This window comes from Chionomys nivalis, chromosome X, assembly GCF_950005125.1.
Source record: "Chionomys nivalis chromosome X, mChiNiv1.1, whole genome shotgun sequence".
NCBI lineage: Eukaryota > Metazoa > Chordata > Mammalia > Rodentia > Cricetidae > Chionomys > Chionomys nivalis.
Window position 1 is genome coordinate 29,955,329 of NC_080112.1, and position 144,179 is coordinate 30,099,507.

The 144,179-nt window shown below is 40.0% G+C and overlaps 1 protein-coding gene across 3 annotated transcripts; it reads right to left on the reverse strand.

Annotated features, from left to right (window-relative positions):
- Positions 1-518: 518 nt before the first annotated feature.
- On the reverse strand, positions 519-91,474 carry Med14 (mediator complex subunit 14). 3 transcript variants are annotated; one of them, XM_057759020.1, is made up of 32 exons: positions 90,896-91,474; positions 85,020-85,046; positions 82,246-82,351; positions 75,895-76,068; positions 75,158-75,287; positions 74,005-74,133; positions 73,547-73,654; positions 72,690-72,822; positions 63,101-63,251; positions 62,693-62,773; positions 62,097-62,208; positions 54,367-54,492; positions 50,374-50,452; positions 46,154-46,313; positions 43,038-43,232; positions 41,244-41,378; positions 38,183-38,259; positions 30,269-30,429; positions 30,037-30,183; positions 28,603-28,694; positions 27,002-27,154; positions 26,451-26,720; positions 21,290-21,427; positions 17,878-17,989; positions 13,295-13,426; positions 11,044-11,226; positions 9,975-10,210; positions 8,292-8,471; positions 7,711-7,818; positions 5,486-5,611; positions 4,972-5,164; positions 519-2,448 (listed from the first exon to the last, which is right to left on the reverse strand). In XM_057759020.1, the coding sequence occupies exons 1-32, from the start codon at positions 91,096-91,098 to the stop codon at positions 2,375-2,377; spliced, it is 4,431 nt and encodes a 1,476-aa protein (XP_057615003.1). In that variant the 5' UTR covers positions 91,099-91,474; the 3' UTR covers positions 519-2,374. The 3 variants fall into 3 exon arrangements, with proteins under 3 accessions (XP_057615003.1, XP_057615005.1, XP_057615004.1); XM_057759022.1 differs by lacking the exon at positions 13,295-13,426 and having other exon boundaries at positions 521-2,448; XM_057759021.1 differs by lacking the exon at positions 62,693-62,773 and having other exon boundaries at positions 523-2,448.
- Positions 91,475-144,179: the final 52,705 nt, after the last annotated feature.

The following is a 144,179-nucleotide window of genomic DNA, read 5'->3' on the forward strand; positions in this document are numbered from 1 at the left end:
CCTTCCTCCTAACTCTAAAAGGCCTTCTATACATTTTAAAATGACATTTTGAAAAGGGCAGATCAGGGCCAATGTCTTCTTTCAGGGTTAAACTAATACTAAACCAAAACTACAACCCAAAATATCTTCACCAAAATTAACTAGAGAGGTGGTAGTTCTCTGAAACTTGTATAAATTTTATTTATTACTGTAAATACTAAAATCACATTGAAAACACCTTAAAGTCAAACCACCTACTAGAGAAAAACCACTATGGAATCCAGTTTCTTTGATTGAACCTGGTTAACAGAGGCAAAAGACATGGTTTGTGATGAAAGTTACGATTCAAATGCTAAGTATTTCCAAGCTTTAATAAAGTAATATACCAATTCCAAGTACCAAGAATGATATCAAAATTCAAATTCATTGGTTCACTCTTAAATCAAAATCAAATTCTGTTCATTGAATCCTATCTTACTTGGTTTACACAATGCATTCAAAGGTGTTATAATTAAGAAAAAGTAGCCATTGAATGCATCATGTATAAAAATGCAATTAACATTTCAAAACCAGACTTGAAAGAGAAAATACCTGAAAAGTGAATTCTATTAATAAAATTATTTGAAACAATATCCTGCAGATAAAAATACATTTCTTGTATATACATGTAGATTTCTACATGAAAGATAGGATTCAGCTCCCAACAGAAAAGGGCTGACTCCTGATCAAGCCATCTTAGATTGCCAAACCCTTGTGATTACCACTGTGAAGAGAACTGAAAACAGAAGGAGAAAAGGGTTAGGTTAAAGGAAGAATAAAAGTTTAGTCACCTACTCTGGAAAAGTGTCAGAGATGGGTGAAAAGCAGGAGATAAAGGCAAAAATGAAACACAGAAGACAAAGAAGGCCTCAACTCTAACTGGAAACGAAGATTCAAGCAAAGTTGAGCATATATGATACAGATGCAGTGAGATGCTTAAAACCAGAATCTGATGGTTATTGTTCTAGAATCCCAATAATCATCTTCAAATGGAATCAGACAAACATCTAAAATTTCATCGAGGACCATATTACATTGGCTAGATATAACTCAGAATGGTTATCATTAAAACACATAGAACAAAAACAAAAATACTGCTCCAAATAACATCAAGTAATCAGAAGACATTTGAATCAGATAATATTCATCAAAGCTTAAAAAGCCCTGACTGGCTGTAAGAGACAGTATAGTACTCTAGAAAGAAATCCTATTGAGAGGTACCAGTGCCAGAAACTCCACTGGACCCTAGACAGGCCCTGCACTGTGAACTGGACCAGGCTGTGTCCAGCAAAATATCCTATTGCTTTGCTGACAATTAATTAAATTGAGATTGCTCAGAACAACCCCAATTGTGTTGGGGAAGGTAAGAAGTTAAATAAGATAAAGAAATGTCACTGAAACTTCATGCAAACTAGAGCATTCAAGTTCTTTCTTCCTAGTTCATGCTGTATGCAGAAGTGTCCTTTACATGACATTTTCCTAGCAAAAAGGTTCCCATTTCTTCACACATGAGAATAACTGCATTATTTGGGATCCTTGATCATTATAAATCACTTACTGTCTCTTTTCAAAAACAAAGTTCTTTCATTTTACCCAAATCCTATACTGAAAAACAACCAAGGTGCTAAATGTTATCACCAGTTAGGAATGTCTGAAGAAACTACATTAACCTTAAAACAAAAAATGTTTTTGGTAAAATTTCAGACATATGTAATTTAAAAACTGACTGGCCCCACCAGGTTAAAGATGAAGGGAGGCCCTAAGAACTCTAGAGAGCTTATACACACACCAGTGAGTGTCACTTTCATATCCTAGTTTTATTCAATATTGCTTCTTTGGGATATGTTTAACAGCTCCCAAAACATTTTTGTGTAAGGATTCAAAGCGGTCATATTAAAATACAACTTCAATATAAAGCTTGTCACAGTTTTACAGTATTCAAAAACGACAGACCTGCCTTAAAAAAACAAACCTCAAAAATCAAAAAAGACCATTATACCCAAAACATAAGAAAACAATTAAATAAACAAGTTTGGCATTTTCATTACTTTATAGTATAAAACAGAATATTAAATCTATTACTGGCAAGCGGACACTGATTTGTTACCTAGTTTGAAATGTCTCGCATTTAAACATACTATACAAGTTCACTATACAAAAGATTGATGGTCTTTTTGATGAAAGAAGTGCACCCTGAAAAGTTTTGCCAGTTTAGAATATTTAGCTCTTAAGGTTTTTATTTATTTATTTATTTTTTAAAAAGTCCTTTTCCTTTTAAAAATTGAAGGCTAAATTCAGCCTTTTTTGTGTGTGTGTTGTTTTTCATTTGTCAGCCTTCCTGGTTTAAAAATAGTGTCTATGGACGCCCACCAGGGGGCAGTGTAAGATTAGCCATTAAATCACGAACAGCTGCAAATATTGTGCATTCACCTGCAACAGAGAAAAATGGTCATTAGCTATTCGCAGTACAGGAGAGACGTTAACACACCGGTGAGGGGAGGGTTGATTAAAATCAGTTATGAATTTGAAATAAAGGACTATGTATTTCAAACTATTCAGATTTTTAGGCGATGAGATCTGGTGTGGACTAGGATATTATATTTGAATGGGGTTTTGCTTTTTTCTCAGGAAGAAATCTGGGGCAAGTGTCAAGTTTAAACAGAGAGAAAGAGATGCCGTCAGTGCATAGAAAGTGTCACAGTGGATAAGACTTTAAAACTGAACACTGTAGAATGCTTATGCGTTTTGGATTTAATGACAAGTTCTAAATTATATTTATGCATTGCTTATAACTTCGGTGATATCCTCCTAATACTGCATGAAAGGCCAGATGAGAATGCCTCCAATAGGTAATAGGAATACTGTCCAATAGAACATTCTGTGACAATGGGAACGTGTATTTTGTGATTACCAAGCACTACTCTAGCTACGAAACTGAACACTTTCATTTTCTAAAGTTATAGATTAAGACTGAAGTCAATTAAATACAAAAATAAAGTGGGTTGTTTTGTTTTTTTTAAAGGGAGAAAAGGTCTATTTATACTTAAAAGTTATTTTTTTTCCCTTTTCTTTCCTTTTTGGTTGCTATGAGACAATAATCTCACTATGTAACCCAGACCGGCTTGGAACTCAAAATCCTCCTGCTTCAGCCTCCAAGTGCTGAGATTATAGGTGTAAAGCACTGGACTAAGCTGGGATCTTTCTTCAAAGTTCTTCAAGGTGAGATGGGCAAGGAAGCCTAAGTATCACATACCAAAAATCTAAATATTCGATTTGTAGACTCACCACTGATACCTCATCCTCTCAACTTCCTCTCTGCTGCTTAGTTCTTATGAAATATTGCAAATACTTAAGTATTATAAAACAAACTGGATCTTTCCCACTAGAACATGTTTTTAAAACTACCATAGCTGAAAAGGGGAAAACTGAAGAAGCCCTTGTATGAATGATGGCCTTCTGTCAAGGGGCAGGACACACTGACTCTATGCAAGTCACTGAGAGCCTTTGCTCCAAGCACTGGAAAATGAAGGTACAGAACAAAAGGACAAAAGAAATCCAAAGGTTTGTCCAGCCAAAAAAGGAACAAAAGAAAAAAGAAAGCACTCCCACAATACCTTACCAACTTCTTAAAGAACTGAGGTAGGTGCATGTGCGCGCGTGTTTGTGTGCATGGATGCGTGTGCGTGTGCACAGGCATATGCATACACACTTCTTTGACACTTTCATTGATAGGCCGAAAAATCTGCTTGATCATAGTAGGATCAAAACATTTCCCTTATAATTTTTAAATTCCAGAAGATATAATACATAAAAATGATAATAGTCATGTCTATATGAAGGAATTGTGCTTATCAGAGTTCTACTAGATTGCTACTTTGAGGACTTATTTTCAGCTGAAGAGATAGGTCAAAGAATGAAAGCAGAAAAGTGTCAGAAGTAAAAGTACTATAACAAATGAAGCATACTGCTCTCTATTGTCCAGTGTATTCCTTAGAAACTGAAGCAAGAACTTACCCAGGTATGATGTGGGGAACAAACAGTTAAAAAAAAAACTCATTTTCCTCAGGATCCCTAAAACTTTTCATACTGTGATACATAAAAATGTTTCAGAGAACAGCTTTTTCCTTGTTTACCATAATCGTGTTAGCAAGGGATAAAGAGGACTTCCTTAGCATTAGACATGAGTGAACATCCACTTAAATTTTCTAAGTATTAGAAATGAAAAAAAAAAAGTTCTCTTTGCTGAGCTTCATGTTTTAGAACCCCAAATTAGGTATTGCCAGGAGTCACATGTTAAGTGTGGGCTACTCCAGCATCGAAGCAACCTTATTTATCTTTCAAGAAACACTCTGTTTTTTTCGGGAATGTCCAGTCTCAGAGCTTCATTGTGCACTCAGGGAAAAGGCTCACTTGCACCCACCTGACACTTACATAAGAAGCCCAAAAAGCAGTGATGCCATTTGTATCAGCTTTTATTCTTCACAAAACATTTAGAAGATACACAACTTTTAATAATAGTATTCTGTTCATGATAGAACCATGAAGTATGAGAAACCAACATGCATTTCAACTTTGTGATGTACAGAGTGGCAGGTATTGATGGCAAGGCAGGAATTCACAGCCACAGAAAATCTATTATCCTAACCTAGGGCTTTGTGGCAATGTGTGCTATAAATACAAGCTTCTGGCATTAGCAACCGGCTCAGTCCCAATAGTAAATTGCTAACAAAAATGAAGTTCAGGCAGCAAAGAAATGGACAAAAATTAAGAACCAGTGAGAAAGAAAGAAAGCGACAAGCAGACACTAAGAGGGCCATGGCAACAGAGCGCTAGTACTAGGATTGGGGTGCAGAGGAGGGAAGGAGGGAAAAGAGGAGGAAAGCAGAGGCAGGTCTCTCTCAAAGGAATCCTTATAACATATATGCAATAAAATACCATCTACTGCTCATGTACCTTGTCGTGGTGGGTTCATCTCTGCAAACCTCTTCAGAATGTTGCTGACCATCATGGGCGCAGCAACAGAAGAGTTCTGCTGTCTGGGAATGTCTGCCTGCTGGGTGGTACCTGAAGCCATGTCATAAATTATTGGAACTATTATACTAACAGGTTCTTGGGGAGGGACTGATGTTTTCTGAGTTAGCTGAAGCTGTAGACACACAAAGAAAATAAAAAACAGAAAATCAAATATTTGTCTTAATTGGTGCAAGGTACTATCATTTACTTTCAGATTAAGATACAGCAAATACAAAAAAATTAAATAAGATAAAAAAGTGACAAACAACTGAGTATTACGATTGTCTCACAATTACTAACTTAAATACATTTCTGTTGTTACTAAGGGAACAGTGAAGAAATATGGTCTTACAGCGGGCAATAACCGCTAACACAACAAATTCTTTTATTACTCTCACATGGCTGTTTCCTCAGAAACTCTGCACATACACAGATGATGTCAGGTGTTACTTACAAAAAACAGCATTTTGGATTTCAACACCACAGCTGGTGTCCCAGGAGGTGCAATTGGTGGTGCGCTGGGAGGGATGGTGAGGCAAAACTGAACATTCCATTTTAGCTGGGTTGCTTGGTCTGGGAACTGTTGTGAAAGGGGGAGAAATGATGACAAAACTCCTGTTAACATTTAAAATCACATCTGGTCTGGAGTCTGAGAGGCAGGACTTCCACATTCTATTCAATCATTCAGACAGCATGCACTTTCTTAAAAGAATATATATGAAGTCACTAACGAAAACTTGGGGGTAAATTTGTGTGCTATGTTCTCATTCATTCCTGAACACTTTATTACTATTCCCAAGGCTAATACTTCAGCTTCTCAACATCTAGCTCCTTTTGTTTCACTGTTTTCAAAGTCAACAAAGCTCAGGGCTTCACTGCTTCTTCCTTGAACCCCTAGCAATTCCAGTGTCTTACTCTTTGGGTGCATGCTTACAGCTACTATCAGTTCCACATCTTGAGTGAGGCTCTAATCATGCTCACAAATGCTGAGTGACGCTATGACTTATGCTGCTCCCTCCCACAATTAAGTCTAACACATGACACTTAAGGCTCTCATTGACTGGGGTCCATTAGATTTCCAAGTCCTGTTTCTAACTGCTTCCTTAGACAAACTAGGCAAATAGTGTCAATGGTTTAGAAGGATAATTCACTAGTGCTTTTGCAGACAGATATTACTCCTTCAAAATCTCAAACATCTTTCTGACATCCCATACAAGGTCTGTTACAGACTACCACATCAAAAGGCAAATGTTAATACAAAAATAAAAACAAAAACAAAAAAACTTCCTCCCCAATCCTGATAGTAAAATGTGAACAGAAATGAGGGAGGTATTAGGCTAATCAAATCACCACCAGAAATAAATATCAAGATCAAAAGACTGGGAGATTGAGAGAATAATTAATCAACTATCACCGGAGTTCAAACTAAATAATTTTAAGTAATACCCACAGTATGGGGCTAGAAAGACGGCTCAGCAGGGAAGAGTGCATACTGCTCTTCCAGAGGAAGCAAGTTCAGTTCCTAGCACTTCTGTGGGATGGATCAAACTAACTTTCACTCCAGCTTAAAGGGATCCAATGCCCTCTCTTTTGGCCTCTGCCCACACCTACACCCACACACATATGGCATATATATAGATACACATATACACATACAAAATCAAATGAAAATAAATCTTGTGGTAGAGAGATGGCTCAGAGGTTAAGAGAGCTTGTTGTTCTTGCAGAGGACCCAAGTTTAGTGCCCAGCACCCATGTCACAACTCACAACCAAATCCAGGGAATTGAATGACCTCTTCTGGCTTCAATGGGCACTGCTCTAACATGCACAAACCCAGACACAGACCAACACACACACAATTGAGATTTCAAAAAATAAATAAATTTAAAAAAAGAAATAATGGTGCTAGGGTCAGTGATTAAGAGAATTGGCTCCACTTCAGAGGACCTGGCTTTGGTTCACAATCATCTATAACTCTAGTCCCAGGGAATCTGACATTTCTTTCAGGTATCCTAGGGCACTTATATGGCACACAGACATACATGCAAGCAAACATCCCATAAAAATAAGTAAATTTTCAAAATAAAATAATAGAAAAAAATAGCTGAGACTACCAAAGGTAGAAATATAAAAAGAGAAGAAAAAAAATTGATAACTGAGCTTGGTGTACTTGTGGGACTAGAAACTGGTGAACCTCTACAGAGGAAAATTTACTAGGATCTATCAAAGTGACATCTATATTTCACAGCTATTAAATAAATATAAAATATTTTATAATAAAAATAGATACAAGTACATAACAATATAGGAGCAAGACATTTCCACTTCTCATAAGACCATCTCTGCAAGAAGAGTTAGCTACTGGGAACTCTGCTTGAACAGAGAATGGATGGAGAGTGGTTACTGGGTAATTCCTCAATCTATCACCTTGTCCTGAATTCAGAGACAGCAGAATTGTGTCATCTTCTCAACTCAAATTTTAAGTCAAAATTAAGAATTCAATTGAAGCCTTTAAAAACCTTTTTAGCGGCCAGTGAATAACTATGAGTTTGAAGCCAGTCTATTAAAAAAAAAAAACGAAACAAATTTTAAGAGAAAAAAACCAAAATAAACAAAATAAGTGAGCAAGAATAAACACTTCTCTGCATCAGAAAAGCTTTTGTTTCTCAGTAACTCACCAGCTCCAACTTCATAATATGCACACAGTCGCGGAGGATGTGTGTTGGTGCTCCCAACAGCTTGGTGAAGGCTATAAGTGTGTTGGCTTTAAATGGTGGTCCTGCAACCTATGAGGGGGAAAAAGAAATCACCTTACTCTTCATTCTACTTTGACTTTTCTGGTTCACTGACTAAATCACAAGCATGCATTAAAAAACACATATTCGGGCTGGGGGATGGTGGCGCACATCTTTAATGCCAGCACTCGGGAGGCAGAGGCAAGCATATCTCTGTGAGTTCAAGGCCAGCCTGGTCTACAAGAGCTATTTCCAGGACAGGCTCCCAAAACTACAGAGAAACCCTGTCTTGAAACAAAACAAAACAACCAAAACATACTCAGGGATGGACAGATGAATCAGTGGTTAAGAGCACTGGTTGCTCTTCCATAGGTTCTGAGTCCAATTCTTAGCAACCACACGGTGGCTCACAACCATCTATAATGGGATCTGATGCCCTCTTCTGGCATAAAGATAGACATACTGATAGAGCACTCATATACATAAAACAAATAAGTTTAAAAAAAAAAAAAGAAAACACATACTCTTGTTTCGAAGAATTTCTCCAAAACTTGAAGCTCATCAGGTTTCCACTGTCCTGCATTTTCAGGTGTTACTTTTAGCTGAAGGGTCTGGTTGGTTTTGGGACTAAGAGCTACTCTGCATTTCAGGGCATCTGTCTTGAACATGATTACACCAGGCTCATTGGAATTGATCAGTTGCAACTGCAAAACAAGGATGAAGCAAATCAACAGGGAAAAACAAGCATATTGTTGACAGAACTGTCACAATAGAAAACCAACTAAGTTGGTCCAGGCTAGCCAGATGAGAGTCACAGAGTCCAACATTAGAGGGACCATAAGTAGCAGAACTCTGGCTGCAACACAGCTCGCATCATCGCTAAGCTGAATGTTAATTTATTCAATGTATCTTAATATTGGGAAGGGATACAGTGACAAGAGAAGGCAAAGAGAGAGAGTTTAATCAAAGTAGATCATGGCCACATATGAAAAACATCAAAGCAGAAACTGCTTTTCTTGAGGATGTAGATTCACTTCCCAGCACCCACATGGTGCCTCACAAGTCTAAGTATAGTTCTAGGGATATCTGATGCCTTCTTTGGGCCTCCATGTGCACTGTGTACATATAGTACACAAACATGAAGGTTAAAAACACTCATAAAATACAATTAAAAACAAAAAATCAAATGAAACACACTATTTTATATAATCCAAACAAGGCAACAATTTCTTAAAATACTTTTTTAGATTCTTTTTCAAGATCTGATTATAAAGCTGGGCGGTGGTGGCACACGCCTTTAATCCCAGCACTCAGGAGGCAGAGGCAGGCAGATCTCTGTGGGTTTGAGGAGAGCCTGGTCTACAAGAGCTAGTTCCAGAACAGGCTCCAAAGCTACAGAGAACCCTGTCATGAAAAACTAAACAAACAAACAAACAAACAAACAAATAAATAAATAAATAAATAAAATGACTATAAGATTGTGAAATGGCTTTCAAGCAACTGTATAGTACATATTATAAATAGTGATCAGTTTGGATACTTCATTAATACACATAGATTCTGGCAATAATGGTAACTATAAATTAAGAACACACCGAATACCATGTTTTACATGCTTTACATGGAGCACTCTGAATGCCCACAAGTGTTACCAGTCAGGTAGACACATCAGAGCACAACCCAGGAAACCTAGCAGCCAGACTGTAGAATTACTGCTCTCAGTATCGACCTATCTCTTAAGGTTATCACCATAGGATAACCATAATGTTATCACCATGTCTCTACAAGGCTTTTAAACAAATCTAATTGCTCATGTACTTTTTAAAACTGAACCCTAACATCTATGACCAACATGTTGATTTTGATGAAGACTCAGCTTCAAAGTCAGTCTGCCTACAAAAGTACTCCAGAGATCAAATAGTCATTTGTATGTGCAAGGTCAGACCCTGTGTGTGTTGGTTCCTTACAATATTATAACCTATTCCCAGGTCAGGGTTAGCCACATTATCTAGAAAACACAGAACAGTAAACTGGAAAACTCTCCAACCTAAGAATAGAAAATGATGGGGTTCATCTTTAATGCTAGGCAACGAAGTGAAGTATATATAATACTAACAAAATGGTTAAGAAGGTGACAGAGTGTCTCTCACAAAGACTTTATTCTCCCTTTGAAAACGACCACTTAGAAAGTCACATAGCACTTGTACCGTTTCCTGTTGAATAATTCTTTGAAGGTGTCGTCTCATGATGACAGATCCAAGGAATCTCTCAAGTGGGGAACAAAGATAACTGCCTGCCAGGCCAGGCACAAGGCCCGGAGTTGGAGAAGGTAATAGTAAGATGTTCAAGGCACTATGAGTGAGGATGGTGGGTATGGATGCTGCCCAGGAGCGCTGAGGTAGTTTGCGAGGTGGAGGCATGTTGGTTGGCATTGTCTGGGAACCTTTTGGAAAGGAAAACAAATAATTACATTTGCAAATGTACACTATCCCATTATTGTCTGTTTTATCTTCATCACAGATGATGTAATCAGGACTCTACTTCTGGTCACCAAGGAATCTTATGTCAGTCATCAGATAACAATTAGCTGCCATGATTCTCCTGATTGTTTCCAGGCTCCATACAACATGACCCTGCAGGAACTCTTTCAAGGAAGTGGGATCTGCTCAACCTGGAATCTGCTTGGCCTTATAACCTGCATTTGGCCAAACAGATCACCATGGAAGGGATGCTCAACTAGGTACAGGACCTCGTGTGCTTTCCTCTAACTTCTACCCACTGTGTAAAAAAGCCATGATCAAGTGTGAGACCACACAGAACATAGAGAAGTCATGTCAACTGAAGCTATGTTAGGTCTCCTACTGCAGACACACAAGTAAGCTGAGTAGAGTCTCAAAGTACAGAATCATAAGCCAACAAAGCATTGTTTTTTTAAGCACTAAAATTATGTAACAAAAGTAAGAATATATATTTGTAAAATTCTCTTAATTTCTATAGTTTTGTTGGTTAACAGGGTATCTTTTATGGTTCAATAGTGTAGACAAAAATTAACAGTCATGACAGAGTTGCTGGGACTCACCTCCTAAGATTTCTGGAGACAATCCTTTTTCTTACTACATTTTCCCTCACTTTGCTAATTAATACTGTAAACTGATTTACAGTTTAAGGTTTGGAAATCCTCATTTGAGAAATACACTGTGACTTTATGCCAGGACAAAATGACAGAAATCATCTATTGGTAATGCTTTAGAAGAACATAATGCTGGCAACACTTACTTGTGCCAGCTCGGGGGGAATGAGAAGCATCTGGAACAGGAGAATGTAGAGAGGGGTTGGCTGGTGACATTCCAGGCAAACGGGTTGCTGGTGAGGGTCCAGACACTTGAGGAGACCCAGGCCAGTTTCCTGCTCGTCCACTTGGTGACACCATAGTGTATGGAGAACTAGGGTCAAGGGTTCCTAGAGAAAAAAGGAAACAGATGATTCTCAAAATATATATTTTAATGTCCACAAAGTATGTGACAACATAGTCTGAAATAGTGAGCCATTATATCTATCTTTCACTAAAGCTTGATGTCTCTAAACATATCACACCCAAGTCTCGATTTTGCGGTGTTTGTGTACTTTCTGTGTGTTTGATTTTGAAGACACAGTTCTCTTTGAATAGCCCTGGCTAGACTGGAATTCACTATATAGACCAGGATGGTATTGAATTCACAGAAATCCACCGGCCCCTGCCTCCCAAGTGCCAAAATTAAAGCATGCAGCACTATACCAGCTAAAGTTTGTGTACTTTCAAACTGGATTAAAGACTTGGAAAAATGAAAAGGATAAATTAGTTTCAAACAAGCTTCCGAAAACATAAAGAAAAATCAAGTTCCACTGAAAGGAAGACAAGCCCTGGCAAATTATGTTTCCATTCTACTGAGAAAAGGATGAGAGAGGGAAACTACACAATTTCTTTATTCAGTGAAGGCCACACTGATGAAGAAATAGAACTGAGAATCAAGTTCTGAAAGCAGTGGATTCCTTAGCAATTTGATATTTTAAATTATACCAAAAACACCTTTAACATACTGTTTATATTCTTTTGTCACCAAATGATACACTGATAAAATAAATAATGTTGACTTATAAAAAAGGAAGTCTTCGGATCTCTGTGAGTTCGAGGCCAGCCTGGTCTACAAGAGCTAGTTCCAGGACAGGCACCAAAGCTACAGAGAAACCCTGTCTCGAAAAGAAAAAAAAAAAAAAAAAAAAAAGGAAGTCTTACAAATAAGACAGCACAAGAAAGTAGGCAAGGTGTATATAAATTGGTGGGAATAAAATAAGAGACACTAAAGACAAATGGGTATTCGAAAAGTAAGCTTGAGTTAAGTAAGTGAAATTTAAATGACAGTCAAGAAATGTATATCCAATAATAAAACACCATTTTTCACCTAGCATATGGCAATATTTTTAGAAAATCTTAATATACCATGTTGGTAATGTCGCAGGACAACAGACATTGCCCCAACAATACTACAGGAAATTGGTATAGCCTTTCAGGTGAGCAATTAACCCTATGTTGCAAAAGCTTTAGAATTTCTCAACTATGTTACAATCTCAATGACATGTTTAGGAACTTACCTAAGGTGATCATCATGGATGTGAGTATATATGGTATCATTTTAAATTGTGGGAAAAAATAGAAACATTCAAAATAGATATAAGACAATAGTTAGCTATGGTATATATGCCTCTGAGAAAAGAGAAAAGATGGCTGGTGAAATGAAAACATTTGAGTCAGATGTCCTGTCCTATGCTTTTAATCACAGCACTTGGGAGACAGATGGGGTTGGGGCTAGCAGTGGGATGGGGGTGTTGCTGTGATTTAAAGGTCAGCCTGAGCTATACAGTGAGATCTTGTATAACAAACAAAATTACAACAAACACAAAGGGGACATTTCACTGACTATCTCCACCTGATCTTTATTTGCATCCATTCAAAATAAATTTTTTTTTTGATTATTCGAGACAGGGTTTCTCCGTAGCTTTTGGTTCCTGTCCTGGAACTAGCTCTTGTAGTCCAGGCTGGCCTCGAACTCACAGAGATCCGCCTGCCTCTGCCTCCCTAGTGCTGGGATTAAAGGCGTGCGCCACCACCGCCCAGCCCAAAATAAATATTTTTCAAGTTGAAAATTCAAGTTTCAAAACAATTCATATGGTAAGGTAACCAGATAGGGGGAACTATCTGAGAGGAGGACAAGCCAAAATAGCTAGAGAGCAAGCACAGAAAGATATGGAAAGTCCAATCAGCAGGCAGCAGGTGACAGGAAGGGCAGAGCAAGGAAAGCGAGAAGACACTCACAGACCAACCAGTCAGTGCCTGTGTGGAAAAACTAAGAAAAATGTCTATTTTTGTCCATGTCATTTTTGCTATTTCTCAATAAATAAATACTAATTTTTCAATAAGAAATTTGATTTAACAAAAATTACTTTTATATCAAGCTCTAAATGCTACAGCGATTTCTGTGTATGGACTCACCATGTGGACTAGCAAAACTGGCCCCTGGTCCTATTGAGATTCCATGCGAGGATGGGGGAGGAGTTGGAACAAATGACGCTGGTGATGGGGCTCGCAAAGCCCCACTGGGGGAGCTGGCAGCATGCAGATTTCCTAATAAAGGAAAATAATTACAGATGATCTCACAGGACACATATTATGTCCTGTCCAAGGACCACAGGTTAAAAAAAATCTCCCTAGAGACTATAGAGACAAGCAGAAAAGGTCCCATAAATAGCATGAAGGAAAATTGGAAAGACTTCACTATTGCAAGAAAGTTCAAGTCCACGGGTCCATGTTATAACTTTCATACTCACTAACTGAAAAGAAATTGTGTCAAAACACTTTTTAGTCATGTACTTAGTCAACAAGTAGGTAAGTTTATCAGCTTTTTGCTGAACACTATTCTAGGCATGGAAGACATAGTTAACATAAGAAACAATTTCTGCCCTCATGGAGTATGTATTCTAGTAAAATTAGCATGAGAAATCTATAAGGTAACAGCAAGTGCTGTGGAGAAAACCAGTACAAAGGAAAGGGACAATTCTTTGTTGTGGCAAAGATCAAGACTCTAAAGGGACACGAGAACCAGATTGGAAGAAAATGCAGGACATAGCACAAGGAATAAGATAACCCAGGCAAAACAGATGAGCCACTCTAAAGGCCCCAAAGAAAAGATAGTTTGTGTGGTAGGGCAGGGACCAGGGTGCTAGAAAAGAGTAAAGAAGGGTGACATAAGAGGAGATGACAGGCCAGACAGTGGTGGCGCACGCCTGTAATCCCAGTATTTGGGAGGCAGAGGCAGATGGATCTCTGTGAGTTCAAGGCCAGCATGGTCTACAAGAGGACAGACTCCAAACAGTCAGAGCTGTTACACAGAGAAACCTTATGTGGGGGAGAGGAAGAGAGGGAAAGAGGGAGGGAGGGAGGGAGGGAGGGAGGGAGGGAGGGAGGGAGGGAGGGAGGGAGGGAGGGAGACAGAGACAGAGAGAGACAGAGAGAGAACCATTAACTAACTTCTGTTCCAGGAGGATCACTCTGACTGGAACAAGCTGCAAAGGTGACTGAAGGATGGCTGAGGTGCTGCAAGGTGCTTGAATTTGGGGTTGAACACAAAGGGTAGTCAACAGTATTTGATAAATAACTCAATGTGGGTATAAAAGCAAAGAGTGTTCTACATGTCTCTGATAGCTACAGCCTGGCTAACATGATGACAGAAGGGGTTGCACCTTCCTGAACGAGGGTGCCTATGCAAGGATCATGACTCAGGTCTAGGAAACCACGAACTTGGTTTCAGCCATAAAGAGTTGTGGCAATCCAGTAAATATTAGGTGCAAGTGAATAGTTCCAGGATGAGGTCTAAAACACATACAAAAGCTGGGAGACAGGCACTTAAAGCCATGGGACTGATGTTAACTTTGAGGATTCTGAAAGGGAGAACTATAACTATTAAAACTATGAAAAACTCAACATATAAGTACTTGCTATATTATTACTCAATATTAGCAGGTTTCAAACTCTTTATGATAATATAGGATGATTTCATTTTATGTTGTATAATACTATCTCATACTCAATAAATATGTCAGTCAACTTGATTAACCTTTATGTGTTATATTTACCTATTTAGCTGTATGATCTGACAAGTGACTTAACTTCTCCATGCCTTGGTTAATGGAACCTACGCCATAAATTTGCTGTGAGGATTACATGAGTAAAGTGCTTAGAATAGGGCTTGGCATATTCACAGCAAGCACTGTATACCTGTCTACTACTATAATCAATCAAAAAATTTCCCCTTCCTCCTATGCAACAATCTCCCCCTTCCTAGAGACACACTCCCCTAGGGTTCTGGGTCTCTAATTGCCTACCTCCTCCCCAGCTGTGCCTCTCTGGTATTCACAGGGCCTAAGCTCTCCCACCCACTAAGGTTCTAATGACCCTGGGCAAATCTTCAAGCTATGGTCCAAGAAACTTTGATAAGCTGCAGGCCTCCATAGAGCCAACTGGCTATCACACACTTAGATTTGGAAATCTTCAGGGCTTTCACAATCATAAAGTTAAGAAAACTTCCCTCTGTAGTACTGAAACTAGTTCTTCTCTGTTAAGAAAACCGAGCTCTTTTGTGGCCCTAGTATAGTTCAAATATGGATGGCTGATACAATAAAGACAAAGCTTTTAGAAAAGGCCCTGCTTCTTCATAATCTGGCCATTCAGGACAATGTCCTCTGGGACCTCAGGTTCCCACACACATGGTGTGGTCTTCCTGGAATAGCCACATTGTCTATGTCCTTGCATCTGGCCTGCTCTAACCCACCCTTCAGGTCTCATCTTGACCCATATCAAGGTGAAGAAGGCAGGCAAAGAAGCATCTTCAGAGCAGAAATGGCTGGTTCTCTAACAGTCTTGTAAAAGCCTAGATGGCCCCTTTATAAGACTCAAAACCTGAGGCATTACAGGTGGCAACTGTTAGGGAGTCTAAACAGGAACCATAACACAGCCTCCAAAAACCAGGAAATTGAATTTCCTAAACAATACATAATAAAACAAAAAAAAAAAAAAACCCTCAAAGATTTGGCTGCCTGGCTTCCCTTAGGACCCCCCTTAAAAAAATGTGTTATTGTAATAAATTGAAGAATAATCTGAGTGGCTGTGAGAGGCATGCAGCAGAGGAAGAAGCTGCCAAGATGAGACTGGCTGAGCAAGGGCATTTGGAGTATCAAGTAGTCTAATCTGGGACCAAGGCAGATTACAACGGGTTGATCAGAGAAGTACATGTGCAGACTAAACACACTTCATGGGATTTATTTCACTAAATTCTTACTATATCTCTAATGAAAGTATTTTATGATATTCTCAGATACAAATGGAAATGAGCAAATTAAACAAGTCAGACCAGTTCATCTCTCATTAGATTAACAGGTTCTGCAGGATCATGTGCATTTCTTATATGTATGCACACTTATACATACACATCTGTATTAAGGGATTTTGGAAGAGCAATTTATAAAGGAAAAAACCCACATGCTAGCAATTCTGCTTTACAAGGTAAAAATTGTAAACGTGTTTGTTGAATTTATTACTAAAACTCAGTGCTTAGGGATCTTGCTTATTAGTAAAGCATTTTTCTAGCATGTATGAGGCCTTGGGTTTCATTCTTATATCACAGACACAAACACACAAAATCTAGTATGTTGAGCATCCTCGAATGATAAAAACACCTTTAGTTGACTAATTTATTAAATTAAAGGCTTTTACTATACAATTTTTTTTTTTTTTTTAAGTTTTTCGAGACAGGGTTTCTCTGTGGTTTTGGAGCCTGTCCTGGAACTAGCTCTTGTAGACCAGGCTGGTCTCGAACTCACAGAGATCCACCTGCCTCTGCCTCCCAAGTGCTGGGATTAAAGGCGTGCGCCACCACCGCCCAGCCTTTACTATACAATTTTTAAATTTATTTCTTTTTCTTCTTCTTGTACTATTAAGAACTGAACCTAGGGCCTCATGTGTGCTATACAAGCACTCAAACACTAAACTATGCCCCATCCCATTCTGTATTTTTCTGATTATGAGGTCCTGAACTTTGTGATCCTGTTGTTCCAGCCTGCCAAGTAGCTAAGACTACAAGTTTACACCACCAGGCCTGGCAAATTATTTATTTTCTTATATGTTACATGCAATATCACACAATAAATCTTTTGATAAAACAGTTTTTGCTTTAATTTTTCATTACATTAATTTAACTATGGGATCTGGAAAGTAAGAGGTTTTTTTAACCCCTTAAGAAATCTGTTACCACTGAGCGGTGGTGGTGCACACCTTTAATCCCAGCACTCAGAAGGCAGAGGCAGGTAGATCTCTGTGAGTTCGAGGCCAGCGTAGTCCACAGAGTGAGTTCCAGTACAGGCTCCAAAGCTATAGGGAAACACTGTATCAAAAAAAAAAATCCAGAGAATCATTCAGTCAAAAGTAAAAATTTGGTATGCCGTCCACATTTTACAGTGCATAGGATGGCCCAGCAAAGCCATTTTGTCAGGACAAATAAGGAGTGAAGGGCCTAACTCCGGGAACTGGAGAACAGATCACATCCAGCAAAGCTTAAACAAGAGCAGAAGGATAGAAATCACATAGCAGTCAGACATGGTGGTTACCCCTGTAACCCCAGCACTAGGGAGGAGAAGGCAGAAGGATCATGGCCTCAAGACTATCTTGGGCTACAAATTGAGTTTAAAACCAACCTGGGCAATATTAGTCCATTTCAAAAAACAAAACAAAACCAAAAGAGTGAAAAGGGGCTCCAATTTGTTAATTTACTGAAGCAGATGGCCAGTGGGTAAGATCTGGCCCCAGGCCTACAACTGTCAACGTCTAATGCAGACCGTGAGACTAGCAGCAGCCCCGGGAGTGGATTTCCCAACACCACCTCAGTGAAAGCAGGCAATTATCCAGTCAGAGAACAGAAAAAGAATCTGTCGGAAGCCTGAGGTCACCTGTATAGTGCTTCCTCTTGGGTATGTGTGTTTTGGATTCACAAGATGAACAGGACAAGAGAATAAGTTATATCTTACCTGGAGACTGTGTGTGAATCATAGAGGGGGACTGATTAACTGTGCTGTGATAGGACGCAGGAGGTGAAGTAAGAGGGTAAGCACCTGAAGTTCCTGGCTGCTTTGGAAATGGCTGGAAAAAAAAAAAGCAAAGTTAATGTTGGCATAGTGGTCAAGCACAGAGAGTGTAAGTGTGGCTGTCTGTCAGTAAACAGGCATTAGGGTCTGCTACTTTAATTGGCAAATAGAAACCATTTACATATGGAACTGTTCAAATTCCACATCAATCATGCAAAATACAAGGTCAGGAAGAATGCTGACTTGCAAGGGTTTGAAAAACAATACAACCCTCATTTTTTCACCTGCTTCAACATCACTGCTTCTATCTTTCAACATCACTGCTTCTATCTTTCACCGTATACTGTGCTCAGCTTTATTTGAATCCTTTTACATTAACATCTGTGAAATCACAGTGAATCTTTTAATTTCTAACCTCTACCTTCTTTAGCAGCATATAAAAAGTTGTGCATGTAGTTGGTGAGATTCAGCAACATACAGACACCCACACACGTGTGCAGCATACCCACAAAAGTGAAAACGCTTCCTAGTTATTGGCCGGGCAGTGGTGGTGCACACCTTTAATCCCAGCTTTCAGGAGTCAAAGGCAGGGTTTGAGGTCAGTCTGGTATATAGAGAAAGTTCCTAGGACTGACTTCATAGCTACTGGGAAACCATGTCTCAAAAAAAAAAAAAAAATGAACTAACAAATTAATTGAGGTGTTCAGCTCATATAGTAAAATATAAAAAATTAATTACTTAAATAAAAAGCTTCATATTGATTCACTTTCTTACTCTGCTTGTACAATTCCACAACAATGTATCGCTCCTCAATAAAGAAAGCATGCACTATCCTGTCACGTTCACTGCACACATGGAATTGCCACAGGCCCAACTTTGATTTAGATAATATCCCTCATAAGAATTTTAATCTTACAGCACCAATGAACCTCTTGCAGAGAACCACATGCAGAATTTGGTACTTTCAAAGCATTCTTGGTATATAAAGGTAATACATTCTACTGCCAGAGGATCAAGATAGCCTAGTTTTATTAAAGACTACTGGAGGGAAGCTCACAACAGTTTGTCAAATGTTGGACCATTATGAGTGAGTGCATCTAAGCACCACCCCCAGAAAACAAAAATAAAAAAATCTAAATGCACAATTTGATGAATGTTTAAAAGTTTAACTAGCTAAATATGGTGGTACATACCTTTAATGCCAGCACTGAGGAGGTAAAAAGGCAGGTGGCTTTCTATAAGTTTAAAGACAAACTGGTCTACATATGAACTCCAGGCCAGACAGAGCTAGTTAGAAAAACCTTGTCTCAAAAAAATAAAGTAAATAAATAAATTGCAGAGTAACTACCAGCATATCAGTCTTTCCAAGTCTTTAGTGCCTCCTCATAGATCTGCAACTGTTCTGATTTCCATTATTCCAAACCAGTCTTCTTAAGATACCAAGACTGATAGCCTGAGTTCAATTTCCAGGACCCATGTGGTAAAAGAAAAACTGACTCCAGCAAGTTGTCCTCTGCCCTTCACATGTGCTATGACACTTAGAAGCACACAAAATAAATAAGTGGTAAAAAAAAGTTTAAGGCGGGGTGGTGCACACCTTTAATCCAGGACGTGGAAGATACAGGCAGGCATGAGTTTAAGTCAGGGTGGCACACACCTTTAAACCCAGGACGTGGAAGATACAGGCAGGCTTGAGTTTGAGGCCAGCCTGTTCTATATAGGGACAAGGACAGTCAAGGCCAATTAGTCTCAAAACTTTTTTGACTCCCCAAGAATTCTGAGTGGCATTGTCAGACATCTGATTTAGAAATAAACAACACCAACAATAAAAAGCAAAGAATTCCTAGAGTTTTTACAAAGTGATAAACTGCTCTAATGTTCCTAGAACACACTAACTTTTCCTTAATCTACCCACATCTAATCATTTTGCCCTAGCCTCTGACTACTCTCCCAGATGGAAATCTCATATCTAGTGTGAAATGTTACAGGTAGATAGAACTCTCAGCAAAATCAGAGGGTTTAAGAAACTACTGTGTCACATGATTTTTCAGTGACCAAAACAATCCTTGGAGAATCAGCCAATGGATGATTTATTTAGGATGAACGTAATAACAATGGATCACTTCTCCAGCAATTGTCAGTATGACATTAATCCTGCTATCTCTGTGGCCATCCAGCCCAACTCAATCATTTGTTTCCAAGAATATGTGGTTCACTCTTTACCCAATGTCAAGTCCAAAAAAAGATCTACAATGTAATAAAAAAAGGCCCCACAATAAACATTACTACTACTACTACCACTAAGCACTCCTGTGGCATCTGCAGTACAAGGTCCTCCTCTCCAATGGTGGCACACAACTCTATAGCCACTATGGCTATAGAGTTATTCATATGTGGTTTTACTGGGCTGCCCTGTATGTTCAAAAAGAACAGGAAGAGAAAAGAAAAAAAAATAGAGAAGGAAAGAACCTAAAAAGCCGCCCAGAATAATACACAAACTCTCCTGCTGTAGGAGTCTTGTACTCTTTGAAAGACACAAGCACCAGCAAGTTGCACTTACTAAGCATAAGTAGTAGCCAGGCCAGAAGCAAGGCAACCTAAGGGCATTCATTGATGTTCTGAAAAGATCTGGGTGAGAAGCCATGAGGTACTGTATAAAAATTATGGCTGAAAGATGTGTCTCAGAACACAGTCAACAGCTCACATGTTCACATACAACTAATATCAGAGTTGCTAAAGGACCTCCAGCCACATTGTGCTCTGACACATGGGCAGTAGCCTCTTCCAGGCTAGTGAAACATACAGGACTGGTTTAGGGTACAAGATCACTGACTACCTTCCATTTCAAGAGAGTCAGAGTGAAAACAAAGGCTGGCTTGAGGGCTGCTCAACTCGCAGACACAGGAAGGAGTCAGAAAAGAGCTGAAAGTTTTGGAGATGTGATCGTATGGCTTGGTGGAGCTGTCTGTGGAAGAAGCCTTGAAATGATACTCTGGCTCTGCAGAGCCCTTAGTGAGCATCAGCAGACTTAAAACAGCTGTCTTTCAGGACACAGTGAGGTTGCTCCACAGCAGGCTACTTCATATCCAGCAAATAACTAGTTTTTTCATTTAGACTCCTTTGCTTTAAGTACATGTGTGATCCGAGGACCTAAGGCCAATGTCTTTTCCATTACTGCTCATTTCCTATCCTTGCAGGTCTTATCGTCTCCGTCACTATTTTTGTTTTCCCTAAGAATTTCCAGGGCTTACTTGGGCCTTCCAAAGACATCTTGCTTCTCAACAAAGAAATGCTAACACTTACAGAAACTGTGGAGTTCCACAGATGCGACAGTGGAATTTCAGGGAGACGTTACCTGTTGCTGAGGTGGCTGGAGCTGTGATATTAAAGAGTCCATCATATCACCTCCTATAGGAGAAGGGGGGTTATCATCCTCATTTATAGATCTTCTCCGAGCATCCTGATTGCTGTCAACAAACATGTTCAGGAATGTCTAAGGATATAAATGAGCAAAAATTAGTAAAAACATTTTTAAAGTATTTTCTTACATGTGTTTGTGTATGTGTGTGTGCATATGTGCATGTGTGTGCATATGTTCATGTGTGTGCATATGTGCATGTGTGTGCCACAGCATTTCTGTGGTGGGTAAAAAACACCTTGCCAGAGCCAATTCTTTCCTTCCACTATGGGGGTTTCGCAGATAGGACTTGGGTTGTCAGGCTTTATGGCAAATGCCTTACATGCTGAGCCATCTTGCCAACTTAAGTAAAGCATGTTTGATCATGGAGAATAGTGTAACAGTAACATATTAAGTATATCCCTGAAGACAATATAAGGACGAGCTAAAAGATTTATGACAAATTTTGGACAAAGATATGAAATTAAGGAAAACTGCTAACAATAAAAACACCTAAGTAGCCGGGCGGTGGTGGCGCATGCCTTTAATCCCAGCACTCGGGAGGCAAAGGCAGGCGGATCTCTGCGAGTTCGAGGCCAGCCTGGTCTAGAAGAGCTAGTTCCAGGACAAGAACCAAAAGCTACGGAGAAACCCTGTCTCGAAAATAAAAAACACCTAAGTAATAGTCAGGAGTATGCCTTTAATCCCAGTACAGAGGCAGAGGCAGGAAGATGTCTGAGAGTTTGAGGTTAGCTTGGTCTACAGAGTGAGTACCAGGACAGCCGGGGCTACACACAGAAACCCTGTCTCAAAACAAACAAACAAAACCTAAGAAAAATAAGTATATTGTGACACCTGGCATACTAAGACCCATAAATACAACCATATAAGTAACCATAAAATTTCCTATTACTAAAAGGTTTCTTTTTCTTCTTCTTTTTTGCTGGTGGTCATGGCGTGAGACAGAATCTCACTATGTAGTCCTGGCTAACACAGAACTCATTATGTATGTAAGACCAGACTGGTAATTGAACACAGAGATCTACCTTAATGTGTTGGAACTAAAAGCATGTGGCAACCATGCCTGGCACAGGGTATCACCTTTTTTGTTTGTTTTGGTTCTGAGATAGGGCTTCTCTGAGTAACAGCCCTAGCAGTCCTGTTTTATAGACCAGGCTGGGCTCCAACTCACAGACATTCACCTGCCTCTGTCTCCCGAGTGCTGGGATTAAAGGTGTGCACCACCACCTCCACCTGGCTATTACTTAGCAGTTTTTGTTGTTAACAGTTTCTTAATCTAGAAAATGTGACTGAAAAACTGGGTAAGAATTAAGTGTATTACTGTCATATGGTGTCACATGCCTGAAATCACAGCACATAACAGTCAGGAATAGGAGGAGTACTGGGTTAGAGCCTAGCCAGGAACATCCGACAAGATTTAAAAAAAAAAAAAAAAAAAACTAAGTGAAAGAAGTAGGTCAGGGAGATGGTGTACTTGATAAAGCGATTGCTACAGAAACATGAGGTTTTCAGTTTTTTTTTTTTTTGGTTTTTGTTTATTTCTTTGTATTTTTCGAGACAGGGTTTCTCTGTGTAGCTTTGGTTGTCCTGGAATTCACTCTGTAGACCAGGTTGGCCTCAAACTCACAGAGATCCGCCTGCCTCTGCCTCCTGAGTGCTGGGATTAAAGGGTGCACCACCACTGCCTGGCAAAGAATTCAGTTTTGATGCCCAGAACCCATGTTAAAAAGCCAGATATGGCACTGAGCAAGTTTAATCTCAGCGTTGGGTAGATACAGATAGGAGGCTCCCTGAAGCTTGCTGACTAACTAGTCTTGTTGAATCAAGTGAGCTCCAAAATCAGTGAAAGGCTCCATCTCACAAACAAACAGCAGGGCATGGTGCCGTATGCACAGAGAAACCCTGTATCGAATAAACAAAATAAAAATACAAGTAACAACAAAAAGGAAGATGAAGAATTAAAATAGCTGACATCAACCTATGACCTATGTATAGACATGCATTTCTAAAAAACAAACATGTACATTCCCTCCAGCCAGTTAATGTTGGCACTTTAAATTGCATAATTTTAATCTTGAACCATCCTAAGTGAGACAGTCTTTCTAAATAAGATGATGTAATCAAAAACTTAAGCAAGGATAATAGAGTTTGTCTCAAGCAAACACACAAATGTCTCTCAGTGTATGTATGTATGTATGTATGTATGTATTTATGTATGTATGTATGCATGTATGCACAGTAAGAGGTCAGGAGGGGCACTGGGTGTCTTCCTCTTAGACAGTGTCTCACTGAATCTGAAGCTATCCAGGCTGGCCAGTACATTCCAGTGATCTGCCTGTTTCCACTCAACAATGGGGTTACAAAATTATATTCAGCCATGCTTGGCTTGTTCTTTTTTTATACAGGCACTAGGAATTTAAACTCAAATTTTCTTTTTATCATAGCAAGTGTTCTTATCCACTGAGATACACCCCCAGTTCCTGAATCTCCTTTTAATACCCCTTTCCTGGTCTTCAAATAAGCATGTCAGGACAAAGTCTTTCAAAGAGATACGCAAGATACACTAAAATTACTGAAAAGAATTTTAAAATAGTAAGTCAGAGACAAAAGAAAAAAAAGTAGTGATGCTCTCTGGAAGATGATAAAGCAGATGGCTGAACCACCTGATAAGAAGAGTCATATCCTTAGCAAGCCATGGGGAAAGCCAAGAGGCAAAGCCATTTTCATCCAGATTTTCAAGACACATTCGAAGTAGCAGTGCAAGACACCTCTTTCACATGGCAGCTCACAGCCGTCTGTAACTCTAGTTTCAGGGCATGCAGGCACACAAGTGGTGCACAGACATACGTGCAAACCAAACATCCATCCATGTTAAACAAAATAAAAATTAAAAGGGCACCATACTTAACCAGGGCATTAAAAACCATATATTTAAAGTAGAGAAGGTTTTTCTTTCTCTTCTCTTTTGACCTCCTGTAATTGGGGAATCAGATGTACAGAATCTCTGCAATTCACAAGAGGCCTAACAACAACAACAAAAAACCCTAAAACTACTGACTTTGGGAGTATGGCCAAGAAGATTGTCCTGCAATGAACACCAGAGTCTTCAAACCTGCTCTTCCAGAGGTCCTGAGTTCAATTCCCAGCAACCATATCGTGGCTCACAACCATCTATAATGAGATCTGGTGTCCTCTTTTATATAAACCTTTACGGGCAGGCGGTAACATCTAACAAAAACCAAGGTAGAATTAAAGCATCTTACAAAGAACTTTCCCAGAGCTTTCAGATGTGAAGAGTCAACTTAGTAATACAAGGTTCAAGTTAGTCACAATCCAGTGTAGCAAATAAGGAAACAAGTCTTCAAACATTTTATAAAGATGATCATAGCCGCAGGGTGGTAGTATATGCCTTTAATCCCAGCACTCAGGAGGCAGGGGCAGGCAGATCTCTGTGAGTTCAAGGCCAGCCTGGTTTACAGAGTGAGTTCCAGGACAGCTAGGGCTGTTATACAGAGAAATCACGTCGAAAAAACAAAACAAAACAAACAACAACAAAAAGATAATCATAGCCTAGAATTCTATACTTAGGCACTCTCAGATTAGTAAACAAAAAACATTGTCAAACACACAAGGTCTCAGACACCCTCTATGGTCTGTACTCACTCTCCTATGTACCTTCTCCCAAAGCAGCTACTACAGTACATAGTAGTACCATACTACCACCAAAATAGTAAAGTAAGAAAAATACATGGGGTCTGTAAGGGCTAGTCTGGAATGTTAGCTGGAAGAATCTGGAGTTGTACAGAGGATAAGTTCTAGGTGTGCCTATGTGATTGGTTCCAGGGAAGTTTAACAGAGTTGGATCCTGAATGTGGGCTGCATCCTTCCATGGGCTTGACGTCTAAAGTACTGAACTGAATAAAGAAGACGGGCGGCAAGTGTAACATCTGCATTCAATTTGTGCTGCTTCCTGACTATGAGCACACTATAACAGTGCAACTCAGACTTCTGCTGCCATGCATTCCCTGCCATGCTTTTGCTTTGACTCCTTTTTTTGTTTGCTTGCATGTATATGTGTAATGGTACATATGTGTGTATGCATGTGTAGGCCCAAAGGGGATACCAAGTATCTTTATAGTAACAAAAATACTTAAAAAAAACCCTACCCAATCACAACTTCTACCTAACCATATTGCAAAACTGGAGAAAAGCAAATGTATTTATTTATACACTAGGAGCAGCCTGAAGGAGGAAAGAGTACATAAAACCAAATTAGTTTTATTTCCAAAGTAGTAAGTAAATCCTCCACTTTCAGGTGAGAATCATAATGCCACTAAGCAAAAATTCAACAAGTGATAGTGTTTCTTGTTACTTAGATATATGGCTATATAAATACCAAGAGAAGCACTGCTAGCTAACAGATTATATGAGAGTGGGAACATACAAGGAATGGAAGTTTTCAAGACCAGCATTTGGAACTATTAGAATCCTAAATATGAACACAGGCATCTGACTCTCGTAAGGCTCTCCAGCAATAAAGTGTTCCATTAAAGTCCCAAAAATATGGGGCCACTAGATGCATTCTCTATGAAGAAATACCTTGCTCAACCTAGGCGGCTTAGGGAAGCCTGGGGTTGGGTCCTGCTTTAATGAGGCAATGGAGCAGACTTAGCTGACTTCCCAGGGGAGGCTTTAACTTCGAGGAGAGGATGGGGGTGGAGGAAAAGTAAATGAACAAAAGGAAGGAGGGGGAGAACTGGAATTGGAATGTAAAGATAGATAGATAGATAGATAGATAGATAGATAGATAGATAGATAGATAGATGATAGATAGATAGATAGATAGATAGATAGATAGATAGATAGTCCCAAAGAGTAAATGCTTATTCATAAGAGAGTAAGGAAACAAGAGGCCTCCTAACAGTTCATGAACATAGAACAGTACTTGATACAAATTCTAGATCATCCAGAAGGAAGTCAGAGAAGATACACTTTACTACTCATTAAATTCTAATGGGACAGCATTTCTCTCTCAGAGCAACCGTTTTCAAGATTATGTTTATTTAATCTATCATTCTGTAACACTGAAGTTTATTACCTTCAATCCTGGTGCAGGATAGAAACCTTCAACTAACTTGCTGTTATCAAAAAGACTATAAGCACCATCCCGTATTGCCACAACACCGCGACTACGGCAGTATATATCAATGCAGTACATGTTCCTGAAGGCCAATCTGATGTGGGTGGATGACTGCGGGAGAATGGAGAAACACTGGTAGGCAGTGTTAGTTCTCTGAGTCAAGCCCAACATTGGCACAGTAGGGAGTTTGTTGATGGCATTTAATGGTGCCTGAGTATCAAACAACACCTAGAAGAAACAACACAAAGAAGTCATCCAGTTGCCATGCAACTACGAAAAACTTAGAGTATTCTATGTATCACTGTCACAAATGAGCATTCTAGGCACATCCTATAAAGTTTTCACTTGAAGTTTAATCAAATTCTCAAGGTGATATTAAAAAATCACATAAAGACAAAAGCATTCATCTTAGTCATTAAAGACAAATGCAGATGATCTTTTGAGACATTTTGCATGACACACTATCACTCATAAGTCTTATTTTTAGACAGAATAGGGAACGTAATTACCTGTAACAACTGAACCACATTTGGTGTTTTGTTGAACATTTCTTGAAGTTGATGGAGAATGGTATTGTGACAGTTACTGCACCCCGAGTTTGGGCCAACTGTTCCCAAAGAAATGTGAAATTTCTGATGAATAGAATTCCACTGGATACTAATCTAAATCAGAGAGAGCACATTTAAGAAAAATGAAAAGTTGATTTGAGATTTGAGATGAAGAACAAAATGTTAAAAGTTGCCAAATATCTAAATGAGATCTTTTCCGAAAATGAGTAAGTAACGTGGTAAAATTTAGACCCAAATTCCAAGAAAAAAATCATTAAACTTTAGTAATTATCATACATATTCCTCAGGTGTTTCTTTCTCTCTTCACCTGCCGACTCCTATTCTCAGTGCTACCAAAGGAGCACTGTCATAAAAGAGAAGGAAGCTACCTCAAACAGAGTTTCATTCAATTACTGCGTTTTAAAACACAAGTAATTTCTGATGTTACTAGAAGAAGTGTTTGTTTATCTATTTGTTTATTTAGTGTGTATTGAGTGTTCTCCTACAAGTCTCTACGTGTACCCCATGTGTGCCTGGTGTCCAAGGAGGCCAGAAGAGGGGAACGGGTTCCCTGGACTTGGATTTACAGATGGTTGTGAGCTGCCATGTGGGTATTGGGAACCAAGCAGATTGGCTCTGAGAACAGTATAGGTTCTCAATTACTGAGTCCTCTCTTTAGCCCCCAGTTGATTTCATTTTTAAGGAAAAGAAGAAAGTATAGATTACAGGGAGTACATTTAGGGTTAAGAGGGGCTGGAAAGATGGCTCAGAGGTAAGAGCACTGGCTGCTTTTCCAGAGGACCCAGGTTCAATGCCCAGAACCCACATGGGCTGTTCATAATTGTAATTCCAGTTCCAGAAGATCAGACACCTTCATAGAGACATACATGCAGGCAAAACTCCAAAGCACATTAAATACATAAATCTTTTTTTTTTTTAAAAAAGATAGGAGCAAACAATGACTATATTCAGAAGTCAAACCAAAGCTATACACACACACAACACACACACACAGCCACCAATAAATACTCTTCCTAACAATTTGAAATCAGTGAAGGAAAAAATATCACCAAAAGTGCTTGTTTTAAAAATCAAGAACATATATACACTAAAGATATAATTTTTTCTCAGTTTCAAAGGATTAAGCATATCACACTTTTATTTCAGCAAAGCATTTAAAATTTACCATTTTATCTATGGTTTGACTTGAGCCCTATTTAAGGCAATTTCCTTTCCTTTTCTTCCTTCTTGAGATAGTGTCAATAAGTAACCTAGGAAAGTCTTGAAACCAAGATCCTGACCCAGCCTCCAGAGTGCCAGCTTAAAGGTATATACCACCATGCCTGGTAGTTTTCATTTGTTTTAGATTCTTTTTTTATTTGTTTGTTTGTTTGTTTTCAAGACAGGGTTTCTCTGTAGTTTTCTGAGCCAGTCCCAGAACTAGCTCTTGTAGACCGGGCTGGGCTCCAACACACAGAGATCCACCTGCCTCTGCCTCCCGAGTTGTCTTAGGTTCTTAATTTTTTAAAGATACATAAAGATGTTTTAATCCATAGACTTACTGAGCTTCCTTTGGTGGTTCCATAACACAAGATAAGTTTTCGATAATTATAAACACGAACTTCGGAGAAAATATTCAGATGAGCAGGTATGTCTATGCAGAAACAAACCAAAAAAGTTATTAGTACACATAAAGTTTTAAAGAGTAGGTTGGAAAAAGAGGGCATTTGGCATATTATGTATGCCTAGTTTTCTTATGATAACATCTCCTTTCAGCCTATACTTTGTCTCAACTTCCCTATTTAGCTGAGGGTGACAATGTGCTCCTGATCCTGTTAAGTGCTGTGATCACAGGCAAACATCACCATGCCTGGTTTAATTCTTTTGTAAAAGGCATAAATCAAAAGGAATGGAGGCCAGAACAGAGAAGTGAAGAAAGACACTGAAAAAGTCTAGCATAGTGGCCAGTATAGCATTATCACCTTCTCTGTCCTGGCCTCCTATGTAATCAATTTATGCCAATAACAGCTCTGTCACTTACTAGCTGTATGCCTTTCAGCGAAGTGTTAAAGTCTCTGTGACATGTTTCTGTCATCTGTAAAGTAGGGATACCTACTTCCTAAGTGACGGCACAACTTAAATATGCTGGTGTTAGAACACAGTCCAAAAACAGAGTCACGTGAGAATTCTGAGTGCTTGGGAAAAAACTCCAAGAAAACAAGAGTCTTATGTCCTCGGTTTCTTCAAAAATACAGACATGTTCTTGGAATGTGCTTTTGTGGCCCTCCCAGGTGCAGCAGATAGGAGTGAGTTTACTTCAGATTATTCATTACAATTGCTATTGCTATCAGCTTCTATGCCTTTATGGAAAAACATGTTTTTGCCATGTGTAGCTTGTCCACTATGTGTCTTTATTATTGTATATTTACTTTTTTCTGAGATAGTATTTCTCTACATAGCCCTGCCTGTCCAGGAATTCACTATGTAGAACAGGCTGACCATTCTTAACACTCAAATTATAAATTGTCTGGTACTCTGAATAAAGTTGGCTATTACATGAGACTTTAGTCTGCCTCATTTATTGGCTCCATTCTCCCGGGTCCCACCATCTCTAGTGTGTTTATTAGCGTGTACAGAGTAAATTAGTAGAATATTGTGGTAACTCACAAGTCTGTTTATGTGCCCAAATTTCTAGAAATAGTAGAAACTTAACAGTTATATTCTCTGGAGAAAAGAAATTATAGGCTGAGGTAAAGGAGACAATTTTCCTTAGATATATTTTGTTTGTTTGTTTTTTTGAAGACAGGTTTTCTCTGTAGCTTTGGAGCCTGTCCTGGAAACTAGCTCTTGTAGACCAGGCTGGCCTAAAACTCACAGAGATCTGCCTGCCTCTGCTTAGATATACTTTTTGACTATTCACTTTTAAAAGCAATGTACAGGTTTTATTTCCGTTACAGAAAAAGGTACTTTTAATTTAAAAGGAAGATTACACATACCTGGTAGAGAACGTGCAAACTCCAACACACACTCATATAATCGGGCAATGCTACTCCAGTCATTAAGAAACATTTCAACTACTTTTCTACCACCAACAGGTTCGGACAACAGATTTTCATACGTTAGGTAAACATGCCGGGATGGTCCTATAGGATTCAAAAGAAAAGATTAATAGTAAACAACACCTTAAAAATCTAGAAATATGCATAAACAGTATATGAAAAATATTACCTTGCTCCCTGGTAGAAGTGCCATTAAGCGGACAGTTTGCAAACACTAATTCTGCCACCCATGTGCGGTTATTTCTACCTTGTAACCGGAAAGTGCAATCAAGAAGAGAGCGGTCCAGGGCCTTTTGGGTTTCCTCATTTACTCCCTTACAGGGAGGAATTCTAGTGATGAAAGACAGCACATGAAATGTACGTTACACACACAGACAAAGAACAATGTATGAATGACAGATAAGATATCATAGCTTCAGGTTCAACCATGCTTCTAGATCCTTTCTACAAAGAAAGGAAGTAATTCCTAGTAATTGATAATATTTAAGCCATATCACTTTACATTATCCTATATGAGAACTCTCATTTTAAGTTTTTTTCCCCCTTCTACATGACAGGATTTTCCTGTGTAGCCCTGGATATCCTGGAATTCACTCTGTAGATCGGGCTGGCCTTAAACTCAGATCCGCCTGTTTCTGACACCCAAGTACTGGAATTAAAGGTGTGCAACATCACTGTGTGGCTCCTTTTAAATTTTAAAGTGAGGTTTGTCTTTGTTCACAATCTTGGTGCTTACAAGGGGTTCTAATTCTAGAGAATGAATATCTATCTAGAACATCCTCAAGAAAAGCTAAGGGGACAAAAACACTTGTAAATTTATTTTTGAAAACAGGATGACATAGTACAAATAATAAGGACTCTAGAGTGAGGGATATGCACTAATTTTAACAGTCATATTTAATTGAATCTCAATTACCCAACTATAAAATCAATAGAAGAGTTTCTCTTATGAATCACTCATTAAAAAAATAAATACGTATGTGACTAAAACATGCGAATGTTAATTCACACTTGGAGCAAAATCTTTTTTTTCAGATTTTATTTATTTACTTCAAATTATGTATACAGTATTTTGCCTGCATGTCTGCCTGTAGGCCAGAAAAGGGCACCAGATCTCATTATGGACGGTTGTGAGCCATCATATGGTTGCTGGGAACTGAACCCAGGGCCTTTTGAGATAAACCCCTAACACTGCAAAAGCAAATTTTAATCATAGCCCTCAATGTCCTAACAAAATTATGGGTTATTTGGGCTGTAGCATTGGCTGTTCTTCCAGAGGTCCTGAGTTCAATTCCCAACAACCACGTGGTAGTTCAAAACAATCTATAATGAGATCTGGTGTCTCTACTGGCCTGCAGGAACACATGCAGGCAAAATACTGTATACATAATAAATAAATAAATCTTTTTTAAAAATATGGGTTTCACAATCCCAGAGAACCTAGACAACAAGGAGGATCCTAAAAGAGACATACATGGATCTAGTCTACATGGGAAGTAGAAAAAGACAAAAATTTCCTGAGTACATAGGGAGCGTCGGGACCTTGGGAGAGGGTAGAAGGGGAAGGGAGAAAATATATAGCTCAATAAAAACAATTTAAAAAAATAATAAAATAAAAATATGGGTTATTTGTTCTTTGCATCTTCCTCCTTTGCAGAATTGACCTTTGTGATAAAGTTTGATTTGTATTAACCCACTTAACATACATGCTGTAAGATACACAAAAGGAATGTAGTAGTTTGGCATCTTAAAAACACCTACCTATGCATTTTTCTTCTACAGCTTTATAGACTATCATAAATTATGAAGCAATATATTTTAGCTGTCATTTCAGTATTAGATGAAAAACAAGGTACTATATTAATTACATAGTATCTCAATTTGAGTATCTCTCAGATTTCATAATCATTCATATCAAAGCAAAAACACTAAAATGTATGTAACAAGAAATACAGAAATCTGTTTCAGTTCTCTTATTCAGAGTACCTAGAAAAGGGCTTTTCATTTTGGCAACATTGATATTTTTGACAGGGAATTTTTGGTTGTGGAGGGCTATCTTGGGTCACTGTGGCCTCAAGCTACTAGATGCCAGTAGCACCTCTGACCCCCATTTCTTAATTAATGATGAGCCTTATGTTCTTTAAAAGGCAAAATTGCCCCACCTCCAAGTTGAAAACCATTGGCCTAAAATTCAAAAACATCAAGAGACAGATTTTTTTTGATTTTTTTGCATGTGGTATATATAGGTAGGGCAAAAGTCCAAACATTGCACAGAAACAATATAGATAACATCACAATGTTCTCAACTAAAGCTTACATAACAGATTCTCTTCAACATTCAGCTTTTTGCTTTGCTTTATTTTTCTATATAGTCCAGGATGACCTGGAACTTGGCAGCAATCCTCGTGCCTTAGCCAAATGAATTTTGAAATTAGTGGTGGGAACAAAAACCATACAACATGCATCTGTTAAAAGTTTGTATACTAACAGTACTCGATCCTCCAGGGGCCTGCAGGGCTCCACTCCCTCAGAGGCTCGACTACAGCGTGATGCCTGCAGGACTCCATTCTCTTAGAGGATCTACTACAGCATGTGCCAGCAGGACTCGATTATCTAGAGAATCTAGGTGAGGTTCCAATTCCTTATATTTTCCATCTTCTTGAGCTCAAGCCTAGAAGAAACTGGATCATTCTAGTCTCTACTGCCTGTTTACATATCCCACTGATATGACTATGTTTTTTTTATAAATCTCTTTTCTCATAAAAAAAAGTTTGTATAAAAAGCTAGCCAAGAAGAAAAGGATCAGAAAGATGAAGGCAGGGGTGAGGCAGAGTGTGCCAGACTCTGTGGCTGTACTTTGTGCAAAATTGGCCCTTGGTGGTCATCTTTGCTGACTTCCCAGAGGCATAGCTTGGGCAACACCCTAGTGGGCCTGCATGGCAGCCTCAGAAATGGACTGCCAGCAGTGAAAAGGCTTGGGACCAGGCACCAGGCTCCCTGAGCTCCCTCTGCTTGGAGCTCTCTGTTGAGGCAGATGCACTGCAAGTAACCCCAGGAGAGGAGGGCAAGTGAGGAATTAGGTGGGAGGAGTGGGAACCATAAACCTATTAATAAACACTGCCATGAAAAGCCGCTTCAGCACAGAGGAAAATCTACGGGCCATACAGCAGAAAGATAGTAAACAGCTGAAGCATCATCTAGTACTAAAACTCTGAAAAGGTTAGAAAATTTGAACAAAACAATCAAATACGCATTATCTTTCTAGCATTAGTGGAGATGCAATGAGCAAATTCACATCTTTATGAAACTCTAGAATTTGGTGGGAAAAATCAAGATACAAGCTATCTAGCTATTGATAGGCAACAGTGTAGGGTAGCCTATTATTCCCTAGAGAGCAGGTAACCCATGTCTGTAATTACAGCTATTCAAGTCTGAGGGAAATCTCAAATTCAAGGCCAGCCAAAGCAACTATAATTTACATAGTCCCCAAATCCATCAGAAAGCAAAATCTAGAAAGTTAACAGTGGATGTAGCATAGTGGTAGAGAAAATGCATTGAAAAAGTTGTTCCATCCAAAATGCATTACAAAAGTAGGCCTTGGTAACATGTTTGTTTATTTATTTATTTTCTTATTTGTAACATTTTATTTGTTTTGTTTGTAGCCATGGCATACTGGCCAGAGGAAGGCTATGACCACCGATGGCACACAAGTGCCCTCTGAATTCTTTTTTTTTAAATTTTTTAAATTAATTAATTTATTTCTTTATTAAAGATTTCTGCCTCCTCCCTGCCACCTGGTAACATGTTTATAATGGTAGCACAAGAGAGACAATCCCTGATGAAGGAGGTAGAGGCAAGAGAATCAGGAGTTGAACTTGCTACTTAATTTCAAGACAAGGCTATGTTACAGAAAACACTGTTAAAAGCGGGATGGGTGCAGAATGCATAGCAATGTTGAAAGATAATTTTGACACAGACAAATTATCCAGGTATGTGTGGCTTTCATGATCAGTCTATATAAACATTGAAATATCAATGTTTGGAAATATTTTTGAAGATTTACCTTCCACATATTTGGTAGATAGACAGATATTCTGCTATACAGTAGCCTCTCTCCATGTTAAGTCAGGGAGAAGCCACACAAGGACCCAATGTATAATCTGTTACAATCAGACCCAGACAATCATAGTGAATGGGGTATTTGATCATCTGGTATTTGGACAAGCTATTATTGAAATACTGGTATGGGAGAATTGTCTGTATTCTGTCAATCATGTTATAAATAAATGCTGATTGGCCAGGCAAGAAGTATAGGCGGGAAAACCAGACAGGAAGTAGAAATGATATAATGAGAACAGGAGAATTCTGGGAAGGAGAAAGTTGATTCCTCCCACTCCTGCCCAGACCACCTAAGCAGCAGGATGTGATCTGTCCCCACTGAAAAAAGGTACTGAGCCACATGGCTAACATAGATCAGAAAAATGGGTTAATCAAGATGTGAGAGCTAGCCAGTGAGAGGCTAGAGCTAATGGGCCAATCAGCTTATAATTTATGGAGACCTATGTGTGATTTTCTTTAGGGCCAAACAGTTGTGGGATACCGGGCGGGACAAAAACCCCAGCAACAAACAGCCCCTCGTGTTACAAAATACTTAACCGTACCAATCGTTTCATATTAGTTTCCTATGCTCAATTGTTTATAATGTAGTTATTGCTTTCACCCAGTTACTGATATTGGTGTGGGAACAGATTGCTACCATAGAATTAGATGACACTTTAAAATATTTTTTTTAATTTATTTATTTGAGTGGGCATGGTGGCATACACCTTTAATTTCAGCACTCTGGAGGCAGAGGCAGCCTCTGCCTCTCTGTGAGTACAATGCCAGCCTGGTCTAGAGTGAGTTCCAGGACAGGCTCCAACGCTACAGATAAAGCCTGTCTCAAAAAAACAAAACGAAACAAAACAATTATTTATTTTATAAGTGTATGCACTCATATGCCTGCCACATGTGTCAAGGTCAGAGGACAACTTGCACAAGTCAGTTCTCTCCTTCCACCAAGTGGATTCTGGAGATTAAATCAAGGTAGACAAGCCTGGCAGCAGATAACTTTACTCCCCCTCCCCTCACCGAGACATCTCTTGAGTTTGGTTCAGCACACTGCTGTGGCGAGCCTTATGTCATCTGGCAGATCCCAAACTACTTCCTGTAAATTCCTCCCAGAAAAACTTTTGTACATAAATGTATACATAGTATTTAATATGTAAGGATGAATGTAGGGAGACAAACGGGGGAAGGGAGGGCGACACAACACAGCTATATGATTCTCTATTAAGTTATGATGTGTCTTGTCATTAATACTAATGGTGAGTGCTTAGTACACAAGTTGAAATTGAAACGGGGTGCATCATGTCATGAATCATTCTTTATTTGTAGTAACCAGTTTCAACTAACTGCTTCATTCCCTGTTTTTGTTTATTTGGAAATTTTAGGTATAGTGTTTACCTGGCATGGATTACTACAACTAGAACTTTATATTAAAAGAAAATTCCACAAGCTGACTTCCACTTAATCCATTCAACTTTATCTTATTGAAATGTGTAAGTAACTATCAAAGTCATTCATCTTGGGTGTTGTCATAACAAATCAATTTCTCTTCAAATAAGCTAAACTACCTTTTAACGTTATCTACATATTTCTGTACATTTATATTTGTTTCTTTTTGAAGACAGGGTCTGATGCAGTCCAGACTGAGTTTACGTTCACGGTGGAGGCAAAGATAACTTGAATCTTTACTCTCAGCTCAGCATATGTACAAATCTGCAATCCCAAAAATAGCAAAGTGGGAGCAGGAGGATCAATTCAAGGCTATCCTCAGCTACAAAGCAAGTCTGTGGCCACCTTGGGATACTAAAGTCTCTGTCTTAAAAGAGAGAAGAAAAAAAAAAGACACCAAACTCCTTTCCATTTGTCTCAGCCTAGTAAATGCAGAGATTCTAAGCATGCACCACCCACATTCAAAGTGTGTATTTATCATGATGCTTCTTTACCCTATTTGGTGTACCAAGCAAAGGAACTTTCCATTTTAAAAAACAATAAAATGTTAGCAATGCTATTTAACAATAAAATGGTTCAAGTTTCCCAGAAGAATGAGGTTCAGCAACACAATAAGAATTTTTAGTTGGAACTAAAGATGTAACTTGGATGGCAGAAATCTTGTATAGCATGCAGGAGGCCTTAGGTTCAATCCCTAGTATCACACATGAATTACTTTTCTATTACTATGTATCTTTTATTACTACCATAATGACTTTTATAATTATATATTTTTTAGCTAATTATAGAAAGGGCATATGCTACCTGGGCATAATGGATCCTGTCTACTATAATCCAAGGAATTGGGAAGTTTAGTGAGGAGGATCACCATGTTCAAAACTACCCTGGACTACAGAGTGACAATCTGTCTCATACTATTGCCCTAAAAAGTAAGAAAGAAGAAATCGCCAATATTGGATAAATGATCTTCAACTTGAGTACTGAGGACTTGCCCAACCTTTCTCCTCATAACAGCCATTCTTGGGGAAGTTCTAAAGCAGCCAATTCACATGGACATTTCACCTTGAGTTTGAGAATATAAATGTAGACATATCTTCTTTTTATATTAGGTAGATTAATTTTTTCATCAGATCCATCTTGTTGGAAAATGAAAGCACAGAACATGCCTGCATATTTCAAAATAAGAACTAAGGAGACTCCTTCAAATTTTAGCTCTCAACTACAGTAGACGTTTGAAAATACATCTCATGTCATTTTTAGTTTTTGCTGCTGGTGTTAAGAGTTTTGAGACAGGATCAACTTTGATCATGCCAGCATGATTACATGAGTAGAGAAAATAAAATCAGATCCCTCCAAAGGGAATCTGATAAAAGTACTACTATAAAATATACAAGATTAAAGAAGCAGGGTACAAAGAGAGATGGCTCAGTAGTTAACAGCACTGTTTACTCTTCCAGAAAGCCAAAGTCAATCCCCAGGACCCAAATAGCAATTCACGACCGCCTGTAACTCCAATTCCAGAAGAACTCAATGTTTTCTTCTGTCCTTTACACACAGTGCATAGACATCCATGCAGATGAAGTAGCCATATACATAAAATTTCTTAAATAATATAAAAAGTGAGGAAAACATTTCATGGACAAAGAGGGTGAACCACATCTAAAAATTTCAAAAAGTGTAATTTAAACAGTTATTCCCTAGCTGATGTTTCTCTAGTATTCAATAACTTGAGAAATCAGACTAAAGTTACCTATGGCACATGTTCTTGTTTCTTGAGATGATCATCTCACTATGAGGTCCATACTAGTCTGGATCCTCTGAGCTCAGCTTCTTAACTAACTGGGGTAGAGAAATGTGCTCCATCTTCCAGTTTCAGATAGTTTCTTAGTGCCATTGAAATAAGTTCTATATTGATGAAAGACATAAAACTCTATGGGCGCTAACCCTTTCAGCTTACACCTCCATGTTCAACTCTCCTTATCTCCTGCCCTGCTAAACATTCAGGTCTGGCATGCTGAGCTTTCTCTTACTTCCAACCATTCACACATTAGTAGTTATCTCCTCTGGTTAGAACCTTCTACTCTAATTACATGTCCCTGTGCTCTGGCTAATTCTCACCGCTCTCAGTCTAAGTACAACTGGCACTTTCTTGGGAATTTTCATCTTGACTTGTGAACTAGGCTATATCTCCCTGCTATGTGAATCCAAAGCATCCTGCAGGGCCTTACAAAAATCAAGCCTGAACCACAATAATATTCAAAAAATTATGAATAACAAATGAAAGAGATGCACGCAGAGAAATGATGCCCTAAAATGCAAATGGGGCTGAATTGTCACTCAACAGGTAGAAGAGAACCTCCCCTGGACCTCAGCCATTCTACAAAGAAAGCTATCACACACACACACACACACACACACACACACACACACAGGTGTGAAGTCTGTTCTACGCGCTTTCAAAGGAGACAAACTGTCCTTCAGCATGGTTGCAATGTGTGGCACCATGTTAGATACATAACGGGCTTACTTTAGTAAGCGAATTGCATGGCTGAAGCCATCACCTTCCACTTGCACTCCTTGATGTGGTATCTCCAGGTTGGACAACTGGAAAGAGAAAAAGGACAGTACTATTAAACTGTTCATTTTACAAAAAAAAAGTAGCTTTTCTCTACACCTTAATCTATTTTCATCCCATCTGTTCTAAGGAAGCCTTTCTCAAATTGACAAGTTATAAGGCATGAGCACTGTTATCATTAGACTTCCATGGAACTTATAGTAAGGCAACTGCAAGGCAAAGGAGCTTGAGATTCTCTAGCTTAAATCTGTACAGTAGACAAATCTTCAAAATTCAGAAGATAAACCCATTTTTGCTACAAGCTAAAAGTAATCCAGAATCAATTATAGTGGTTCCAAACAAAGCAACTAAGAACTAAGACTGGTGTTATTTGTGATTCTACTGTTTGATCAAAAAGAAACTTAAGTCAGACAAACGTAGGCTGAAACTCATTCAGTGGAAGATAGGAAGGCATGTCAGAAGGTCCTCTGATTGAGCAAAGAAATGCTTGACCTCAGCAAATAAAGGTAAGTCTTCTATGATGGAAGTTTTACATACCCTATTTCCACAATGATTTAAATGTTTGTCTAGCCCTACTTTGAGGACCAGGAAGAACATAAGTATTTCTAGCTAATGACCAAATAAATAAGAGAAGTTCAGCCTCAAAAATAAAAGCTCAAAAAATGGCTTGCCATCAATAAAGAGACAAACACTGCAAATAAGATTACCCATAGCTATTCAAAGCACACGGTACATTATTATAATACCCTTCTCATAGAAGAGAAAGTGGGAGCACACTTGAACTCATTGGTACAGGAGATCACTTCCTAAATAGAACCCCAGCAGCACTGACACTTAGAGCAACAATTAACAAATGGAACCTCCTGAAACTGAGAAGCTTCTGTAAAGCAAAGGACACAGTCACAAGTCAAAACGACAGCCTACAGAATGGGAAAAGATCTTCACCAACCCAATTCGGACAGAGGGCTGATCTCCAAATATACAAAGAACTCAAGAAACTGGTCATCAAAAAAACAAATAATCCAATAAAAAAATGGGGTACAGACCTAAACAGAGAACTCTCAACAGAGGAATCTAAAATGGCTGAAAGACACTTAAGGAAATGTTCAACATCCTTAGCCATCAGAGTAATACAAGTCAAAACAACTCTGAGATTCTGTCTTACACCTTTAAGAATGGCCAAGATCAAAAACACTGATGACAACTTAAGCTGGAGAGGATGTGGGGTAAAGGAACACACCTCCATCACTAGTGGGAGTGCAAACTAGTACTTCTGCTTTAGATTTCAGTATGGCGATTTCTAAGAAAATTAGGAAACAACCTACTTCAAGAACCAGCAATACCACTTTTGGGTCTATATCCAAAGGATGCTCAATTGTACCACAAGGACATGTGCTCAACTATGTTTATAGCATCATTGTTTGTCATAGCCAGAACCTGGAAACAACCTAAATGCCTCTTGACCGAAGAATGGATAAGGAAAATGTGGTACATTTATACAATGGAGAACTACACAGCAGAAAAAAATAATGGCATCTTGAAATTTGCAGACAAATGGATGGATCTAGAAAGCATCATGTTGAGTGAGGTAACCCATACCCCAGAAAGACAAATATCATATGTACTCACTCATAAGTGGCTTTTAGAAGAAAGCAAAAGAAAAACCAGACTACAATTCACAATTCCAGAGAACCTAGACAACAAAGAGAACCCTAAAGAGAGACATACATTAATCTACATGGTAAGTAGAAAAAGATAAGATCTCCTGAGTAAATTGGAAGCATGGGGGCCATGGGAGAGGGTAGACAGGGAGAGGAGAAGAAAGGAGGGAAGAGAGGAAAAATATATAACGCAATAAAAACAATAAAAAAGAAATTAAAAAAAGAGCACTGGTTGCTTTTCCAAGAGATACAAGCTCAATTCCCAGCACCACATGGCAGCTAGGGGATAAAGCACCCTCACACAGACATACATGCAGGCAAAACACCAATGTACAAACATACACATAAAAGCAATAATAAAAAATAGAGGTTGCAACAGGCATAATGGTATATGACTGTAATCCTAGTACAGGAAAGTAGAAGCACAAACACAAAAAATTATGAGTTTATCCTTAGCTACATAGCAAGTTCAAGGACAGCCTAGAGAACATGAGACCCTTCAAAAAACAAGAGAAAACAGACTGGTTACCTCCCTTTGCATTCATATTTGGGGATCATGGTAGGTATCACAAAACCATTTTTTTACTGATATTTTGCCTGCAGGCATGTCTATGTGAAGGTGCCAGGTACCCAGGAGCTGAAGTCACAAACAGTGGTAAGCTGCCATGTGGGTGCTGGGAACCAAACCCAGGTCCTCTAGAAGAGTAGCCAGTGCAATTAACAGCTGAGCCATCTCTTCAATCCCTACAATACTGTATTAGTAAAGGAAATTGACTATGCATCAGCCAACTGCTTCTTCCATAATACCAAAGTAAACAGTTATCTTAATATTTTTCTGACTTCCCAAAAATAAGTCTAGTAATATTAGTATTCAAATAGCACGTATTACTTTACAAACTCAACAAAGAGACATGCTTTATTAAATAGTCATTTCTGGTAGACTTAAACAACGTTCCTACTATGAAGTAGAAGGCATCAATTCTTAAAAGTTGTCTACTTTCAGCTGGGCAGTGGTTGCACACACTTTTACTCCTAGCACTGGGGAGGCAGAGGCAGGCGGATCTCTGTGAGTTCAAGGCCAGCCTAGTCTACAAGAGCTAGTTCTAGGACAGTTATGGCTGTTACACAGAGAAACCCTGTCTCGAAAAATAACCAAAAAAAAAAACCCAAAAAACAAACAAACAAACAAAAAAAAAAACAAGTAAAGTTATCTATTTTCTTTAATTGGGAAGAATTTAATTTCCATTATCTAAGGAGAAGAATATGAGCTGATGGATTGGAGACAAAAGAGTTTGTGTGTACCCGAAACCAATTCTCCAGGTGGAAACACAACTGGAAAATTCTGAACTTACCTCCAACCGAAGTCCTACAAATGGCATGTTGGTGTCACACATAGCGACAAAATGAGCTAGAACTTTATTGAAGGCACACATTTCTCCTGTTCGTTTGGCTTTCTTGCATTCTACTGGACACGGGTCATCAGACAACTAAAAATTAAAAAATTTTTTTAACTGTGTACAAAATTACAATTCACCAAGGCAAATAAAGCTCTACAACAAAGCTCAGGGTTAACAAAAAAAAAAATAAGACCTGTCAACAAAGGCACATTGACCAAATCATAACCAAGACACAAATAACATAGTAGTTAATAAATATTTTATGTTTAGAAAGTTGTTTTTTATGAAATTATCAATTAAGAATTAAAAGAAAAGCATTTGGTCAAATTTAGTAGTATGCACCTGTAATTCTAGTACTCAGGAAACAGAAGGATTTTGAATTTGAGGCCAGTCCAGGGTTAAAAAGAAAAGTAAAATGAAAAACAAAAAGAAAAATAAAATGAAAGAAACCTATCTGAAAAAAGGGGGGTGGTGGAAATGTAGCTCAGAGGAAGAGTGCTTACCTAGAGTACACAAAGCCCCCCATTTCTAACACCACCACCCTACCCTCAAAAAAGAAGAAATATTTTTAAGAAAATGTGGGTAAGTGTTCCACTGCTGCCCTACACCTCTGCTTAAGAGTAATGAAACTAAGTAACTGTGAGGCAGGGGCTGGAGGGTGTCAATTTAGAAGCAAGAATTAGTAACATAAGACATCACAGACCAGCCAAATCAAAAGGCAGCCGGGCGTGATGGTGTATTCCTTTAATTTCAGCACTCAGGAAGACAGAGACAGGCATATCTTTGAAATTGGAGCCTAGCCTGGTCTACAGAGCCAGCTCTCCTAGATAGCCGGTGCTATACAGAGAAACTGTCTCAAAAAACAAAACGGAAGTCACCCTTTTGTCTGCGGGGTCCTTCAACCTCCAAGAGTCCTGTCCCTGTGCTGGGGACAACCTTTCAGACCGAACCTTCATCTGGCGATGGATGGAGATAGAGACAGAGACCCACATTGGAGCACTGGACTGAGCTCCCAAGATCCAAATGAGGGGCAGAAGGAGGGAGAACATGAGCAAAGAAGTCAGGACCGCGAGGGGTGCACCCACCCACTGAGACGATGGGGCTGATCTAATGGGAGCTCACCAAGGCCAGCTGGACTGGGACTGAAAAAACATGGGATAAAACCGGACTCTCTGAACGTGTTGGACAAGGAGGGCTGACTGAGAAGCCAATGATAATGACACCGGGTTTTGATCCTACTGCATGTACTGGCTTTTTGGGAGCCTAGTCTGTTTGGATGCTCACCTTCCTAGACCTGGATAGAGGGAAGAGGACCTTGGACTTCCCATAGGGCAAGGAATCCTGACTGCTCTTTGGACTGGAGGAGGAAGGGGAGGGAGAGTGGGAAGAGGGGGAGGGAAATGGGAGGAGGTGGAAATTTTTAATAATAATAATAATAATAATAAAGGAAAAATAAATTTAAAAAAACAGTAATAATAAAAAATTTTAAAACTAAAATAAAATGAAGCCGGGCAGTGGTGGCACACGTCTTTAATTCCAGCACTCAGGAGGCAAAGGCAGGCAGATCTCTGTGAGTTCAAGGCCAGCCTGGTCTACAATTGCTAGTTCCAGGACAGGCTCAAAAGCTACAGAAAAATCCCTGTCCCTAAAACAACAAAAATAAGTAAATAAATAGATGGATGGATGAAATGGGATGAGGGTTGCAAAAACATTAATATAAATAACTTTCTAACTTCTATGTGACCATACCTTGTGCTTGGTACCCGTTCCGGTCTGTTTCCCAGTCTTTGTATAGGAAATCAAGTCCTGGATGTTGTCCTTGAATTGCTGCAGCAGCAATGCCATGACAGGGCTGTCTTCACGATCTGGAGTACTCACAGACATGAAGTAGTACTTGTACGATAGTTGAGTGGGATTATTGGGAACCTCAAGCATTTCCACAACCTAAAATGATCCAAATCAGAAGGAAGTAAGCCCCAGTAGAATAAGAACCAGAGTACATTCTCCATCTTATATCAAGTGGAGTTTGGAATTATTTTTTAAAAAATTAAGAAAAAATATATTTTTAAAAATCATTCTTCGTAAGTATACAATGTGTCTTCTAAATATTAGCAGTGGGAAAAAAGAATTAAAGAGTAAAAGTAACAATAAACACAAGAAATGAGATAAATTATTGATGCTAGTTTTGTTTTATTTTGTTTTTCGAGACAGGATTTTGCTGTAGCTTTGGAGCTGTCCTGGAACTCACTCTGTAGACCAGGTTGGCCTTGAACTCACAGAGATCTACCTGTTTCTGCCTCCCCCCGATTGCTGGAATTAAAGGCGTGCACAACCACCACCCAGATGGCATTCATATTTCTTATTATAAGCTGAAATAAAAATATACCTAAACCAAGTAGGTCTTCTAGAACGGTATCTATTTTCAATATCCCTTTTACCTTTCTTATCTGTGAAAAGACCCTAAAAATTCAATTACTGTGGCCAAGACAAATCAGAGAAAAAAACAACTACATCTCACTGGGAAACATGCAAAAACAAATTTTCACTTTTGTATGCGAGGCAGGGTCTCAGTGTAGCCCATGCTGGCCTTGAACTGCCTCCAACTCCCAAGTGCTAGAAATAAAGACGTGTTGCCATCACACCCAGCTAAACCCCGAGTTTTGAACTGAAAAATGTTGTTTGCTCTGGGGACAACATAAAAAAGAAGCAGTGCCGAAATGGAATTAACCATGCCAGTGCTATCCTAAATGCCTCCTCAGAGTACCAGTGAGGAGTCATGGGTTGTATTTATTTTTGTGAAGAAGTAATAAGGACACTGAAAGATGGAGTTTCCTGTCCAAGGTCACACACTTTGGTATTTTTTCCTAGAAGTTAAACTGTTTGTTTAAGCCTTCCTCTTAGCCACTATGGCAGCTTAGAAATGTCAATATCTATCAAAAAAAAAAGACAGAGTATGAGGACATTAAGTGGCATGATAAATCTATATACCCTTACTGAGATAGAGGGTACAACTATACACTTAACCAAAACCAGTACCTTACAAATCTCAAGTCTGAGACAGCCTTGGTGGGTCAGGCCTTTAATCCAAAGTAGTTGGGAAGTTAGGGCAGGAAGATTACAAATGAGGATCGAGAGATAACTTAAGGTTAAGAGCACTGGTTCCAATTCACAGCACCTATATGGCAGCTCACAACTGTCTACAACTCTGGACCCAGCTATCATACCTCTTCTTCAGGTTTCTATACACATATGGTACACAAACATACAAACATATAAAGGTTGTGTTCAAGACTAACTTGTACAAGTTAGTGAAGCCTTGTCTCAAAAAAAAGAGGGGTTCCGTGGTAAATCACTTGCCTAGCAAGTGTGAACCGTGGAGTCAATCCCAGCAGCACCCACTTAATAATAAACCTCATATACTAAAAAGCACAGATTTTCATAGTATATAATTAGATCACAACAGTGGTGACCAACAAATAGAAAGGGAGAAAAAAAGAAATTTTTTTTGTTTTGTTTTTTTTATGTTTTTCAAGATAGGGTTTCTCTGTGTATCCCTGGCTGCCCTGGCACTCACTCTGTAGACCAGACCAGCCACGAACTCACAGAGATCTGCCTGCCTCGTCCTCCTGACTGCTGGGATTAGAGGCGTGTGCCACCACCACTACCAGTCCTTTTCTATTCTTAATGGTCACAGTAGCAGTTAATTTTTTTTCTACGTAAGTGACAAATCTAAAGGAAGTAGAGCAACCTGCAATCAGGTTTGATCTAAACCAAGTGGTTCTGCTACTGGGACACTGACACTAAAAGCTAGCTACTCATCGATGCTTACAAAATAAGGCCAGAAACTTCACAATATGTACCTACTTCAGTTTTATTATGGGTGTGGCTGAGCCCAAAGCTCTATGAATATTTACAGTTTGGTTATTCATCATCACTAAGAAGACATGTAGCACAAGCAACTCAACAAAAACTAAAACCACAGATAGCCCTTCAGTACCCGTCAAATCTACTTCCATACACGAGATTTTAAAGTTCATAAAATGATAAAATTAATGTCAACAGTAAACTCATTAACCTACTACATCAACAGCTCAGCCAGTACCTGATATCAATTTAAGACGGTATATTGAAAGGGTACAATGGAAAACTTTAAAAATTCATTCCTATTCTTTAAGAAATCTTAGATTAATATTTTCAAACACCTTAGTTTTATCACAAATACTTGTTGTACACAGAAACTTAAGTGTGAAAATGTATTTAGGGTAAGTTCTTAAAAAATAATTCTTAACAAATTCAAAAAACTCAAAAAATTAGAAAATGATATGAAAACTCCAAGTTCTCAAAAAAATCTAGGAAGAATGAAAATATGAAAAAGAAGGAATATGCCATCAACAAAACACAGTATGCCATCAATAAAGGAGAAAATAAAGCTACTTTAGCCAGTCTATATTTACACAAACTCATATTTAACTAAATAAAGCCAAGCAAGTATGTCAGATACCAAACTCCTCCAATTCTTCCTAACAGTTATAGTTAATTGCACTCAAATGCTTGCATTTAACCAAAGAGACGCTTAGTTCCAATCAGAAACTAAGACTTCCTTGTCTATCATGAACAAAGCCTCCCCAACAACTTAGGCCTTATAATGGCAGAGGCAGTAGGGAGAGACAGAGGCTATCCTAGATTTCCCAGCAGAGTCTTGACTACTTTTCTGCCTTCATTCGTATCCCCTGGGTTGAAAGTCCCAATATGAACATCAGACACTAAGTAAAATTCATTTATAAATGAAATTAAACAAGACAGTTTTCTGAATACATCCATACATATTAAACTTGTTCACTACCAAACACACTTGACATACTTACAATGTAGTACTGTGGAAGGCGGGTAAGTTTAATAAACAACTTATTCTTAGAAAGGTTTCCAATGGGATGCGTTGAATAGTTGGAAAGCTGCAACGTTTCAGTGGTTATTGTAGGCAGATGTTTTATAGATTGCTTGCAACGCTGTTGTCCAAGCCAAAACCTTAATTTAAAAGATAATCCACATCATTAAACCATAACTTTTTGGGTTAACTGTATGCCACTAATTTCCAAATCAAATAAAACAAAAAAAGACATTTAGTCAATGGACACACAATCAAATCAATAGTTCATTTCTACAGTTTTGTATTTGGCTTCTAATTCTACTTATAGAGTAAGAAATGTAAATTGCACTGTGAATAATTTGATGGGGGATGAAGTATAAGCCTTAGATAAAAGCTACAGAATGGCAGATTCCCAATGCTTTTTTTTTTTTGGTTTTTCGAGACAGGGTTTCTCTGTGGTTTTGGAGCCTGTCCTGGAACTAGCTCTTGTAGACCAGGCTGGTCTCGAACTCACAGAGATTCACCTGCCTCTGCCTCCCGAGTGCTGGGATTAAAGGCGTGCGCCACCACCGCCCGGCCCCAATGCTTAAAGATAACTCAAACTAAAATCAGTATCTCTCCTAAGAAACCTGAAGAGAGCTGGGAGATGGTGGCACACACCTTTAATCCTAGGACTCAGGAGGCATAAACAGGCAGATCTCTGTGAGTTTGAGGCCAGCCTGGTCAACAGAGTGAGTTCCAGGGCAGCCATGAATACACAGAGAAAACCTGTCTCAGGAATTCCACACACAAAAATACTATAAAGTGGGTAGAACACACCAGCTGCTTAGTGTCTAACAGTCAGCCCTGAAAATGTACATACATGTAAAAGTATATGGACTTAACTGGTTAGATTCAGGAATACAGGTGTATATACATAAATGCACACAACAATTACTGGGAAAAGGGAGCCAGGAATTTGAAGGGGATTGGGGCGGGATAAATGGGAAGGTTTGGAGGGAGTTATAATATCAAAAATTAAATAAAAATTAATCTAAAGTGTTCATAAAACAAAACAAGAAACAAGAATAAAAACTATTTTTTCTCTCATCACTGTAGATGTTAGCCCCATATTTTATAAAAATTATGTGTAAAGTGCTTGGCATTAACTCCCCTCTTTCCTCCCTCCTTTTCAAGTCAGACACTGGGTTTAACTTTGATGAGTTTACTATAGTACTTCTATAGATACTTATGTGAGCACCCTTGTGGCTTCGATAACACATAATCAAATATGTAAAAAAAAAAAAAACAAAAACGATAAAGGTCTCGTTCAGACCCTTACTGGTCCACAATGAGCTAAGTAACACAAAAGAATGACTCTCATAGCAGTACAGCAATGCCAAAGAGGTCAAACTATTGAGAACAAACTCGCTCCATTTACTGAATATGGTAGAGGTCAGTTTAGTAAAAAGTGCTCTTGGAAAGAACGACATGTGGTACAAATGGTGTGCCAACCATGTGCATTGTAACTGTGCCAGAATATATTACATCTTGTGGGTGGGAGGGGCTGAGATCAAGTGAAGACTATATTGCATCTTAACGGTAGTTTGCCAATTCACACAAAAGTGAAATGGTCAGGGAGGGTTTCCTTTGGTTTCTTTTGTTTGTTTTGGAGACATGTTCTGACCATGTAGCCTAGTGAACCTATAACTCACTATGTAGATTAAACTGGTCTCAGATTCACAGATCAGAATGTCTCTATTCCAGAGTCTGAAAAATGATTTTTCATCATTAAAACCCATCTGACATTTAATCATAACTTTTTAAAAAAAGATTTATTAATTTATTATGTATACACTGTTCCTCTGCATGTATGCCTACATGCCAGAAGAGGGCACCAGATCTCATTACAGATGGGTGTGAGCCACCATGTGGGTGCTGGGAATTGAACTCAGGACCTCTGGAAGAGCAACCAGTGCTCTTAACCACCGAGCCATCTCTCCAGCCCTAATCATAACTTTTAAAGGATCAATCGAAGGAATTAAGATAAACATTAAAATGTATCATCATTTGCCTCACTTTGGGCAAGAGTTGCAAATGGATATCTATGCCATTCAAAATTCTTTGAGACTGTTATATCTACTAATGTTATTAAAAGAAAAACAAATAAGCATAAAAGGCACACATACTCGCTACAAATTAACTCGCTCTCTCTGATTAGTTATATCTGCTCATCTACACATGGTACAAGTGAAAAACAAGCTCACTGCTACATTAAAAATCCTAAATAGCGAAGTGGTGGTGGAACACACTTTTAATCCCAGAGCTTGGGAGGCAAAAGCAAGTAAATCTCCTTGAGTTCAAGGCCAGCCTGAGCTACAGAGAGTTCAAGGACAGTCAGAGATACACAGAGAAACTCTGTCTTGAAAAACAAAACATACAAAATTAATATTATTATACAACGTATACATGTGGAATTACTATTTCTTTTTCTTTTTCCTTTTTTCCCTGGAACAAAGTTTTACTCAGCATTCAATTCATAATTCCCCTATCTCAATATCTTGAGGTTTGGGACAGAAGGTTTTTACTTACATTCCTAAGCTTATTATTTCATCCTTGACTTTTTGTTATGATTCTGAGGACCAAACAATTTCTATGTGAGCTTTATACTAATTTCCTATAAATATCTGGAATGAAAACTGTGCAGTTTCTAGAATTATTTTCCTAGGGTATATATGTTTGATATTATTGGAGTATATGTAACTTTGTATCTCAATTCAATACTTTAAAAAGTGGCCTTTATATTTTGTATGTGAGTTGTTTGGGATTTTTGATTTGGTTTGGTCTTTTGGGGATTAGAGCCCTCTCTATATATTTCTGGCTGGCCTGGAACTCAATATGGAGACCCGGTTGAATTCGAATTCAGTATATTCCTGCCTCTGCCAAATACTAGGATTAGAGGCATGTGCCACGATGCCCAGCTGTTTTTTTTTAATTAGAATCTGGTTTTGTTGTATAATATAAAAAAATCCTGTGAACCAGATGCTCAATATTATTAACAATTAAGGCAAAATATGATATATTGCACCAAAGACAATAACAAGTGTAAAAAAAAAAAACCAAAACCAGAAACCCTCAGATGCTGACTGGCAAAGTGGCACAGCTACTTTGGAAAGCAGTTTGGGAATTTCTTTCAAAAGTCAAACATAATTTTTATTCTCTATATCAGCAATTCCACTGTTAAGTTTTGATCAAAGAGGAATGAAAATGTAAGATCACACAGGACTGTAGTTGAACAAAATGTTATTCAAATCAGCCAAGAAGTGGTAACAACTCAGTTTACTACACCCAGGCCAGACAATGGTGGCGCACACTTTTAAACGCCTTTAATCCCAGCACTTGGGAGGCAGAGGCAGGCAGATTTCTGTGAGTTGGAGGCCAGCCTGGTCTACAAAGAGAGTTCTAGGACAGACTCCAAAACTACAGAGAAACCCTGTCTCGAAAAAAAAAAAAAAAAAAAAGAAAGAAAAGAAAAAAGAAAAGACAAGAAACCCTGTCTCAAGGAGAAGAAAAAAAAAAGTTTGTCAGAGCTGTCATAATGGAACCTTAGTGTAACCAGAGTGCAATCATCTCTGGTTTTGCTAACAGGGTAATGATTTTGAAACTAAATGACAACGTTAGAGAAAAAAAGGAACAACTGTTCTGATGCTGGGTTTGCTAAGAGATTAATACCACAAAGATTCTGGATAAGCGCTAAGCAGTGGTGGCGCACATCTTTAATCCCAGCACTCAGAGGCAGAGGCAGGTGGATCTCTGTGAGTTCGAGACCAGCCTGGTCTACAAGAGCTAGTTCCAGGACAGGAACCAAAGCTACACAGAGAAACCCTGTCTCGAAAAACAAAATAATTCTGGATAAGAACAAATAGCATTCAATTAGAGGACATGGTACAAATATTAATTAAGTGATGTTTGAAGTGCTTGTTCAGAGAAAATATGGAGAGGAATGATAGTTTAGTGCCATAGCCCTCTGACTAACATTGGATCTAGAGGATCTGATATGAACACTGCCATCCTGGATGCATTCCAAGGCTATTTCAAGTCCAAGGAACCAAAAGATGTTCAAGTTTCATGTCATAAACTTTAAGGACAGTGACAGATTAAGACTAATGATGGAGACGAAAATAAATCCTGTTAAGATAGGTTTCCCTTTCAGTCTTGAGCTACATTAAGTAAGCTTACTTAAGTTGCTGAATCCAAGGGATGATCCGCTTCATATCGTCATTCACAGATTTTTCCATGTCCTCGAGAGTGGCCTGGTCTACAGAATAAAGAATTCATTAATTAACTGCTTATAAGACAAACAAGAATCCTTATCTGTATAGCCAGAGTTTAAATGAAAATTATTTTTTTAGGCAGAAACCCATGTTGTAGTTGAGTGAGAAAATAAACTAAATCCATTAGGAGCTGTCAACTTGTTTTTCCTCCTTCACATTTCACTTGCAAGAGCACATGAATAGTGCTTGGAACTTTGAGAGTTTTAACTATTTTACGGGTTAAATAGCATTTGCACCTTATATCTACTTAAAACTCAAAAAATTACTAGACTTAGAATCTTAATTTTAAAAAAGTGCAGCCTACTGAAATACTGCTTTTAACACCATACAAATGATCAAGCATACATAAGGAAAACCTCTTGTTGCCCAAACTGGCTTTCTAAATGCCAATCCAAATTTTTAATGACAGTAGAAATATTAATAAGGCACAAAATGATTTCAACTAACTAGATAAAAATATATAAAAAAATGACAAATAAAAAAACTATTGTGGTATACTATGCCACAGCCTCGCCTCTCAATTCTTATACTGAAGTCCTTATCTTCAAATGCTGTGCTGTTCAAAGGCAGCCTTTGTGAAGTAACTAGGTTTTTCAGAAGGGGTCATGAAGCGAGGACAATTAGTATCTCTATAGAGCAGTTTTCAACCTGTGGGTCACACCCTCTTTCAGATGGGGTCATATCAGAAATATCATATCACAATTTATATTACAATTCACAAAAGTAGCAAAATGACAGTTATGAAGTAGTAATAAAAATAATTTTATAGTTGGGGGTCAACACAACATGAGGAACTGTATTCAAGGGTCGCAGCATTAGGAAAATTGAGAACTATTGCTCTAAAGGAATAATGAAAAAAAGAGTACGCACCCCCTGGGAAGGACATGAAGAGAAGAGCCTAGGAGTCAGGAATGAAGCCTAGACTAAAACTAACACCACTAACACCTACATTAATATTGTACAGTCCCCACAACTGTGAGAAAATACTTTCTACTCTATCTTGTTATAGCATCTTTGCTTGCATACAAAAAAATTTTCTGCCTCTTTTTTAATTGTATGTGCTTTTTTTGAATATGTACTACTAATGATTGAGGAAATAGCTAAAGAAAAGGTTTCGAGAAGCAAAAGGCACACAGAGGTATGTGAGTTGGTACAACAGTGGCTGAGGCATGGCTGCAGCCAGCTGGTACAAGTCAGTAGTGGGCCACAAGACCACCCTCCCAGCTAGAGGTGCTGTGCAGTATATTGCACCCTGGGAGCCAGCAGATCTTTCACTGCACTCCCTCTGACTCTTTTGTAATATCTCAGTGGAGACTCCTTATAGTCCACTTTTTGAGGAATAGGAAGCTAAGTCATACACATGCATGCATCTCCATCCACAGTGACCAAGCTAACTGCCAGAATGGTTAGGGCTGCATGATGGTATCAAGTAATTGGTCAAGCACAAGAAATAAGATCATTGTGGTTTTCCTTTTCAGTGGATACAGGATAGGGAGTGGCAAGCATGAACTCAAAGCTGTGTTCAAAAGATCTGGAACACAGGGTTATTTATAAACTTTGTGGGGGGCTGAAGAGATGGCTCAACGGTTAAGAGCATTGCCTGCTCTTCCAAAGGTCCTGAGTTCAATTCCCAGCAACCACATGGTGGCTCACAACCATCTGTAATAAGATCTGGTGCCCTCTTCTGGCCTGCAGACATACACACAGACAGAATATTGTATACATAATAAATAAATAAATATTTTTTTAAAAAAACTTTGTGATGGCACCTACTACTGGTTCTTCCACTCTAGCAGCCCATCAATGGCAAGGAGTTTACAGCCATATGTTAACTAATACACAGGATTTTCCATGGCTTTGATGAATTGGCTGTGTGCTTATCTCCTTCCTGATGGAAGAAAAACTAAGCAAGAGGTCTCTATTTACCTAGGCCTCTAGTTCCTACCTGTATCAACGTGGAGCACCTTGTGCCTTCATAATAAAAATAAAGACCTCAATGACATTAGTTATAATTTTTTAATGAATTAATTTATTTTATAGTTTCCCCTCCCTGCTCTCGTCACAGCCTCCTCCTCATCAATAGTCATAAAAATTTTAATAGTGGGTTGCTCAACTAATTAACCTTAACTGCCTTATTGACCAGTTATGCCTTGGATCACTGCCTCCCTTAGGAGGCATTTCATAATACCCTATCCCACATTGACTTTCTTGTCATTGATATTTCTGTACCTAAATCCCTATCATCGTTCTAATCCAGACAACTAGATGGTCAGCCATAACATGATAAATACATAGCTTACTGCTTCTTAGATCAGTGACATGGTTCCCAAAGACATCAGCACTGTTGTTGTTACCTCAAAGCCAAGTGTACTATCCAGTTTGATGCAGTGACTCACCAGCTTCAAGGTCAGCAGCTTCCTATTGAGGTAGTTGGTGGACCTAGCCAAAATGTTGTGAGCTGTGGGTAAGCTGCCTGACACAGCCATTGCTGAGGCCTGGGCTTACTTGAATCATACCTCATCTGATGTATGCCAAATGTATGAGGGAAGAGATGGAGTAAGGAAAGTCAATGAGAAAATGGCTACCCTAGAGAAGATTATTTTGGAGCAAATAATGATGAGGGAAAGGATGAAGAATATTAACTAGATGATGTAATTGCAGTGCTTTTCTGGAATCACTGGCTGTTATGTGGAACTATCTGTGGTATCCGGAGAAACAAAAGTGATGTTTCTATTTAAATGTGTATTGTTGGGTGGGGGGGGGAGATCTTTAAACAAACTACTGCCATATGCCATTATCTCTCACTAATATGCGATTCAAAGTCCTCTTTTCCATGAGCTGATAAAATATTTTTTAAAACTATACCTATTTAGCCAGGTTTGGATACAATTCTTTAACCCCAATTTGGAAAGCAGAGATCTCTAAGAATTCAAAGCATGCCTTGTCTACACAGCAAGTTCCAGGCCAGAGCTACATACCATCTCAAACGAATAAATAACAAAGTTGTTTACCTTTATAGATAAATGACAGAATCAGAAAATCCTTAATCAATTTCTTTTGTTTAGTATTACTTGCAAATGGAAAACATGACTTCACATTCAGGAACATTGTTTTAGAAGTCATAGAAAATGCTTTTGTTCCTAGTATATATATATATCATTTGAGAATACCTACTCAGCAACAGAACAAGTAGAAAACAAACTTTAGGGCTGGGAATATAGTTAAGTTTAAACACTTGCCTAGAAGTCAAACTTTCATTTCTAAGTTAAGGCCAGAGACAAAAATTCTTCCAGGGCTCCATATACCATACCAAATCATTATACAGTTATACTGTCATGAGCATGTTCTTTAATCACAAATTAGATTAGCAATTCCTAGTAGTCATTTCTATGTCAATTACTAGTAGTGAAATGGAAATTCAATTCCTGGACAAATAATGCAAAAACCATCAACCATCAAAGTTATTTTTTATATAATAAACAAATTTAACTTCTGATACAAATAAAAATTCAAATCAGACTTAAGAATTCCAAGTAAAAGATGTAAGGCAGTTCATTATTCCTTCCACACTTACTTTCAACACTGCACACACTACACCTCCCTACACATTATAGCAGTTCATTTTTATTTTGCATTTAAAAAAACACATTTTTCCTTGGGTGAGAGATGACTCGGAGTTAAGAGCAATTGTTGCTTTTGCATAAGACCCAGGGGTTCAATTCCCAAGACCCACATGGTGGTTGAAAGTTATCGGTAACAACAAGTTCCAGGGGATCTGAAGCCCTCTCTGACCTCTGTGAGTACCAGGCATGCATATGGTACACATACATATATGCAGGCAAAACACACACACACACACATAAATTCTTACATTGAGTGACTACATTTAGTAACTTACCAAGACCATAAAGCATCAATTGGAACATTCCAGAATGCAAATCTACAAAAATGTGTAGGCACTCCGAATTACCACAGGGCTCCAATATGGGAACAATAAGAGCTGGAAGCGCAGTCTCTATGGAAGCTGAACAGTTGACAATTAAAAATTATTTTTCAATCTGAATATTCTCATAAAATTATTTTGCAATGAGTCTGAATATAGAAGAAAATACCTAAATCTAAGAAGTGAAAATGAATCACAGTATCAATTAGTAGTCACTGAAAAGAAAGTCATTTTCTAGTTGATTTGTGGAAGACATATTTAAAAAAACAGAAAAAGAAAAATTAATTCAAAATACCATAAAAACAATTACTCCAATAAAAGACCAATCCCATTAGTTAACTGATTTACTTCCATTCAATATATTTGCTTTTAGAGATTTTAATTAAAGTGTCAAGAAAAAGTTTAATATATAAATTTTATCTATAGCTCAATAAGATTGCCAATGTAATTTTTTTGTCAAAAATTGGGGATTTTTGTTATTGTTCTGATAGCAAAGAACTTGTGTTTTTCAAGAAACACTTAACAGGTATTCAGCATTACATGGAATTCTTGTTCTCATTTGTATACCTACTTTTCAAATCCAAGATGAGAATGTAGACAGCCAAACTTCTAAAGCTGACAATACACTTAGTCTACGAGTTTCGTGGTATTTCCTATTAACTTGTCTTTTATTCCCTCAATCAAGGATAATGAAACCCAGTAACTCAAAGCACAGTAAGCACCACTCAGATTGGGGATCGCAGAAGTCCTGCTGTAATGACACAGCTCAAAAGGCCAGCCTTTCAGGAGGCATCGCTCCTCTGTGTTTTGTCAAATAAGGACATTAGCTTCTCCACACCACCAGTCATGGGGAGCCAAAACACAAATGTACATAAAATAAAGATAAGTAATTTTTAAAAAGAGAAAGAAAAAAAGGGGTAGCTTCTTATGATCTTGTAATTAAGATTACTGAACACTGACAATTAACAGACACGTACACCCAGAAAAAACATTTAACCAATACATTCAAGGTTCTGGACCATCGGCCTTTACTTCCTAAGACCCACATTTCCATTTTTGCTTAGTTTCTCTACCCCTATACTTAATGTTAGGACTCCCTGGTGAGAAGGGAGAGGGTGTGGACAAGACCCAACACAGAAACCTCATCAGGTTAGGCCAGGAAGCCCTAATAAAGTGATTGGCAGTTCTACCCACTCAGCAGAGGACTGCATTCTCAGCTGGGCTGCATTCTCAGCTGGGCATTTGCTTAGAGAATTCCACCTATGTATGAGTCTGCAGTAGACATGAGGTCCATTTTCTCACTCATGTCTTGAAGGACTGTGATTGGGTGCCATTTTGAGATGAGGCATGCACTATTCTGGATGGAACAATCACAAGTCAAAGGGCCTGGGGGACAATATGCCACAGCCTCTGGGTAGGAGAGCAAATACAAGACGAACCAGGATTATAGAGAGGTCCTGTCTAAAAGCAATACACAGCAATCAGTGGAGAGTAGGGAGCGATGGCTCAGTTGTCATAAAAATACAAAGACCAGAGCCTGCTTTCCAAAATCCAAGTAAGAAGCTGAGTATAGTGGTTTCATTTGAAGTGCTAAAAAGGTGGGGACAGGCAAATCCATGGCATTCACTTTAGTCTATTTGGCAAATGGTGAAGTGAGTGACCTTGACTCAAACACTAAGGTAAAACAGCATTCCAAAAGAACAAGGCCCAAACTGTCCTGTGGCCTGCACCCATACAAACATGATATTGGAGGCATCAAAATGCCCACTTCAAACTATATGACTGAACTATAGTAACAAAACAACATGATATTGCCACAAAACAGAGATGTACCAATAGAACAGAACACAGACCCCTGAAACAATGCCAGAAAGCTATGCATACCAGGTTTTCAATAAAAGTGCCAAAACAAAATAATACTGGAAAAATTTAACATCCATGTACAGAAGAATGAAACTAAAGCCCTGTTATCAAGTCTCTCAAACTTCAATTCCAAGCACTTCAAAACCTGAAACTTAAAAACTGAGAAAATAATATACAGTAAACAATTGCCTAAATAGATCAATTTAACCCCAGTAGCACAGACAATAAGAGCAACAATTAATAAATGGGACTTCCTGAAACTGAGAAAGTTACGTAAGGCAAAGGAAACAGTCAATAAGACAAAACGGTAGCCTACACAATGGGAAAAGATCTTCACCAACTCCACATCAGACAGAGGACTGATCTCCAAAATATAAAAAGAACTCAAGAAACTAGACATCAAAACAACAAATAATCCAATTAAAAAACTGGGTACAGATCTACTCAGAGAATTCTCAACAGAATGGCTGAAAGACACTTAAAGAATTCCTCAACATCCTTAGTCATCAGAGAAACGCAAATCAAAATGACAGTAAGAATGGCTAAGATCAAAAACACTGATGATAGCTTATACTGAAGAGAATGCGGAATAAAGGGAACACTCCTGCATTGCTGGTGGGAGTGCAAACTTATACAGTCACTCCGGAAATCAGTATGGTGGTTTCTCAGAAAATTGGGAATCAATCTACCGTAAGACCCAGCAATACCACTCTTGGGCATATACTCAAAGGATAAACACTCATATCACAAGGACATTTGCTCAACTATATTCATAGAAGTATTGTTCATAATAGCCAGAACCTGGAAACAACCTAAATACCCCTCAACCAAAGAATGGATAAAGAAAGTGTAGTACATTACACAATGAAGTACTATTAAGCAGTAAAAACAATGACATCTTGAAATTTGAATGCAAATGGATGGAACTAGAAAAAAAAAACCATCCTGAGTGAGTTAACCCAGACCCAGATAGACAAACATGGTATGTACTTACTTAAAAGTGGATAGTAGAAGTAAAACAAAAGATAACCAGCCTGGGGTCCACGGCCCCAGAGAAGCTAGGTAACAAGGATAACCTTAAGAGAGACATATATGGATCCCCCAGGGAAGGGGAATTAAACAAGATCTACTGAGAAATTTGGGAGTGAGGGTGCAGAAGGAGGGTGGAAGGGGAAGGGAAAAGAAGAGAGAGGAGGAGAACATGAGGGAATGGGATGGTTGAGATGGTGAAGGACAGACAGGGAGAGCAAGGAAAGAGGTATCTTGATTGAGGGAGCTATTATGGGGCTAGCGAGAAACCTGGCATTGGAGAAATTCCCAGGAATCGACAAGGATGACCCCAGATAAGACCCTAAGAAATAGTGGAGAGGGTCCCTGAATGGCCTTCCCCTGTAATCTGATTGATGACTACCGTAATTGTCACCATAGAAATTTCATCCAGCAACTGATGGAAACAGGTGCAGAGATCCACAACTAAATACTGGGCCGAGCTTCCAGAGAGGGAGAAGGAATAATATGAGCAAAGGGGTCATTACCATAATGGGGATATCCACAGAAACAGCTGACTTGAGTTAGAGAGAGCTCACTGGACTGAAACTGGGGGAAACCTGCACAGCAGCAAATTAGGCCCTCTGAATGTGGGAGACAGCTGTATGGCCACTGGCAGTGGGTCCAACATTTATTCCTAGTGCTTAAGTGACTTTTTGGAGTCCATTCTTTTTGGAGGGATACCTTGCTCAGCCTAGAAAGAGGGGGGAGGGCCTCGGTCCTGCCTCAAAGTGATGTGTCAGACTTTGTTGGCGCCCCTTAGGAAGCCTTACTCTCTCCGAGTAGTGGATGGAAGCTGGAGTGGGAGGAAGGTGGGGGCAGCAGGAAGAGGGGATGGAGTCGGAACTGGGATAGGTATGTAAAATGAGAAAAGATTGTTTAATAAAATAAATTTAATAAAAATAAATAAATGTAAAAAAATCTTTGAAAGCTACATAATCTGGAAAGGAAATTAGTATCTATAATCTATAAAGAACTTAAAAAAATAGAGAAAAATCATCCAAATTATAAATGAACAAATGAACAGTTTTCACAAAAAAAAGGGCCAGTGAATACATGAAATCTTCAACATTCTTGGCTCTTAATAAAATGCATATCAAAACTACACTGAGATTTCATTGCACTACAATGAGAATGTCTATTATCAAGAAATCAGCCAGGGCTTCCTGCGGAGTTTCCTCCCTCGTTCTCTCTTTACTGCCAGACCTCCACCATCATGGGCCGCATGCATGCTCCCAAGAAGGGCCTGTCCCAATCGACACTGCCCTACCGCTGTAGCATCCCCGTGTGGCTGAACTGACGTCTGATGACGTGAAGAAACAGATTTATAAACTGGCCAAGAAAGGCCTTACTCGTTCCTGAGGGACTCGCACAGTGTGGCCCAGGTTCGTTTTGTGACTGGTAATAAAATCTTGAGAATCCGCCGGGTGGTGGTGGCACACGCCTTTAATCCCAGCACTCGGGAGGCAGAGGCAGGCGAATCTCTGTGAGTTCGAGGCCAGCCTGGTCTACAAAGGGAGTTCCAGGACAGGCTCCAAAGCTACAGAGAAACCCTGTCTCGAAAAACAAAAACAAAAAAAATCTTGAGAATCCTTAAGTCTAAAGGCCTTGCCCCTGATCTCCCTGAGGATCTCTACAAGTTGATTAAGAAGGCAGTCGCTGTCAGAAAGCATCTTGAGAGGAACAGAAAGGATAAGGAAAAAGAAAGAAGAGGGGGGGAGAGAAAAGAAAGAAAGAAAGAAAGAAAGAAAGAAAGAAAGAAAGAAAGAAAGAAAGAAAGAAAGAAAGAAATCAAATTTAAAAAATGCTAGCAGCAATGGTGAAACTGTAATTAGTACAACCACTAGAGAAATCAGTATGCAGAATTTAGCTTCCTCAAAAAACAAACTATTGTATTCCCCAACTTCATCAGTCCTAGGTGGGAGTCTAAGTTGGCTTGCCACAAAGATATAAACACATGCGTGTTACTGCAGCACTAATCACCACATTCAAGACTGAAAATCAATCTAAATGCCTATCATCAGATGAACGGATATTTAAAATGTGGAATATATATGCAATGGAATTTCATTTGGCTATAAAGAACAACAAAACTATGGCATTTTCGGGAAAACAGATGCAACTGGAGAACAAGTTAACCAAAATAAACCAGACGAAGAAAGAAAAGTATGTTTTCTTTTATTTAAAGAACCCAAATTCAACCTGGCGGTGGTGGCGCATGCCTTTAATCACAGCACTCAGTAGGCAGAGGCAAGAGGATCTCTGTGAGTTTGAGGCCAGCCTGGTCTACAAGAGCAAGTTCCAAGACAAAGTTACAGAGAAATCCTGTCTCAAAAAACAAAACAAACAAACAAAGACCCCAAATTCAATATATAGATGGCATGAAAAGAGATGTTTAACAAAATACACAAGACATGAAAACAGAAGGTGGGGTTACTTGAGGGAAGAAAGAAATCAGAGAAGGAAGGTGAGAACAAGAGATAGCAACAGTGGGAGTGGATATGAGCAAAGTCCAATATACACACGGTGAATATGTGAAATGTCACGGTGAAATCATGCTGAAACTCATAGTGCATACAAGTTGTTCCAGAACTTGAGGAGAGGAGGCACTGACCAAGGAGCATTGCTGAAAGTTCAAAGCCCAGTCTTGTCTATAAAGCCAATGAAAGAAGAGAGAGAGGAAAGAAGGGTTGGAAGGAGGGAGGGAGAGAAGGAGGGGGAGAGGAAGGGAGCTGGACAGATGGCTCAGTTAAAAGAAATGACTGTTCCTTCAGAAGACCCTTGCTCAATTCCCAGCACTTACATGGCAGCTAACAGTATGTAACTCTCTAACAGTTCTAGGGAATTCAACACTCTCCTCTGGCCTCTGCAGGAACCAGACACATATGCAGGGAGAACACGCATACACATAAAATAAAAATAAATCAATCTTTAAAAATGATGCAAAGAAAAGGAGACCAATTGTTCTGTACGCTAAGAGAAAGAAAAACTTTATATTATAGTCATATTTTAATACTATGATTTGCTGTCAATCCTATTTTTCACTTCTATTCATTAGTTTGTGTTGATGACTCTATATATGTTTTTGAGACAGGGTTTCTCTGTGGCTTTGGAGCTGTCCTGGAACTAGTTCTTGTAGACCAGGTTGGCCTTGAACTCAGAGATCCACCTGCCTCTGCCTCCCGAGTGCTGGGATTAAAGGCGTGCGCCACCACATTACGGCTGAATGACTATATTTTTATTAACATAAAATAAAATATTTATATATTTATATATTTATAGATCATGTGATATTGTAATACATTTATAAATTATGCAATGATCAAGTCAGTAATTACTATAGTAGTAACATTAAGCATTTGTGATAAGAACAACAGAAACTTTCTTTTGTAGCTATTACACAGTATACTATTAACTAACTAGTCTACTATTGAACAGAACACCAGAACATTCTTGAATGAACATGTACTGTCCATTTTTCAAAGGTTGTCTTTGCTTCAGGCAGTGTTTTATCTCCTTTTATCAAAATGACTTTAATGCACCGTTACTATTACATACCTAAGAAGTCGCTTTTCTGTAAGTATAATGGAGTAATCTGAGGTCTGTAATTCACTACTACTAGTTTCTACTTTAAAGGCACTTCACCTACAACATCTTAATTATACTCTGCACTCGGAGCACAAGAGAATTATAATCAAAAACAACTGGAGGAGCTGTATATGTTGGCAATGCCTGTTATCCCAACCAATGAGGAGCTGAAGTAGCCCTGTTATCCCAACCAATGAGGAGCTGAAGTAGCCCTGTTATCCCAACCAATGAGGAGCTGAAGTAGCAAGCCCACAAATTAAAAGGCAGCTTGAGTTCTATAACAAGACCCTATATACAAAAAAAAAGTTGGTATGGACCTAAGGACAGTAAATGGAAACTACATGGAATGAAGAATTTGCTACATCTAAAGTTCTTAACATATTAGGTAGGTAATTAAATTTAGAAGATTTTCCACTCTTTTACATCTGAATTTCTTATTTTGTTTTTAACTATTTATTGATTTTATGTATATGGGTGCTCTGCCTTTCTGGAAATCAGATCTTATTACAGATGGTTGTGAAACACCATGGTTGCTGGGAATTGAACTCAGGACCTCGGGAATAGCAGCCAATGCTCTTAACGACTGCAACATTTCTCCAGCCCCCTGAATTTCTTATTCTTAACACTGTTAATGGATTTAGAGTTGTAATAAAACTGAAAACAAGAGCCGGGCGATGGTGGCGCACGCCTTTAATCCCAGCACTCGGGAGGCAGAGGCAGGCGGATCTCTGTGAGTTCGAGACCAGCCTGGTCTACAGAGCTAGTTCCAGGACAGGCTCCAAAGCCACAGAGAAACCCTGTCTCGAAAAACCAAAAAAAAAAAAAAAAAAAAAAAACAAAAAAAACTGAAAACAAGAGCTAAATTCTGCTTTGTTCAGCCATATTTTATAAGTACATTATAAAAGTATTTGCAGTGCTATTTTGTCAGAAGAAATACTAAATTACGAGTCATGTTAAAATGTTTCTATTTTACTAAGGATACATTTTTGAGGAGAAACTGTGTGAATAATTTAAAAATAAAGACAAGTTAAGTATAATAAATAAATAAATAAATAAGGTAAAAATTCAGACAGGTATGGTAGATTTTAGGGTTAAAGGCAACAAAGACCCAGCATCCTCAACAAAACCATACATCAGGAAAAGGCATATAAAAAAAGCCCTTAAATAAAAGAAAATTGAACACTTACAATTTTCATTAGCATTGAAGCTTCTAAGAATGGCCTTCAGTTCCTGCAGCTTCTGATGGGCTCTTGCATGTACACTATCAATCAGGAGCTTTTCTATTGATAAGTGGTCAATCTGCATAAATAGCAACAATAAAGTCAAATGTACAATTAAAACATTTTGATTATAAAAGTGTGAGTGTGCACACAACTGTGCCTTAAGATACTTCTTTTCCATACTAGAGATTAACTAATATAAGCAAACTTAGATAAAGTAAAAATATAATGTAAATGAGTGTGAGCTTTTGATTATTTTGTATGACTTTAGAAACTTCAAAACTAAAACTGCTATTTTCCATATAGTTCAGTCGGCCAAGTGTTCAGAATGCAGGAAGTTCTGGATTTGATTCCCAAGCATTTCATAAACTGTGTGTAATCTCAGAACTCAGGAGGTAAAGGCAGGAAGATCGGAAATTCGAAGGTCATCTTCAGATACATAACAAGATTGAGGTCAGCCTAAGTGACATGAGACCCTTCCTTGCACTTAGGAGGAAGACGCAGGCAACTCGATATATGGGAATTAAGGCCATCCTAGTCTAAATATTAAGTTCCAGGCTTGCCATAGCTTCATAGTGAGATTCCGCCTCAAAGTAACAGCATGGATATGGAGATATATATGCCACAGTTCTCAGATGCCAGACCTTAAAAAATAAAAAATAAAATGGTCTGATTTAAACTACAAAACTTAAACTAGGCTGAAGGCATAATTTAGCATAAGAGTGTATTCTTAGATGCAATAGCATTGCTCTACATACTAAACTAAAAGATATTGAAAATTATTTTATATAGTATCAGATGTTAAAAAGACAAAAAAACAAATACAGAAGTATAAAACTGACTTAAAACAAGTTTCATACAGGGGTTTAGAAATGATTACATATGTCAAAGAATTTGTGCTAAAAGTTTTCTATGTGCTAAATTATATTTATTTAATCAGTCAGTATTAAAATACACTGAGAACCGTTTACCTTCATAGCTCTTTCTACTAATTTAGAATCAGAAGATGGCAAAGGAGGATCATGAAAAATCTGTAAAGGCTTGGAGACATCATTTTCATCAATTTTAATTGTAACTTTGTGAACAGATGCTGTGCCTGTTTTTCTCCCTAGAACCTGTTGACTGAAAGAGAGCAGGGGAGAATGACATATCAACACAACTTTTTAACTTTTATAGTCAAACAGATACATGCATTATGCTACTGAGTCAGAACCTTAAACATAGCAGGCCCTCAGTGTGTGTTTGTGCGGGGATACATTAATATGGAGAAGATAGTTATTCTATAAACCAATTCAGCATTTGCTCTATTACATTTTAAAAATAAATACTGATTTTAAAAATAAAATACTTGCACTCACAAAAACAAACCTAAAACTTAAAAACAGAAACCATCTTATAGGTAGTATCTGCCTCTGATTTATCTACAGAGAAATCAGAACTCAAGTTCAAACAAAAATTAAAGGTAAATAGGATCAAAGCAATTTTCTCCAAATCAGGTTTTATAAGCTACAATTTAAAATGGGAAACTGTAAAAAACAAGTATGTTTTAAAAAGTGATAACTGCTATTGTCTGCGAGGCTCTTGGCCCAGGAACAGTTCCCGCTCCTGCACTGAGGAGATCCATCCAGAGGGGTAAGTGTGTGCTTGCCCAGCAGAAAGGTCCAGAAGGGAGTACAGGGCCCCTCCAACTCCTGCTTCAGGGGCTTCTTTGTTCCACATGACCCTGCCTCCCCCAGGCCTGCCTTATTGTCTGCAAGGTCCTTGGCCCAGGAACATATCCTGCTCCTGAACTGAGGAGATCCAGCCAGAGGGCACTCCTTTCCATCTGCAGGGTCCTTAGATCCACCAGCACGACTGGCTCCAGTGCCAAGGGGTCCTAAGAAAGGCCAGACTAAGAAAATTTCCCAAGTACACAGTCAGTCACAGCAAATATTGGACCAAAACACCAAGACTCTCCTGGCTGCATTTGAAGGAAGAGATGGGCAAGCGCCAATGCAAGAATTCCTCCAACAACCTGAAAAGCAACATGACAACACTAGAATCCAGTGATCATGCAACAAGAAGACTTGAACTCCCTATTCCAGAAGAAGTAGAAGAAATAGACTTTAAACGTAACATTATGAAAATAATAGAGGACCTTAAACAGAATGTGAAAAACTCCTTTAAAGAAATGGAGACAACAAATAAAAAAAAAGTTAGAAGAAATAAATAAATCTCTCAAAGATACCCAAGAAAACCAAGAAAAAACAATCAAACAGGTAATGGAAACAGTTCAAGACTTGAAAAATAAAATAGAGGTAATGAAGAAAACACAAACCGAGGGATGGCTGGATATGGAAAATCTGGGTAAACAAACAGGAACTACAGAGACAAGTATAACCAACAGAATAAAAGAGATAGAAGAAAGAATCTCAGATGCTGAAGATACTCTAGAGAAACTAAACTCATTGATTGAAGAATAGCAAATCCAACAAATTCTTAACACAAACATCCAGGAAATCTGGGACACCATGAAAAGACCAAACCTAAGAATAATGGGGTAGAAGAAGAATTACAGCTCAAAGGCCCAGAAAATATATTCAACAAAATTATAGAAGAAAACTTTCCCAACCTAAAGAATATTCCTATGAAAGTACAAGAAGCATATAGAACACCAAACAGACTGGATCAAAAAAAATCCCCTCGCCATATAATAATCAAAACATAAAACATACAGAATAAAGAAAGAATATTAAGAGCTGCAAAGAAAAAAGGTCAAGTAACTTAATAAAGATAAACCTGGCAGAATTACACCCGACTTCTCAGTGGAAACCATGAAAGCCAGAAGGTCTTGGATAGATGTACTGCAGAAACTAAGAGACCATGGATGCAAGCCCAGACTACTATACCCAGCAAAGCTTGCATTCACCATCGATGGAGAAAACAAGATATTCCAAGACAAAAACAGATTTAAATAATACATAGCCACAAACTCAGTCTTACAGAAAGTACTAGAAGGAAAACCACAAACCAAGGAAACCAACAACACCCATAATAACACAAATATCTGACAACCCTCCACCAGCACAACTCAAAGAAGGGAAACACACAAACAATACCACCAAAAAAAAAAAAAAAACTGGAGTTAACAACCACTGGTCATTAATATCACTTAACATCAATGGACTCAATTCCCCTATTAAAAGGAATAGGTTAAGAGAATGGATACGAACACAGGATCCAACATTCTGCTGTTTATAAGAAACACACCTCAACCTCAAAGACAGACACTACCTCAGATTAAAAAGTTGGGAAAAGCTTTTCCAATCAAATGGATCTAAGAAATGAGTGGGTGTGGCTATACTAATATCTAACAAAATTGATTTCAAACTAAAATCAATCAGAAGAGAGGAAGAAGGACACTTTATACTCATAACAGGAACAATTCATCAGGAGGAAGTCTCAGTCCTGAATATGTACGCCCCTAATATAAAAGCACCCACATATGTAAAAGAAACATTACTAGAATTCAAAGCACACATCAAACCCCACACTCTAACAGTGGGTGATTTCAACACTCTTCTCTCACCAATGGACAAGTCAACCAGACAGAAATTTAACAGACAAATAAGAGAACTAACAAATGTAATGAACCGAATAGACTTAAAAGACATCTATAGAACATTCCACCCAAATAGAAAAGAATATACCTTCTTCTCAGCACCTCATGGAACCTTCTTGAAAATTGATCACATAATCGGTAACAAAGCAAATATCCACATATACAAAAAAATTGTAGTAACCTCCTGTGTACTATCAGATCACCATGGAATAAAGTTAAAATTCAACAACAATGCTACCCCCAGAAAGCCTACAAACTCATGGAAACTGAACAGTCAACTACTGAACCACCCCTGGGTCAAGGAAGAAATAAAGAAGGAAATTAAAGTCTTCCTTGAATTCAATGAAAATAAAGACACAACATACTCAAACCTATGGGACACTATGAAAGCAGTGCTAAGAGGAAAGTTCAAAGCACTAAGTGCCCACATAAAGAAAACGGAAAAAGCACACATTAGAGACTTAACAGCACACCTGAAAGCTCTAGAAAAATAAGAAGCAGACTCACCCAGGAGGAGTAGAAGACTGGAAATAATCAAACTGAGGGCTGAAAACAAAATATAAACAGAAAACAATCCAAAGAATCAATGAAACAAAAAGCTGGTTCTTAGAGAAAATCAACAAGATTGACAAACCCCTATCCAAACTAATCAAATGACAGAGAGAGAACACACAAATTAATAAGATCAGAAATGAAAAGGGGGGCATAACCACAGACACAGAAGAAATTCAGAGAATCATTAGATCTTACTACAAAAGCCTGTATGCCACAAAATTGGAAAATGTAAAAGAAATGGAATTTTTTTTAGATAAGTACCAAATACCAAAGTTAAACCAAGACCAGGTGAACAATCTAAATAGACCTATAAGTCACAAGGAATTAGAAGCTGTCATCAAAAAGCTCCCTACCAAAAAAAGTCCAGGAACAGATGGTTTTAACGCAGAATTCTAGCAGAACTTCCAAGAAGAGCTAATAACTATACTCTTTAACGTGTTTCACAAAATAGAAAGAGAAGAATCATTGCCAAACTCCTTTTATGAAGCTACAGTTACCCTGATACCAAAACCAAAGACTCAAACAAAAAAGAGAATTACAAACCAATCTCACTCATGAACATCGACGCAAAAATTCAATACAAACTGGCAAACCGAATCTAAGAACACATCAAAAAAATTATCCATTATGATCAACTAGGCTTCATCCCAGAGATGCAGGGCCGGTTCAACATACAAAAATCTATCAATGTAATCCATCATATAAATAAACTGAAAGAAAAAAAACATATGCTCATTTCATTAGATGCTGAAAAAGCATTTGACAAAATTCAACACCCCTTTATGATAAAGATTGTGGAGAGATTAGGGATACAAGGTTCATACCTAAATGTAATAAAAGCAATATACAGCAAGCTGACAGCTAACATCAAATTAAATGGAGAGAAACTTAAAGCCATTCCACTAAAATCAGGAACAAGACAAGGCTGCCCACTCTCTCCATACCTCTTCAATATAGTGCCTGAAGTTCCAGCAATAGCAATAAGATAACATATGGGGATCAAAGGGATTCAAATCGGAAAGGAAGAAGTCAAACTTTCATTATTTGCAGATGATATGATAGTGTACATAAGTGACCTAAAACTCTACCAAAGAACTCCTACAGCTGATAAACACCTTCAGTAATGTGGCAGGATACAAGATCAACTTCAAAAAATCAGTAGTCCTTCTATACACAAAGGATAGAGAAGCAGAAAGGGAAATCAAAGAAGCATCACCTTTCACGATAGCCACAATAGCATAAAGTATATTGGGGTAACTCTAACCAAAGAAGTGAAAGATCTACTTGACAAGAACTTTAAGTCTTTGAAGAAAGAAATTGAAGAGGACACCAGAAAATGGAAGGATCTCCCATGCTCTTGGATTGGTAGGATCAACATAGTAAAAATGGCAATTCTACCAAAAGCAATCTGTAGATTCAATGCAATCCCTATCAAAATCCCAACAAAATTCTTCACAGACCTTGAGAGAACAATAATCAACTTTATATGGAAAAACAAAAAACCCAGGATAGCCAAAAAAATCCTATACAATAAAGGAACTTCCGGAGGCATTACCATCCCTGACTTCAAACTCTATTACAGAGCTACAGTAATGAAAACAGCTTGGTATCGGCATAAAAACAAAGACGTTGACCAATGGAATCGAACTGAAGACCCCAGATATTAATCCACAAACCTATGAACACCTGATTTTCGACAAAGGAGCTAAAAGTATACAATGGAAGAAAGAAAGCATCTTCAACAAATGGTGCTGGCATAACTGGATGTCAATCTGTAGAAGAATGAAAATAGATCCATATCTATCATCATGCACAAAAGTCAAATCCAAATGGATTAAAGACCTCAATATCAATCTGAACACACTGAACCTGATAGAAGAGAAAGTGGGAAGTACTCTACAACACATGGGCACAGGAGACCACTTCCTACATATAACCCCAGCAGCAAAGACAATAAGAGCATCAATGAATAAATTAGACCTCCTGAAACTGAGAATCTTCTGTAAAGCAAAGGACACTGTCAATAAGACAAAAAGGCAACCCACTGAATGAGACAAGATCTTCACCAACCCCTCATCAAAGGCCTGATCTCCAAAATATATAAAGAACTCAAGAAACTAGACATTAAAATTCTGAATAACCCAATTAAAAAATGGGGTACTAATCTGAACAGAGAATTCTCAACAGAAAAAGTTCAAATGGCCAAAAGATACTTAAGGTCATGTTCAACTTCCTTAGCAATCAGGGAAATACAAATCAAAACAACTTTGAGATACCATCTTACACCTGTCAGAATGGCTAAAATCAAAAACACCAATGATAGCCTTTGCTGGAGAGGTTGTGGAGGAAGGGGAACACTCATCCATTGCTGGTGGGAATGCAAACTTGTGCACCTACTTTGGAAATCAGTATGGCAGTTTCTCAGGAAACTGGGAGTTAACCTACCTCAGGATCCAGCAATTCCACTCTTGGGAATATACCCAAGAGATGCCCAATCATACCACAAAAGCATTTGTTCAACTATGTTCATAGCAGCATTATTTGTAATAGCCAGAACCTGGAAACAACTTAGATGCCCCTCAATGGAAAAATGAATAAAGAAAGTGTTGAACATCTATGCATTAGAGTACTACTCAGCAGTAAAAAACAAAGACATCTTGAATTTTGCATGCAAATAGACGAAAATAGAAAACACTATCCTGAGTGAGATAGCCCAGACCCAAAAAGATGAATATGGATGGTATGTACTCACTCATTAATTAGTGAATTTTAGCCATAAACAAAGGACATTGAGCCTATAGTTCATGATCCTAGAGAAGCTAAATAATAAGGTGAAACCTCCCCCCCAAAAAAACATATATTTATCCTCCTGGAAATTGGAGGTAGACAAGCTCGCCAGCCAAAAGTTGGGAGCACAGGGGTGGAAGTGGGGTGGGGGAAGGGGAGAGGGGAGAGAGAAGGGAGAAGGAGAGGATTGGGAAGAGCTTGGGAGAGTGGGATGGTTGAGATGGAGGAAGGGTGGATATGGGAGCAGGGAAGAAGATATCTTAATTAAGGGAGCCATTTTAGGGTTGGCAAGAGACTTGGCTCTAGAGGGGTTCTCAGGTTTCCAAGGGGATGTCCCAAGCTAGGTCCTTTGGCAGCAGAAAAAAGGGTACCTTAACTGGCCTTGTCTCATAGCCACACTGATGAATATCTTGAATATCACCATAGAACCTTCATCCGGTGAAGGATGGAGATAGAGACAGAGACCAACATTGGAGCACTGGGCTGAGTTCCCAAGGTTCGGATGAAGAGCAGAAGGAGGGAGAAGATGAGCAAGGAAGTCAGGACCGCTAGGGGTGCATCCACCCACTGAGACGATGTGACTGATCTAATGGGAGCTCACCAAGGCCAGCTGGACTGGGACTGAACGAGCTTGTGATCAAATCGGACACTCTGAATGTGGCTGACAATGGGGACTAAATGAGAAGCCAATGATGATGGCACTGGGATTTGATTTTACTGCATGTACTGGCTTTTTAGGAGCGTAGTCTGTTTGGATGCACACCTTCCTAAACCTGGATGGAGCGGAGAGAGCCTTGGACTTCCCACAGGGCAGGGCACCCTGACTTCTCTTAGGACTGGAGAGGGAGGGGTAGGGAGAGGGAGGAGGGGGGGGAATGGGAGAAGGTGAAATTTTTTAATAAATAAATAAAGACTTTATGATGCAATCCAGTAAGAACATATCCCACCAGAAGCCAAAACAGTCAGAGATAGCCCCTGATGCTACTGTTAGGAATCCCACAAGAATACCAAGATATGTAGCCATATAGATAGAAGGGGTGGAAAATCTATGTCAGACCCATACAAGCTCTAAACTCTCAGAGCTCCCATGAGTCCTAGTCAGTTGGTTCTGTGGTCATGTTCTCATGATGTCTCTGAACCCTCTGGTTCCTCTGATCTTTCTTCTCCCTCCTCTACAGGACTACCAGAGTAGTCTAAAGTTTGCATTTGGGACTCTACGCCTGCTTCATTACATGCGGAATGAGGTCTCTCTGGCCTCTTTCATGACTTGTGAACTGCAGTTATAGTACATATGTTATACATAAACATAAGATGGCAAATAGCAGATTCTCCCTACAAGTTCACTTAGAAAAGAATAACATTATTACACATAGACTAATGAAAGATTGGCCAGACCAGCCTAGCTCCCGTGGCTTTTGGATGGGTTCCTGGGCATGTATGAATAAATTGTTGGTGTAATTAAGAGTAAAAAAGTGATAACTCAACAATCTAAGCTTTGGGGACTAGAGATATGGCTCTAGTGGTGGAATGCTCAGTTTGCATACTTAAAGCCCTGGATTTGATCACCAATGTCACCCAAAAACCCAATCTAACCTAATAGTCTTTGAAATAATCTGACATGAGCCCACAATAAGCTAATCTAACTTAAAAATAAATATATAATAAGCCTTAGTAAAGATATATGTCATCTAAAGCAAAATACTCTTTTTTTTTTTTTTTTTGGTTTTTCGAGACAGAGTTTTTCTGTGGTTTTGGAGCCTGTCCTGGAACTAGCTCTTGTAGACCAGGCTGGCCTCAAACTCACAGAGATCCGCCTGCCTCTGCCTCCCAAGTGCTGGGATTAAAGGCGTGCGCCACCACCGCCCGGCCAAAATACTCTTAAGAAAGGTAGAATAGCATAATAAGGTAGATTATATTTTGTAAACTATTTTAGCAACTAGAGAATTTATATTGGTATAGATTCTTGCATAGATACAAATGTAAAATATTTTTGTATTCCTAAGATAATTTGTATATTGATACAAATTCAAAATTATATTTGTCATGTTGTATATGTTGCTATTTCTGTTTGTAATGTTTTACACACAAATATAGTCATTTTTGTCATAATGAATGTATGTTTTTACTTCTGCTTAAGATATTTTATATATTGATACAAATTAAGATATTTTAGTCATATTACATTTTTTACCTCTGATTAAGATATTTTTATATGTTGTTACAATTTTGACATCATTGTCCTCATGCTGTACATGTTTGAAGATTGTTTATTTTATTTTTATCATGTGAAGCTTTAGTCCTCAAGTTATATAGGTTATTAAGAATTACAGGTTAATAGTCACCCATGTTTGTCATACTTGTTAGGTTCTCTAGATACAGAGATGTACTCTCCATAGATATCTTCAAAGACCTACCTACAGAATAAGGCATTTAAATGTTTTAATAATTTAGAATTCTGTTGACATGAGACATAACTGCTCCTGGCAGCATCAATTTACTCCAGAGAGAATGATGGGCACTGAAGACACTCCTTATGGAGCTTGTTTTCTTCTGGGCAAATCTGGCTTATGGGTAAACAACTTTGCCTCAACTGCTGACTTACAATAAACACACTGTCCAATCTGAACAAGTAGGATACAAGGAAAAGTGACTACTGAACCTAAAAACGATCTGTCAGATACTCTAGGTCTATAGCCAAAGTTGGTTGCCCTAGTGTTACAGAGAAATTTTGGGTGACTGTCCAGGTAGCCAGCTGTTTCTGTCATTTCTTACATATTTTGGTAGTCGCTTGCTTGCACTTCCTGCTTAATCAGGTAATATTATTTTCCTTCTCAGGTCTTGGGGGATTGAAGACTAGATAGTCACAATTACTATCCTCTTATATCTTAGCTAAGACATTTTAGGTACAAGACATAGGCTTCTCCGAAAGACAGGACAGCTATTGGAATAATCTCTGTTATTTGCCATTACCTGTAGCCTGGGCATTTAGTTATGTCTTTCTTGTTTGATATTGTCCTTGCTGTTTGTAGTTTTATTTTATGTATGTTATTACCCTTTTTTCTGGACAATACTTAATAATTGCTCTTATTGTATATAGTTTAGTATTAGGCTAGAACCTTCTTATTTATACAAAAAAGGAAGTATTGTATGATTTCTATCCATTTAGTCAATGACCTGGGGCAACAAGCTCTAGGGCGTGGCGTTGTCTGTGAATGACAACTGATAAGCTGAGGGCGAAGAGTCTCTTGCCTTTGCTCGAGCTCACTTGGATGGTAGGAGCGGAGCAGGCAGCTTGCTGTTGGTGCCCCTTCCCCTTAAGTAGAACTGCAGCGGTATCTAACCTGTCCTGTATCAGTGTTTACTCCCATTTTACACCTAAACAAATTCTTTTGAACCTCTCCCAAACTGTCATGGATTGACACTACAGATGTTACACGTGGTCTACATGATATTGGAACCTTACTAAATTAAATCACATAATTCTGGGCACATAGCTATTCATATATAGTAAATCAGTTCTATGTGGGAAAGAAACCATAAAAAACAAACAACAACAACAACAACAATGAAAACAGCTTTCACGAATCAGACAAACCACCAGAACCAATTTTACTTACTTCCAAACTGAGAGAGAGAGACACTTTCCAGCGTGATACCTTTCCACTTGTACAAGGTCACCCCACCTCTCTCGGATTAACATCAAAGTCTGGGAATGTAACACTTCTAATTGAAGAGATAAGCAGAAACAATCTGATTTATCATGTTAAGAAAATCAAATATAATATGCTATTCAAGCAGGCAATAATCACAGGCAAATGTCATCTAACAAGGAATCTATGCCCAAAAAGCTAGAAATAAAGGAAGTTTTTGGAATCATCTTTGTCTAATGACTCATCCTAAATAAGACAAAACCTGTGGTTGCCTGAAATTATATTCTCAAATGACAAATCATAAGAAGTAGTAAAATATGTGGCATAATTTTAGAAAAAAGGTTGACAATTTTGACCTAAATAAACAAAACTAGGTCCAGGTTTATCCCTTAATTCATCATTGTTTAGAAAATACAAATTGATCAAATAACACATTTTCACCAAAATGGTACCTCTTTTTGAGACAGGTTCTCATTATGTAATGCAGGCTGGCTTTGAACTAGCTACAAAGCCTTGCCTCTCAGGTGCTAGGATTATAGGCATGTACCACCTTGCCCAGCAAACAATAATATTTCTAAGTAATCACTTTTAGGAGTTGCCTGTAAAGTCGGCAGTAAAATTTGCTATCAGTCTTATTATAGTATAGATATATCATTAATGTTCATACTGGCTGGTTCTCCATGCCTATTTCTATTCAAAAGAGATGAGGTACGGGAAGGAGAGACCAGATTACTACACTCAGGACAAAGGATAAACAGAAAATGTAGAGGAAAGAGGAAGACACAAAATCCTTACAGTACATGTCTCAAATTTCAGAAGGATACGTAGGCAGTTGTACATGTCCTGAAGAGGTTTCTCATCAGCAAAGAGCCTAGACTGCACCAACTGATGGATAAAGTCGATTTGCATGCTATGAACCAAAGCTCGGCCATCTTCCATTGGTAGAAGAAAAGAAGGCAGTTAATTGGAAAGAGAGGTCAGTATTATAACATTAACTGAGGAAGTGTACACTAAAATTTAAAAATGAATTTAAAATTAAAAAAAAGAGGAACCAAGATTATCTTGAGAAAACTACAGAACATTATACATTGGGAAATACTGAAATTTCTCCAGTCAGTAGGTAATTATGCTCATCAAAATTTTGCTTCAAATTACAGAATACATTGCTACACATTTTTCTGCAGGAATACTTCAATATAAAAATGTCAAACCATAAATAAACAAATAAGTAAATAAAAATTAAAGAAAGAAGAATGACAAGACCAGTACTAAGACGATATACCTCCTGTTTCCTTATCCTCAACTAGAATTTCTAGCTTGAGAAGGCGCCATGGAACTTCTGGATCATCACCCATTACTGTCAAGGTTGCTTCAAATTCTCCTTCAACTCGAAACTTCACACGGCCATTTGCTTTTAGAAGAGGAAGAAGTGGACATTGTTTTAAAACAATAAGTTTCTGGCTAATCTCCAAGTTTCAATCTCATTTATGAGACATTTTAAATGGAGTGTAAGCTTTGTCCTAAGTGTTGAAACAAGCCAATGGTTCAGACATAGACAGTAACCAATGTCTAGGTCATTGAGAAACCAAAGGCAACTCTTCCTACATATAAATAAACAGCACAGCATGTTCCCCAGGCTCAACTTTGGGGCCTCTTTTCTCTTCCAGCCTCGAATAATACCACTAACTCCCCCCCCCCAGAAACAAATACCAGCACTGTATTTTTAGATACTAAAAAGAAAAAACAATGGATGGCAAACCATAGGTTCAAATACCACAAAAATTAAAACTTTATCTACTTGTTCTATGAACAAAACCCAAAAGGACATTTAAGAAAAGATTCTTTAAAAAAAATTTATTTGGGGCTGGAGAGATGGCTCAGTGGTTAGGAGCACTGACTGCTCTTCCAGAGGACCCGGGTTCAATTCCCAGCACCCACATGGCAGCTCACAACTGTCTGAAGATCCAGTTGCAAGGGATCTGAAACCTTCACATCAATGCACATAAAATAAAAGTTAAATAAACCATAAAAAAATAAATAAAATAAAAAATTTATTTATTTTATTATGTATACATTGTTCTGCCTGCATATATGCCTACAGAGGGTACCACATCTCATTACAGATAGTTGTGAGCCCCCAAGTGGTTGCTGGGAATTAAACTCAAGACTTCTAGAAGGGCAGCCAGTGCTCTTAATCTCTGAGCCATCTCTCCAGTGCAAGAAAATATTCTGTTTGTTTGTTTGTTTGTTTGAAGACAGGATTTCTTTGTGTAGGTGTGGTTGTCCTGGAACTAGCTCTGTAGACAAGCTTGGACTCAAACTCACAGAGATTCACCTACCTCTACCTCCCAAGTGCTGGAATTAAAGGTTTGCACTACCACTGCCCAGTGAACTCAAAAACATATTCTTACAAAAAAAAAATTTCAGGTACATACCCACTGTAAGATTTGCTAGCTGTGGAGGAAGATCTGTTGTTACAAGCCTATGTCTAAGAATCTGATTAAGTTGATGAAGTGTGGCTTGTTTCTCAATTTTGGTAATTGGGTCTGGAGGAATAATTTTATCCTACAAAAAAATAATGTACAGAAAGATGAAATTGTTTACCTGCACTTGTCTTGATACATTTTCTTACTTTACTCAAGACAACCACAACACTCATTTCTGTTATCTACATCTAATAATAGTGACTATGCATTTGAATGCAAATAATTCTGTCACCTTGCCAAAACCATGTTCTTCATCATGCTCCATTTATGACACCAAATTAATATCACATGACTTCCTCTATTTCCTAAATGTATAGAAAACAATAGCACCAATTCATTCAACTACCATAATACATTTTGAATGCACTTCCAAAATGGTACTGCTGTGCCAATTATTTTCACACCTGAAATAGACACTAAATATTTGCATATCTGCTCACTCCCAACAAGGACAGGGAAAGGGGAGGAAATGGAGGAAAAAAAGGAAAAAGAAAGGAGGAAAGAAAATATTCCCCAGTTCAATATCTACTCACATCGTAGCCCCAATTTATTTCAAACTACCACACTTTTACTTGTAGAGAAAAAAACAACTATATAAACTAGTTTTTAAAATATTGTTTTTCCTATGCTACATAATCTAAACCCAAAGTCTTGAACTTGTACGAGTACAGGAGCAAAGCACTTACCCTGATGCAGGTTGGAAGTCGTGGATAAGAGCCAGTAGTCAGCACATCAATGGCATATGGGATAGCAAAACTAGGCAGGCGTGCATGGACCAGTGCATCTCTAGCTAAGGAGGCCAAGCGATCAGCGGTGTCCACAAACAAGATAGCTTGCTGATCTAAAAAGCTTGAGATCATCTTTAAAGCAAAGGGTAAATAAGCTGCCTTGAAAATTGCTTTATTCATTAAATACCATTAACTCATTCCTAAGCAAGCTTCAAAAGATATTAAAATAAGTGGTTCAACATTTATTTGAAGAAGTGTTTATTTGTATGACACTAAAACAGTACTTTTCTTTCATTTTTCCACTTTTGACACCACTCATACATAATACCAAATATTAAGAAAAAAGTAAAATAAAATGGTTTTAATGTGATAGACTTCTAGTGTTGGGCAGCAATAAAGTAGTTAAAATAATGGACTCCAAGATTGCCTTGATCAAAATTTTAACTCTAACTTACTAGTCCTGTCCACTTTGACAAATAGGTCAACCTTTCTATGCCTAAGGTTTTCAGCAGTAAAATGGAGGTAAGATTCCCAACCTCATGAAGTTGTTCTGAGAATTAAGTACCACATACTTAATCTTCAGAAGATAGAAAACACTAAGTACATACTGCCAGTATGAGATCCAGGCAACTTTCTGCCCAATACAGAAATTCTTTCTATCAGTTCTCTATTCAATACACTAGTAGAGTCATCACAAGACTGAAATACTTTCTCTTTCAAACCTTTAGTTCTGTTTTACATCAATACCTAGCATTCCTTTCGCTCATGCCCTTCAAACAAGCTTCTAGTAGACAACTTAAAACACCGTAACCCAGAATTAATGCAATAGGGCATCATACCCTGACAGTGATCTGTATCTTCTTTTCATTTCTAGTTATTTTATTATCTAATTTCTACAACCCTATAATTACTATCACCTTAGAGATGAGAAAAATAGATTCACAGGTAAAGACCTTTTTTTCTTAGTTAGAGCCAAAAGAAATGCTACCTTTTGTAACTAGAGCAATAGTCTATCAACGCCACCAACGTTAAATTCATAGTCATAGCCATAAAACTAATAAACAGTCTCAACTGCTAAATTCGTTTTATCTTGGATTTAGGCCATTTTAAAATTTTTGTCAGGACTGGAGAGATGGGTAGGTGGTTAAGAGCACAGGCTGCTCTTCCAGAGAACCCAGGTTCAATTCCCTGTACCCACATGGCAGCTCACAACTATCTGGTTCCAGGGGACCTGACAATCATGGCAAAACACCAATCCACATTTTTAAAAAATTTAAAAAGAAATCTTGTCGCTTTGGTGGTGGTGCTCACTTCTAATTCCAGTACTCAGGAAGAGGTAGGCGGATCTGTGAGTTTGAGGACAGACTGGACTACAAAGAGACTTCCAGGACAGCCAGGACTGTTACACAGAGAAAGCCTGTCTCAGAAAACAAAACAAACAAACAAACAAAAAACAAACAAACAAAAAAATCTTGTCACTTTGCTGGGTGGTGATGGTGCAAAACCTTTAATCCCAGCACTTGCAAGATAGAGGCAGTTGGATCTCTGTGAGTTTGAGGCCAAGTCAGGTCTACAGAGCAAATTCTAGATCAGATAGCCAGAGTGACAACACAGAACCGCTGTCTAGGAAAAAAAAAATCTTATCACTGAGGAGAAAAGGTTCCTTATCACTCAAGAGAAAAGGTTTGTAAGGCTGGTTAAGGGAAAAGAAAACCAGAGAACTTCCCTCTGGGAAGATGGGAGATAAACTGAGATAACAGCTTATCTAGCCTGCAGATCTGTGTAATCAGACACTCGCACAAGTCCAGATACTCTAAACTTAGAAAGCAAATTAGTCAGAAGGTGGTAGCTTTTGCCTTTGATCCTAGCATTGGAGGCAGAAGCAAGCAGAGACCAGCCTGGTCTACAGAGCTAGTTCCAGGACAGCCAGGGCTGTTACACAGAGAAACTGTCTCAAAAAAACAAAAAGGAAGGAAGAAATAGAATTAATGCTAATGCTTTAGTTTTGAGCAACTTATTAGTAAACCTAGTAATCATCATGGTTTTTTAGCCGGGTGGTGGCGGCACACGCCTTTAATCCCAGCACTTGGGAGGCAGAGGCAGGCGGATCTCTGTGAGTTCGAGACCAGCCTGGTCTACAAGAGCTAGTTCCAGGACAGGCTCCAAAACCACAGGGAAACCCTGTCTCGAAAAACCAAAAAAAAAAAAAAAAGAAGAAGCCTTTGAGAAAACACATGAATCCATTTATAGGAAATGTTTAGAGTAGGCAAATTCAAACAGATAAGTAAGTAGGTTAATGGATGCCTATAGGTAAGGGCTAGGAGTAATAGATAAAAGGCACAAGTTTTCTTTCTGTACTGATAAAAATTCTAAAATTGTTCATGGTGGTGGACATATCAATCTTTGAAATTAATTTAAAAGACCACTGGGAACTGGAGAGATGGCTCAGTGAGTTACAAGCATGAGGACCTGGGTTTAGCTTCCCAGCATCCAATTAAAAAGCTGAGTATGGCCGGGCGGTAGTGGCGCACGCCTTTAATCCCAGCACTCGGGAGGCAGAGGCAGGCGGATCTCTGTGAGTTCGAGACCAGCCTGGTCTACAAGAGCTAGTTCCAGGACAGGCTCCAAAACCACAGAGAAACCCTGTCTCGAAAAAACCAAAAAAAAAAAAAAAAAAAAAAAAAGCTGAGTATGGTGGTATGCACTGGTAGTTCTACCACTGAGGAGACAGATAGGAGGAACTTTGGAGCTCACTGAGTCAACACAAGTATACCATATGCAAAGAGTTTTCAATTTTGCTTGACATATTATTGAAGCAAACTTAAATATCTCTAAACAAGTAAGTGAAATAAATGGAGGGAAATTGAACTCTTGGCTTAGATGTATCTTGGTAATACCTAACCTTTTACTAAAAGTTAATGTGCTTTTAATAAAAACACTATCTGGGGCTGGAGAGATGGCTCAACGGTTAAGAGCACTGGCGGGTCTTCCAGAGTACCTGGGTTCACTTCCCAGCACCCACATGACACCCTCACAAAATACCAATGCACAGAAAGTAAAAATAAATAAATCAAAAAAATTAAAAAAATAAAAACATTATCATAATTATTAAAAGAAAAAATTTGGACTTTTTATTTCAGCCTAAATGGATTCAATAAAACTTAGTACTCAAACTTCTAAAACAATAAAATAAAACAATAAAATAAAATTGTATTAGTTCACTCGGGTTGCTAGTTTAAGGCCAACCTGTGCTACCTAGCAAAGTCAAACACTTTTGATCAGTATTACATAGAAGGGCATTAGCTTACTTACAGACAGAAAAACACACCTGACAAAATTGGTCTACCCTTGTGACAGGCTTAGCTGCCAGGACTAGAACTAAGTACTAACGTCAATAAAAATTATTTTTCCCCCTCTGTCCTAGTTTCCTTTTTGTAGCTGTGATAAAACACTGACCAAAAGAAATTTAAGAGGCGAGTTTGTTGAGCTTACACTTCCAGATCTTAACGCATCATTGAAAGAGGACTGCAGAGAAAGCAAGATAAAAATGCCTTACTGAGAAAAGATACCAAGCCACATGGCTAAACATAGATAATAATTATGGGTTAATTTAAGTTGCAAGAGCTAGTTAATAATATGCCTGAGCTAAGAGAACAAACAGTTTATAATTAATATATGCCTGTGTGTTTATTTGGAACTGAATAGCTGAGAGACCAGGCAGGACACTTCTAGACCTTAATTCATCATTGAAGGAGAGCAGGAGGGGAACTCAAGTAGAAACCACAGAAAGATGCTGCTTGCTGACATATGTTCATCTAGGTTTCCTATAAAGCCCAGAACTTATACTATCTATAGTGGGCTGCACCTCCATATCAATTTTTAATCAAGAAAATGCCTCAAATATATGCCCAGAGGCCTACCTGATCAAGGCAATTATTCAACTGGGGGAGTGAGTTCTCTCTTCTCTTGTGACTCTAGGTTGTGTCAAACTGACAATAAAAACTAACTGGATGCTTCAAAATGCAAATTTAGATCCTAGAATATTTCAAAACTCAACTTTATGATCTTTCTCCTCCTTTTAGTTTGGCAACTTTTGCATAAGTTTTGGTTATAATTAGGCAATCAAGTGAAAAGAGGCTTAGCAAAGACAACAGGCTAAAAACTGAGGTGAAATGTAAGAAACACAATTGTGCTGTAGATTCTTTATAGAGTGGGATTTTTGTGAAATAAGCACTTTCATCAACTTACAAAGAAAAATTCTCCATTAATATATTTTCAATTTACAAGAAAGCTAAGAAAATAAATATACTATGGGACCTTTAAGAAGCTTAATAAATCTCAGTGAATTTTTGAAGTTCTCATACATAATTTAGCTAGTACCAATTTGTTAATCTGCTTTAACCTATGAAAGCTAATAATCTTTTTTTAAAAAAATAATTGATTTTATTTTAGGTGTATTGGTGTTTTGCCTTTATGTACGTGAATATGTCAGATCGCCGGAAACTGGAATTACAGGCAGTTGTGAGCTGCCACGTGGGTTCTGAGAGTGGAACCTGGGACCCAGTACTCTTTTTTTTTTTTTTTTTTTTTTTTTTTTTTTTTTTTGGATTTTCGAGACAGGGTTTCTCCGTAGTTTTTTGGTTCCAGTCCTGGAACTAGTTCTTTTAGACCAGGCTGGCCTCGAACTCACAGAGATCTGCCTGCCTCTGCCTCCTGAGTCTGGGATTAAAGGCGTGCGCCACCACCACCCGGCGACCCAGTACTCTTAACTGGCCCAAAAACTAATAACCTTTTTAAAATATCATTAAATAAAAGAAAGAAAAAAATGGAATTCTAACATCATTGTGAAGCTTAGTATAGCTCTGCACTTCCTTTCCATTCACAAATTTAAATGACAGCATCTAGGCATACATTTGGCCTTGTAGAGCTGAACTTAAAAAGGGAACCTTAAAGTAGGCAAATGCTGTCTGCATTTCAGTACTTTATTCACTATCTAACTACCCTTCCCAGTATGAACTCTTTAGGAGTGACTAAAGTAAAACAAGAGGCAGTGCTCCTCATCTGTGAACACTGAATCATCCTCCCAAGTTTGCTCAGTAGGCTCATTCAAGGACCTCTTAACATTCTTAGCTTAAAACTTGATTGGTTGTTGTTGTCATTGTTGTGTGGAAACAGGATCTGTTGCTAGAGTCAACTGACTATGTAGCTAAGGATGATCTTAAACTTGTGATCCTTCTGCCTTCATCTCCCAAGTGCTGGGATTACAGGCAAACATCACCATGACTGGGTCATGCAGCACTAGAGACAAGTACATGCTCTAGAAGTACTACCAATTGAACTACATTTCCAGCCCCTTAAAACATTTTTAAGGGCTAGATTTAGTGTTGTTACACTTCACTCTATGAAGTCACTTCCTTGAATTAAGAGTAATTCAACAGTCAAAAGACTATGAGCTTCCTGAAGACAGGGACTATGCTTTATTCAAGTCATTCCCTGCTATCTCTTATAACCCGTGTTCAGTAGTTTCAGAGCATGAGTAAATGAACTAACAACTGAACAGATACATGCCATCATCAGTTCTGTGACCTTGAAGAAGTCATGTATTTTCTAGAAATCACATCAATCTTATCTGTGAAAACAGAAAATACAGGTTCTGCCATTCTCATCAGGACATCATAAATCAATAAGCAAACTTTGAGAGAACCTTACAAACTCTAGCTCAGTGGTTCTCAACCTATCTAAGGCTGCAACCCTTTAATACAGTTCCTCATGTTGTGGTGACCCCTAAGCATAAAATTATTTTTGTTGCTACTTTATAACTGTAACTGTGTTGCTGCTATTAATCATAATGTAAATATTATTGGAGACAGAGGGTTGCCAAAGGGTTTGCAACCCACAGGTTGAGAATCACTGCTCTAAAGACTCATACAATTTTGAAGCTAACCATTTCTCCCCTTTAGTTCCTCAAGTAATGTCTTCTAGGTATCTCCTTGTCTTCCTTTTGATCAAGTGTCCAAAAATAAATACTATGATTCCGCAGAAATTCATTTTGGAATTTCATAAAGAAACATGATTATTGATATCAGTAATAACATTTAATCAAGAGATGTTAAAGCTAAAAGTGTAAATTATGCAAAACATTTAAAGTTATTTTACTTCTTTCAAGACAGCATCATGCCATGTAGTCTCACTAACCTGGAATTTACGACTGTCTTTTATACAGTTTCCTGGATGCTAAGATCACAGACATGTGTTACCATGTCCAGCTTTCAAAAGTTATTTTATAAAGTAAAATCAAGTTTAACTCACCGCACACTTTTCTACTTTGCCAGCATCATTAGCCCATTTTACTAAAGCTAATAATCGAACGAAGAGTTGACGTGTCCGACTAGCAAACTGCACAATTTCTATTTTCCTGTAAAATAAAATAATTATCATCTGAAACTAGCATATTATATTTCACAATCTGTTTCAAATCTAAATTTTTAAAGAATTTGTTTACAAACACAATAAACTTAACCTAAAATATTTATATAAATATTTTCATCTCTTCTTTGGGTCCTTCCTGTCTGTAACTTTGACCACAGCGCAATAGATCCAATAGGAGTTTTTCTACAGTGAACTACATTTTTTTATTTTGGTTTTTCGAGACAGGGTTTCTCTGTGGTTTTAGAGCCTGTCCTGGAACTAGCTCTTGTAGACCAGGCTGGTCTCGAACTCACAGAGATCCGCCTGCCTCTGCCTCCCAAGTGCTGGGATTAAAGGCGTGCGCCACCACCGCCCGGCCAATGAACTACATTTTTAAACTAATTTTTATTATAATAAATGATTCTTATGATATACTAAATTCATGGATATGAGGTAGTGGACGTTAAATGAGTCAGAAGAGACTAATTTAGGAACTATGAAGTATAAATTTCTTAACTGAAACTACTGTTAATTAGTTACCATTTTGGTTAGAGGAGTTGAAATATATTCTTTACCAAAACTTGGAAGTGTGTTCTTTCTACAAAATCAAGGGTTATTTCCCAAGTTGCAATAGCATAACTGAAAAAAAAAAAACTTAAGAACTTCAGTATGAAACTCTTCACACCAATTTCAATGGCAAAGTTCATTACCTTAGCCAAATTAAAGACAAGCTGAAAGTAAAGGAAAGGTAGGTCTTTCCATATCTATTTCAATACTGTACTCACGTCCATGCTTTTTCACCCAGCAATCATCCATATTTTTATCATCTCATGAAGCTTTAAGATCTTCATTAAAAACTCTCTGCCTATGTTAGCTAGAGCTCTTTACTTCAGGACCACTACACAACTGACAATCATACCTTTTACTGTCTAAGACACTGGGAAAAAAAAAGAAAATTTCAACATGCCAAGACTAATGGCAAAACCCAGAAGAATACCAACCTACCTCCAAGTGCAGATGAATTTATTAATTTAAAGTGACTTTGCAATGAACTACAAGTCCAACCAACATCTCTGCATCTTGCCAATAACATCACCATGACGCAATGCATGCAAGTAAGTTTTTGCTGAAGTCTAATGCTGACTGAATACGTCAAAGTCAAGCTGCTACTAAGAGTGTAGAAGGACCACACACAACCTGAAAAGCTTCTTTAAGAACAGTCAATACCATGATTACTGGAAACAGAAAAAGAAAAGCCAAGGACCCACTTATGGCTCTTTGTCAGTGTCTGTCAAGGATTATAGAAGAAAAACAAGAAAGACTGAGACACAACACAAGTGCTACAATTACATTGACTTCTGACAGGGCTGGGGCTGGAGCTCAGAATATAAGGCTCTGTTCAACCCCCAACACCACACAACCACCTGGACACCGCCTACAACAGGACTCAGAACATCAGTGCTGTTCCTCTCTAGGTTTGTCTAGTATATTTTTGCATAAATATGCTCCTCTATCAAAAAGATGTCCTTCTCTAGAAGCTATTGTAATGTGGATTTCTGACACCACATTGTCTCAAATGATAGGGCACATGAGTTAGTTCTCAAAATCCCAGTGGTCTTTCCTACCCCACAGCAGCTAGAACAAACCTAGCTTATTTTCTTCTTTGAAAACTGACCAGCCAGCCAGCCTGGCCTGTTGGTTGTAGTAGCCCACGATTTTAATCCCAGCACTCAGGAGGTAGAGGCAGGCAGATCTCTGTGAACCAGGACTACACAGAGAACCCCTATCCTGAAAAACAAAAACAAAGCCACTCTACAGGCAGATCTCTGTGAGTTCAAGGCCAGCCTGATCTACAACAGCGAGTTCTAAGACAGGCTCCAAAAGATGCACAGAGAAATCCTGCCTCGAAACAACAACAACAACAACTTTTAAAAAAACTGACCAGCCAAGTTATTATATAGGTTAAGTTTCAGCAGTGTCTTCCAGCTCTATCTTTTTGATTTGTGTCTAAGTCTATAAACAGAGCATGTGGTGTTAGTAATGAAGAGGTAGTCACTAACGAATACTATAAACTTCCCTAGTGACTAGGTCTTTAAAACCAATACCAAGGCGCATTGGTAGTATGAAAGATATAATGAAGTTAACTTTGTATTATAGTCCCAATTTAAACCCCAATAACATAATCTCCTTAAATCTTAATTTATCTTGTTCCTTTGGCCTATGGAAACAACAGTGTTGTCTTAAGCCCCAAATTCAAAATTGACTCAAAAAATTTTCAACTATAAAATAGCAATAGCTAGAGACTAAACGCAATGTGCTAAAAGATATAACAGTATCATTACTACAACTGATAAATGAAGAGCCGGCTGTCTAAAGCCAGTCTACTCCTCAACTTCCATTACAAATAGGCAGTTACATTTTCCTATTCCTCCCAAGGAATTGCCTTGGTCGGTCATCAACAAAGGTTTAAAGAACAAAGGTTCTACACATTCAAGTACCAAGAATAAGAAAACCGCATTCCCTGGTGCTTCTGACTAAATACACAGTTCCACATCTCTTTGGGCCTAGGTTCCTAATCCACACCCCTACACCATCAACAGCCCCATACCCATACTCTAGACTAGAAGAAAAAAAGTCAATAAGGAGAAAGATTTAAGAATTTTTTTCATACTCACCTTTCCACATCAGATTTCCTTGGTAATCTAAAAAAAAAAAAAAAAAAAGTTGATTAAATATATGCATGCCCGGTGAAAATGTGATAATGGCCTTTACTCTGACACTATTTCTTATCTTCATGCTTTCAGAAAAACTGAGCAAACAGTAACTACAGGCTCAAGTGGCTGCTAACTCCCTACACTGATAAATTAGCAAAAATATGGCTGTAAAGTACAAGCTGAGAAAGCAACATTTCTTTCCACTCAAAATGATTCAGAAGATACTATGTAAACTTTAAACACTTAAAAAGTGCAAGCCTGGAGTGTGGTGGTGCACACCTTTTGATCCCAACACTCAGGAGGCAGAAGCAGGAGGATCTATTTCAGTATGAGACCAGCCTGGTCTACACAGTGAATTCCAGGACAACCAGAACTACATAGAAACACTCTTAAAAAATAAATAAGTAAATACGGCAAGTCTCATCAGCACACAATATCAGAGTCAGAAAAGGTATCTTTTAAGACCAAAATGAGTACAGGTGTAGGAATAGTGGTTAGTTATCAGCCTCTCTGAACCCAAACCTCTGTGAGCACTTTGATTCTTAGCAGAAATGTTGTGTTACAATAGGTGACTCTGGAAGCTAAGGGTGCAATCAAGGCTTTATGGCAATTATGACATTGCATAATGGTTAGATGAAGGATTTATGTATTTTTTTATTTTTAAAATTTATTTGTGTTTTGCCTGTACGTATGTCTGTGTGAGGGTGTTGAATCTTAGAATTACAGACAATTGTGAGCTGCCTGGGTCCCCTGGAAGAGCGGTCAATGTTCTTAACGACTGAGCCATCTCTCATACGTGATTTATATTACTTTTTAATAGAACCATCAGTGTTCTTGATTTTTTTTTGCTAGTTCTCCAGTACTGACTGCCAGCAACCTATGTCAACTTTCTCGCTGATAAATTATACTACTACTCTAGCGATGCTTGGAAAGCTCTTAACCTCCACATTCCAGTAACCTCTGGCTCACGGTCTAAGCATGATGGCCTGAATACCTCTCAAGGCTGCCCAGCAAATATCGGATTCTGAAGAATGCACCCAAGCTGCTTAATGGTCTTCCTGCACGCACACACATCCACCCCATGTGCCTCATAAACAGAGAAAGGTACAAGTAGGGGAAAGCACTGTCTTATTCTCAGGGAAGACATTGGGATGGATGGAAGCTCCAGGTATAATCAGAGTGATAGAGGCACTAGATAGTGAGCTGGGGTATACAGTTCAGTGGTAGAGCACCTACACAGCACATGCCTGGGCTCAATTCCTAGTAGAAAGGTGGGGTTCGGGACAATGATGGACACCAAGGCAGAGGTCAGGGTATGCATGGGAGTTTAAACTAAGTAGGTGCTGAAAAAGCCTATTTACCGAAAAGCCAAGTAGAAGCTAAAGGCCTATTAGAAGCCTGCAAATAAGAACTAGGTATAGTAGCACACACCTGTAATCACAGCACTTGGGAGGCTGAGAAGGAGGATTGCCACAAGACCAGCCTAGGATAGAGTAAGACCCTGTCTCAAAGACTGCAAATAAAAGCAGCCCCTGGTAAGTTCCTCTACAAAAAAAAAAAAAAAAAAAAAGCTCTGAAAAGCCTTGTTCTCAAAAGAGAGAAAAATGAGGATTGGGGGATGGGAAGACAGAAGCACTTAGAGGTAGAATAGGAAGGCAGGAACCATTGTTCCAGCTCCTACCTGCCCCCAGAGACTCTAAAGGATCAGCTCCCACCAGAAATTCTACCATTTCTAGGGTAAAGGACAGGATTTGCTGCCTGTTTCCTTTTCTCCCAATGCTTCCACTTCTATTTTAAATTCCTTTATGAAACTCACCACATGGGGGGAAACCCTAAGATGCAAATATTGAAAGAAGGCACAGAGCACATTTATTCCACACCAGTAAAAGTTTATATGGCTATAACCCTAGCAAAGAGGTTAAAAAGCAAAGAATAGCTGGGCAGTGGTGGCACACGCCTTTACTCCCAGCACTCAGAAAGAATAGCTGGGCAGTGGTGGCACACGCCTTTACTCCCAGCACTCAGGAGGCTGAGGTAGGTGGATCTCTCTGTGAGTTCCAGGACAGTCTGGGCTATAAAGCAAGTTCCAGGACAGGCTCCAAAGCTACACAGAGAAACCCTGTCTTGGAGGGGAAAAAAAGCAAAGAATAGAATATATGCCCCTAAAAAGTATGAATATGTGTTGGGGGTGAACAAGCAGAAGAAAAAAAATATCTAGAAACTTGGGGCTCAAACCAAATCATCTAAATTATTGAAACCGTTTATGTGTGTGTGTGTAAGTCTACAAATAGGGCATTTGATGTTGGTAATTGAGAGGAAGCCATTAATAAATACTCTAAGTCTCCCTAGTGATTTGATCTAAAAAACCCAAACCAAGGAACACAGGTAGTATATCAAAGATATAATCACTTTTTCCCCCAGTTTTTTTTTTTTTTTTTTTTTTTTTTTGAGATAGGGTTTCTTTGTGTAGCCCTGGATGTCCTGGAACTCACTCTGTGGATCAGGCTGGTCTCAAACTCAGAGATTTGCCTACCTCTGCCTAAATGCTGGGATTAAAACTGTCAAAGCTGTCTTTTTATCTTTCATGTTTCAGACAGAACCAGATGTTGAGAAACTAAATACCATGTCCCTCAAGACTTATACATTAATTCTGACAGGAGAATGCTAAGTTCCATGTCAATCTGGGCTACAAAAGAGCAAGACTGTCTCAAAAACAAAACCAAGAAATTTTAGTTGCCATATAAGGGTTTTTTTTGTTTGTTTTCTTAAGTATCAAAAATAAAAGTGGTGCTGGGTGGGGGTGGCACACGCCTTAAATCCCAGCACTTGGGCCAGCAGAGAGGCGGATCCCTGTGAGTTCGAGGCCAGCCTGGTTTACAGAGCTAGTTCTAGGGCAGTCAGGGTTACATAGAGAAACGCTGTCTTGAAAAACATTATTATTATTATTAGTGTTATTATTATTACTGTTGCAGCAGTGTGCACCAGAACTTGAAAGGTAGAGACAAGCTAGGGCTATTACAGACAAACCCTGTCTCAAAAAATAAACAACAAAAAGACAGTTGCTTTTCCCTTAATTACCCATGGTTTAAAGAGACATTTCTGAGAATTCATTTATTCATGTACTAAATTTAGTTAAGCCCCAAGTCCATGCCAGACATTGTTCTTGTCACTGGGAAACCAAAACAAATCAAAATCCTTGTTTTCCTGGATTTTCTATTCCATGGGGGAAGCACAGTAAACTAATGATGTCTCAAGCAGTAAGCACTGTAGGGGGGGAAACACTAAAAAATGTGCAAAGTACTATTATATGAGTGCTTGGATAAAGTCTTTGATCTACGTTATACGTGAGCCAAGACTGAAAGGAAATGAGAAAGAAAATGACATGTATTTTTGGAAAAAGAGCATTGTGCCAAGAACTATCAAGAAACATCAAGGTTAGGGTAGGTAGATGGAACAGAATAAGACTTAGCACATTAACTAAAAAAGGTAAAGTAGATAAGACACAGTTCTCTCAGGGCCTACGCACAGCATAGTCCCAGTGTACACTTGCTTTTTCTGTCTTTTTTTTTAAAATGTGTGGTGCAGGAAAGCTGGAGCCAGGACCTGGCAAATGCTCTACCTCTAGGCTACATTCCCAGTCCACTGGGCATTATTATTGTTGAAACATAATACCAGGCAGCCCAAATTGACAGCAACCCTCCCCCTTGTGCGCTGCAAGTTGCCTACAGGCTGTTCTTTAATTTCTCATCCTCCTGCCTTGACCTCCAAAGTGCTAGGGCTACAGGTGTGCACTACTATATTTATAGCAATTTTTCATGTCCAAAGGTATTCTGCTTTAGACCACAAATCTTATGGTCGCTCTAATAGAGAAGTAATTCTAAGAACTTTTTTCTCTGTGTTTTGTTTTTGTTTGTGAGTTTGTGGTTTTGGGGGGGGGGGTGGCCGGGAATTTGTGGCTTTGAAAACGGTTTTACTATGTAGCTCTCGTTGTCTTAGAATTGACTATGTAGACCCACCCGCCTCTGCTGGAATTAAAGCCATGCACCACCAAGTCTGGCTCTGGGGTATTTTTTTGAAATAGGGTCTCACTATGTAGCCTGAGGCTGACCTAAGCTTATGATCCTCTTGCTGTAGCTTCCCAAATGCTGAGATCCCAGGCACATATCCAGCACCAAACCCAGCCCCTGCGTTAGATATTGAAATGTATGGATCTGGACAGAGAATGTGGAATTCAGCTGTCTGTGCTAGAGATATGTTTAGGAATCATCACACAAATGGTGTAGAACTAAAACTATATTATTCCACAGCAATAAGACAGATGCCTCTCCATAAGCCAAGTCCAAAAACTTAAAAATAGAACACAACTCAATAAATTTATACAACTCCTCTACAGAAAATCAAATCACATGATCCATGACCACAGTCTTTTTCCCACAGCTATGCACAGGACATAACATAATTTTCTCCTGGATTTTTTGTTTTGTTTTGTTTTTCGAGACACCCTGTAGCCCTGGTTGTCATGGCACTCTGTAGACCAAGCAGAAATCCGCCAGCATCTGCCTCTGCCTCCCGGGTGCTGGGATTAAAGGCATGCACCACCAGCCAGCCACCACCGCCCAGCACCACAAGAATTCCTAAACAGGACAGCTATTTCTCTCTCAGTCAGAAGTCATGGGGAGGGGAGGAGCCAAACACCTTTAATCCTAACATTTAGAAATGGGAGATCTTGCGTTCAAAAACAATTCTCAGCAGGCGTGCTGGCCCAAATTTAGTGATCCCAGCCCGAAAGAGGCTGAACCATATCTGAAGGTTAGAGGCCAGTCTCACTATACAAGACCCCGTCTCAAAAAAAAAAAAAAAAAAAAAGACACCTCTTTTGGCAAGGTTAAGCTTTGCCTTGTTCAATAAATAGTGCATCAAAACTAAAAGGAATGTTTTACAGAGTATGAGAATATGAGAAGCCGTCTCTAATTCTTTTAGCCGTGTACAATGAAATATTTAATTTTCCAGTAACAAAGTTATCACAAGATACTTCCTAATGTCTGCATATTAATGTATTTTCCTAGAAACCCGACGGAGCCTAACAATAGGTAGATAAAAGGTGAAAACTTTTATGAACCTCAGCTAGAAGATGTAAAACAGTGTTTCAAAATTTCGTAATACCTTTTCTTCGCACAATGAACCACCAGTGTACTCGGTTTGTATTCTGAAGGGATTAACACCCTAATCACGTCCCAAGACATTTCATAGGTAACTAGGTGACTGAAACCAGCAGGCTCATTAACAAAACGTATTTTACTTTCACTACATTCAGAGACTTCGAACGCTTTCAAATGTTTCAGAAGGACTCGGGATTCAAAATGTAATGTTTTAAACTGAATCTATCTCCTGAGCCCAAAGAGAAGCAACTGTAATCTACTTTTAAAACATTGTCAAAAGGCTGTGAACCATTTCCCTTCTTTGAAAAGCGCGTTCAGTTAGAATTTTACATAGTCCTAAATGCTTACTCTCAATCTTAGGGTTCTAAAAACCTAAGAAATTGATTTCCACCAAGAAATCAATAGAGTTCTATTGGGAACGCAAGACAAAAATCCTAACGACAATCTTCAGCGCAAGTGTAACACGCGAAACTAACCAGTCTCAGTGCTTTCACCGACAACCAGATCCCCAATACTAACTAACCTCATCCACGTCCCCGCAACCTGAACCCCAAGAATTCCAAAATTCTACACTCAACAGCCGCGCTCACTAAACGGCGGTTGGAAGCTTCTATCGGCCCACAGGGCGGGAAGGGCAAGTGGGGAGCCGGGAAGCAGGTACGGGTTCGCAGCACTTACAAGTCCGTCAACACCAAGAGCTCCGAGTAGGCCCGGTGAAGAAGAAATTCGATGAGCGTGCTAAGCCGGTAACCAGGGCTAGCCGCGGCCGCAGCTGCCGCCACCGCGGATCCCGGCGGCGGAGGAGCCGGGGCTGCCGCCGAGCCGCTGCCACTGCCGCCCGGAGGGATCAGCTGGTGGTTCTCCAGCTGCACTGGGGCCATGGCGGCGCAGAGCCCGGCTTGGCGCAACCGCCCGAGAAGCGGCCCTGGAGCCTCCTCCCGGGCTCGGTACCGCACCGAGGCGGGCGCGGGTTAAGTAGCCGCCGCCTAGCGCCAGGCAGCCTCTGTTGAACAGGAAGCCGAGTCCGAGCTGCAGAGGCCCGCCCCCATGTAGGGCCGGGCCGGCGGGCCGCGAGGAGGCGAGAGCGGGACGGGAGGGTGGAGAGGAGGGCCGGCCGCCGCTCGAGGGAGCGAGCTTCAGAGACTGTTCAGCGGCCGCCCGGCGGGTGGGCTACAGCATCCATGTTGTGGGGCTTGGGGCGGAAGTCGCCTGGCAGAACGGAAGGGGAACCTGCGGGAGGCTTTTCCACAGGCTACCTGTGACGGTTCCCCGCGTTGTGCCGGGCTAGGGGGGCCACTCGGGAGGGGGGTGTGTGGGAGTGGGGCGGGGCGGGGCGAGGCGGCGCGTGGGCGGGAAAGCGGAAAAGGGGGGTGGGTGAATGCGCACTGCCGGAAGCCGCGCCGCCAGCCGAGAGGGTCGCGTCACAGAAACGTCAGTAGTCCCGAGTGTTCTTTTTGCCCCTGCCTAGGTGGCCACAGGGGGCGGTGGGCGGAGGAGGGTCGGTGGAGAAGTCGCCGGTCACCCATCTATTCTCGGGGGCCCCCCGCGCTCTAACGAGCGGTCGCCGGTGACCGCGCGCCGTGACTCTCCCACGCGCGTTCCGCCCATAGGCATCTCTGGCGCGACGTGTGGGAGACAACGTTGCCGTCATTATTTCTCTCTCTCTCTCTCTCTCTTTTTTGTCAACTGTGGGAAAATGGGCGAGAAAATGGAACAGGACAGGCGCAACGGCACAATAACATCAATTGAATGCAGTCTCGGGTGCTCAGAGCTCGTTGCTGTCACCCAAAGCCTGACAGTGAAACACATGCAGTCCCTAAATCCTTCGTTGGCATTCTTGGCTTTTGTCCCTGCCCTTGCAGTAGCCGCCCTGTCTTGCATGGTTTTTTACTTCATCGTTCCCTATTGCCTCTTTTCCTCCAAAAATTCACATATTTTGTATGTGTTTTCTAACCTTGGCTCCTGTTTGGAATCACGTACAAGACTCTTAAGAAAGAAAGAAAAAAAGAGTCTATGGGTTCCATAGCCATAGATTCAGATGCAATTGGCAATTGTTCTTAGGTGATGTCTGGGCTTCGAGGTTTTTTTTTTTTGTTTGTTTTGTTTTTGTTTTTTTTTAATTCTAGCGATTCTAACGCACAACTCACACTGTTAAAAGCGTGTTTCTGTGACCCTACCTAAACATCGTTTTGCAGCTTCATCTCCCGCAGGTGTAACAGATGCTCATGCTGATCCTAAGGTTAGACAATTCTCTTTGTTCTCCACTTGTACAATTGCAGTACTTTCTAACTCTTGGTTTCACCGTGTTGTCAGGGCTGGTCTTGAGGCTCTTGAGCTCAAAGTACTTAGGACCACAAGCTCCTGCACTCCTCACCCACTTTTCAGATTGAGAAATCGTCTTTTTATGGGGTACAGTGTTAAATTGCAATGCATGGATACACTCCCGAATGAACAAGTCAGATTCATTAATGTACCTCTGATACTTTCTTTGGGGGTGAGAACAGCTAACACACCACCTCCTGCTGCATCCTTGCCTATCTATAGTAGGCAAGCATTCTGCCATATATCCCTAGCCATTTTGTGTTGCCTTGGGTTTTTAAATGACGTAGGGTTACCTGGAACTTGCTACGTAATTTAGACTGATATTCAACTTGTGATCCCCTGCCTTAGCCTCCCATGTAACTGGGCTTATAGGTGTGCACCTCTATGTTCTATTAAAATTCACTCTTAACTATAGGAGATGCTATTAACAGGAGATACTAACTAAAATTGCTGCATTGCACATTGCTGCCTGAAAGGTATTTTTTCAGTAACATTTTCCTTTTCCTTGCCCTCAGCCTCTATTAAACATTATTTACTGTTGCTTCAATGAATTGGACATTTTAAGATTCCACTTAAGGTGAGATGCGATACTGGCTTTGTGTGCCTCCTTTTTTGACTGGGTATAATTAATGCCACCCATGCTGTTGTAGATGACACTTCATAGTCTTTGCTTGAAGTAATAGTCCATTGTGTATTATATACAGCACAGAAGTTTTCTAATATGCCTAAGGTCATAGTATAACCCAGACCTACCTTAGGCTAAGTTCCTCCTGCCTCACTCCTGAATGCTAGGCTACTGTGAATGCATCAATTTACCCAGCCACATTTGTGATTGTGTGCTGGGGGGTTAGAAGCAAGAATGTTCGGCAAGTTCTCTGCCACTAAGTTGCATCTTCAGCCCTGAAGCCACATTTTTCTTTCTATCTATCTGTTGATAGGCACTTAAAAAAAATCCGTATCTGCTGGGCAGTGGTGGCGCACGCCTTTAATCCCAGCAATTGGGAGGCAGAGGCAGGCGGATCTCTGTAAGTTCGAAGCTAGCCTGATCTACAAGAGCTAGTTCCAGGACAGGCACCAAAGCTACAGAGAAACCTTGTCTCAAAAAACAAATCTGTATCTTGGTTATTATGAATGCTGGTGTATTTGTCAAGTGTGGTGGTGTACTCCTGTGATCACAAAACTTTGGAAGTAGAGTCAGGAAGACCAGGAGTTGAATCGTTCTCAACTACATAACGAGTTCCAGGCTAGTCTGGACTATATGAAACTCTGGATCTGAAATAAGATAGTAATGCAAATATCTTTTTGACATAGTAATTTCACTTCGTTTTAATATATACCCAGAAAATCGAATTACTGGATCACTTGGTAATCTCTTTAGTAGCTGCAGGTCTCTCCATACTGTTTTCCAAAATGGCTATAGTAATTTTGAATTCTCACCAACACTATACAAGGTGTCTTTTTTCTCCCCATCTTCCCTATTTTTTCCTTTTGTTTATAGCCATTCTAACAGATGTAAGGTCTTATCTTTTTTTAATATCCATGGTGGGACAGATAACATATTTGTGTCAGGTAAAAATCAGGCCATTTCTTTTCCAGTTTTGACTTGTCTTATTCAAGTTTTTCTCTCTTTTAAAAACAATACTGACTTCAATTCAGACATTCTTGTTGTCACAAATGAAAGATGATCGTATAAGATGCTCCGTCTAGTCTTCTCTAACACTTTCTATTTCTGTATGATGTTGAGAAGATTTCAGTTGTGTTTTCTTGTATAAACAAAGTAACAAATCTCGCCTTTTGGTATTTCTTCTATTAGGCAGTAAGGTTCTACCTAGACAGAGTCTTGACAATTTGTCAGTAAGAGGAAACTATCAGGGTGGAACACGGAGGCAGGCAGATCTCTGTGCAGGACCAGCTGGCCTACATAGGAATTTCTAAGCTAGTTAGGGATACACAGTGAGGTCTTAATCTCAAAAAGAAAAAAAAGAAAGAAGGAAAAAAAGGAAGAAGAAAAAAGAAAAGGAAGGAAGGAAGGAAGGAAGGAAGGAAGGAAGGAAGGAAGGAAGGAAGGAAGGAAGGAAAAGAAAGACCTTTAATCCTAGCACCTAGCACTTGGGAGGCAGAGGCGCGTAGATCTCTGTAAGTTCATGGTCAACAAGATCTACAAGAGAACAGGCTCCAAAAAAAGCTACAGAGGAACCCTTTCTTGAAAAACCAAAAAGAGCCGGGCAGTGGTGGCGCACGCCTTTAATCCCAGCACTCGGGAGGCAGAGGCAGGCGGATCTCTGTGAGTTCAAGGCCAGCCTGGTCTACAAGAGCTTGTTCCAGGACAGGAACCGAAAAGCTACGGAGAAACCCTGTCTCGAAAAATAAAAAAAACAAAAACAAAAACAAAAAAAGAAGGAGGGAAGAGGAAGAAGAAGAAAGAAGGAGGGGATGGAGGGAGGAAGGAAGGAAAATCATAGTTTTTTTCTAACTATGCTAAAATTCAATATCCTATAAATAAATGGTTGCTAATGGGTGAACAAGAGGAAAAGACCTGGTCAGTCGTCCTCACCAACTTAGACCATGAAAGCCAATATGGACAAGTTCAATAGAACCGCCATATACGGGCTGCCCGTGCCTGCTTCAGCATTGCCAGGGCAGACATTTCATTTTTTTCAGTGGGTGAACAAAGGAAGAAAAAGAGAAGCTTTTTAAGGGAAAGGGAGTTGTGAATGGAGAATCTAATTATTAGCCAGGTGTGGTGATGCACGCCTTTAATCCTAGTACTCAGGAGGCAGAGGCGGCAGGCAGACCTCTGAGTTAGAGACCATCCTGGTCTACACAAAGAAACCCTGTCTCAAATCAAAAAAAAAAAAAAAAAAGGCAGAGAGCCAGGTGGTTCTTGTGAGTTCAAGGCCAGTCTGGTCTATAGAGCATGTTCAAAGACAGGCTCCAAAACTACCAAGAAACCCTGCCTTGAGAAAAAAAATGCTATTTATTATATTCTTCCTTAAGAGATGATTTTTTTCCCCTGCTGTGGTTCTGTTTTATCTTATTTCCTCTGAATTAAAACGTTCAGGTCTGGAAGGATTTGAGAGGTTCAGAAGACTCAGAAAGTTGAGGATATACAACAAACTCCTTGGGAAGCTGGGAGATTCGCAGGTCCTCTCCCCAGGAAACGTCCAAACAAATCTCAGCATAATAAACATGAGGAACATCAACAACATAATAGCTAATACCCAAGTTCCAGTGACCTCAAGTCACAGGAGCTTCTGTGCACAACAAGTTGAGCCACAGCTAAAAGACCCAGGGGCTCCAACATTGCTTATTTTGTTGTTGTGCTTTTAGTGTTAGTTTCCCTTTTTGTTTGCTTTTTGTTCTGGTTCTGAGATAGGCTTTCATATAGCTCACGCTGGCCTCAGACTCCATATGTGGCCTAGAATCAATGACTTTGAACATCTGATCATTCTTTTTTATTTTAATTTTTTTTATTAAAAATTTCCACCTCCTCCCCGCCTCCCATTTCCCTCCCCCTCCCTCTCCAGTCCAAAGAGCGGTCAGAGTTCCCTGCCCTGTGGGAAGTACAAGGTCCTCCCCCTCCATCCAGGTCTAGGAAGGTGTGCATCCAAACAGTCTAGGCTCCCACAAAGCCAGTACATGCAGTAGGATCAAAACCCAGTGCCATTGTCCTTGGCTTCTCAGTCAGCACTCATTGTCCGACATGTTCAGAGAGTCCCGTTTGATCACATGCTCCATCAGTCCCAGTCCAGCTGGACTTGGAGAGCTCCCAATAGATCAGCCCCACTGTCACAGTGGGTGGGTGCACCCCTCGTGGTCCTGACCTCCTTGCTCATGTTCTCCCTCCTTCTGCTCCTCATTTGGACCTTGGGAGCTCAGTCCATTGCTCCAATGTGGGTCTCTGTCTCTATCTCCATCCATCACCAAATGAAGGTTCTATGGTGGTATGCAAGATATTTATCAGTATGGCTATAGGATAGGGTCATTTCAGGTTCCCTCTCCTCAGTTGCCCAAGGAACTAGCTGGGGACATCTCCCTGGACACCTGTGAGCCCCTCTAGAGTCAAGTCTCTTGCCAACCCTTAGGTGGCTCCCTTAATTAAGATATCTACTTCCCTGCTCCCATATCCACCCTTCCTCCGTCCCAACCATCCCATTCCTCCAAGCTTTCCCCATCCTCCCCTTCTCACTTTTCTCTCCCCATCTCCCCTTACCCCCATCCCACCCCACCCCAAGTCCCCAATTTTTGCCCAATTATCTACTTCCAGTATCCAGGAGGATAACTATATGTTTTTCTTTGGGTTCACCTTCTTATTTAGCTTCTCTAGGATCACGAATTATAGGCTCAATGTCCTTTATTTATGGCTAGAAACCAATTATGAGTGAGTACACCCCATGTTCATCTTTTTGGGTCTGGGATAGTGATTTCTATTTTGGTCCATTTGCATGCAAAATTCAAAATGTCATTGTTTTTCACCGCTGAGTAGTACTCTAATATGTATATATTTCACACTTTCTTTATCCATTCTTCTATTGAAGGGCATCTAGGTTGTTTCCAGGTTCTGGCTATTATAAATAATGCTGCTATGAACATAGTTGAACAAATGCTTTTTTAAAAAATATTTATTTATTATGTATACAATATTCTGTCTATGTGTATGTCTGCAAGCCAGAAGAGGGCACCAGACCTCATTACAGGTGGTTGTGATCCACCATGTGGTTGCTGGGAATTGAACTCAGGACCTTTGGAAGAGCAGGCAATGCTCTTAACCACTGAGCCATCTCTCCAGCCTCAACAAATGCTTTTGTAGTATGATAGGGCATCTCTTGGGTATATTCCCAAGAGTGGTATTGCTGGATCCTGGGGTAAGTTGATCTCGAATTTCCTGAGAAACTGCCACACTGTTTTCCAAAGTGGTTGCACAAGTTTGCATTCCCACCAGCAATGGATGAGTGTTCCCCTTACTCCACATCCTCTCCAGCAAAGGCTATCATTGGTGTTTTTGATTTTAGCCATTCTGACAGGTGTAAGATGGTATCTCAAAGTTGTTTTGATTTGCATTTCTCTGATCACTAAGGAGGTTGAGCATGACCTTAAGTGTCTTTTGGCCATTTTAACTTCTTCTGTTGAGAATTCTCTGCTCAGCCCCATTTTTTAATTGGGTTAATTAGCATTTTAAAGTCTAGTTTCTTGAGTTCCTTATATATTTTGGAGATCAGGCCTTTGTCTGATGAGGGGTTGGTGAAGATCTTCTCCCATTCAGTAGGTTGCCTTTTTGTCTTAATGACAGTGTCCTTCGCTTTACAGAAGCTTCTCAGTTTTAGGAGGTCCCACTTATTCAATTTTGTTCTTAATGTCTGTGCTGCTGGGGTTATATGTAGGAAGTGGTCTCCTGTGCCCATGTGTTGTAGAGTACTTCCCACTTTCTCTTCTATCAGGTTCAGTGTGGTCAGATTGATATTAAGGTTTTTGATCCATTTGGACTTGAGTTTTGTGCATGGTGATAGATATGGATCTATTTTCATTCTTCTACAGGTTGACATCCAGTTATGCCAGCACCATTTGTTGAAGATGCTTTCTTTCTTCCATTGTATACTTTTAGTTCCTTTATCGAAAATCAGGTGTTCATAGGTTTGTGGGTTAAAATCCGGGTCTTCTATTAGATTCCATTGGTCGACTTCTCTGTTATTATGCCAATACCAAGCTGTTTTCAACACTGTAGCTCTGTAATAGAGTTTGAAGTCAGGGATGGTAATGCCTCCGGAAGTTCCTTTATTGTATAGGATTGTTTTGGCTATCCTGGGTTTTTTGTTTTTCCATATAAAGTTGATTATTGTTCTCTCAAGGTCTGTGAAGAATTTTGTTGGGATTTTGATAGGGATTGCATTGAATCTATAGATTGCTTTTGGTAGAATTGCCATTTTTACTATGTTGATCCTTCCAATCCAAGGGAGATCCGTCCATTTTCTGGTGTCCTCTTCAATTTCTTTCTTCAAAGACTTAAAGTTCTTGTCAAGTAGATCTTTCACTTTCTTGGTTAGAGTTACCCCAAGGTATTTTATGCTATTGTGGCTATCGTGAAAGGTGATACTTCTCTGATTTCCCTCTCTGCTTCTCTATCCTTTGTGTATAGGAGGGCTACTGATTTTTTGAAGTTGATCTTGTATCCTGCCACATTACTGAAGGTGTTTATCAGCTGTAGGAGTTCTTTGGTAGAGTTGTTGGGGTCGCTTATGTACACTATCATATCATCTGCAAATAATGAAAGTTTAACTTCTTCCTTTCCAATTCGAATCCCCTTGATCCCCGTATGTTGTCTTGTTGCTGTTGCTGGAACTTCAAGAACTATATTGAAGAGGTATGGAGAGAGTGGGCAGCCTTGTCTTGTTCCTGATTTTAGTGGAATGGCTTTGAGTTTCTCTCCATTTAATTTGATGTTAGCTGTCAGCTTGTTGTATATTGCTTTTATTATATTTAGGTATGAACCTTATATCCCTAATCTTTCCACAACCTTTATCATAAAGGGGTGTTGAATTTTGTCAAATGCTTTTTCAGCATCTAATGAAATGAGCATATGTTTTTTCTTTCAGTTTATTTATATGATGGATTACATTGATAGATTTGCGTATGTTGAACCAGCCCTGCATCTCTGGGATGAAGCCTACTTGATCATAATGGATAATTTTTCTTTTTTTTTCTTTTTTTTTTCTTTTTTTTCGAGACAGGGTTTCTCTGTGGCTTTGGAGCCTGTCCTGGAACTAGCTCTGTAGACCAGGCTGGTCTCGAACTCACAGAGATCCGCCTGCCTCTGCCTCCCGAGTGCTGGGATTAAAGGCGTGCGCCACCATCGCCCGGCATAATGGATAATTTTTCTAATGTGTTCTTAGATTCAGTTTGCCAGTATTTTATTGAGAATTTTTGCGTCGATGTTCATGAGTGAGATTGGCCTGTAATTCTCTTTCTTGGTTGAGTCTTTGTGTGGTTTTGGTATCATAGTTACTGTAGCTTCATAGAAGGAATTTGGCAATGACTCTTCTGTTTCTATATTGTGAAATACATTTAGGAGTATAGGTATTAGGTCTTCTTGGACGTTCTGGTAGAATTCTGCATTGAAACCATCTGATCCTGGACTTTTTTTGGTAGGGAGGTTTTTGATGACAGCTTCTAATTTTTCGCGACTAACAGGTCTATTTAGATTGTTCACCTGGTCTTGGTTTAACTTTCGTATATGGTACTTATCTAAAAAAATTTCCATTTCTTTTACATTTTCCAATTTTGTGACAAACAGGCTTTTGTAATAAGATCTAATGATTCTCTGAATTTCCTCTGTGTCTGTGGTTATGTCCCCCTTTTCATTTCTGATCTTGTTAAATTGTGTGTTCTCTCTCTGCCGTTTGATTAGTTTGGATAGGGGTTTGTCAATCTTGTTGATTTTCTCTAAGAACCAGCTTTTTGTTTCATTGATTCTTTGGATTGTTTTCTGTGTTTCTATTTTGTTGATTTCAGCCCTCAGTTTGATTATTTCCAGTCTTCTACTCCTCCTGGGTGAGTCTGCTTCTTTTTTTTTTCTAGAGCTTTCAGGTGTGCTGTTAAGTCTCTAATGTGTGCTTTCTCCGTTTTCTTTACATGGGCACTTAGTGCTATGAACTTTCCTCTTAGCACTGCTTTCATAGTGTCCCATAGGTTTGAGTATGTTGTGTCTTTATTTTCATTAAATTCAAGGAAGATTTTAATTTCTTTATTTCTTCCTTGATCCAGGTGTGGTTCAGTAGTTGACTGTTCAGTTTCCATGAGTTTGTAGGCTTTCTGGGGGTAGCATTGTTGTTGAATTCTAACTTTAATCCATGGTGATCTGATAAGACACAGGTGGTTACTAATATTTTTTTGTATCTGTGGAAGTTTGCTTTGTTACCGAGTATGTGGTCAATTTTCGAGAAGGTCCATGAGCTGCAGAGAAGAAGGTATATTCTTTCCTATTTGGGTGGAATGTTCTATAGATGTCTGTTAAGTCCATTTGATTCATTGCCTCCATTAATTCTCTTATTTCTCTGTTAGATTTCTGTCTGATTGACCTGTCCATTGGTGAGAGAGGTGTGTTGAAGTCTCCTACTATTGGTGTGTGTGGTTTGATGTCTGCCTTGAGTTCTAGTAATGTTTCTTTTACATAAGTGGGTGCTTTTATATTAGGGGCATAGATATTCAGGATTGAGACTTCATCCTGATGAATTGTTCCTGTTATGAGTATAAAATGTCCATCTCCATCTCTTCTGATTGATTTTAGTTTGAATTCAATTTTGTTAGAAATTAGTATGGCCACACCCGCTTGTTTCTTAGGTCCATTTGCTTGAAAAACCTTTTCCCAGCCCTTTACTCTGAGTAGATGTCTGTCTTTGTGGTTGAGGTGTGTTTCTTGTAAACAGCAGAATGTTGGATCCTGTTTTCGTATCCAATCTCTTAACCTGTGCCATTTTATAGGTGAATTGAGTCCATTGATATTAATTGATATTAATGACCAATGGTTGTTGACTCCCGTTATTATTATTTTTTTTGGTAGTAGAGTTTGTGTGTTTCTCTTCTTTGAATTGTGCTGGTGAAGTGTCGCTAGATGTCTGAGTTATTGTAGGCAGTGTTGGCTATGTTGGATTCCGTGGGTTGTGATTTTCCTTCTATTACTTTCTGTAAGGCTGGATTTGTGGCTACGTATTGTTTACATTTGTTTTTATCCTGGAATATTTTGTTTTCTCCATTGATAGTGAACAATAGCTTGGCCAGGTATAATAGTCTGGGCTTGCATCCATGGTCTCTTAGTTTCTGCAGTACCTCTATCCAGGACCTTCTGGCTTTCATGGTTTCCATAGAGAATTCCGGTGTAAGTTTACCTTTGTAAGTTACTTGACCTTTTTCCTTTGCAGCTCTTAATATTCTTTCTTTATTCTGTATGTTTTATGTTTTGATTATTATATGGCGAGGGGATTTTATTTATTTATTTATTTATTTATTTATTTATTTATTTATTTTTTGGTTTTTCGAGACAGGGTTTCTCTGTAGCTCTTTGGTGCCTGTCCTGGAACTAGCTCTTATAGACCAGGCTGGCCTCGAACTCACAGAGATCCGCCTGCCTCTGCCTCCCGAGTGCTGGGATTAAAGGCGTGTGCCACCACCACCCGGCTCGAGGGGATTTTTTTTATCCAGTCTATTTGGTGTTCTGTATGCTTCTTGAATATTCATAGGAATATCTTTATGTTGGGAAAGTTTTCTTCCATAATTTTGTTGAATATATTTTCTGGGCCTGTGAGCTGTAACTCTTCTCCTTTTTCTATCCCTATTATTCTTAGGGTTGGTCTTTTTATTGTGTCCCATATTTCCTGAATGTTTTGTGATGAGGATTTGTTGGATTTGTTGTTTTCTTTGATCAGTGCGTTTATTTTCTCTATGATTCAGCATCTGTGATTCTTTCTTCTATGTCTTGTATTCTATTGGTCATGCTTGTTTCTGTAGTCTCTGTTCGTTGACCTAGATTTTCAATATCCAGCCAGCCCTCGGTTTGTGTTTTCTTCCTTGCCTCCATTTCAGTTTTCAATTCTTGAACTGTTTCCATTACCTGTTTGATCGTTTTTTCTTGGTTTCCCAGGGTATCATTTACGGATTTATTCATTTCTTCAAACTTTTTGTTATACTTCTCATCCATTTCTATAAGGGAGATTTTCACATCCTGTTTAAGGGACTCTATCGCTTTCATAATGTCAATTTTTTTCCACTTCTTCTGGATTAGGGTGTTCAAGTCCTTCTGTTGTAAGATCACTGGGTTCTGGTGTTTTCATGTTGTTTTTCAGATTGATGGAGGAATTCTTGCCTTGGCGCCTGCCCATCTCTTCCTTCAAATGATATCTTATGGGTCTTCTGGTTCAGGATCAGGTTCCCTTGCTGGCCAGGGACCTCGCTGACAAAAGGCCTACCTTGTTGCCAGCAGGCTATTGAAACAAAGGAACTCCCGCCCGCCCAGTTGCACTCACCACCCCATCCCTGTGCCCAAACAGGCTGAGCTGGGGGATCTTATGGCCCCGAGGAAGGGAGGAAGAAGGGAGGGAGTTCCTGGGTGCAAGCTGGGATGGATCAGGAAGAGAGAGGCCTTAGCAGAGGGGAGCAGCCCCTGCAGAAGGACCAGGGAGTTAAGGAGGTCAGGGAATGTCTGTGCTCCCTTTCCGGGCTCCTGCAGCAGGTCAAGAACACACTTACCCCTCTGATGGATCTTCCGGAACAGCCATCTGATCATTCTTCTACTCCCTCCCCAGTCTGGAGATTACAGGCCTGTACCATCATACCAAGTATTTATTTTTATGAGGTGCTGTGGATGGAACCCAAGGTTTTCTAGGTGTCAGGCAATCGCTCCACCACCTGAGCTCCATTCCCAGCAATTCCATGCCTCAATTCTTTTTTTTTTTTTTATGATACTCCATTCTGACAAGCCTTAGTCCTTATCAATCAAATTAGAATGAGGCTGTCTTGGTGTAGAGATGAGGAAGTAGCTGAGGTGGGAGGCCCCTGTTCACACTCCTGCTTTTGTCATAGTCCTGTGGAGATTATTGGGCTGAATAGCTGTGCTGTCATCAGTGCACAGCATCAAAAAGTCCTTCTGATTCAGCCATGCTGCTGTGAACATTTCTGGTTTCATGAAGGAGGACGAGGACCAGCAAACCTGGCAGCAGCATCCTATTGCTAATATCAAGTGCTACCAGATTCTGGTAAACAAGGTCTTTTGTGATACTGTAGTGCTGAATCTAGGGGACAACAAAAACATTAAATGCTACACAAACACACACACTGACTCCTCACACCTCCTAGGAACTGATGTATGCCCTCCCTAGGTGCCAGTGTTATTGCTGCCTCCAAGGTCACATAGTCTTTTTGTCCAAAGTCAGCAACTACTGTCTTCCTTTACCCAACATCCCATACCTCTATTCAGCTGTTTAAAGGCTCATGGAAACTGGGCACAACTTTCAACAACACATAACATCTGACTTTTAGACAAAATCTTGTTTTATAGTCCAAGCTGGTCTTGAACCTGATCTTCTTGCCTCTACCTCCCAAATGCTTGGATTATAACTTATTACACTGACCAAGTAGGCTACTGTAGAAATACTTTAAAGGTTCATGGGTTTCACCAGCTAATTATTACCTTGTGATCAGCAGGCATCTAGGCCCAAGAACGGAACCAAGTAGTACAGAAAGAAAAGGCTGCAGTCACCTTCCAGTGTTGTCTAACTGCCCCCCTAAGATAAAGTCAGTCAAGTTTCCTCGGTACCACGACCAGTGGGGAAAAAGAATAGATGTGGAGCATTGATGATTTAGTGCTAGAATGCTCATCTCCCACTCAGGAGACCTGGTTCAAGTCCTGGCTAATGTAGTCTGTTTCTTTGGAGCCAAAGAGATGGCTCCATGCCTAAAAGTACTTGCTACTCTTTCAGAGGATCTGGGTTCAGTTCCCAGCATCCACATGGTGGTTCACAACTATAACTACAGTTTCAAGGAATCCAAACACCCCGTTCTGGCTTCCACATGTACCAGGCATACACATGATGAACATTCACACATGCAAGGAAGCACTCACACATAAAATAAAAATAAATCTTTTCAGGGTGGGTGGAGACAGGGTTTCTCTGTATAGTCCTGGCTGTCCTGGAACTCACTCTATAGAGCAGCCTGGCCTCAAACTCAGAGACCCTCCTGCCCCTGCCTCCAGAGTGCTGGGATTAAAAGCATGTGCCACCACTGCCTAGCTAGTAAATCTAATAAAGAAGGAGGAGGAAGAAACATAACTGGTGATCATCAAAGAGGGCTCCCACCCTTTCTATCCGGACTTTCCATATGTGGGAATTTTAGTGATAGTTGGTCATAAAAGCAGTTGCCACATGTGTGTTTCAGGAAATTTCTAGTATACCCAGGCTGGCCTGGAGCTCACTGTGTGTTCTGACTAATTTTATGGCAACTCATCACAAACTAGAATCTCAATTGAGAAAATGCTTCCTCCACAATGGCCTGTGGGCAAACCTGTGATGTCTTTTTCTTTTCTTTTCTCTTCTTTCCTTTTCTAAACAGGGTTTCTCTGTGTAGCTGTCCTGGAACTCCGAGATCCCCTTGCCTCTGCCTCCCAACTGCTGGGATTAAAGTCATGCACCACCACTGCCCAGTGTATTTTCTTAATTAGTAATTGATGTGGGAGGGCCCAGCCCCTTGTGAGTGGTGCTACCATCAGGCAGGCAGTCCTGCCCCTGGGTAGGTGGTACTGGGGTGTCTAAAAAACAAACTGAGAAAGCCAGGAAGGGTAAGCCAGAATGCAGCATTTCTCCATGGTCTTTGCTTCAGTTCCTTCCTGAAGTTTCCTGCCCTGTTTGAATTCCTGCTCTGATGTCCCTCAGTAATAGACTTACTTGAAAAACCCTTTCTTCTCCAAGTTGCTTTTGGTTATGGTGTTTCATCACAGCAATAGTAACTCTAAGTATTACACTCTGTATACCAAGCTGGCCTTGAATTCATGATGGTCCCTCTGCCTCAGCTTCCAGGGATTACCGATGAGAGCCATTATACAGAGCCTTCTGATAGTTCTTGACTTTGTCTTTCCCGTATCAAATACTAAATGTGATGTTAAAAACAACAAAACTGCTATGAGAACTGAGGAGATACCTTTGTCAGTCAAGTATTTGCTTCCCAGGCATAAGGACCTGAGTTTGAGCCCCTGAACTGATGAGGGGAAAGGCATGCTTGTGCACACTTGTAATCTCTGCATTGGGGAAGTACAGATAGTAGATCCTTTGGGCTAGATGACCAATCAACCTAGCCTATTTGGTGACTCCAAGCCAGTTAGAGAACATTTCCAAAAAAGGAAAAAAGGTGGATGGTGGGTAGGCACTGAGGTCCTCTGGCCACACATACTCATATATATACATTGGGGGGGGGGGTGGAGACCGAGAGAGACCCTGCTAAGATAATTTTTATGTTTGATTTCCTGAAATGGCCTCAGTAAAAATTTACTCTTTAATCTTATAAAAAGGAAGGTATGGGCTGAAGAGATAGCTCAGTAGTTAAGAACACCAGCTGCTTTTCCAGAGAACCTAAGCTCAATTCCCAGCACCAGCACCCCATATGACAGCTCACACCTGTCTGTTACTCCAGTTCCAGGGAATCTGATACCCCCACACAACATACATGCAGGCAGAACACCAATGCATATAAAATAGAAAGAAATTTAAAAATGTTTTAAAAAGGAAGGTATATTAGCTTGGCTAAATAGAAATACTAGCTTGATTTGCTTCAGCTTTTAACTCTCCTAAGTAACTCAAAACTATTGTAAGAGTTCTTTTATGCCCTAACCTTTGGTGGGGAGGGGCTGGAAGGAAACTGTAGGGGATTAACCAATCAAAGAAGTTCTGTCATCCTAGGTCACTTGTATATAAATTAAATAGCTTAAGTACTTGTCAGAGATTGCGGACCTTCGGGTGAAAGAAAATGCACTCCTGCTAGCACACAGATTGATGCAGTAGTTGTCTACAAAGTTACATCCGTTCCAGGTTTCAGTTCCCTTGTCAATGAGAGGCAATGCTGGAATACTTTAAAATAGGAAACAGGAGGGGCTGCCGGCAAGACAGATGGCTCAGCCATTAAGAGTGGTTGCTGCTTTTCTAAAGGACAAGAGTTCAGTTCCCAGCACCCACATCAGGAGGCACACAACTGCCTGTAACTTTGGCTCTAAAGGACTCAGAGCCCTCGTTTGGCCTCCACAGGCACCTCCACAGGCAAAAGGAGGCTGGAAACTTGCCAGTATGCTCGTGTTAGTAACGTATTCCTGCTCCCCAGCACTTTTTAGTCCTTGCGGTTTATCCCAAGAGAGGATGACCTGGAACTTCTTATCCTACTCTCTCTTTTCCCCACGTATTGGGCTTAGAGGTATGCACTACCATGCCCAGTTGATGTGGATGGAAGATGGGTGTTTTATGCATGTTAGGCAAGAGCTCTATCAACTGAGTTCTACCCCCAGATCAAGATGTAGTATCTTCAGAAATATTTACCTGAAGTTCCAGGGAAGTCGGTATCCTATCACTGGAGAGAAAAGTCAACATTTCTCTACTAGAAAAATATTAGTAACTTTTTGCAATTGTTAAAGTTGTGTTTTTATTTCATTTTGTAAAAGTTGTTTTTTATAAGCTTTGCTGATGCTCAGAGCAAATACATAATGGACAAACATTCATATCTATAGTTGGGGCAACTAAATAAAAATCATAAAGAAGGTCCCAGGCTTTGGCTCCAGTTTCTAATTTATCTTTACAGTTTGGACTATATAGCATGCTTAAGGCTAGACTGGGCTATAGCGGGGGACCTTATCTCAAGAAAATAAAATATGAGCTGGGTGGCATTGGCCTTTAATCCCAGCACTGGGGAGGCAGAGGCAGGTGGATCTCTGTGAGTTTAAGGCCAGCCTGGTCTACAGAGTAAGTTTCAGGACAGGTTCCAAAGCTAAAGAGAAACCCTGTCTAGAAAAACAAAGCAAAAAAAAAAAAAAAGAAAGAAAAGAAAAGGTGATATGCCGAGCATGGTAGTACACACACACACACACAAACATAAACATTTTATTCCAGAACTCAGGGCATGGATGGGGGAGCAGGTAGATCTCTGCAAGTTGGAAGCCAGCCTGGTCTACATACAGTTCTCCACCAGCCAGACCTATATAGTAAGACCTTGTCTCAATTTTAAAGGAAAAGAAAAGACATTGATTTTATTCAACTCTTCACTGCCCAAATCACCTTTGCTCTTATTCACAGGCCTGAAAAGACTTTCTAGCACATCCTCTGAAGCAGTAGTGTCAATCCAAGGCTCAGTTGCTCTCTGGGGAACATTCGACAACCTCTGAAGACACTTAAGAGTTTTCAGGTATGGGGATGGGGCTGGTAGAAGCCGATGGCACTGAGAAGCTCCTATGGTGCACAGGACAGCTCTCCTACAACAAAGAATTAATTGATTTTTCCAAGTCAATAGTGCTGAGAGAAAAAAAAAAACTCGCGTCACAATTGAAAACTAGACACTTGTCCTCTGGGAAAAAAAGTTTATAGGAAGCCATCCTGCTAGGTATGATGAGAAGGTCATTGCCAGGTACTGTTAACTAGCACAACACTAGTACTCGGGGCAATTACTCGTTGGACCCAGATATCTGGGTTCTAAGATGTCCTTGGCACAGGGTGAGTGGGCCACAGCCTAATATGGGTGGATTTCATCCTCTCAAAACTCAAGAAATGGTCCCTTTTTGCCAGGCTAAGTATTAAATTGTTGAGCCTTTTAAAACTATAGCCAGGCATAAGAACATGCTTTAATCCCAGCACTAGGGAGACAGAGGCAAGCAGATCTTTTGTTTGTTTGTTTGTTTGGTTGGTTGGTTGGTTGGTTGGGTTTGGGTTTGGTTTTTTTGTTTGTTTTTCAAGAAAGGGTTTTGTGTAACAGTCCTGACTACCCTGGAACTTAATTTGTAGACCAGGCTGGCCTCAAACTCACAAAGATCTGCCTACCTCTCCTCCCAAGTACTGGGATTAAAGGTGTGTGCCACCACTGCTGAGAGGCGAGCAGGTCTACCTAATGAATTCTAGGCCAGCTAGGGCTATACAGTGAGACTCTGTAAAACGATTATGATAATATATGTGGTTATGTTCTCTTTTTTGGCAGAGTTTGTCTGTGTAACAGTCCTGGCTGTCCTGGAATTGGCTTTGTAGACCACCCTGTTCTTGGACTCACAGATATCTTGCCTCTGGGAAGCCTGCCTCTGCTTCCCACGTGCTGGGACTAAAGGCATGCACTGCCATGCCTGGCTGGCCATAGTCTTAATATTGTCCTTAGCAGCTTTTATCACTTCTTGGGGCCAGCAATACACCTGACTACAATTTGCTTGTGATTTGTCTCAAATATAAGTAAGCAACTGGTTGAGTTTGTATTCATTGTCTACTCAACAACTTTTAGTGTAGACGGTTTGTGATAAACCAGTCTGTTTACCAAGTAGCTTCCTGGGTAATTGTGCTTAGCACCAAATACTCTATAGGGAATAAGGAAATTTCTTTGAAAAACTATGTTAAGTCAGCTGTTACTCCCATCTTGGCCTCTGGATTTCTACTGTGTGCATGGCCTTCCAGTGAGTGGATTTCAGTGGTGCAGATCTGGATTTCACAAAATAATGTCCTGGGAACTGAATTTCATGGCTCTTGGCCAAAAGAAATGACTGAGAAAGTAAAAATCAGCTCAGAGTAAGAAAGTGCACATTTACCCAGCCGTTCATTAGGCTGGAATGATACACAGATAAAGCCAACTGAACAGGTAACAGAAAATATTCTCCCAAGGGACCGCTACAGCTAGAAAGTAACATACCAGCCAGCACCTTTGGGTGACTACTGCTCCCAGGCTGACTTAGAAACCTGTTTTTTTTAAAGTACCTGTTGAAATTATATCTTTCAGGATAAATCCTATGGGGATGGGTCTGAAGAAATGGCTCAGTGGTTAAGAGAACTTGCTTTTATAGAGGACTGAAGTTCAGTTCCCATCACCCACATGGGGTGGCTTACAACTGTCTATAACTCCAGTTCTAGGGAATACAAACCCCCTTCTGACCTCCGTGGGTACCTGCACATGCATGGCGTACATAAACACAGACCACACAATGGGAATCATACCATACGCTGCCAAACGAGGCAAAGGAGAGGATGATTGTGGAATTTAGGGAAGTATTGGGGTGCTTGTGAAATTTAAGTGAATCAGTTTTGTAATAGACTCAAAGCGAGGCTGAACACAAAGGGCTCAGATTGGCTCTAAATTGCCCAATACAACTGTGAATTCCTTGAGCTCTACAAGGAATATATGTGAAATTTTAAATAAGAAACTCCAAATTAAAACCACCATGCCCAATTCTTTGTTTTCTACAGTTTTTTGAACAAGATGGAATGAGTAAAAATCGAAGAAAACTCAAAATTCCCAACTAAAAGTAAACCTTAGAGAGAAACAATATTCCAGATGAAAATAGAAATTATAACTTGAGTTTTATAATTGCTTTGTTAAGTGATGGGATTGAGGCCAGCTTGAACTATATAATGACTATATAGAATTCACTGGGTAGCCCAGGCTGGCTTTGCTTTTGTATTTCTTCTGCTTCCACTTCCCAAGTGCTGAGATTATAGGTATGAACCCCCATTCTTGTCTTAAAGACTGAAGTTTTAGTCGGATGGTGGTGGCACACGCCTTTAATCTCAGCACTTGGGAGGCAGAGGCAGGCGGATCTCTGTGAGTTCGAGGCCAGCCTGGTCTCCAAGAGCTAGTTTCTGGACAGGCTCCAAAGCTACAGAGAAACCTTGTCTCGAAAAAAACAAAAAATAAACAAAAAACCTTGAGTTTTGCTTTGATATTTATGAAGGCAGAATAAATTAGTTTTTCTTAATGTTGTCAAAGATTATTAAAGGCTTGTGCCACCAAGATAGCTAAGTATAGGGGAATGAAACTGGACCTTGAAAACTGACATTGGGTCCAACATTTATCAGCCCTTGGAATCTCCACCTACCTGCAGAAAAGTTAGACAAAATTGCCTTATATTTGGCAAAAAGTACCAGTCTGACCTGCTGAATATCTATAAAAGCCAGTTAGTTCCTCTTTATGGATGTTGCATTCAATCAGTCTGACATTGCAGGTCATGATTTAGTTTTGCAGCATTAAATCTTGACGGCACAGTATGTTTACAGATAGAACAAATAAATGGATTGAAGAGACCATGCACTGTCCTGTTGTGATGAGTCGTGGCACTGACCCTTAGTCCTTCTGTCCCTGGTATGTACTTGTAACAGCTCATTTATAGACATGCCTAGTCCTAGGCTGACCTCAGGCAAGTATTAGATTGTGTCTCAGCCATTAACACTGTGGGCTCTGAATTCAGAAAAGCAAAATTAAATGAAGCCCAGTCTGAGTGAAACACTGCTTTATTTATTTTTTTGTACAATGACTTTTATCACTTTTTGTGGTCAGTACATAAATCCCTTTCATATTTGTGAAGAATAAAGACTAAATGGAGACAGAAGTCTGTCCTCCCTGAGAGATGTCACAGGGGATCAGATTCCACTTATCAATGCATGAGCACTCAGGGCAAAATCACGTGACCTGAATTTTGTTTACATATTGGGGGGGGATGGCACATGACATTCTCAGTCATTCCGAGTGGTGTGGCCAAACTGACTGTCTGAGTGACAGCAGCTATGCCCTCCCCCTTCTATAGTTCCCCACAGGTCATCTTTGGAGAAGAACACCAAGAGTTCATGCTACTTCATCACCATGGTCAACTATGCGCCAAATGCTGATTTAAAAGGGGCGGGGGATCAGTGTTACATTTCTTTTTTTGTTTTTTATTGATATTTATTGAGCTCTACATTTTTCTCTGCTCCCCTCCCTGCCTCTCCCCTCCCCCTACTGCTTTATTTTTTAATTAATTTTTTTGAGCTGTAGACTTGTAACTCAAGCTGGCCTTGAATTTGCCGTGTAGTTAGTTGATAATGATCTTGAACTTCTGGTCCTCCTGCCATCACCTCTGGAGTGCTCAGATTACAGGCATGTGTGACTATGACCAGCTTTTTGTTTTTTTTTAATTCTAAAAAGCCAAAATATCCCCCGTTGTATTAGTTAGAAGTGATTTGGCTTCCAATTCTAGAAAACCTGGCTGCTAGGGTACAGGGCTTTGCTTCTCTCAGATACCAAGGTGTCTGAAGCTCTTGGCTGTTAGGGATTTGGTTGAGTGTCTTAGCTGTACCAGAGTCCTCTGCTTCATAACCTAATGATCACATGATGGTTGCAACCCTACACCTGGCATGAAGTAGAGGGAAAGAAATGGGGTCAGGAGATTTGTCCTTTCATTATAAAACAAAACTTTCCCAGAAGCCCTCCCCACAGGTTTCTACCAGTAGTTTCCAGTTAGCAAAAGGCACTCAAGGGAAGCTAGGAAATGAAGGTCAAGTGACAGTGAGAACATGAACTGCCGTGGGGTAGCCTGCAAGAACGTGAGCATACGTGTTAACTGTTTTCTTAATCAGGTCTATTCAGTAGAACATGGGCAGCAGAATGAAGGAAATTGTTGCAAGGATTCCACTTGAGATGACCACTCAGACACAGTTTATAGCTTATTGAAAATCCTTATTCCAGCCTCCTAGAACTACACTCAGGGGGTAGCCCTGAGCATTTAGACCGAGGTGTTTTTTTTTTTGTTTTTTTTTTTGGTTTTTTTTTTGGTTTTTCGAGACAGGGTTTCTCTGTGGTTTTGGAGCCTGTCCTGGAACTAGCTCTTGTCGACCAGGCTGGTCTTGAACTCACAGAGATCCGCCTGCCTCTGCCTCCCGAGTGCTGGGATTAAAGGCGTGCGCCACCACCGCCCGGCTAGACCAAGGGTTTTTAAAGGCAAAAACCACACATTGTTATCTCATTCAGCTGCAGGGGAAGTTTGCACAAGTAAGCAGTTTCACTGAAGCTAAGATAAGCTAGTGGCTGGAGGGGGAAGTTTGCACAAGCAGACAGTTTAATAGAAACTAAGATAAACTGTTAGCTGGAGGGAGAAGTTTGCACAAGCAGGTAGTTTAACAAAAGCTAAAAGAAGCTGTTAACTGGAGGGAAGGTTTCCACAGCAGGTGATTTAAAACAAGCTAAATTAGCCGGGGCATTTTGACCTCAGGTTCCTAGAACAGGGTTGGGTAGTTTTCCATGGTATTTTACATAGAGATCAGATTCTAGTTAAACCAGAAATGGACTCAGCAAGAATACAAGATAGAAGAACTGTCTTTCCCTGTCACAAAATCAAATCCATTCTGTCATGGGGACTTCAAAATCCTGGTTCCATTTATTTCCCCAAATTATAAATCACACACGCCATTGAAGTTTTGTTTACTAATACTTCCTTTAGTGTCCTCTGTGGTTGAACTCAATTTAAGTCCCCATTTCCTTGCATTTGCTCATGCTGCCAACTCAGCTGAACTACCCCCCCCCCCTTTTTTTTGGTTTTTTCGAGACAGGGTTTCTCTGTGGTTTTGGAGCCTATCCTGGAACTAGCTCTTGTAGACCAGGCTGGTCTCGAACTCACAGAGATCTGCCTGCCTCTGCCTCTGCCTCCCAAGTGCTGGGATTAAAGGCGTGCGCCACCACCGCCCGCCCCCCACTTTTTTTTATTTAGTGCATTTATGCTTGCTATGGTGTGCATGTGAGGTCAGAGGACAAAAATCTTTGGGGAGTCATTTCTCTTCCTCCATCATGTGTGTTGGGGGATCAAATTCAGGTTATCACACGTGGCAGCAGACACCTTTATCCACAAAGCTATCTTACCAGCCCATAGCAAACATTTTGTTGTTTGTTGCAAACATGCTCAAACAGTATCTCTTTAGTGAGGTGTTCCCTAGTCTCCACAAATGAATTTGATCCAGGAGAGCCAAGGCACATTATTCTCTAAAGTGGCAGGAGCTTGAGTTTACATAGGCTATCTAGTCTTTAACTCTTTCTTTCTCTCTTTCTTTCTTTTTTTTTTTTTTTTTTTTTTTGGTTTTTTGAGACAGGATTTCTCTGTGTAGTCATAGCTGTCCTGGAACTAGCTCTTGTAGACCAGGCTGGCCTAGAACTAAGAGATCCACCTCCTGAGTGCTGGGATTAAAGGCATGCGCCACCACCACCAGGCTTAAGGTGCTTCGTGTAAGAGTATGCTGCCTGTGCACACCCAAGAGCATAGCTACTACTGCCCCCATTGTAAGGCTGCTGAAACAGAAACTTAGAAAACTTCTGTTCTTCAAGAGCACACAGCTATCAAGGAGATTCAGCTCAGCTCTGCCTGATGCCAAAAATCGAGTCACTCAATGCTCTACTGGTATGGTACCTGCTGGCTACAATGGGTGAATTAAGATTGAAATAGTACCTTACCTCTAACTATCCTCTCCCCTACACCTGCTTAACTCACCCCTGCCTTGGAATTCATTCAGAGGGTCACCTAGTTCATTTATTTACTTAGGAATAAATGAATTAAGTGAAGGCTCTGCCATACTACATCAAAATTCACAAGAAAAAGATTTGGGGCCATCAAAATGGCTCAGTGTGTCAAGCACTTGCTGTGCAAACCTAAGGACCTGAGTTTGATCTCTCCAACCCACAAAGAAATGGGCAAGAACCAACTTCACAGAGTTGTTCTCTGACCTCTGCATCTGTACCATAATGTGTGCACCCATATATCACATATAGAATACTAATTTAAAAGAAAAGAAAAAGATTACCAATCAGATTGTCTGGGATTGAATCCTGATTCATTTGAGCAAGTTGTTTGCCTACCCCGTACTTCAATCTCAAAAAGTAAACCAGGAATAATCACACTTTTTGTTATCTTAAAGAGTTATTTTAGGACTAGAGAGATAGCTCAGAGGTTAAGAGCACTGGCTGTTCTTCCAGAGGTTCTGAGTTCAATTCCCAGTAACCACATGGTGGCTCATAACCATCTGTAATGAGAACCAGTTCCCTCTTCTGGTGTGCAGGCATACATACTTCAGAACACTGTATGCATAATAAATAAATCTTTTTAAAAGTTATTTTATTCAATTTTTTAAAAAATAATAAAGTACTTACATCAGTGGTTGGACTACAACTACTTATATGGTTGATGTCAATTATCAACTTGACAGGGTCTAGAGTCACCTAGGAGACAAACTTCTGGGCATGTCTATGAGAAAATTTCTAGATTTGGTTGAGGTGTGAAGACCTGCCTTAAATGTGGGTAGTATCGCTGCATGGGGTGGAGACCCAGACTGACTGAAATAGAAAAACAAAACAAGCTGAGCACTAGCATTTGTCACCCTCTGCTTCCACACTGCAGCTGCAGTATGACCTGCTGTCATGCCTTCCCCTCAAAGATGGAATGTGCCTTCAAACTGTGAGCCAGAAATCAACCCTTCCTTCCTGGAGTTGCTCTCAGCAACAAGAAAAATAACTAATACAGTGCTCAATAAATGCTCATCTTTCCTTTTCCAATAACCCTATTCCAAACCAATATGAAAAGATCCTTAGAAGTGCTCTTCAGCTGGGCCACCCTCACAGGTCATAGGTACTGGCAGTGCTACTGGGTGGGGTTATGTTTCCTGCTACTTTTTTCTCTTTCATGAGCATACAGCAGTATTGACTCTCCTTTCTCTAATTCTGCATCCATCCTCAGCAATACTGAATTGTTATTACTAGGGATCAAACACAGGGTATCAGGCTTGGCCATCTCAAAGGCCTAAGATATTTCAATTTTATTAAACTTGTTTATTTATCATGTATGACAGTGTACCTGCCACAGCAACCATGTGGTGGTCAGAGGACAACTTGGAGTCAGTTCTTCCTTCCACTATGTGTGACCGAGGAATCAAACTGAGGTTATCAGGCTTAACAGTGAGTACCTTTATTCAGCTTGCCAGCACTGTTTTCTTTGTTTCCTCCCTGCTTGATTTAGTCTGACGTTGCTGTAATATATCTTCAAATAACACTTGTAAAAATAGTTTATACTTCTAAACACTCAGTACTTTTGCAATTTTTTTGGTTTTGTTTGTTTGTTTGTTTGGTTGGTTGGTTGGTTGTGTTTGGTTGGTTGGTTTTGGTTTTTCAAGACAGGGTTTCTCTATGTAAAAGCCCTGGCTGACCTGGTTTGTAGACCAGGCTTGCCTAGAACTCAAAGAGATCTGCCTGTCTCTGCCTCCCAAGTGCTGGGATTAAAGGGGTGCTCCACCATGCCCAGGGCAAGGTATTTTAATGTTGGCTTAAGCATGAGGGTTAATAGAAAGAAAGGTGCTCAGAAGGAAAGACAAGCTAATAGCCAAGAACTTGGGTATGGGCTTCTCAAAGAAGAATTGCAGCAAGTAATGCATACGCAGGTACAGGCACAGGTTCCTCGAGGGAGACAGTAGGCATGGTGGTGCATACCTGTAATCCCAGAATTTGTGAGGTGCAGGCAGGTCAGGAGTTATCTTCAGCTACATGGTAAATTTGAGGAAAGCCTCCACTATGTCTCAAAAAGAAAAAACAAATCTGTGATATTGATAGACCCTAGTATCTGGAAAACTGGTGTCGTCTTAAACTCTGACAAAATCTCATCTATTATTCCATCCATTATCTCTATTTTATCCGTGGAGAATCACTGCTACATGGCTATTTCAACATCTGGACTTATCATATCGCTATTTGGTTCAGTTTTCGGCTTATTTTGAGATAGAGTTTCATATAACTCAGGCTCAAACTTGCTATATATACCTCCCAAGAACTGGTATTACAGATAAACACCACCACACCCAGCTTTAATATGTATTTTTCTTTACCTCCATGCAATATACTCTGAAAGAATATACTGGACTGATCCTCATTTGTGTTTATGGCAAAAATGCAGCAGTGAACATTGTGAGAGCCTGCTAGCCCGAGTCTTACAAGTTGCATATGTATTCTGACTAAACATTTTGGTACTGGACTATGCCTTAAATATTGCTAACCCCATTCTTAGGTGTATCCATTCTTCTCTTTCACTCATCCCAAGGTTTGTAAAGGTTTTAGTGATTATGTATTTGTTTCATTTCATTTTGGAAAGCTCTAGTTTTATTGAGTACTTTCCTCTAGACTGTTTCTGGACATAGTCTTTAGTTTGGGCTTTGGTTTGATTATTTCATCTATTTGAGACAGAATCTTGCAAATCATCCCGGATGACCTGAAATTTACCCAGACTGACCTTGAATTTGAGGTGGTCCTCCTACCTTGCTTCCAAGTGTCAGATTACAGATTATAGACATGATAGGTAAGGAGTGCTAGACAAGCATCTACCTGGACTCCATCCCAGCAAGTGTGCTGATGATCTTTTTCAGTTATTCTTGGTTTGTGCTTGGTTTTTAAAGATATCCTGTTATTTTTTTAAATTATTTTATCTTTATCGTGGGCTGCCATGCATGTGGGGCTAGGGATAGAGGGCAACTTCTGGGCATTGCTTCTCTCCTTCCTCCTGTGTGGGTTAGGGATGGAACTCAGGTCACCAGGTTTCTACATCAAGCACCTTTATCCACTGACTTATGTAACAGACCCAAGATTCTGTTATTTTGTCTGTGGCTTTTTGTTCCATAGAAGGAAGTCAGTGATTTAGCAATGAAATATTCTAGGTAGGTTTCTGTCAGTTAGCTGAATTAATCTACAGAATAGATCTTTCAATACTAAAATGGAAGGTTGTTTTGGTTTTTTTTTCCCTGGCTTCTTCAACTCACTGTATAGCCAAGAATGACCTTGAACTTCTGACCCATCTGATTCTACCCCTTATGTGACTGAGATTACAGGCATGTACAACTATGCCCAGTTTATGCAATGCTAGGAAAAGAACCCAAGGCTTCATGCATGCTAGGCAAGTACTCTACAGACCAAGGCACATCCTCAGCTTCAAAATGTAAGTCCTTTTTCATCCATATTATGTATGGTAATGATGTATGTAATGGTGCCATATAGAGGTAGGACCTCCTTTATAAGCATGCATTGGTATACGAGAAGCTTAAGGGGAAAGGAATCTTCCCTAAAAAGTCAATATTCAAAATCTCCAAAACTTGCCTCTTCTGATATACACTACCCAAGTAGTTTGGTCATTCCGGGCTGTAAACTCAGGATTTAAAGTCTACCCCATCCAACTAATGCCCCCTTGAGAACAGGTGATGCCAGTTATCAGTTTATGGCCTCACAGTTGGCCTCCTAGTTGGCCCTTTTTTGGCCTGCTTTGTGATATTGGCATTGTAAGCAGTTGTCAGGTCTCACAATGCCAAGCTTGGTCAGGTGAGGGTGCTGGAGGAACAGTGCATAAGCCAACAATGGTTTGTCTTTCTAGTTTGCATAACAGTGCACAACCCAACAATAGCTTGTCTTTCTAGTTTGGCTTGTTTCCTTTTCCTGGTATGTAGAAGACCTAGTGACACCCACCATGCAGCAATTGCCAGCATCCCAGAAGGGAACATTCTTCTTAGCAATGTACAGGAGAATTGGTGGCATGCACCTAAGCAGGCAGTTCCTGATCATCTTCAGTTCTAGCTTCCTAGTGCCAGCAGGTCACTAGTACTAGCACCCTGGCAAACAGCTCCCTCACTCTAGCCTTACCCAGCTTTACCCTGCTATCCCTTGCAGGACTTTTCCACTGACCAAGCAGCTACAAGCTATACTGCCAAACACTGTGAATATTTGCCTGGATGGGGCAGGGCAGTGTACATGTGTTGGTCTTCCTTGGATCCACTACTTCAACTCTAGAGGTAGTTGCTTCTTACAATGCTTTTCTTCCACTTTCAGTGTTCTGCCAATCATCCTTTGTAGGTGGGTATGCGGGGGTAGGGGTGCATGCAGGTGTGCGCATGTGTGTGTATAATTCAGAAAACAAAACTGGATGCTGTGGTAGTTTGAATGTAATCGGCCTCCATAATTTCATAGGGCATGGCACTATGAGGAGGTGTAGCATTGTTGGAGTGGGTGTGGCCTTGTTGGAGGAAGTGTGTCACTGTGGGGTGGGCTTTGAGATTTTCTATGCTCAGGATACCACCCACATGTCAGTCAATTTTCTGTTGCCTGCAAAATGTAGAATTCTCAGCTACCTCTCCAGTACCATGTCTACCTGCACACCACCATGCTCCCCATCCTGATGATAAGGGACTGAACCTCTGAAATTGTTAAGTGAGCCACCCCGATTAAATGTTTTCTTTATAAAAGTTGCTGCAGCTATCGTGTCTCTTCATCATGTTTTTTTTTTCCTGCCTTCTATATAGCCAAGGATGACCTTGAATTTCTGATCCTCATGATTCTACCCCTTAAGTGACTGAGATTACAACCATGCCCAGTTTATGCAGGGCTAGGAACAGAACCCAGGGCTTCATGCATGCTAAAACCCTATAGCTCTCAGAAGTCTTCCACATTTTTTTTTTTATTTTGAGATAGCATCTCTCATGGGGCTGGAACTTTGCAAAGCAGGCTAGGCTGCCTGGCCAGTGATGGGTGGGGTAAGCCTGTCTCAGCCTCTCATCTCACTATCATGGGGACTACAAGTAGACACCACCATCATTGGCGTTTTAGAGGGGCTCTGGGGATCTGAACTCAACTTCTTAAACTCTCAGGCAAATGTCTTACTGATGGAACCATCTCTCTAGCCCGCCATCCTTTTAGTAATTATCTTTTATTAATAATTCTTTACATAAACTGCGTTCAAATTACTGGTATGGATTCTGTCTCCTTATTGTACCCTAGTTGATTAACCTGACAAAACTAAATACAAAGAGTCCAGGTTGCATTGAATTCACATTTGAAAAATGAGATCCTGCTACTGTCAAACTTACAATAAAATATTTCAAAAGCTGACAGAAAAACCAATCCACCACCAGCACAAATTTGCTGGCATAATAAGTGAAAGAATAAGAGCCCACACCCACTCCTACAGTAGAGACAGTAGACTAAGAATCGAAAGAATGTGAAATAATTTCAGTTTGGGTAATTGTAAAACCTGAAAGAAGAATAAGATACATATGCACCTCATAAAAAGCATGGGCTGGTGAAATGTTTAGTAGGTAAAGATTTGTACTTTCAAAGCCTAGTGGCCTGAGTTCTGTCCCTAGGACATAGGACGAAACTGACTCCTGAAATTGTCTGTTTACTTCCATACTTGCACCATTGGTCGGGCGGTGGTACACACCCTTTAATCCCAGCACTCGGGAGGCAGAAGCAGGTGGATCTCTGTGAGTTCGAGACCAGCCTGGTCTACAAGAGCTAGTTCCAGGACAGGCTCCAAAACCACAGAGAAACCCTGTCTCGAAAAACCAAAAAAAAAAAAAAAAAATGTACACCAACCCCCCCCCAACAAAAACATATAAAATAAAAAGAATTTTAAAAAGAAAAGCTACGACTAGAGAGATGGCTCAGTGTTAAGAGTACTTACTGGCCAGGCGGTGGTGGCGCACGCCTTTAATCCCAGCACTAGGGAGGCAGAGGCAGGCGGATCTCTGTGAGTTCGAGGCCAGCCTGGTCTACAAGAGCTAGTTCCAGGACAGGCACCAAAAACCATAGAGAAACCCTGTCTCGAAAAAAAAATCCCCCCCAAAGAAACCAAAAATCCAAGAGTACTTACTGCTCTTGTAGAGGAACCATGTTGAGAGCTAAACACCATGGGTGGCTTTAGACAGATTTTTCTGTCCTGCCTGCCAGCTCCCAAAAAAACCACACTGAAGCTCATTATTAATTATGAAAGCTCGGCTGTTGGTTTAAGCTTGTTTCTAACTAGTCCTTTTAACTTAAATTAACACATATCTTTTCATCTATGTTCTTTTACGTGACTCAAGTTAACCTTATTCTATCTTGCCCATGCTTCTTCCTCTGTAGCTCTTGTCATCTCTTATCTCTACCCTTCTTCCCAGCATTCTCTCTGTCCTGAAAATTCTGCCTATCTATTGGTAGTTCAGCTCTTTATTAAACCAATCTAAGTGAGAAATCTTCACAGTGTATAAGAAGATTATTCCACAACAGCAAGCTGTTTACAGCTCCACAAGGCCGGACACCCTCTTTAGCCTCCATGGCTACCAGCATGCTCATGCACATACCCACACACATATATGAAATTAAAAAAAAACAATATTAATTTTTTAAAATAAAAACTTTATTGCAGGGGAAAACCACAAATATAAAATACAGGTACTTTGGAGGCTTCAAAGATGGCTAAGCCATTAAGAACACATGTTGTTAAGATATCTACTTCCCTGCTCCCATATCCACCCTTCCTCCATCCCAACCCTCCCATTCCCCCAAGCTCTCCCCATCCTCCCCTTCTCACTTGTCTCTCCCCATCTCCCCTTACTCCCACCCCACCCCCACCCCCAAGTTCCCAATTTTTGCCTGGCAATTTTGTCTACTTCCAATATCCAGGAGGATAACTATGTTTTTCTTTGGGTTCACCTTCTGGACTGGAGGGAGAGGGGGGCCGGGGAAGGGGGAGGGAAATGGGAGGAGGGGAGGAGGTGGAAAATTTTTTTAAAAAAAATAAAAAAGTGCCGGGCGATGGTGGCGCACGCCTTTAATCCCAGCACTCGGGAGGCAGAGGCAGGCGGATCTCTGTGAGTTCGAGACCAGCCTGGTCTACAGAGCTAGTTCCAGGACAGGCTCCAAAGCCACAGAGAAACCCTGTCTCGAAAAACCAAAAAAAAAAAAAAAATAATAAAAATAAAAAAGTGAAAAAAAGAATACATGTTGTCCTTACAGAGGGCCTAGTTCAGTTCTCAACACCCACACAGTGGCTCAACCAATAGCAACTCCTGTTGTCCTCATTTTTTTCAGTTGTTAGTGCTTTTTAAGCTAAGGCTAGCCTAGTCAGCAACTGCATCCTCGCTGCTACCAGCAGTGGTTTTTTTTTTTTTCTTTTTTCTTTTGGTTTCTCAAGACAGGGTTTTTCTGTAGCTTTGGAGCCTGTTCTGGAACTAGCTCTTGTAGACCAGACTGGCCTCAAACTCACAGAGATCCGCCTGCCTCTGCCTCCCGAGTGCTGGGATTAAAGGCGTGCACCACCACCGCCCGGCAGCAGTGACTCTTTCAAAGCTACAAATGAACTTACTTAAGTCTCTGTCCTTCTAAAGAACTCAAGAGAACTCAAGATTCAAAGGTCAAGGTAGAATCCTGCTCCCCAGAGAGGCCGAATAGCAAGCAGCCTATTTCTAAAAGCCAAAAAAAAAAAAAAAAAAAAAAAAAAAACCAACCAAACAAAAAACCCCACATCTTTGCATCATTAAAATGACAAATGTTCCAGAGCATAAACAAAACTAACACACTTTAAAATAATATCCTACAAAAAGTCCAGGAAATCTGATGCCCTCTTCTAACCTCTGCAGATACCCTGCATGCATGCAGTTAAAACACTTACATGTTAAATAAATACATGTAAAAGTATGTTTTAAAAGGCAGGCCCTGAAAAGTATTCAGTGGATATGTTGCAAAGCAAATTAGATACAACTAAAAAGAAGTAAATACACTAAAATAGATTAAGGCAGTTTTCCTGAATTCTGTGACATGGAATAGTACAAAACTGAAACATATAAACAAGTTTGAGACTTAAAACATAAAATATATAAAACTAAGAGAAGTCGGATGTGGTGGTGCACGCCTTTAATCGCAGCAACTGGGACGCGGAGGCAGGTGGATCTCTGAGTTCAAGGCCAGCCAGGTCTATAGAACAAGTTCCAGGATAGCCAGGGCTACACAGAGAGATCCTTTCTCAAAACCCAGTAATTAATAATAATAATAATGCTAAGAGAAGTATTTGTAGTGTGTTTTCTTTACATAAGAAAGGGGAAAAAAGTGGGATATGGTTGTGGGTTCCTGAAATTCAAGCACTTGTGAGGCTGAGGCAGTAAGAGTGGCAATTGGAGGCAAAGGTTATATCTCAAATAAAAATAGAACAAAACAGTGTGCCTCATATTTATTATATTTCATTAGGAAAAAATAGATTAAGGGCTGGAGAGATGGCCCAGAGGTTAAGAGGTCCTGAGTTCCATTCCCAGCAACCACTTGGTGGCTCAAGTAATGAGATCTGGTACCCTCTTCTGGTGTGCAAGCATACTTGCAGGCAGAACACTGTACACGTAATAAATAAATAAATCTAAAAAAATAGATTAAAAACAATGCATTTGTTTGTGTGTAGGGAGTGGTAGATGTGGGCAGGGATGGATCTGAGATTTCTCTTGTATGCATTTTATCTTGGATAAACTTATTAAAGAAGTGTATTAGTCTGAGCCCTCAGAAGCAGAAGCCAGGATGGAATTGGCCACTCAGGACTGATCAGAAAGATGTCTATGAGAGGGAAAGGGGAGGAGCCTTCAAGCACTGCAGTTCTGATGCCTGGGAAAGGCGGGTTGTTCCACTGAGTCTTTTTTTAATTGATATTTATTGAGCTCTACATTTTCCTCTGCTCCCTTTCCTGCCTCTCCCCTGCCCCTTCAATCATCCCCCAAGGTCCCCATGCTCCCAATTTACTCAGGAGATCTTGTCTTTTTCTACTTTCTACTTCCCATGTAGATTAGATCTATGTAAATCTCTCTTAGTGTCCTCATTGTTGACTAGGTTCTCTGGGATTGTGCTTTGCAGGCTGGTTTTCTTTGCTTTATGTTTAAAAACCAACTATGTGTGAGTAATGTGATAATTGTCTTTCTGTGTCTGGGTTACCTCACTCAAAATAATGTTTTCTAGCTCCATCCATTTTCCTGCAAAATTCAAGCTGTTATTTTTTCTGCTGTGTAGTACTCCATTGTGTAAATGTACCACATTTTCCTTATCCATTCTTCGATTGAGGGGCATTTAGATTGTTTCCAGGTTCTGGGTTTCACTGATTCTTTTTTTTTTTTTTTTTTTTTTTTTTTTGGTTTTTTCGAGACAGGGTTTCTCTGTAGCTTTGGTGCCTCTTCCGGAACTAGCTCTTGTAGACCAGGCTGGCCTCGAACTCACAGAGATCCGCCTGCCTCTGCCTCCTGAGTGCTGGGATTAAAGGTGTGCGCCACCACCACCCGGCTCACTGATTCTTAAACTGCAGTGCAGTACTGGGAAAGGTTTGTCAAGCTGACAAGGCAGCCTCAGGCCCAAAATACCCAACAGAGGACACACATCCTGCAGAAATGGATTCGTCTTGCTTTTCATGCTATACTTAGTCACTGGCTGCTACCAGCAGCTGTTGTGAAGGACTATGTCCACACTGCTGCCTTGGTAGATTCAGAGTACAGCAGGCTGAGGCCATCTGTCGTTTATGTTCCTTGGAGCAAGATATTGGGATGGCATATTTTCATAGCTGCCACATCATGAGGCTAAATTTTGTATTGAAAGACGAATGAAGACATTTACAGACAAAGACTGAATGAGCTTATCGCTCACTTGTCTTCTACAGCAGCTAAAATTTCATTTTACAGCTAAACATCGCTTTGGATTTGAATCAGCAGCCTAGTACTGACACTTTGTAATGTGGCATGACGTTTCCTGTGTCTTTTAAGGATCTCTTAAGGATTTGTGTCAAAAAGAAAAGTTTTGAGTCCTAGAAGGACAGTGTAGGGTAGAAGCACCAGTAGGAAGCAATTACACTAGAAAACATTTGGGAAAGAAATCAACAAAAGTAGAGGCCAGCAAGCTGACTCAGCAGCCTGATTTCCTGAGTCTGATCCCCAGGTAGAAGGAGAGAACCTAGTCTAGCAAATTGGCCTCTGTCTTAGTGCTCTGTTTCTATAAAGGAACATCATGAGCATGGTTGTTATTCTTTTTTAAATATATATTGATGGTCCTGCAAGGGGCAGTGGTCCCATGGAGGGCCATGGTGGGTCCCCCAGGCCTTGGCAGAGCAGTGGTGGGTGAGAGACCATGGAGGGTGAGAGACAGACATAGATATGCCATGCAGAGAGGGTTTGAATATAGAGTTTATTTAGTAGGTTGTGGAGGGGAAGGAGGAAGGAGAAAGAGAGAGAGAGAAAGAACGGGCTGGAGGATGCAGGAGATCCGCTTGCCTTGGCAGAAGGGGGGGGCAGATAACAATGGCACCTCTTATAAAAGAAAGTATTTAATTATTTAATTGGGCCTGGCTTATAGTTTCAGAGTTTTAGTTCATTGTCACTATGATAAGGAGTTTGGCAGCACACAGGCAGATATGGTAGCTGTGAGTTCTACATCTGGGTTCATGGACAGCAGGAAGAGAGAGCCACAGGGACTGGCTTGGATTTTTGAAACTCCAAAGCCCACCCCCAGTGACATACTTCCTCCGACAAGGCCGTACCTGCTCCAACAAGTACCTAATCCTCAAGTAGTGGCGTTCCCTGGTGACCTAGTGACCAGGCATTCAAATCTATGTGCCTATGGGGGCCATTCTAATTCAAACCACAGCAGCACCTGACTTCCTTCCGCATGTGTGCATGCACACACAAACACACACATACACACACAAAATAAATGCAATTTAAAAATCAATAAAATATAAGTAAATGTATTCATATTAACCATTAAAATCTAGACATGATCTTGATTACCAAATTCCCATTGTACATGCCTGTGATTGCAGGACTAGGGAAACTGAGGCAGGGGGATCTTTTTCTTTTGGTTTTTCTTTTCTTTTTTTTTTAAATATTTTATTTATTTACTATGTGTACAGAATTCCTTCCATGTGTGCCCGCAAGCCAGAAGGGGGCGCCAGGTCTCATTATAGATGGCTGTGAGCCACCATGTATTTGCTGGGAATTGAACTCAGGACCTCTGGAAGAGCAGTCAGTGCTCTTAACCACTGAGCCATCTCTCCAGCCCCTGGTTTTTCGAGACAGGGTTTTTCTGTAGCTTTGGAACCTCTCCTAGAACTAGCTCTTGTAGACCAGGCTGGCCTTGAACTCACAGAGATTCACTTGTCTCTGTCTCCTGAGTGCTGGGATTAAAAGTGTGTGTGACTGAAGCAGATTATTTTATTTTGTTTTGTTTTGTTTTTGTTTTTTCGAGACAGGGTTTCTCTGTGGTTTTGGAGCCTGTCCTGGAACTAGCTCTTGTAGACCAGGCTGGTCTCGAACTCACAGAGATCCGCCTGCCTCTGCCTCCCAAGTGCTGGGATTAAAGGCGTGCGCCACCACCACCCGGCAAGCAGATTATTTTAAATTCGAGGCTAGCCTGGACTACATGGGGAGAGACTGTGTCAAAAAACAAATACAACAATGACTAATTTGAATATATTTTTAAAAATGAAAATAAAATACTAACATGTAAAATTGGAAGGAGGAATTGGAGATATTTTAAGGTTTGTGTATTTGTCATGAGGACTGAAGAAAATACAACTTCAGATTTCAAACAAGTTACTTAACAGAAATGACTATAGGGCTGGGGAGATGGCTCTGTCAGTAAAATGCTTGTCTCACAAACATGAGTACTTGAGTTTGATCCCCTGAGCCCATGTCAAAATACCAAACATGGTGGTATACTCTTGTAATCCCAGTGCTGGGGAGGTAAAGACAAAAGATCCTGGGGCTCACTAGGCAACCAGTCTAGCCTAACTTTGGCAAATCTTCGCCCAGTGAGAAATCCTCTCAGAAAAAACAAGGTGGGTAACTGTGCTAAGGATGATACCAAAGGTTGATGTCAGGCCTCCAAGCACACGCATCTGCACATGTGCAACCCCACACAAGTATACACATATATACATAAAAGAATTACTCAGGCAGAGAAAAACGTATAGCTCAATAAAATCAATTTTAAAAAAAGAAGGAAAGAAATTCTAACCAAAAAAAAAAAAAAGAGTTACTCAGTTACTCTTGATGTAAACACTTCCTACTTTGCATGGAAAAAACATTATTCACCAGACGATGGTAATGTACACCTTTAATCCAAGCACTGGGGAGGCAGAGGCAGGAGGATCTCTGTGAGTTTGAGAGAGTTCCAGGACAGGCTCCAAAGCTACAGAGAAACCCTGTGTGGTGAGGGAAAAGCATGACTCAAAGGGAGGAAAGCCTGAGGCCAACACTGGAAGCCACAAGGCATTGTTCCCATCTCATCTAAAAGGAGTTTCTCAGCTGAGTTTTAACTGCTTCAGCCTAGTGTCTCTTACTGTGTAATGTGTGTGTGTGTGTGGGGGGGGGGTGGGTGGACAGGGTCTCATTATGTAGCCCGGGCTGTCCTAGAACTCAGGATCATTCTGCCACTACCTCCCAGTACTCAGATTATGGGTATACATCACTGCACCCTGCATTGGTGACTTCTTTTTGCCCTTCATTTTCTCCTTTATTAACTAGGACGTCTAGAACTCTTTTTTTAAAAAGATTTATTTATTATGTATGCAACATTCTGCCTCCATGTGTGCCTGCACGCCAGAGGAGGGCGCCAGATCTCAGTACAGATGGTTGTGAGCCACCATGTAGTTGCTGGGAATTGAACTCAGGACCTCTGGAAGAGCAGCCAGTGCTCTTAACCACTGAGCCATCTCTCCAGCCCCCAATGTCTAGAACTCTTAACCTGTGCTTCAGCTATTACCGTGTTCTGGAGATGGATGGATGTTCTGTACTTTTAGCTATATAGGTCCACAGATGGAGAGAAATGGTATAAGGAATCTCAGCCACACAGATCTAAATGATTTGATAAGATTTTGGACTTTGGAGCTGATGAGATTTAGATGAGAGTTGGAACTTTGAGGACAAGTAGAAATGGAACAAGCCCCCTGGGAAATTTGGGAAAGGGTGAATATGGTTTCCAGTTAGAAGCATGAACTGCTAGGGAACAGAGGAGAGACTGTGGCAGACGGAGTATTTTCAGTGGTCCTCAAAGATGGCTCTACCTAGAGCATCCAGAATGTGGAAATATGATGAAAGCTGTGACTATGGTGATATAATCTCTCCTGTGATGATGTAATTTCATATAGGGGGAATATCCATGTGGACCCACCCTAGTTATATCATGCTTTTGGTTTTGTTGTCTATGTGCATGGACGTTTCGCCTATATGTATGTTTGTGCGTCATGTGTATGCTTGGTACCTCAGGCAAGAAGAGGGCATTGAATACCCTATAAGTGGAGTTACAGACAGTTGTGAGATGTCATGTAGGTGCTAGGAATTAAACCCAGCTTTTCTAGAAGAGCTAACTCTCTAGCCCTTCTCACTTGGTCCAGACTGTCCTCAAACTTGTGGAAATCCTTCTACCTCAACTTCCCAAATGCAGAGATTGCTGGTGTGAGCCACCATGTCCAGCTGTGAGGCAGTTTTTATTTGTTTCATTTGCATACATGTGCATGCACAAGCACACATGCATGCCCATGGTTGAACAGAAAGGAAAGTCAGGTTTGAAACATCAGAAGAACATGCTAGGGGCTGGAGAGATGGTTAAGAGCATTGCCTGCTCTTCCTAAGGTCCTGAGTTCAATTCCCAGCAACCACATGGTAGCTCACAACCATCTGTAAAAGAGGTCTGGCGCCCTCTTCTGGCCTTCAGGCATACACACAAACAGACTATTGTATACATAGTAAATAAATATTTTTTTTTTAAAAAAAGAACATGCTATTGCTTATTTGTAGAGCTGTGTGCAAGAATCAGAGTAGCCTCTAGAAGCTAAGCATGACTTCTGGGGACAGCCAGCAAGAAACAAAGGATTTAAGAACCAAACTGCATGGAACTGAATTCTGCCAAGAACTTAAATGGGCAAGGAAGTAAAGGCTACCCCCAAATGGCTAGACAAAAGCCAACAAACAGATTTCAGCCTTGTGAAATCAGAAGCAGAGGAACTGTCTGATCCTGTCTGGACTTGTGACATGGTAATCTGTTTACTTGCTAAGTTTATGATGATTCTTGGTATAGCAGTAGAAAATCACATGATATCGCCTCAAAATGCATCTATTTTTTAATCTCTTGGACCTCTGAGTACTGCCACAATTGGAAAATAGGTTTGGTTTTTTGGTTTGTTTGTTTGTTTGTTTTTGTTTTGGATTTTGGATTTTTCAAGACAGGGTTTCTCTATGTAGCTTTGGAGCCTGTCCTGGAACTCACTCTTTTTTGTTGTTGTTGTTGTTGGTTTTTTTTTTTTTTTATTTTTTCAAGACAGGGTTTCTCTGTAGTTTTTGGTGCCTGTCCTGGAACTAGCTCTTGTAGACCAGGCTGGCCTCACAGAGATCCTCCTGCCTCTGTCTCCCAAGTGCTGGGATGGAACTCACTCTGTAGACTAGGCTGGCCTTGAACTCACAGAGATTCTCCTGCCTCTGCCTCCCGAGTGCTGGGATTAAAGATGTGTGCCACCACTGCCTGGCGGAAATAGATTTTTATAGATGTAGTTCAGTTAAAATTAGGTCACAGTTGAGTAGGGTGGGACCTACTCCAATGACTGCTATCTTTTTAAACATTTTTAATTAGTGTGTGTGTGAGAGAGGGGGGGGACGGAGAGAGAGAGAGAGAGAGAGAGAGAGAGAGAGAGAGAGAGAGAGAGAGAGAGAGCATGGCTGCCATATTGACACTTAATTTTGGACTTCTTGCTTGTAGGGTTCCAAGAATGACTGTATTTATTTCTCTGTGTGTGTACAGGTACATGTGTATATGTCAGGTGTTACATTTTTCAAGAACCACTCACCTTGTTTTGTTGATTTGTTATAGATTTTTAAAATTTATTTACTTATTTATTTGCTGAGGATATAGGTGTGCCACAATGTATTCATGGAAGTCAGAAGACAACTTGAAAGATTTGGTTTTCTCCTTCCACCAAGTGGGACTTGTGGGTCACCCTCAGGTCATGGAGCCTTTGTTAAATGAGCCATCTTTTTTCACTGGCCCCTAGGGCTCCCTGTTTAGGACAGAGTAGCTGGCCAGTAGGCCCAGGGGTCTGTCTGTCTCTGCGTCCACAGCACTGGAATGACAGCATGAGCCACCATACCCAACTTTTTTGTGCTTTGTTTTGTTAAGGTAGGGTCCCTAGCTTGGCTTAAACTCTCTGCCTCCTGAGTGCTCGGGTTAAAGGTGTGCACCATCATGTCTGGCCACTCCAAGCTTTTTTGTTTTGTTTATTCTATTTTTATTATTTTTTTAACATACCAACCAGTTTCCCCTCCCTCCTCTCCTCCAAGCCCTCCCCTCATCCATTCCTCCTCTGTTTCTTTCCAAAAAGGGCAGGATTCCCATGGTTATCAACCAAACAACATATCAAGTTGTAGTAACACTAGGCACCTCCCCATGTATTAAGGCTGGGCAAGGTGACCCAGTATGAGGAAAGGGTCCCAAAAGGAGGCAATAGAGTCAGAAACAGCCCCTGCTAACACTGTTAGGAGTCTCACAGGAAGACTAAGCTGCATGGCTGTAACATACATGCGGAGGTTGGTCTCATGCTCCCTGGTTGTTGGTTCAGTCTCTGTGAGCCCAGGTTACTTGATTTTTTGGGCTCTGTTCTTATGCTATCCTTGACCCCTCTGGCTCCTACAATCCTTCTTTCGCCTCTTCCACATGATTCCCCCAGCTCTTTCTAATGTTTGGCTGTCATACCCAGCTTTTATATGTGGATTCTGAGGATTAAATTCCGGTCCTTGAATTTTCAAAGTAAGCACTTTACTGAGTGCTGCCTACTCTACCAGAGGACAACAGTACCCATATACTGGGCAACTCATAATTGCCTATAATTCTAGCTCTAGGAGATCCAGCATCCTCTCCTGGCCTCCTTGGGTACTGGCACACTTGTGGCATACATTTACAGAGACACACAGGATGGTGGTTTACATGAGGCTATCTCCCACAAACTCAGATGTTTGAACATCCCCAATTGACGGTGCTGCTTCAGAGGCTTAGGAGATGTGGCCTTATTGGAGAAAGAATGGTACTTGAGGAAGGCTTTGAAAAATTAAAGACCCTGTCTCAAAACAACAAAAAGAAAACCTTAAAAACGAAGTAACTATTGGTGGAGGCGCACTTCTTTAATCTCAGTACTTGAGAGGCAGAGGCAGGCAGATCTCTGTGAGTTTGAGGCCAGCCCAAGCAACAAGAGCTAGTTCCAGGACAGGCGCCAAAGCTACAGAGAAACCCTGTCTTGAAAATCCAAACAAAACTAAACAAAAACAAAACCAGAGTAACTTATATAGACACACATAAATAAAAATAGAATCTTAGAAAATATGAAAGTCATGTTTCCCTTTATCTTTTGAAATGACCAAGTGCTACTAGTACTTTTATTTTTTATTTTTTTATTTTTATTTTTTTATTGATGTTTATTGAGTTCTACATTTTTCTCTGCTCCCCTCCCTGTCTCTCCCCTCCCCCTTCAATCCTCCCCCAAGGTCCCCATGCTCCCAATTTACTCAGGAGATCTTGTCTTTTTATACTTTCTACTTCCCATGTAGATTAGATCTATGTAAATCTCTCTTAGTGTCCTCATTGTTGTCTAGGTTCTCTGGGATTGTGGTTTGTAGGCTGGCTTTTTTTGCTTCATGTTTAAAAACCACCAGCCGGGCGGTGGTGGGCGCACGCCTTTAATCCCAGCACTTGGGAGGCAGAGACAGGCGGATCTCTGTGAGTTCGAGACCAGCCTGGTCTACAAGAGCTAGTTTCAAGACAGGCTCCAAAACCACAGAGAAACCCTGTCTCGAAAAACCAAAATAAATAAATAAATAAATAAATAAATAAATAAATAAAAATAAATAAAAAAATAAAAACCACCTATGAGTGAGTACATGTGATAATTGTCTTTCTGGGTCTGGGTTACCTCACTCAAAATAATGTTTTCTAGCTCCATCCATATTCCTGCAAAATTTAAGATATCATTATTTTTTTCTGCTGTGAAGTACTCCATTGTGTAAATGTACCACATTTTCCTTATCCATTCTTTGGTCGAGAGGAATTTAGGTTGTTTCCAGGTTATGGCTATGACAAACAAAGCTGCTATGAACATAGTTGAGCACATGTCCTTGAGGCACGATTGAGCATCCTTTGGATATAGACCCAAAAGTGGTATTACTGGGTCTTGAGGAAGGTTGTTTCCTAATTTTCTGAGAAATCACCACACTGACATCCAAAGGGGCTGTACCAGCTTGCATTCCCACCAGCAATGCAGAAGTGTTCCCTTTTCCCCACAACCTCTTCAGCATAAGCAGTCATCAGTGTTTTTGATCTTGGCCATTCTTACAGGTGTAAGATGGAATCTCAGAGTTGTTTTGATTTGCATTTCTCTGATGACTAAGGATGTTGAACATTTCCTTAAGTGTCTTTCAGCCATTTTAGATTTTTCTCTTGAGAGTTCTCTGTTTAGGTCTGTACTCCATTTTTTTTTTTATTGGATTAGGGGATCTTTTGATGTCCAGTTTCTTGAGTTCTTTGTATATTTTGGAGATCAGACCTCTGTCTGATGTGGGGTTAGTGAAGATCTTTTCCCATTCTGTAGGCTGTCATTTTGTCTTGTTGACCATGTCCTTTGCTTTACAGAAGCTTTTCAGTTTCAGGAGGTCCCATTTATTAATTGTTTCTCTCAATGTCTGTGATGCTGGGGTTATATTTAGGAAGTAGTTCCCTATGCCAATGCATTCAAGTGTACTTCCCACTTTCTCTTCTATAAGGCTCAGTGTGGCTGGCTTTATGTTGAGGTCTTTAATCCATTTGGACTTGAGTTTTGTGCATGGTGATAGATATGGATCTTTTTTAATTCTTCTTCATGTTGATATCCAGTTATGCCAGCACCACTTATTAAATATGCTTTCCTTTTTCCATTTGATATTTTTTGCTTCTTTATCAAAGATCAGGTGTTCGAAGAAGGTATCCGGGTCTTCTATTCGGTTCCATTGGTCCTCCTGTCTGTTCTTATGCCAATACCAGGCTCTTTTCAGTACTGTAGCTCTGTAGTAGAGTTTGAAGTCAGGGATTGTGATGCCTCCAGAGGTTCTTTTATTGCCCAGGATTGTTTTGACTATCCTGGGTTCTTTGCTTTTCCATATGAAGTTGCGTACCTTTCTTTCAAGGTCTTTGAAGAATTTTGCTGGGATTTTGGTGGGCATTGCGTTGAATCTGTTTTTTATTTATTTTTTGAGACACAGGATCTCACTATGTAGCCCTGGCTGTCCTGGAACTTGTTATGTAAACCAGGTGTCCTCAACCTCACAGAGATCCACCTATTTGACACGGGTGCTGGGAATGACAATCCTGTCCTCTCTGTAAGAGTAGTATGTGCTCTTAACCACTAAGCAGTTCCTCGAACTGCCTATGTCTTAGTCACTGTTCTATGCTGTGAAGAGACACTATGACCAAGGCAGCTTTTGCAAAAGAAAGCATTTTATTTGGGGTATGGCTTATAGTTTCAGAGGTTTAGTCCATTATCATCAGGGCAGCAGGCAGACCTGGTGCTGGAGCAATAGCTGAGAGTTCTAAATCCTAATCTGCAAGCCAGGGGTCAGGGAGAGACTGGGCCTGGCTTGGGCTTTTGAAACCTCAAACACCCACCCATAGTGACACACTTCCTCCAACAAGGCCCCATCTATTCCAACAAGGCCACACTTCCTAGTCCTTTCAAATAGTGCCACTACCCGATCACTACGAATTCCAATATATGATTCTATGGGGGCCATTGTTATTCAATCCACACCCTATTTTTTTCAAGACAAGGTTTCTCTGTAGCTTTGGAGCCTGTCCTGAAACTAGCTCTTGTAGTCCAGGCTGACCTCGAACTCACAGAGATCCGCCTGCCTCTGCCTCCCAAGTGCTAGGATTAAAGGTATGAACCACCATGCCCCAAACATGATCTTAAATATATGTTTAAGAAATGGATACAGTGCCAGGCGGTGGTGGGTGGCGCACGCCTTTAATCCCAGCACTCGGGAGGCAGAGGCAGGTGGATCTCTGTGAGTTAGAGGCCAGCCTTGTCTACAAGAGGCCAGACTCTAAAGCTACGGAGAAACCCTGTCTGGAAAAGACAAAAAAAAAAAAAAAAAAAACCAAGTCTGCTGGTCAGAGATATATGCTTTTCCATTTTTTCTTTTCTTTTTTTTCTTTCTTTCGTTTTTTTGGGTTTTTTTGTTTTTTGTTGTTGTTGTTGTTGTTGTTGTTTTCTTTTTTTGTTTTTTTTTTTGGTTTTTCGAGACAGGGTTTCTCTGTAGCTTTGGTGCCTGTCCCAGAACTAGCTCTTGTAGACCAGGCTGGTCTCGAACTCTCAGAGATCTGCCTGCCTCTGCCTCCCGAATGCTGGGATTAAAGGCGAGTGCCACCACCGCCCGGCTGCTTTTCCATTTTTTCAATGCTGCATATTTTATCTACAACAAAATTTTAAGCGATAACAGCCTTTTTATATTTTAATTTGACCTTGCATTACAAGTAAATACCAACTAACCATTTTATAAGGGGGGAAAAAAAGAAAGAAGAAATGGCCATGTGGCTTTTGCCCTTTGTTCTATTATGCTTTCCATTGTCAAGTAAGTTTAATATTTCTAAATTTTTAGAAGATAGAAATGAATGTTGAAACTTCATGGCTAGAATATGTCTCCTGTTGTCGTTGTGAAATGTCCAAATATATGACGGCTTATTTTTTGTAACAAATCAGGCCTTGTTGTTGTTGTTCTGTGCCAGTCGCAGGAATAACAAGTTCACAAAAGACAAAGAACACGTTTTCAAGGCTGCCAAGTAGGACATGGGAGACCCAAACCTCAAATCTTCCTCCCGTTTGGGGATAGTTACAGGGTAAAGAAGGAGGGTGATAGAGATGCAGGAATTGGAGGCCTGTGCACCTGTACTCAGTCTCTGTCTCATCATGGAATGTGTGCTCAGAAAATGGCAGTGCTAATATGGTCTAAGGATGGGGTTTTCGGGCCTCCTGATGTCAGAAGGTTACTCATCAAACACCTGTTCAGACCCAAAAGAAGACTCAATAGGTTCTGATGGGGCAAAAAAATAAAATAAAGCCAGCCTTCAAGTCTCTGAAGAGTAGCCTAGGCAACCGTTATCATCATGACTCACATGTCAGAGGTGTTATCGACAGCCATGCTAGTTGGAGAATGATAATGTACACTGTGCTGCATGAGCAGCAAACATTTTCCAAGGCAACTGAAAGCAAGTAGCCAAGGAAACATAGGGCCTCAAAATCAGAAATAAAAAGTAGAAGGGATTGCTGAGTATAAAGAAGACTAGGCAAGCTGTGTTTATTGGCTCACAAAGATCAAAGCCCAGATCCTGTTCTCCCACTCGGTCTTAGAGACATGGGTCTTCTTTTTATGACTCTTATGTCCTTGAAACATGTTTCCCAGTTATGGAAGGTACATGTCTCAATTATGAGTCCTTTTAGTAAATGCCTAGTTAATGCAGCTGGCCTACCAAGGAAGGGTTCTGCTCTATTCCAAGAGGCCCAGACTGTTCCCCTAGCCTGGTTATCCTAGCTCTATTGTCACTGTCCTATTCAATCTAGTTAACAATTCAGCTCAGTGTAGATCTTTATCCCCTAATCTTTCAGCTGACTGACTCTTAAGACCCAGGCTGGTATAGCCTCCTTATGATATTCCATGGACCATTACCACTGGAGTGTGGGACCCCATACAGTCTTGCCTCCTATTCTCATTTGGCTTTCTGTCAGTATATATTGACTGCTGTCCTGGGTTAACAAAATGCTGTATTGCTGCCCTAAGTATCTTTCTGAATAGATGCTGGCACTGTAGGTAGCACAGCTTTGAATTCTTGTACCTATTTGCTCTTATTTAGTTTTAGGGGGCTGTGTGTTTCTGGAAATGGGCTCTAGGGCCTGTACTTGCTAATCAAGTACTCTGTCATTGAGCTTCGCCCCAGCTTCTTTTTTCTTTTTTAATTTGAGACAGGGTGTCTCATTGTGTAATCCTGACTATCCTGGAACTCTCTATGTGGACTAGGCTGATTTTGAACTCACAGAGATCTACCTACCTCTGCTTCCCAAGTGCTGGAATTAAAAGACATGTGCTACTATGCCTGCCTCTTATTTTTGTACTGTAGAAGGATAACAGCATCTAGTTTCTTTTTGTAAATTTATTTATTCTAATTTTATGTACATTGGTGTTTTGCCTGCATGTACGTCTGTAGCTGCCATGTGGGTGCTGAGAATTGAACCCAGGTCTTCTGGAAGAGCAGTCAGTGCTCTTAACTGCTGAGCCTTCTCTCTAGCCCCTGCATCTAGTTTCATGGTATAGATAAATCCTACTATTAAAGAAAGATAGCAGGGTTGAAGAGATGCCTCAGTGACTGAAGGTGCTTGCTGCCAAGCCTGTTGACCCAAATTGGATCCCCAGGGCCCACATGGGTAGAAGCTGTAGAAGGAGAGAACCAACTACTGAAAGCTGTCCTCTACACATGTGCCATGGTACACACATGCCCCCACAATACACAAATAGATAAGTAAATAAATAAATCATAAAAACTAAAAAAAAAGAAATCCCTCTGAGTATGGGGCAGGGAAGAAAGCTAGCAGATGAATAACTTGAATGTTAAAGTGGAAAACCAAAAAAGGAGCGTCATATGTGTAACATCTGAGAGTATAACAAGAGCGTATGTGTGTGTGCATGCATGCCTGTGTGTGTGTGTGTGTGTGTGTGTGAATCCTTTTTTTTTTAAACTGCATATGTGCACCAGGTGACAGAAACCATTAGGAATGGACAGGGAGTGAACAAGCAAAAGAAAGTACCTCTTCTCATCTCTACTACTTGCGTCGGCTCATTTCTTCTTTGCAATTTTGATGAAAATTAAGTTGTATCAGGGAACCTGGCATCATAATGCATGCAGGAATGGGAAAGAAAGGAGATTACCAGGCTGATGTGAGCTGATGCTCTGGTTTTGCAACAGCTAAAATTTAAATCCTTCAGGTGAAGATGCTGAAGGTCCAGGGCATGGTGGGATAATGACACCTATTACTGTAATACATTCTTTTAGGAGGGAGAACTTGACAGTGGATTTTACTCACCAGCACCACTATCAATAGACAAAATAAATGCATATGCAGACCTGGGTACAAGGAAACGCTAACGGTTAATAAACTTAGGCTGAGACGATAGCTCAGTGGGTAAAAGTACTTGCTGCACAAGCCTATTGTGCAAGCATGATGACTTGAATTTGGAGTTATGGAACCCAAGTACAAGCTGGGCACAGTGATGTGTGTGTGCAATCCCAGCATACCTCTGTCCAGATAGAAGGCAGAAAGAGATTTCCCAGAAATGCAAGGGCCAAATAGCCTGCCAACACCCAAGGCTGTCTTGACCCTCCACATGCATGCTATGGCACATGCATGTTCTCACATATGCATCAGAGAGAGAGAGAGAGAGAGAGAGAGAGAGAGAGAGAGAGAGAGAGAGAAGGAAGGAGGGAGAGAAATGATGCTCAAATACATATTTTAGGTGCTTTTGAAAAAGTTAATAAACTTCACAGTAAAAGCAATTTGCAGGCTTTTGGTGAACACGTCTTTTTACATGTGTGTGTGTGTGTAAATGCATGTGTGGAGGTCAGAGGAAACTTGTGGGGGTTAGTTTTCTGCTTCTACCATGTGGGTCCCAGGGATCAAAATCAAGTAATCAAGTCATCATGCAAATTCCTTTATAAGCTGAGCTATCTTGCTGGCCCTTGGTAGATACCTTCTAAACCAAATAATTGATGTTTAAAATTATGTATAAAAGTTAAATATATAGATTTGATTTTAAATTAGCATTTAAAACACCTGACACACTCTTTGATATACATTCTCATTTTATTTATTTAATTTTGGCTTTTTTTAAAGACACAATCTCACTATGTAGCTTTAGCTATATTGAAAACCCACTATGTAGATCAGGCTGGCCTGAAACTTACAGAGATCTGCTTGCCTCTATCTCCTAATTGCTGGTATTAAAGGAGTGTACCTCACGCCTTTAATCCCAGCACTCGGGAGGCAGAGGCAGGCAGATCTCTGTGAGTTCAAGGCCAGCCTGGTCTACAAGAGCTAGTTCCAGGACAGGCTCCAAAAACTTCAGAGAAACCCTGTCTTGAAAAACCAAAAAAAAAAAAAAAAAAAAAAAAAAAAAGGAGTGTACCACTATGACTGAGATAAATTTTCATTTTTTAAAAGCAAACTGTTGCAGCTGAGCGGTGGTGGTGCACACCTTTAATCCCAGAACACAGGAGGCAGAGGCAGGTGGATCTCTGTGAGTTTGAGACCAGCCTGGGCTACAAGAGCTAGTTCCAGGACAGGTTCCAAAGCTACAGAGAAACCCTGTCTCAAAAAAAGCAAACTGTTGGTATTTTGAGTATTTCTAAGCCTTTCTGCATATTATTGTTGATTTTGTTTCTGTTTCCCCCTTTTTGAGACATAGTCTTTTTTCTTTTTTTTCTTATTTATTTATTTATTGATTGATTGATTGATTTCTTAAAGATTTCTGCCTCTTCCCCGCCACCGCCTCCCATTTCCCTCCCCCTCCCCCGATCAAGTCTCCCTCCCTCGTCAGCCCAAAGAGCAATCAGGGTTCCCTGTCCTGTGGGAAGTCCAAGGACCACTGACCTCCATCCAGGTCTAGTAAGGTGAGCATCCAAACTGCCTAGGCTCCCACAAAGCCAGTACGTGCAGTGGGATCAAAAACCCATTGCCATTGTTCTTGAGTTCTCAGTAGTCCTCATTGTCCGCTATGTTCAGCGAGTCCGGTTTTATCCCATGCTTTTTCAGACCCAGGCCACCTGGCCTTGGTGAGTTCCCGATAGAACATCCCCATTGTCTCAGTGTGTGGGTGCACCCTTCGCAGTCCTGAGTTCCTTGCTCGTGCTCTCTCTCCTTCTGCTCCTGATTTGGACCTTGAGATTTAAGTCCGGTGCTCTAATGTGGGTCTCTGTTTCTGTCTCCTTTCATTGCCTGATGAAGGTTAATATTCAGGAGGATGCTTATATGTTTTTCTTTGGGTTCACCTTCTTATTTAGCTTCTCTAGGATCACGAATTATAGGCTCAATGTCCTTTATTTATGGCTAGAAACCAAATATGAGTGAGTACATCCCATGTTCCTCTTTTTGGGTCTGGCTTACCTCACTCAGGATAGTGTTTTCTATTTCCATCCATTTGTATGCAAAATTCAAGAAGTCATTGTTTTTTAATGCTGAGTAGTACTCTAATATGTATATATTCCATACTTTCTTCATCCATTCTTCCATTGAAGGGCATCTAGGATGTTTCCAGGTTCTGGCTATTACAAACAATGCTGCTATGAACATAGTTGAGCGTATACTTTTGTTGTATGATAGGGCATCTCTTGGGTATATTCCCAAGAGTGGTATTGCTGGGTCCAGGGGTAGATTGATCCCGAATTTCCTGAGAAACCGTCACACTGATTTCCAAAGTGGTTGCACAAGTTTGCATTCCCACCAGCAATGGATGAGTGTACCCCTTTCTTCACAACCTCTCCAGCAGAGGCTATCATTGGTGTTTTTTATTTTAGTCATTCTGACAGGTGTAAGATGGTATCTTAAAGTTGTCTTGATTTGCATTTCCCTGATCGCTAAGGAAGTTGAGCATGATCTTAAGTGTCTTTTGGCCATTTTAACTTCTTCTGTTGAGAATTCTCTGTTCAGCTCAGTTGCCTTCCTATACACTAAGGATAAAGAAGCAGAGAGGGAAATCAGAGAAGCATCACCTTTCACGATAGCCACAAATAGCATAAAATATCTTGGGGTAACTCTGACCAAGGAAGTGATAGATCTATTTGACAAGAACTTTAAGTCTTTGAAGAAAGAAATTGAAGAGGACACCAGAAAATGGAAGGATCTCCCTTGCTCTTGGATTGGGAGGATCAACATAATAAAAATGGCAATTCTACCAAAAGCAATCTGTAGATTCAATGCAATCCCCATCAAAATCCCATCAAAATTCTTCACAGATCTGGAGAAGACAATAATCAACTTTATATGGAAAAACAAAAAACCCAGGATAGCCAAAACAATCTTATACAATAAAGGATCTTCTGGAGACATTACCATTCCTGACTTCAAACTCTATTACAGAGCTACAGTGTTGAAAACAGCTTGGTATTGGCATAAAAGCAGAGAAGTCGACCAATGGAATCGAATAGAAGACCCTGACTTTAGCCCACAAACCTATGAACACCTGATTTTCGATAAAGGAGCTAAAAGTATACAATGGAAAAAAGAGAGCATCTTCAACAAATTGTGCTGGCAAAACTGGATGTCAATCTGTAGAAGAATGAAAATAGATCCATATCTATCACCATGCACAAAACTCAAGTCCAAATGGATTAAAGACCTCAATATCAGTCCGAACACACTGAACCTGATAGAAGACAAAGTGGGAAGTACTCTACAACACATGGGCACAGGAGACCACTTCCTACATATAACCCCAGCAGCACAGACACTAAGGGCATCATTGAACAAATGGGACATCCTGAGACTGAGAAGCTTCTGTAAAGCAAAGGACACTGTCACTAAGACAAAAAGGCAACCCACTGACTGGGAGAAGATATTCACCAACCCCACAACTGACAAAGGTCTGATCTCCAAAATATATAAAGAACTCAAGAAACTAGACCGTAAGAGACATAATCTTATATAGCCTAGGCTGCCCTGAAACTCACTATGTAGTAGTAGCCAAGGATAACTTGGAACTTCTGAACCTCTTTCTACCTCCATCTTATGGGTGCTGGGGTTGCTGCCATACACTGTTTATGTAGTGCTGGGGATCCAAACCAGGGTCTTGCACTTCCTAGGCAAGCATTCTGCCATTGAGCAAAATCTCCAACCCCAGAGGATGATATTATCTTTTATTATTTGATATTATGTCTATTGATAGTATTGAGAACCTTCAATTGAAAATGTAGAAGAAAAAAATTTGTTGAGAAGACTGGCCTGGGGGTCCTTAACGTAATATACAAACCACAATTCCCTGTTGAAATACAATTAGAGTAGGCAATATGATCCATTTAAAATACATTTTGAAGGTTTGTGGAGATAGCATGAGGATCTAAGCTCAATCCCTACAGACCCTTCTAAAATGTCCATCGTTGGGGCTGGAAAGATAGATGGCTCAGCAGTAAAGAGCATTGACTCTTCTTCCAGAAGACCTAGGTTCAATTCCCAGCACCCACATGGCAGCTTACAACTGTCTGTAACTCTAACCCCAGGGAACCCAACACCCCCACTCATGTAGATAAAACACCAATGAACATTAAAGACAAATAAAATATTTTTTAGGGGGCTGGAGAGATGATGGCTCAATGGTTAAGAGCACTGACTGTTCTTCCAGAGGTCCTGAGTTCAATTACCAGGAACCACATGGTGGCTCACAACTATCTGTAATGAGATCTGGTGCTCTCTTCTGTGGTGCAGGCATATATGCAGACAGAACACTGTGAACATAATAAATAAATATTTAAAAATAAATAAATAAAATATTTTTAAAAATGTTCATCATGCTGCTGTGTACTTGTATTCCCAGCTCTGGGTAGATGGAGACAGGACAATGTTAGCTATTCTTGCCTGATTAGTGAACTCCAAGTCAATGAGAGAACCTGTCTCAAAGGATATAGATGGTGTTCCTATGGTCACTGTGTCCCTGTACACACAAACACACACACACACACTCACATGCACACGTGTTTATACACATAAGTGACTTACTTATTGAGCTGAGTGTGGTGGTGCATACCCTATAACTGTAGCACATGGAAGATAGAAGCAGGGGGATCTGCAGTAAGTGATTAGCTTTGGCTACATAGCAAGTTCAAGGCCAGCCAAAACCCCTTCTAATAATATAATAATATGGGTAATATATTATTAAGCTCCTACTGTGTGTCAGGGATAGTTCTAAACTTGGAGACTAAACAGAAAACAAAACAGACAATAAGTCCTACCTATAGAAGATTGTATTCTGATGAGAGCAGTTAAAAACAGATACAGTAAGCCAGGTGGTGGTTGTACACACTTTAAATCCCCACACTTGGGAGGCAGAGGCAGGTGGATCTCTGAGTTTGAGGCTAGCCTGGTCTAAATGGAGTTCCAGGACAGCCAGGGTTACACAGAGAAACCCTGTTTCAGAGAGAGAGAGGGAGGGAGGGAGGGAAGGAGGGAGGTAGGGAGAGAGGGAGAAGAAAGGGGAAGTAAAATTCAGGGAGGCGGTGCAAGATCATGACGGAGGAACCCACAGAGACAACTGACCTGAGCTCGTGGGAGCTCATGAACTCTGGACCAACAGTCGAGCTTGCGTGGGACTGACTTAGGCCTTCTGCATATGTGTGACAGTTGTGTAGCTTGGGTTGTTTGTAAGGCACCTAGCAGTGAGATCAGGACCTGTCTCTCCCAGGCGCTGAGCTGGACTTTGGGAATCTGTTCCCCATGCTGGATTACCTTGCCCAGCCTAGATGCAGTGGGAGGTCCTGCCTCAACTTGATGTGCCATACTTTGTCCAAGCCCATGGAAAGCCTGTCCCTTTTGGAATGGAGATGGAAGAGGAGAGGATGTGGAGGGGAGTATATGGGAGCAGGGTGGAAACAAGAGGTGAGGAGGGTGGGGCAACTGCGGTTGGTATGTAAAATAAATGAAAAAATATTAATTAAATAAAATTTTTAAAAAAGAAAAAAGTATGAAAAAAAATCAGAGTCTGGAAAGATGATAGCTCCGTGGTTAAGAGGACAGATTGCTCTTTTAGAAGACTGGGTTTGAGCCCCTGCACCTACATGGCATCTCACAATCTTCTGTAATTCCAGTCTCTGGGGATCTGGTGCCCTCTTCTGGCGTCTAAGGTCACACTGCCTAAAGGCAGTGCTCAGACATGGCTGCAGACAAAACACTTCACATACTGCTTTAAGCTTCAATGCTCAGCTAATGACTTGGGCATTAGTATAACAAATAAATACGTTTTTTTTTCTTTTTGTAACACAGAACAATTAACACATGCTTTCCCATCCTAAAATAAACAGTTACCATCACAACCTTCCAAAAGTACAAATGAATTCATTCTTTGTTCACACAAAGCTGCAGTGTTTTAACTAAGGGAATTTCTACAAGAAATAATTTGTAAACAAAATAGCTGGAGGACATACTTTTGAAAGGATATCAAGATTTTTGTACCTCGGGGAAAGGGTAATCTTTGATCTCACTTGCGGCAGAGATGAACTGATCTGATAGGTCACTGACTTCTTGTTTCATTTTGAACTCTCTGTGTTGACCAGACTGGAGTCAAACTGATAGAGATCAACTTGCCTCTGCCTCCTGGGTGCTGGGATTAATGGTGTGTGCCTCCATACCCAGCTTTCTTCTGCTTACTACACAATCTTACTGATACTTTTGAATACACACACTTCTATGAAATTTAACAAGTATAGATATTGTTTATCACACTAGCAATGATGGGAGGATGGAGCTAATAAATGAGGCAGACTCAAGTCTCCTGTAATACCCAGCTTTATTCAGAGCACTGGGCAGTTTATACTCTGATGGTTAAGAAGAATCACATGAGTGGTGTGGGACAATGGTCTATATTCTGTCAATTATGTTTTAAATAAATGCTGATTGGCCAGTAGCCAGGTAGGAAGTGTAGGCGGGACTACCAGACAGGAAGTAGAGGCGGGCCAATGAGGACAGGAGAATTCTGGGAAGAAGGAAGCCCATTCCTCCCCAGTCCTGTCCAGACACCGAAGAAGGAAGATGTGACCTACCCTGCCAAAAAAGGTGCTGAGCCATGTGGTTAACACAGATAAGAATAATGAGCTAATGTAAGTTCTAAGAGTTAATAAGAAGCCTGAGCTAATGGGCTAATCAGTTTATAACTAATGTATACTTTCTGTGTGATTTCTTTGGGACAAACAGCTGTGGGAACTGGGCAGGACAGAAACCCCAACAAGTAGGTCCTCATGTTACACATGAGTAAAGTGTACAATCACAAGGACAAGCCACAAGTATCAGACAAGCCCACACATGGCAAAAACATGTTTTTCCATAAAGGCATATAAGCTGATAGCAATAGCAATTGTAATGAATAATCTGAAGTAAACTCACTCCTATCTGCTGCACCTGGGAGGGCCACAAAAGCACATTCCAAGAACATTTCTGTGTTTTTGAAGAAACCGAGGACATAAGACTCTTGTTTTCTTGGAGTTTTCTCCCAAGCACTCAGAATTCTCACGTGACTCTGTTTTTGGACTGTGTTCTAACACCAGCATATTTAAGTTGTGCCGTCACTTAGGAAGTGGGTATCCCTACTTTACAGATGACAGAAACATGTCACAGAGACTTTAACACTTTGCTGAAATTTGTAGAGCTAATAAGTTGGAGAGCTATTATTGGCGTTGGTGTGGGAAGCCCTTAAGTATATGTGTTGTTTTTATTGGTTAATGAATAAAACTGTTTTGGCCAGTGGCTTAGTAGAATAGAGCTAGGTAGGAAAACTAAACTGAATGCTAGGAGAAAGAAGGTAGAGTCAGGGAGAAGCCATGTAGCCGCTGTCAGAGACAGATGCCTCCACTAGAGCCCACCGGAACTTTGCTGATAGGCCATGACCTCATGATGATACATATACAGATTAATGGAGATGGGTTAGTTTAGGATATAAAAGCTAGCTTGAAATATGCTTAAACTATTGGTCAAATAGTATTACAAATAATATGGTTTCTGAGTGATGATTATTTCAGGTCTGGGCAGTTGGGAACAAACGAGAGGCCTCCCCCCACAATAGAAACTTAAAATCTTTGCTGAAAAGTTGTAAAGCTAATAAGTTTTAGAGCTGTTATTGGCATAAATTGATGTGTTCTGACAGATAGTATTAATCTCAACAGACAAGATTAAGTCCACTACCTCAATTCTTAAGCCAATTTGAAACAAGCTTTATTAAATACTGGCCATGGTTACAACCAGGTCCATACCCGAGACCCATGCTCAAAATATGGCACCAAATTATATCAGTCAGGGACTTATAAAGGCAAAATCCCACAAGACTATGTACTTTAAGCATTTGTCCAATCAGAGTCAAGCATACATCCTGACTTACTTCCTGCCTACATGTGATCAAGAACATACCCTGTGCAGTTGGGGCAGCCAAGCTTGTATATGAACAGTAACCCCCAGCATTCCAGGAAGTTATCTGTCCTTAGGCATGTGGGGCTTGCAGGTTAGAGGCATGTTTTTGTTTTATAGGTCTCTTAAGCACAGTAA

Coding starts and splice junctions, on each gene's coding strand:
- Med14 (XM_057759020.1), bottom strand. CDS start 91,098: ATGGCCCCAGTGCAGCTGGAGAACCACCAGCTGATCCCTCCGGGCGGC. Junction 72,823..73,546: donor GGACATGTACAACTGCCTAC/GTATCCTTCTGA, acceptor ATGATAAATCAG/ATTGTTTCTGCTTATCTCTT. Junction 46,314..50,373: donor CCTTGGATTCAGCAACTTAA/GTAAGCTTACTT, acceptor TTTTAAATTAAG/GTTTTGGCTTGGACAACAGC.